The following is a 121,896-nucleotide window of genomic DNA, read 5'->3' on the forward strand; positions in this document are numbered from 1 at the left end:
CGGGATGCGTTGCGGACGCGCCGCTCAGGAAAAGTCGGGAAAACTCGTATACGCGAATTGCATTGTGCATGCCACGACAAATCGGGGCACCGTCGTCACGCGCTCACCATACATCAGCTGTACACAGGGCCGATTTTACGGCAACAATTTTCACGCGTGTACCTACAAAACGAAAGTTGGAGGCCGCTACACGCTGAAAATGGCCAGGGAGTTTGTCGCCTGTCTCGAAATTTGGCGAGCATTTTTCGGGAATATAATCTCCTCTTTTTTCACCTCGTCATTATAAATGTAACACAAGTATGCAAACACAAGCGAAGTTGCACACTCGAAAACACACGTGACACGACTCGTTTGTGCCGTGTTTTTAATCGAGGTTGATCTTCGAACGGAGAAGATACTCCAAGGCAGAGCTTCATTCGGTCGGCTATAACCCAATTTTATGTCCCTCCGGTTTCTGCTACGAGCGAACAAGTCTAACCCCGTACCTGAGTGGGGATAATTACCGATTAAAGAGATTAAATCCTGCGGAGTATCGATTCCGTCGGCCTATAATCGAGGGGGAAAAGGCCTTCGTTAGGTGACGAGACGAAGAAGGCGAGCGTGAAAAGGAGAAGGACCGACCGAAAGGGAGTGAGAGCGGAACTTGCCTTTGTTTCTGATTTGAGGGGCATCCTTACGAAACGGGTTAGCCGCACCAGTGATCACCGACGCTAATTACAGCGGATCAGTCCGGGCGAGTTTAAAACTCATTCTCCTGCCCTCTTCTCCCTCCCAACCCCTTCGGCCTCTTTTGAGCGGCGCGCGAAAGAGGCTTCCCGCCTGGCCGCAGCCGATTGGCCACTTTCGGGATGACACGAAAGTGCCCCAACATGGCGCCTTATCTGATTTCACTCTGCGGAAACTACGCGGGGAAACGCGAAACGTCATTGTAACTTCACTTCTGGGTTCTGAACCGTGTCCCTTCTGGTTTATTCGATTAGGAAAATGTTCCCGTCACTTATCATCCATTAGAAATAGAACGGGCTGTAGTCTTCTCTCTATCTCTTTTCGTTTTTCATCACATGTTTGCCACCAGTGAAATAATATTTTCCTCCGTTATTCTTCCCCAAAGTCTAGCTAGAATATACTGGACAGCGATGCGACGACGACGACGGTGCGAAAATGCGAAGGGAAGTAATGATGAGAGGGTGTTTGTACGTCGGCAAAGACGTTAAATCAACATTTTTATAAACTGCTTAGTATTCATAGGCTTCGCAGGTGGAACCCGCCTATAAAACGAAAACGAGAGGGTTCGATCTTTGCGGACGAGTTAAAATGGCACCTATACACCATATCCAACGCGTGAGACGATGGCGGCCATAATTTTACAACGACAATATCGTCGCTCCAACTTTGCGTAGAATATATAATATAAAGCTAATCGTCGAAAATTTAAATTGATCTCCGCAAGATCGCAAAAAGCATATTATATATTTTATTTGAATTAAAGAGAAGATAAAAAAATTAAAGCAAACAATTTCCACGCAATTTGATAGATCATTTTTATAGAATTTTTTGTCAGAAGGAATGACGCATCAAACGCTATGATCCAAAGTTTTTGAGATATCGATTTGGAAAAGTCACAATACTTTCGCATTAAGAATTAACGATACGTACATTTAAGAAAGAATATATTTCGTAAAATAATTTAGTGTTATATGTGCATTATAGAGTTAAAGAGTGAGCGGGAGAGGAACATCTTCACCTCAAAAAAATTCTAACTCAACTCATTTCCGATTAAATTAAAATTAGATTCGTTATATTAAACAAATTTAATGGAAAATCTCTATGAAAATAACCTCTTGACAAATTTTTGAAACAATATATTACTTAAAAAAAAAAAAATAAATAAAAATCTTGAAACATCGATATCTCGAAAAGTATTCGTAATTTGCAACATTCTTTTTCCGGGAAAAAAATGTATAAAACTAAGTGGTCCTAAATATAATATTTTCTCTAAAATAAAAAAAATTCTATCGATCTCGCGTGCCTTTGCGGATACTTTCGATATATAAGCGTTATACTGTGATTATTATTACAATTTCAAGACCAATGAGATATTCAGCATCGAATTTGCATTAGACTCGCACGCATTGCGAGTCGGCGAATTTTCAACAGCGATAGGCAGATCGGAGCCTACTCAGATTTGAGGGTGGCTAAAGGGCGGCTAAAGGGTAGTGGGAGGAGAGGCCGCCGATGGCGGTGGGTTAGGGTAAAACAATCACGCAAGGCTCATGCATGTTAATGCGTTGTTAGGGGCGCGTGAGAGAATCGGGGTTGCCTAGGATTGAATGCCCAATATCAGCGAACCGCCCTCGAAGCCCATACCGTTTTCCTCGATTCGCTCAGGAACCAATATCAATCTCGTCGTCTCTCTCGTGCATACTATCACGCAAAAGCGCCCCGGTGATTGTAACTTCCCCGTTTGGTACAGCCCGCGCTTGTTCGTTACATTTTCATTTTATTTCTCCTTTCTCGCAGAGGAGAGTGAGAGACGTCAGCTCTCACGTAGGAATTATTTCTAAATGCAAATGATTGTTCCGCGTTGGTCGGAGCCAAGTTTAAGCCCTTTCCACGTATGTATCAACCCTCCTGTCGATGCATAATTTTGCACCTTTCCATCGATGTATGGGTATATACCCGGATACCAACTGCGTGTGTTTTCGACATATTGCACTGTGTGACAATTTCTTTATATAGCAGCTGCTGGGCGTCGAACATTTTTTTCCCCGTTATATTTTAGGAGATTTCCGAATACAAAGGCCCTTTGTATTTTGTTTCGCGCGGAAAAAAGTTTCGACGCATTTTTAACATTTAAAGTTGCTTGCGTATCCATTCGTTGACAGAAAGGGGTGAAAAAAGATGCGCGCTTTTATTCTATCGGAATATGTTTCTCATGCGAGGGAAGATGAAATGTTTATACAGTTAAACATTCGTGCAAATTTTCGAAAAAAGGAAACATCAAAAACATTGCCATTTTTAAGACTTTTCTCGACATCATCGCTTTCACAGGTACTTATGGTGCAAGAACACAGAGTGCCAAGTGGAGGAAGAGAGTTAAGGAAACTACATCAACTATACCGAAGGCAGTTGATGCGAAACTAGTTTCGCGGCCTAGGATACACGCGGAGACTACACAGGGCGCGGAGGGGGAGAGTCCAGGACTGGAAAAGGAGGAGAGGGAAAGGGTTGACTGTTTGCCCTCCGAATGGAAGTTCTGGAGGTTGAGGGTGGCCGCGCTTCATGGAGCGGAGTGGTACTTACCAAATCGACACGGGGCCAACTCAATACATCAAAGACCTTATACCCCGACAGCCCTGGTTATATGAACTACTCGCCTAGCTACCGGCGATGTCCATACATAATCATGGACCGTCTTTGTCCCTCGAAATTGATTTATTATTCAAAGTGACGCGTGTTTCACAATGTGTATTTACCACGATACGGTTTTGGGACCCGACGAAACACGTCAGGCTACGTAGGCCACCTTTGTAGGCCACATCTACACACATGTATACGATAAGAGGTAATGTGGGTCTTGCTGCCTGGTCAACATACATTTCTCGATGATACAGGTCTCCCTAATGTATGTAAAATATTGAAAGAAGGATTTTGAAGGACGGAGGGGCGCATCCGCATCTTTCTTAAATATATTATATTTTTATAATTTCAAACCGGAAAGCAGACATTAAATGGCGGAAAAGTATTTCCGATTTCTTCGACCAAAAATAAAATACTGTATAATTTAATCGTCTCATCTCCAATAATAAATATTATAAATTGTTTCTTCCGTTGAATCATTTATCTATTATATTTATACAAAAATAGCTGAATAATAATGCTTCGTCTTAATATCTCATGTATGAAAGAATTTTAATTTATATAACAAAAATATAACTTTTTAATATACAATACATATACATATATCTAACAATGAGAAGAAAAGAATATTACAATCGCGCGATATTAAGCCCAAGCTCGTACGAGTGTATCATAAATCGCGTGTTCTTTGCGGTGGTAAGGAAGAAGCGCTTGCTGCTACAGGAGCCAATGGAAATATTGACAGAAAACAGCCGTCCGAAGTTAATTAAACTCGCCGAGTTGTGTTGCCCGGGTACCTTAGTCGCGCCGACCGGCATACACTTGGAGTAGTAATTTCCTGATTGTGTGTGCGTGGATCAGGACGACCGAACCGAGTGGACAAACAGCACGAGTTTCCCCAGTGGTACGTGTTTCTAACCCGAAATTGTGTCTTTCAACGCTGTGTCCACACTGTACTTTCGCCGTACATCGCCGAGCCTTTGGCTGATTAATTCTCCTCTTCGTCGTCGTCGTCGTCGTCGTCGTCATCGTCATCTTCCAATCGATCAAATAAAAAACATTCAATTACTCTGTTTTAATCTGTCATTTCATTAAAATTAGTGAAATTTAATAAGAGTCAGTCTTAAACGCAACTTTCAGCAAAACTATAAAAAGAATAATTAGAGTCATTTTAAACTCTCCGTCTTGTTTTATCGATGAAACAAAATTTTTGCGCACCCTTTTCTTTTTATTGGTTGAATAGAATAATATATGCTTAATCGATGAAAGGCTCGTATAAATTAACGAAATTAAAAGAAATAAATATTGTAGGCCAACTAAACGAGCAAAATTACATAAGATATAAAGATTTATTAATAATTAAATTCTCATTCCATTAGAAAAACAATATACAACGTAAACGTTTCGACTGCACTACAGTCTTCTTCAATACATAAAACTCAAATATTAAAATACAAAGTTAACGATTCTTTGCTGATGAACAATGGATAAGTAAGACGATTGGTCTGAGATTCCAAGTTTTGCGACATTTAATCATGCTGTGAATTAATTAATATCAGAGAAAATTGAAAAATCTTTCAACTTACATTATTGTTTTAACAAGTTCTTCTTCTCGAAATTTTAAGTGTGTGTTGCAAAGTCTAAATAACAAATGTCAAAGTAGAGAGCGTAATGTATATATTTATTACCAATGTTTTTCTAAACTATGAATTAGCTAATTTTTTAAGTATGCCAAAATAACTACTGTCTAGCAATTGAATGTCTTTGTTTAAATTAATTCCATTTTTCTGTTCTTTAATATGGATCATTTCAGATATTAATCTTTTATGGCAATTCTTTTCATGACCCATCTTCCACTGTCTTTTTGTCTGTCCGACATATGTGGCGTCACAATCATTGCAATTCAATCTATAAATAGCATTAGAATTCTTGGGACAATTGTTTCTGTCTTTTTGAACCTTTATGAAGTCATTCAATTTTTTAATGCAACGATATCCCACCAATATGTCAGGTCTTTTTATTGCTGAAGCGACTTTATCAGAAATTGATTCTATATATGGTATGACAAAATATTTAATATATGCTTCTCCACGATTAAAATATATATAGAAATACAGCGCGAATCTACTGATTTTATGTTAAAAACAAAAAAAAATGTCTGCCGATGAATGGGTACCTGGATATCCAATAATAAAAGGGCGAAAAATTGTGCATTGACGAAAGAAGGGTCGATACATCAGAATAGATTCTAGATTGAAAATTGTGGTCGAGGGTGGAAGAGAAAAATTCCTGAGACAAGAACTGCGAATGACATTCCAGTCTCTAAGCGAATTTCTCGTACCATATTGTTGCATATCGATCGCCCTTTTACTTGTCACGTCGCATCGCGCGTGTGTCGTCGGATTTAAAGCATATCATCGTCCGTGCACGGAATATCTTGCAAAGTAACGCCACGTCATGCACGCGCCTTTCTCGTCCAAGCTCTCCCCAAACGGGGAAAGAGAGGGAACGGAGTCCATAGTCTCCTCCAGATGTAGCGTATATCCTCTTTTTCCTCTCCGCTGCTGTCCGCTCCTTTTAGAGTCCTTCTTCCCTTTCCTTCTCCTCATTTTCCTGCCCTCTCTTTCTATCCGACGTCTGTGTTCGCTCTCTCCCTCCGTCTGTCAGGCCGGCTTATAATCCTGAGATATGAGCGCGTATTACGTGGAATGGTAAGTCGCGAGAGACTACCGGAGGATGCCAACGGAGTGAACTCCAACACATATAAACTCGTGGGGAAGGGGCCGGAGACATGTATATTATATTTCTAGATATCCGCTTGGAGACTAACGGAAGAAGAAGAAGAAGAAGAGGGGCAGATTACCTGTGAAATCTAAATCAAGATCATGAATCTTTTGTACTTTCGAAGCAACCGGATAACAACTTCAAGGTTACTCGAGTGTATACATTAGCCGCCCGGAGACTCATATACGGTGTATATAGTTCGTAGATAAAATCTGACGAAATATATTCGTCTCGTTGTTATAATTATCTCGACGCGTTGATTAATTCAACGTAATAAGAAGCCAACTTTTACCTGAGAGAGAGAGATTGCTAGCGCGTGACTCTCGCACACACCAGGGATAACGTCGATATTAATGTACATTTTGGATATACATACACGTCTTTTGTAAAGTGAGATCCTCTCCATTCATACACGGGTCTCTCCGACGAATATATCTCGCGAAACCAAAGTCCGATATTAGAAACGCGAGCCGCGGTAGGTTGCTTCCTCGTGCACTTTGTCAACATTTGACTGACTCTGTGTATGCGAGAAAACCCGGGGCGAGATAGAGTCAAGACGATAGGCAGGCGAGATGGACGCGTCCGATAAGATTTTTAGGTTAGGATCCAATGCCGGCTACCGTGCTGTGCCTTTTCCCAACGCGAAATATATTTGTCTCGTTGTAATAATTATCTCGACGCGTTGATTAATTCAACGTAATAAAAAGCCAACTTTTACCTGAGAGAGAGAGATTGCTAGCGCGTGACTCTCGCACACACCAGGGATAACGTCGATATTAATGTACATTTTGGATATACATACACGTCTTTTGTAAAGTGAGATCCTCTCCATTCGTACACGGGTCCCTCCGACGAATATATCTCGCGAAACCAAAGTCCGATATTAGAAACGCGAGCCGCGGTAGGTTGCTTCCTCGTGCACTTTGTCAACATTTGACTGACTCTGTGTATGCGAGAAAACCCGGGGCGAGATAGAGTCAAGACGATAGGCAGGCGAGATGGACGCGTCCGATAAGATTTTTAGGTTAGGATCCAATGCCGGCTACCGTGCTGTGCCTTTTCCCAACGCGATGGACCACCCCAAGGGTCGCGAGCGAAGAGAATGGGGCCCGAGAAAGAGAGAGTGGGCTCTCCTCTAGGATTTCATCCGGGAGACCTTTCCCGGGGTATCGCGTGTAACTGGAATTATCGCCGCACAATGGGGCGAAATCCCCCGGTCCGTTTGCCTCTTCATCAACCGCAGCGATCTTGCCGCGAGAATGATTCGGAGCGAGAAAGAGAGGAGAAAAAGGGAGAGAGACGGAGAAAGCAGCTGTGTACCAATAAGAACAAGTAAACGAGCGGCGGAACGTCGCGATAGCCGCGGATTCAGGTTGTTATTGTTGTTTGGCCTGTGTGTGACGTCGACCATGGAGGCAACCAGCGACACAATGAGTCCCGTATCACGATGGATCAAAGATTGCGAGCGAGAGAGAACGAGAGAAAGAAACGAAAAAGGAAGCAGATAGAGAAAAGGGTAGAACGAGTGTAGGACGAGAGAGCGAAACGAGGGTGGCGGGACGTGTCATAACTCATAACTCATAAGCTGAGGAACCCCACCCTCCTTAAATCTTTGCGAAACACACTGGCTTTGACGTTTAGCCTGGCCGGAGGTACCGTTGTTACATTATGCAGCAGCGTCTTTCGCCGAGAGAAAACTCGCGTGAGAGACAGAGAGAAAGAAAGGGGGAGGGGGCAGGAAGAGAGAGAAAGCGCGAAGGAGGAAATGAGGAGGAGAAAAAGGATGAGATACCGGACGGATAAATCCTTTTTCGTCGGACGCGAACAATAAAGCGCCCTCGTGCGCGCGGAGGCGAAATGGGGGGTTGAGGTGTAAAGAGGGGCTCCGTCTGATGTCGACTGAATTAGATCGCCGTATCGCGTCCCATTCACGACGTGGCCACGCGCGGATACGAGATATCATTTTTCGCAGGTGTGTTCCCCTTCCTTTCCTCTGCCCCCAAGTCCGTTCGTTAAAAACGAGAGGAATTTTGTACGGCCTGATGCGATTACAAAATGACCGAGGGAGATTCTTTTCTATTCCTTTTTTTTTAATTCGCCTGCACAGCGCGATGCGCCATTGTACGAGACTCGATTCTTTCGCGAGAGAGAAACGTGACGTCAGCTCCAGTTGGAGAACTGGATATCCAACTCCTCCCTGTGTCGAGAATTCATTAAACGCGCATTTTCTATTCGAAACAAACTTCGCCATTTAGCCTCACAATATATTGTCGACTTTGATTTTTAATATAATGAAATACGAGGGATCGACATTTTTAAGTAAAAACAGTTAACATTAAAGGAATGCCGAAGGTATGTTTTTACCGACCGAATATTTAGTTCTTTTTTAAATAACTTTTTATTGACTATACTGATCAATAAATCCTTTTCCACGATTAAAGTACTTATAAAAACGGACCGCGTTAGCTATGATTGCATATATAAATCATATAAAAATAAAAAATTACAGTTTTGTTATCAACTTCTTTGTGTCAGTTCGTAACAATACTTATTTAATAAAAAAGTTCTGCAATTTGTCTGTGCATGAAATATAGTATACGCGGTAAGGATAATATGAAGAATTATTAGTAAACGATTAAAAGTGAGATTGCAAGTCTAATAAAAAAGTTATATATTAAAAACATTTTCACGCATATGTGTTGTATACGTGCATATGTTTAGATATGTGTGGTGCTAACCTATCATGTGTATACGTGCATATGTTTAGATATGTGTGGTGCTAACCTATCGGAGTTCGGCCGTCGCTCCGGCATCCCCTTAAGGGGACCTTAAACGCCGTCCTGTTTTATCGATAACATTTTTGCGCACTCTTTTCTTTCTATTGGTTGAATTAAATAATAAATGCTTTTCCACAATTAAAGTACATATAGAAACAAAGCGCGGATCTATCGATTTTATATTAAAAATAAAAAAAATTTAATTAAAAAAGCATTTATTATTCTATTTAACCAATAAAAAGAAAAGAATGTGCAAAAATAATGTTTTATCGTTAAACAGAACAGCGTTTAGGATTTCCTTAAAAGCTAAATTTTCTCATTTACAGAAATCATCGAGAAAGAAGGATCGGGGGACATGAGGGGGGCACAAAAAAGGATGATCGACGAAACAAAAAAATGCGAGGCAGGTCGTGCATGATACAATTACATGACGCAGCTGGCTCGCAGAAAGCTCGGCACAATGTTCCGAGGCATTGCAGCGTCTTTCCTTCTTGCGGCATTCGTTGCAAGCCTCCTATCCCCGGCTTGACCCGCGGGCCCGCCGGGTTAGATTCCTACGCGGTGCCCTCGCGTACACAATGCAAGTTATTGCATAGCGTTCGCGGGTTTCGCCGCCGGCGCCGGCGGTCGACTTGGTCGCATAAATCCTGCTAAGAAAGTCCTGCGATCTCGTACGAGGCCTCGCTGGGCCTCAAGTCGTGCCCCCTATCCTCTTGCTCCCCCCTTCGACTTCTTCCTTGCCCGTATATATTCTCGTACATTGATTCCTACAATAGCGAATACTCGATTAACCTTTCTGTCAATGAACCTTGGTACCCGAAGTACGCTTTGAAATTTGTCGGAATTTCCCTTTGATTAAAATACAAAGGGGAAGCATTTATATTTTCGGAAACCTCCTAAAATATAAGGGAAAAAATGTTCAAAAAAATTTGTTCCCGAAAAATGGTGTATTGGAGCGAAGTGTATTTTAATTCGAGTAACGTGTGCTGGAGGGAAAAGCAATGTGAGATATATCCCTCGCGTTTTGAAGAGATTAATCTTTTTTTTCGCGAGAAAAATCTGCGGCGTGGAAACATGTTGCTCATGATAGGTGGATACCTAATTTAAGGGCGAACGCCGCGCTATATATCGCCGCGGTTGAATATATAGCAGCTTGACGATCCATTAACCGTAACCGATGAATGTCCGTTAATTAAGGCTATTTATATCGGTAAAATCTGGGATAGGAGGGGGAAAACGAATCGTCCGACCTATCTCCTCCACCCCACGTTGCGACCGCAACCGCTCTATTCTTCACCGCGCAACCGCCTAAGGGCGGAAACTGGAAAGTTGCCATATTGGCGCGAACGGAGGACGGAAGGAGAGTCCGACAGATAAAAAAAACGGAGAGGCGAAAGATTATCTCCCGGTTTTCATGCGCGCCACACCACGTGGATGAGAGTCGCGAGCTTCGCGCTTTATCGCGATTATCTTATAAAAATTCACACAGGTCGCGAAATACCCTTCTCCTCCTCAGAGTGTTACTCTGAAAACTTAGAGTTCTTTCGTTCGTGAGCGACATCGTTCTCGTAGGAATAGAGGAGGAGCATCGAGGAAAGCTCTGCGCTTACTGAAGCTTCTTTGTGAAAAAAAAAAAAAGAAAAAAGCTGAATTTTCTATTCACGAAAAATTCCTCCAGCTCTCCCTTTCTCTTTTTCTCTTTTTGGTTCATATTAAATGGAATCGAAGGCAGATTTGCACCAGCCTGATATTTGCGAAAATTGTATTTTGTGACATCGCATCGATTATATATCTGAAATATATTTCGAAACAAAGTAACTTCAAATAGATGGTATAATCCTCATTATTTATATTGATTCATCCATTGCTTACACGGAAATCTTTGACGATATCGAAATTTCCAGTTTTGGTGAAACTACATATACATATAGCGAAATAGCTAAAATTAGAAATTTTTAATTGTGACCCAATAACGAAGGGGTGAAACGATCCCTCATATATAGAGCAGTTTTTGGCATTTCTTAATATATTTCAAAAAATATTCGAGATATCAAACAATATTTTATACAAAGTTTTATAAAAAAATATCTAGTTAAAATCTAATAAAAATCTCTAGTTAATTACAATTACATTAAAGAAAGATTTTGGAAAAGAATTTTTCACAGAAAAGAATGATTTCAAAAAGAATTGTATTATTAAAAATTATATATACCTATTTTTTTCAAAAATGTTATTAATGTGATTAAATAGAGGTGTTCTTATCATGAAACTATTTTTATAAAATATTTTTTGATATCTCGAATGTGTTTTTCGAAACATATTGAAAGAAGCACTCATTAAAATCATTTTTGGGCCGCAACAAAAAATGTTTAAATTTCTTCACTTATCCCCCATACATATGCATAGTACCATTAAAATTAAATTTTCAGGTTTGCGAGGTTTCCTTGTAAAGATTCCGCTCATTCGCTCCACGATGAGATTCGCGGATTTCTAGAATACGATCTTCCTCTTCCTTTTCATCTAGATATCATAATCTGACCTTCTCGATTCCAAGTCGGATCGGAAATCGTATATTCGAACGGTTTTCAAGCGAGAGGCATCGAAGGTGGAGCCCTTCGGAGGCAAAGGGCCAACGCTCGAGGAGGTAAAGGCCAAGTGGCGAAGGGGTGAGGAAGGGGAGGGGGAGGGGGGTAGAAAATCGAGAGGAACGGTGAGGAAAGGAAGAACGCGAGAGCAGATAATATACTTCACGAAGTACGCTCGTCAAACACAAGCGCGAGCAAGCGGAGCCCGGATATATTAGAGATGCATCTCCATAAAAGTTGGAGCCCGAGCAGCGAGTCAACATCCCCTTGCGCATAAAGAAGAAGAGAACGAGGGGGAGAAAGAGGCACAGACGGGACTCGCTCCTTTTTCCGGCTCGGAAAAGACTCCGGGGAGGGTTGGCGAGGAAGCGTCTTGCGGCAGCAATCACCGATATTGAGGGTTTCATTTCGTCCCTACGACGGTAAGAGCCTAGAAGAGGCGGAGGATGGAGTATAGTTTGTAGGAAGCGGTGAGTGGAAGGGGGGAGGGTAGAGGGGGGGGGCGAAGGGGGAGGGGCATGACTCTCTCTCTCGGATCAGGGATTCCAAGCTGGTCCAGAGGAGTACGTGCTACCGGATGCAAGGAACTATCTCCGTAGCTTTATCCCTTCGCCGACTATGTTGCGGAATTTGGTTGAAAAAGAGCCGCAGAGATAAAGAGAGAAAGTTTTTTTTTTTTTTTTTTTTTTTTTTTTTTTTTTTTTAGGGAAGAAGTTGTTGAGGTAAGGATACACACGAGAAAATACAAGAAAGTCAGAAATATGTATATATATATTCTACTACAGTTAACAAATTTTGACATCTCGTCGTACATTTTGTTACATTCGGTGGCTTTTTTTTCTCGCGCGTTCAAATTTGCTCAAAGATTTGGAAACAAGAATTTCAAACACACGGATAATTTATTGCAATTTTAATTTTCAGGATTTTTTTTATAAAAATTACATAGCGGATCATTTTGAAACTTTTTTAGGCATTTGGCAAAATTGATTTCGACGTAACTAGCAATTTTAATTTTGATTGATTTTAGGCATTTGTTATTGATTATTTAGAAATAAAAAAAATAATTTTTGTTAAAAATATGGTCTATAAAAATCTTCTTGCAGCCTCACTGTCAGAGGTGCAAATTTACGAGCATTCTCATATCTCCGAATTTCGTCTGAAATTAAAAGGTAAAAAAATTTCTTATTATTTATGAAATTATATCGTCAATGAACTAATAAAATAAGAAAAACGTATAAAATTGATAATTTGGTAGAGCTTAAAACGAAATAGTACGATTTTCAGATACATTTTTTATTTATTTACGCAAAAAAATGTTTAAATTAAATTTTTTTTTAATGTTAGAGGTTCATCAATTATGTAATTTCATAAGCAATAAGAAAATTTTTAATTTTTTAATTTCAGACGAGATTTGAAGAAATGAGAATAGCGATAGCGACAACTCCGATAGCGAAAAGATTCTTCAAAGACGACCTTCACAGTCCATATTTTTATCTAACAATAAAAAGTTTGTTATACTTTTAAATATTTAATAATAGATGCCTAAAAGTTTCAGAATAATTCGCTGTAAAGTGTTCCTAAAAAAAATTCTCAAAAATCTTCAATCTTATATTTTGGTTCTGCAAAGCAGGCGCCTCCTTTAAAATTTAGATCATTTGAAAATACTAAGATTATTTGCAAATAATTAGTAATCCGATAGTAAGTAAACCTTTTTATCACAGCATTATCTGTCATCTTGTTTTGGGCCATTTTTTTTGTCAAACAGAACGTGAAATTTCTGTCCTACCATTATTTCAAATGAATAAAATTCAAAAAATAAACGATTAATAATATTTATGTATATTATAAATATTTTTTCGATAATATCCAATATTTGAATCGGTCAAACATTCCTTGCAAAAGAAAAGAAACATCCTATTAAATTTTATCTCACAATTAACCCCTCCGTCATTGCATAATTTGTCATCTTTCCATCAATATATGGTTACCCGGATATCCGTTCCTCAGAAGGGTTGATTACACCAGCGGAGAAAAGGGGAGGGACTTAACGAGTGCGGAACAATCGAGACCCGTTCGGGCAAAGTTAATCCCGAGGTAAGGAGTGTTTGGTCCTGCAAAAGAGATTAACGTACTCTCGTCGCGACGGACGGATAGTTTCTATCTTCCGCCTCCTCTCTCTTCGAATCACCGGATTCCTTCGGTCGCGCAAGACCAGCTTCGCACTTCGTGCACAGCCAGTGCTCCCTTAATCCGTATTCATCAGCAGTTATAGGCATCCACCAGGAGCGCCGGGGTATAAGAGGCTAATCCGGCTCATCCGCGCTCAGCTGTGAGAATGCTCGCCGCCACGCTTCTGGGTCATCTTCGAGAAACGCGCCCGTGCAGCTTTCGAAGTAGCTGGAAGCCGAACAATTGATCCGACAAAAATATCATCTGTACGGAAGAAAAAAATCTGAACGCCAGAAAATTTCATGTTACATTTTTATTTCGATGGGATAAAACAAACCCTTAAGCGAGAACGATCAGATCTTAATTACAAGAAGTGGTTTAAGTGTTGCATTTGGCAACTGTTTATTACAACTTGCAAGCGGTTCTCTAGATAATCTTATATAAAACTAAAAAATGTGAGGTTTTTTATTTTAGGTCGAAAATTGCAGAAGAAATCTTTCCGGCCGCGCATCACTATCCGTGAGAAGAGGCTTTCTTTGCTGAATTCTGGCGCCGCCATTTTGTAAGAAAAAATTTGTAAATGCACTTCGAAGTATGTACGATAAGAGCCTTTAAACAGATTTTGTATTCTATTCACTATATATTTCCAAAAAATTGTCAAAATTAGGCTGTTTTTCGGGCGCTAGAGTGCCTCTTCCCATACAGCACAACAAGATTGCAGCAGCATTGTGGCAACATTTTATTGCAATATTGCAACATTGCATAAACATTGTGAAATGTTGCAGCAATGGTAAAACGTCCGCTGTCAGAAACATTGTTCTATAACATTGCAGCAATAATGCAATAAAATATATATGTAAAATTACTATTGGAAATGTGCAAAATACATAATCTGACTGAATGATCTGTACCTAATATTTTTTGCATGAATTTTATTTGCATAATATTTCTGAAATGTTGCTGCAACGTTGTTTAAACTTTATTGCAAATTCTTTAAACTATATTGCAAATTCTTTAAACTATATTGCAAATTCATGCCTATATAATATTTCTGCAATATTGCTATGCAATGTACAATATTGCAATGTTGTAGCAATATTGCTGCAAACTTGTGTGTTGTATGGGTTATAATGTGTAATGGATCTTTGACGATGGGAAATTATTCGCGGTTTCGTCTGGATATTTGTATCCTGAACGAGATATAGAGTCGCGTGCGAAGCAAAGTACAGAGAGAGAGAGAGAGAGAGAGAGAGAGAGGCGTCGTGCCAATAAATCAAATTGACTGGTGCCACGTCGGGTGCAGCCAGAGAGTCCGAGCCCTTCCTCCTCTCCTCTTCCAGAGTCTCGCTGGAGAACCGGCGACCGTCCATATACAACGTGTCCAATCGCAAATCCCTTTAATTCGTTCCTTGCAGTATAAGTTTAATCCGAATTAAACTGCACGGGACGGCACATAAATTCGGCCCTTTTGGCCGAGCATTAAAAGGAACGGTGCTCTCGCCGATCGCGATCTCTCTCAGTTGCGCTGCTCTCTCTTTCTCGTTCGCTCTCTTTCTGCATCAAGTGTTTCGAGTATTGCCAACGGGCCATGAAATCGCATCGTGCAGTTATATGAGCGCGATATCGTCATTTCCTTCGCAGTCTACGACAGAATGTTGAGTCACCCTAGAAAAGTCGCTTCCCGAAATTTTACTCCTACTTTCTTTGGCCTCAATTATTGTCTCACGTTTATGAAATTGTTTATGAAAGTTAGTATTCGCTGTCATCTAAATAAAATTATATAGGTACATAGATGATCATCTAGATAAAATTTTGACGTCATCTTATCTTTATAGATAACATAGATAATAAAAATATGTATTATCTACCTCTGCATCTTACATGAAAATGAGTATTTTCTTCATGAAATTATTTAGAATAATGTTCAGATGATTTGATTTAGAGTCATAGCATATAAAAATACTTAATTAGTAGTAGAATTTAAGCAGTACACGAAAAATTAAATAAAAGTATGAATATATATATATATATATATATATATATATATATATATATATATTTACATCCCTTTTAAAATATACATTTTTTAACTGTGTTTACATAAACGAACTTAAAAATAATATTATCTGGAAGTTATTTAGATGAATTGCCATATAATTTTATCTTTCATCTAGATATATTTAAAACAAAAATCTGTATTTTATTTAATAGAAATTTACACATTTTTATTTCATCTTTATGTAGCTAATTTTTAAATCATCTAAGCACAACACTGTCTAGAGTATTTTGATAGGTTTAATTTTATTGGAAAATTGAATTTCTACTTTCTACTCTAACTATGTGCAGTAAACAATTTTTCATTTGGAGGTTTAAAAGAGAAACTTTCGACAAAACTATAGTTTCAAAAAAATGTATACTATTTAAAGTATTAAAATGGAAGTTAGACTAAAAATTGAGATAAAAAGTAGGAGATGAATTTCAGATATTGCTTTGAAAAAAATATATTAGTAAAAACACGTCACGGTGCATGAAAATTAATACACAAATATAAATTTAATTTAATTTATTAATGAATAATCTCTTCTCTTCAAGATTTAAAAAAATAACTTTCGATAAAATTATGCATTTATTTATAATTATACATTTATTTATATTATATTATATTATATTTTTAAAAAAGAGAATGAGCAGGTTATTTAAAGTATCAAAATAGATGTTAGATTAAAAATGGAGACCAAAAGGAGGAAATATCGCCCTAAAAAATATCAAAAATATATTAATAAAAATACGTCACCCCGTGTATTAAGACATGTGTACCTGCAAATAAAAAAATCACGGAATAAGCGATTTTCATTCACGCCTCAATAATTCATTATTCGTTTCTCGGAAGTTACAGGGAAACTAGCGGGGAAGCAACAAAATTTCAACGCGTAAATTTCGACGAATTGCGAAATCGCGCTTTCATTGACAGAGAGCGCGTCGACGAAGTTCCAAGAAATCTGCTGACGTTCTTGAAAACGATCAAGTTGCGTTACACAGGAAGTACAAGTTTCTGCATTAGTACACGGGGCCGCGCCGGGCGGATCCAGGAAACAGGAAACGGCGTTGCGAAACGTTGTCAGTATTTGGATTTCGATGTAGTAAGCACACAATATATACATATACATATAACTAGAAACCGCGCGTTTCCTCCCACATTAGACGTGTCGAGAAATTCCTTAGATATTATCATATATAATAAATTGTTACACAATAAATAAATGCTTTTAATAAATAAATGCATAATAATTATATAATTATTTATATTTTATTCTAATAATTATTTAAATAATTTAATATTTATTTAAATAATTTTTTAATCATTATTTAAATAATTATATAAGTATTTATATTCTATTTTTATTACATAATAATTTAAATAATAAATAAATAATTTACAAGATAAATAATAATATAAAAAAGGAAGAATGAAAATGATCAGCAAGGGTTCCGATGACAAATGATCATTAAACAATGCAGGATGTCGCGAATGCTCGTAATGAGAGAAAGAAAGACACGCGGATGTCGCAATTCGAGAACAGATCGTCAAGAGAGGGAGGTAAAGAGGGGAAGAGGGAGACAAATCCGTGTCGATATCGTTAGGGTGACTCGCCCGTCCTTTGTGCACTTTATGGGTTTGACATTACGTTATGATTATTCACGGGGTTGCTGGGTTTTATTACCGTCATTGGCTTCGGACGCGCGTCGCACGCGTCACGCACGGGCCTTACGTGACGCACCCTGCGTTTGTAAACGCTCGCTCGTTTCGCGTTAAGCAAACTGTTGGCACCAGGCACCGTACTCGAATTTTATTAATCGTAGATACATATATACAGGACCCTCGACAAGTTTGGAAACACCTAACATTTTACAGTTAAAAAATTCTATGGCAGCGATCTGTTATTAATAAAAATGTCATTTAAATATTTTACGTTTATTTTGTGATTTATTTATACAAAAAATCTGCACAGATTTGGCAAAAGGGCCTCTTAATTTAAGAGAAAAATTCTCTAAAGAAATATTCTTATTAATTTAATATTTTTATATTAAATAAAATTGCTAATAAATTCCAGCGTTTATTCACAAGGAGAGCAAGTACTTCATTTTTTTACTGATTCCAAGGGGACAAATGCGGATGCCTATGATTATTAGATCAATTTTTTATATATAATTGTATATATTATTATGGTATAATTATATATATAATAAATTATTATATAATTTTATAAATTATTTAGTACATAACTTACTATAATTATTTATAATAAATTACGATCGTTTAAGAGACTTGACATTTTTTGTTATACTCAGGACTTGTGATACAATATGTCACACATAAATAATTTCTTTTTTCTTTTTTTTTTTTTACGCAATAAGAAAGTTCCCGATGTCGAATGTTATTTCTGACATGACATAAATAAGTCAGGAATTCGACCCTCGACTTTGTCACCCAAAAGCTGATGCTTCCAATTTGACAGCTTCGCTGGGAATATTGGTATCATATAGCACAGTAGAAGGTACAAGCAATAATACGGGAGGCCGATCATATCAAACGTCACGAGTCCGGCATACCTGAACTCATTCATCGCATATTTATAGTATCTGGCTATCGATATGAGATACCTTCGGAAGGGGGCGCGATTATATCCACATAAGTCGGTTAACGTCTATTGCCGCAATACCTCTTCTGGAACTCTCGTGACATACCACGTGGCTCTTCCCTTTCAGAGGGAGAAGAGAGAGAGAGAGAGAAAGCGACTTCGCTTGTTTCATGACGAATTCCTGCGCGGGGATCCTCTCGTCGTGAGATTTTTCCGTAAATTCCAATCTATCGACAATCCGTAAATAAACTGTTCATTATTTTTAAAAACAGATGTTAAATAAAAATCCCAGGTAGCAAGCTGACGTCTTTAAACGTCAAAATGACGTCATTTTGACGTCGAAGCTTGCTATCTGGGGTTTAATTGCTTGAATTAATTTTTTTTCTTCTCGTAAAGATAAATAGCGCAACGTTTTGTTAATTTATTTTACGCGGTAGAGTCTCAAATCTATGGAGGTGTTTCTAAATAAAGTGCAAAAAATTTTAGGAAATAATTCTTTATCACAAATTAAAGAGGGTGTTTCATATAAATATATGTATATTCCTATATCCGGCCCTCTCTGAGAAGTTACACTTTTCTAAAGAAAAAAGTAAAAATTAAACTTTTATTTTTTTCTTACAAACTATTGATTTTACGAAAGAAAGAAGAAAATAAAAAAGTTTCTAAAAAAGTCAAACTCTCTAACACAAATTTTTAAATTATTGCCTTTTGATTCTTTAAAAAATTGTAATCAAAAATTGAATAGGGATTATTAGTTTCATTCTCTTATAACGATACGGAAAGATTAAAAAAATATTAATAAATATCTTTTTTACTAATAGAAAATATCCACCAAATTATATTTTTTTAACTTATCTAAAATTTGAGAAAAAATTAACCTAATTTTCACCTTTCCTTTTGTAGGAGTTAGGGAAAAGTATACGTTTATTAAAAAAAAACCCTTAATTTTTTTTTTTTTTTTTTTTTTTTGGCAAAGAATCATTTTCTAAAGTTTTTCGCACTTATTTAGAAACATTTTGTATATAATTATCCTGTTCGCAAATAAGCGACTATAATCGATGCCGGATGAATGTGCTCGACAAGTGTCATAAAAATAAAATCCGCTGGACAGAGACGAGCGATACATTCGATTTATGCCTCTAACAGTTTATTCCTGTATCATCAATTATTCCATCATACGTTGATCATCTCGCGAAATATCTCCTGTGACAAATCGACCGTCTATAATTATCCGGAGAGAGCGAGTTTCTTTAATATTTGATACAAAATCGCATAAGAGAATCAATCCCCGTGTAGTTGTGAGTGTTACATTTATTATTTGCCGACAAGTACAAAATATCTCAACCCATGCGGACGCGTCTCTCTCTCTCTCTCTCTCTCTCTCTCTCTTCTCTTCGTCTTCGTTCTCGTTTGGCAATCAACCAAAAGTTTCCTAACGACGTGGCTGAACTTCGCCGCGGGTCCTCGAAGCTACAACCGTGAAAGTCTTCGATCTCTGTTACCGACAGCACAGAGATAAATTTCGTCGTTGTCGTAAGAACATACATCTCGCACAGCGTGGGTTCATCTGGAAACAACTACGATGTAGTCTTTCGTTTCTCCGATCGACGACGTTCATCAATATCACGGTATATAAATCCGTATAGTTTTTGTCGAAAAGAAACTCTCGGAGCTACGGTTCCAGAGAGATACTTCGCCGATTAAATACGACTTTCTTACATCCTTAAAGCTTCTATATTTTAAATTAGAATACAAAATTTTGCTCCTACTTTTACCCTCATTTTTTATTTACTTTTTTTTAGTTTCTAAACGACTTCGATAAATTTATATGAAAATTCAGATCCTATTTTGTATCTTAATAGACAGTAAACGGATGATTTTTTATTTAGGAGTTTAATAATTTTACAGATTAAATAGTTTCAAACGAGAGCTATTGTTTCAAGTATCAAAGTAGATGTTTCATTGAAAATTTAATTTATATATAGAAATTATTTATATAGAAATTATAATAGAAATTTCTATAAATTTATATATATAGAAATTATAATAAAAATTTCTATAAATTTATATATGTAGAAATTATAATAGAAATTTCTATTATATATCTCATATAGACAAACTGATGATTTTTCATTTAGAGATTTAAAAGTAAATTTATAGAATTAATAGTTTTAAATTAGAGTGACTGTTTAAAATATCAAAGTAGGTGTTTCATTGAAAATTTAATTTACTTATATAGAAATTATTTATATAGAAATTTCTATAAATTTATATAGAAAATTATATAGAAATTTCTATTTTATATCTCAAATAGGCAGTAAACCAATGATTTCCTGATCGGAGATTTAAAAGAGAAATTTTCGGTCAAATTTACAGATTAAATAGTTTCAAAAGAAAGAGATCTGACTGTTTAAAATATCAAAGTATAAATGTTAGATTGAAAACATTTAAAATCAAAAGTAGGAAAAAAGTTTTGATTCAAGTATTTTGAATAAATCATTATAGAATTTTTAATATATGATACGCACAGAGGAAAGAAAGATAAATAATAGAGAGAAAGAGAACATGAATATGAGCTTGTATAAATTTTCTACATCGATACTTCTAGATACAGTATTACGCTCCGTCTTCGGAGAATTTAGCAAGGTTTCGTTTAGTATTAACGCTACCTGATACATAAGCTCGTATATCTTAAACGGCATCGTTACGCATTATAAGCATGGTAACAAAATAACTAAGAATTTGCCACGCGTACAACAAAGTTGTACAGAGTACCTATATCATAAGAAATATATTATATACAGGGTGTAACTAAAAAAAACATATATTGAATATCAGACTGTCAGATTCTCTAACGACGGAAGACGATTTTTCCTCAGTGAAAATATTAAAAAAAGGAAGTCATTATTTCTTGCATGTTTCCAATTTTTGTCATCTTATATTATCTTTGTAACTATGCCTTAAATTAAAATTCTATTAAAGTAGACTCTATTTGAAATTAACTGAAGAATATAATTTTATTAATATTTTTAGTTTGTGAGTTCTTTTTTTTTCAAACATTGATAACGTGTTAATTATTAGTGCCTTGACATTTTCACTGAGGAAAAATCGTCTCCTAATTGGCCACAGAATTTAATGGTGTGCTCCGTATACATTTGTTCAGTTACATCCTGTATAGTCGAGAATAATCGTGACCATATACATTTATATATAAAACATGTCATCAAGATATGTATAAATAAATTACACAAGATATTATTATAGAAAAGATGTATTTTGGAGAATTATGATAATAGAAATATGACATATATTAAAAGATAGAAATTTATAATACCGATTTCAAAATAGATATTATTTTTGCTGCAATCGCGTTATTTTTATTCGGCGTCTCTGATGAAATATTTCATATTTAGCCGGCCGCACATATAATATATACTCACAGACACATACGTCTCTGTAGAAATACTCGTTTTTTCTTCCATACTTTTCTCTTATTTTATCTCCATTGTCGCTTTAATCGTACGACGGGTATACGTGCAAGCGTATATACAATGAGAATATGCGGGGTACACAATGAGACCAGAGGGACGAGGAGAGAGTAAGAAAGAGAGAGAGGGAGAAAGAAAAGGAATAGGGTCGGAGGTCAGTCGTATTAATATCGCATATCGGACAGCCATAGAGACCCGCTCTGGGGCCGTCCATCCATCGGGCCGATATGAAATCATCGCGTCGGGCGTGGGAGTGCTTCGCAAATAGTAGAGCATAATTGGAATCCGTCCGGCAAACACACACGCGGCGTGGGCGCACTCCAATCAATCGGTCGGTCGCGACGTTTTCTTTCATCGAACGTGGCGTCATCGCTATAGTTCGGCCGCCGAGAATGGAACGTAAAAGGCCAATAAAAAAAGCGTTCTTATTATAGGTCGAGAGTACTTTTAATTAATTCAACCGAGAGACAGACCCAAAGAGTCAGAGAGAGATAGAGAAAAAGGAGGTGGAGAGGGAGCTTTTGACATTTCGTAACGCGAAATAAATTTACGAGAGCAGAAAGGGAGCAATAAGAGACTCTCTCAGAGACTCTTGCATGCGAACGGCAATCAATCATAAGGTTAAACGAACACTTTTCGAGGTGGCGACCACATGTGTGTGCATGTCTCTTCGGTGGAGAAGGAATTTTTCGCGGAAAGAATTAGACGAGTCACACGTGTTCTCTCCCTTCTCTTCTCCTTGAAGAGAGAAGATATCTTTTCTCTGTTTCAGACGTGACGATCGTCTCCTTCGACCGGCTTGTGGATATTTCCAAGTCACGTCGCGTGGTTCGCGTTTTCTCTCCTTCACTCTTTCCCTCTCGTTCCCTCCGGCTCTCTCTCATAATTTCCTCCTTTCTCAGCAATTTCCGAAATTAATAGCCGGCTAAGTGGCGGTTAAATTATTGCCTCGTAAATATCCACGCGCCCTCGCCACGCGATCCCGTTTCTATCTACGACGTGGGTACAGGGATCCCCAATTGTACTCCCGTCGACATTTCTCTTCTCCATTTCTCTACGCATGTCGCGGACTCGATCCCGATCTCGAGCTCGTATCAAGTCGAGACGTAGCGGTGTGTATACAAACCCTAAAGCACACATATCCCGAAAACGTTCAGAGAACATCCTGAGGATATCCTCTAGATATCCTCAGAATAGCTTTCGGATATGTTGTGCTATTAGGGAGCTAACGGCGGGCAAGGATGTTCAAACGTCTTTTGGATATTCTCTGAATATCCTCAGAATATCTTTCGGATATGTTGTGCCATTAGAGAACTAACGGCGAGCGAGGATGTTCGAATGTCCTTCGGATATCCTCTGAATATCTTCAGAATACCTTTCGGATATGTTATGCCATTAGAGAACTAACAGCGGACGAGGATGTTCGAATGTCCTCTGTGTGGATATCCTTTGAATATGCTCAAAATATCTTTCGAATATGTTGTGCTATTGGGGAATAACTAACAACGGGCGAAAATGTTTAAATGTCCTCTGGATATCCTCTGAATATCTTCAGAATATCTTTCGAATATGTTGTGCTATTAGAGAATTAACGGCGGGCGAAGATGTTCAAGTGTCCTCTGTGTGGATATTCTCTGAATATCCTCAGAATATCTTTTGGACATGTTGTGCCATTAGAGAATTAACGGCGAGCGAGGATGTTCGAATGTCCTTCGGATATCCTCTGAATATCTTCAGAATACTTTTTGGATATATTATGCCATTAGAGAACTAACAGCGGACGAGGATGTTCGAATATCCTCTGTGTGGATATTCTCTGAATATCCTCAGAATACTTTTCGGACATGTTGTGCCATTAGGGAACTAACGGTGAACGAGGATGTTCGAATATCCTCTGAATATCCTCTGAATATTCTCAAAATATCGTTTGGATATGTTGTGCTATTGGGGAATAACTAACAACGGGCGAGAATGTTTAAATGTCCTCTGGATATCCTCTGAATATCTTCAGAATATCTTTCGGATATGTTGTGCTATTAGGGAACTAACGGCGGGCGAGGATGGTCGAATGTCCTCTGGATATCCTCTGAATATCTTTTGAATATGTTGTGCTATTAGGGAATTAACGGCGGGCGAGGATGTTCAAATATCCTCCGGATATCCTCTGAACATCCTTAGAATATCTTTTGGATGTGTTGTGCTATTAGAGAACTAACGGCGAAGGACTTTCTCTCTCTCTTTTCCCTTGGTGCGTCTCACGAATAATCAAGTTTAACGATTTCACAAAGATTAAGCATATACATATATATACGCGGACTATAACCGGAGTATATGCGCTATTAAAAATCCGCTCGGCATTCACGCGGGCGCACAGTAGGCACTGAAAGGAAAACCATTTATTATCTTTCTGTCAGGAGGGTCCCCGATTACCGCTGCATCGGCAGGAACGGTAACGAGCGCAGCAATTACCGCAGTTTTTTTTTAATAGAGCGATAGAGCGAGGGAAAGAGAGGCCAGAAAGCCAGCCGTCTTGGCAGAACAATGGGCCGCGCTTGCACTTGCTATTAAGATAATTCTCCATCTCTCTGGCACGTAGCCGAGGTTCCTGATGTAGTCAGACATTTTCTTATACCATGGCGAGATGTGATGATTCTAACAATTATACAGGGTGTCCGGTAATGATCATTCCGGCACATTTGTGCGCAGAGAAAGTTCAACGGACAAGGGAAGTTAGGCAACCCGGAAATTAAAAATTTCTAGAATTTCGTGTACAAGTAGAGTAGTTGATCTGTAACACAAAATTATTTTTATGCGTGCTCAATTACAAAGAATAATTTTTGAGAATTAATAATTAAAAAAAATTATTTTTTCAAAATTTTATTAACATGGTTAAATAGAAGTCTTTTTACAAGAAAACATTTTTTGATATTTTGAATAATTTTTGAGATATATAGAGAAAAGCAAAAAGCCATTTTACTTATAAAGTTTCATCCCCCCAGATCGTAATTCAGCACGAACAAAAATTAGTTTTGTATTACGAATGAACTACTCTATTTGTACACAAAGGTTTAGAATTTTTTGAAGTTCCGGATTGCTCAACTTCTCTTGTGAATAGAAAAATCCTCCATCGTTTTGCGATCTGCGTAATAATTAATGAGAAATAAATTAAGGAAGATCGACTAATCAGCGCAGGCCAAAAGGCAGCGTTATTAAAAATCCTTGCATAACAAACAATAGAAATAGAGAATATTCACCAATAGGAAAAGGGAATAGATATTATTCTCTGGTCGAGATCACAAAACGATAAAGAACTTTTCTACTCGGTTTAACCGCTTCTACTTGTACACAATCAGTGTTTGCTGTTATCTAAATAAAATTATATAGATAAAATTTTGGCGACATCTTATCTTTATATAGATAATAATAATCTGTATTATTAGTATCTACGTCTATATCTTAAATGAAAAAGATGTTATATTTACTAAATTATCTAGAATAATGTTCAGATAATTTGGTTTAGACTCATAGCACATAAAAATACTTCATTAATAGAATTTAAGCAGTAAGCTATCAAATTTATTAATAAAAGTATGAATATATTTTTATATCTCTTTTGTAATTTACATTTTGTTATAACATATGTGTGTTTTACTTAAGAAACACACATATGTTTTGCTGTGTTTTGCTTAAGCGGTCATAGAAATAATATAAAAATAATATTATCTGGAAATTATCTAGATAAATTGCTATATAATTTTATCTTTTATCTAGAAATATTAAAAAACAAAATCATCTACATATTTACATATTTTCATATTATCTTTATCTAACTAATTTAAAAATCATCTAAGCATAACACTGTACACAATAGATGAGACGATTATTAGCGGACACCACTTGTGTATACTTTTCTATCATGTCATCTCATGACGACATAATGTACTCTCTTCTTTAAAAAAAAAAAAAAAAAAAATAATCATTACACACTTTCAATGTTACATCTTCTCATGATATGCGCATTCGTGTATTCATGTAGAGACATCATTGAATGATCAATGCATTATATGTTGTTTCTCCCTGATAAAGTAAACTGAAATGTACACAAAACGTTAGAATCAATCAGAGTCAAACTCGAAAATCAGTTCTAATATATCATCGAATGATATCAGTCAACAATAATAATTAACGTTCAATTGAGAAATGAAGACTCGCGTAAACCTTCCTCGAGCGAGTCATATCTCAATGGATCGGCTTAGAAAGGGACCCGACGCTCTCTGTTAGCTTAGCTCTCTCGCGAATTCTCCATTTTCTTACGGCGCCGCGCAGACGATAATTCCGACAATTAGATCGCAGCTATACGTTACGTGCTTTTTCTGCGGCGAAGGTGGCCAGGAGGGAGGGAGTAAGCGGAGAGGGTGATGCCGACAGGGGGATGAGAAACATGGCCGCACGGGCTAAGCGTCTCCACCTTTTTATTGTGAGCGCCAGAGGCAGAAGGCAGAATGTCTGTCTATACGCACGCTCGTATACATATATATATATGTGTGTGTGTGTAAAACTGAAAAAGAATGAGATAGAGAGGAGGAGAGAGAAAGAGAAGAAACGGAAGAGGAGCGACGCAGGGGGTGAATGAGAACAGACAGAAGGGAGATAGCGAGGAAGAGGTTAGGTTCTCTCTCTCTCGCAGAACCACCACCTTGTAACCGGCTGGCTGGCGGAACAATCCGCCTGCACACTTATTCCGCTTCGTCGTGCGGCGAGTAGGTAGCGTTTATTTATCGGCGGTTGCTGCTGAGTGGCGCTATTTTAATTGCGCTCTTATACTCACCACCGGCCGTTCCGCAGGATCGCCCCTCTCATCCCTCCTTCTCCCGTCTGTTCCCCTGGAGATCCCTCCCATTCAAGTTGATCTCTTCTGTAAGTACATTGGTACTCCGATACTACTATAAGTGTGTTATCGCGTATATATTCCGAAGCGACGATAGCGGTAACGGAGAATATATCAACCTGTTTCTCTTTGATTTCGCTTTAAGAGTGACGTGTCGGTGATATATTATGGTTCAAATGAATCATTATTGTTGCGCGATACAATTTTTGCTGATTAATTTCTCAAAATTCTTGGATGAAAAATTTGAAGAAAGCTAATAAGAGAAAAATATTTTAGGCTTGGTTTTTGTTCTTGTACTAATGAACTAGTGCCTACTGGTGCAACAAGTTAGAATGAGACAAGTATATTTTGGATTTGTTCTTTATTGTTGCACTAGTGCAGACTGTTGCAGTAAGTTAGAGTGAAACAAAATATATTTGTCTCACTCTAATTTATTGCACTAGTTCATCAGTACAGCAATAAAGAATAAACCCTTTGTTTCACTCTAACTTATTGCACTAGTGTGCACTAGTTCACCAATGCAGCAATGAAGAACAAATCTTTTGATAATGAAAAATATTGAATTACACTGGAAAAATTGTATTCTTATTTTTTAAAAATATATTGATAAGAATTTATAAAAAAAATTAAATTGTGTAATAATTTTCCACTTATTTTTAGAATACTTTATTCTAAAATAGGCGCCTAAAGGATCCTCTGAAGATTTTTTAGTATCAAATATTTCTATTAAAATTTATTAAAATGTAAACAAATGAGAATTTAATTTTATATTATCAAAAAAGTAAATTATTTTACAGCACACAAGCAAAGAATAGACCGTGAAGAAAACATAGACTGAATATGAGGAATCTGGGTCCTAAACAATTAAATTAGATTATTTTTACCCGATATTTTTATTCATAAACATTTCTCTTGAGATGCTTTAGTCTTCTTTCTCGAGTCGCTATTAACTTCTATTTTTTTAATAAACCAAAATCGTTTAGCGACAATTGCTGCAACAATATGATCGCTTAATGCTAAATAAATGGATTGCATAAAAAAAATATAGGTACGACCATTTGTTATTTACAAAGACTATATTCTTAGTTTTAGAGGATGCACTAGAACACTTAAGAATACTTGATAAGAGGAATTTTATAGTATATGGTCCTTTTCCTTCGAGAAGTACAGTTTTTTTTCGGTGATGCGCCATAAAAGAATCAAGCATCTAGAACGAGAGGTCAAACGCGCGTTACAGAAACTTTATTTAAATAAAACTGACATAAACCTCGATATTACCGTTTACGGGGTTTATGCATTCAAGTATAACACGAGAGCTATTCTGCGCTTTTAATGATCGCGCGTAAAATATTCGGTCTTGATTAAATACGACATAAGGGGAAAAGGGGATGAACGGGCATTTTCTCTCTTCCCTTCTAAGCTGTATATTTCGTAGTTTTTCCTTTTTATCTCTTCAATCATCTTAACTTCTCATTTCCTTTCATCAACACAATTGTCCCGAAATTAAAATTGATGGATAAATTTGCCCGAATCGAGCGTGTCCCGTATCGAAGATATTTCAATGTGCATGTCACGTTGCATTTTAGGTACCGAGGACATCACCTGTTTCTCGTCTCGTAGTCGTTCGCGTGGTGGCTCTTAAACGACCGAACACGCGTATAAATTGAAATTTACGAAGCGACCGACGGGGAATCGCGTGATAGAATCGATCTCTCTCTCTCATCGTCGTTTTCTCACTGGAAGCTCCGGTCGTGAATAAGGATCTTTTTCTCTCCCACTTAACACTTTCGTGTATCGCGTGTGACACGGTTTTGTCCGAGCTCGACTTTGATTTTTCGATGCTGTATCGTGAGCGTTAATAGTTTTTACTTTATTCTTTTGTATATCCAGTTTCTGCAGTTAAAGTTTTTTTATATTCGTTCTTATAAAACGAACCTAGTATACAGGATGTTTCTAAATAAGTGCGAAAAATTTTAGATGAGTCTTTGTCCAAAATTAAGGGCAGTTTTTTATATAAATATATTCCTATATCCCTTTCTGACAAATTATATTCCTTCAAAAAGGGAGACGAAAATTAGATTTTCAATTTTTTTCTTAAATTTTGGATAAGTTTAAAAATAGTATATTGTGTATCAAGTGCGGAAAGTTGACAATTGTCAATTCGCACGTGATATACATACTATTTTGTATTACAAGTGCAGGCAAAGTGGCTTTGTGCGCGTTTTCTAAGCCGCAGCGGCACGGTGCGAGAATAGCCGTGTTCAAAATCATTGCCCACGGCTTCAGCCTTTGAACGCGGCTCAGCCGTAGGCAATGGCTTTGAATGCGGCTTATTCACTCACCGCGTCGCCGTTAGATGGCGGCGTGGGAAATCGGCCACTTTCTGCACAAAAAACACGCACACAAAGTGCCACTTTGCCTGCACGTGTAATACAAAGAAATTTAGTGAATATATATTTCACTAGTTAAAAAAATATTTATTAATATTTTTTAATTTTCCTGTATCGTTATAAGGGGGTAAAATTAACAAACCTTAATCAATTTTTTATTATTTTCGCACTTATTTAGACACATCCTATATAGAAGGCAGGTTATTTCCAGGATCACTCAATTTGATTGATATTTTGAATAGATAAATTTTTCATTTGATTAGTGTTTGGTAGATTGTTTATTTGAGAAAAGCTATGATGCGCTATGCGCTATAATCAATAGTTTTCGAGATATCGATATATTAAAATTTTAATTTCTTTTAATACATTGACACTAAAAATTTTTTGGCAAGAAATAATTTTTATAGAGAATATTTATTAAATTTTTTTAAACAACAAATCTAATTTGAATTTTATCAGAAATGGATTTAGGTTAAATTATATTTTTTCTAAGATAGAGGCCCCCTTTCCTCCCATCCTTTCATTTTATATGTAATATATATGTAAAATATATAGTGCCATCAATTTGGCAAGGTAAAAATTATTATGATTTTTAAAAATCAATATCTTGAAAACTATGACCCGTACATTATGCTTTACGGCATTTTTTGAGATAAAAAAGCCTATGAAACTGATCCTATCAAATTGAGGGGCCTCGGAAATGATATTCTTGCTTAAAAGGCGTAAATGATTGATTTCACCTTATAGCGACAATAAAAATACACGAAAATAGTTTCAAATGTTTTCTCTCTCTCTCTTTCTCATCTAAAAGAAATTCGCGTATAGTTTACAACATGTATTATCTCCACTTTATACCAATATGTCAAACGGATACGAGGTCGGAGGAGTAATAAATTGTGGCTATTGACAGGCAACATGAGACTGCCGCGGCGGAGGCATCGTTGCATACCGGAGAAGTCCGCGCGTTCGAGAATCTTTCTTTTTTCTTTTTCTTTTTCCTCGTGTTCCGCCTGTGGAGTTGCCGCGAAAGAACCGTTTTGCCAAGACAAAGACCGAAATTCCACGGAGGCGCGAAGGTATAAGAAGAAGCTCCCGACGAGGAGAGGAATGGCGGTGACTCGTCGTCTCTCGTCTCCTTCTCCTCTACCCTGGAGAATCGCTAAAGCGTGGGCGGCCCAGCATCCGGCCTAAACTTTCTTCTCCTGCCTCCTTCTCACCGGAGATAATATAGCGCCGGGTTCGAGCGAGACATTTGCACCATCATTAAAATTCGCGATAGCAGATCGAACAGGCACACGGTGACATCACCCTCGTTCGCGCAGGAAGGAGGTAAAAGGGCCCACCATGTGGTGTTGAAGCCTAACATCTCCACCGACGACTTTTCTGTCCTCTCTCGAGATCTTTACCTTGTGGGCTTCTGGTTGAGCCTGCGTTTATAGTAGATCGCGACGCATCGTGATACACGCCTAAGGTATGCATATAATGAGATTGACGATTAGCAAAGGGGGTACATCCTGAAGAGAGAGGAAGAGCGATTGCTATCGACTCGATATTGTATGCCTTGCGTCCTGTGCAAAATCCTGTCAGCAAAATCAATCAATATTTTCTCCTCCGCGAAATATATAGCAAATGAAACGGAACCGTAAAATCGCGATATAAATCGTCGGATCCATAAAATCGTGCTATAAATTACTTTAACGAGGTGCTAATGAAATGCCCGCAGCTATATAATATTCGCCACTCGTATAATTTATACTTTTACTAGAGATGAAATTGAAGCATTAAGTCTCCTATTGAATAATCTCTTGACGTATATAAACAAATGTATTTTTTTTTATTATTATTATTGTAGACCTCTCGTAAATCAAATTAACAATCTCTACAATCTTTACAAAATCAATGTTAGTCTTGAAAAATTATTTTTTCATATTTATTTTGAGAATTTAATATTATTATTTATATTTATTATTAATAATTTAATTAATTAATTATAATATCGTCATCAATAATTGTCATAATAATAATAATAATCATCATCATCATCGTCATCATCATTATGATAATCATCATCATCATTATCATGACCATTATCAATCATCATCATCATCATCATCATTATCATCATCATCATCATCATCATCATCATTATCATTATCAATCATCATCATCATCATCATCACTATTATTATTATCCTTATCATTATCATTATTATTATCATTATCATTATTATTATTATTATCATTATCATTATCTTTATCATCATTATTATTATTATCATTATTATTATCATTATCATTATTATTATTATTATTATTATTATTATTATTATTATTACTATTATTATCAGTATCATTATTGTTATTGTTGTTGTTACTTATATGCTAGTAATTTTTATTTACTAGCTGATTTTTAAAAATATTCTACTCATTTAAATAGATCAAAAGAGAACCGTCGAATTGATTTTCCTGGAAAATTAAAGAGAAGATTAGTGAGACCCAAACACGGTATAATGTATTTCCGGCCATTTTATTTCCGTCCATTCGCCGCTAATCAGCTCATAGTCATATCGACACCTGCATATCAGAGTGACGCCACTCGGTTGAAGATAGAGAGGAGGCGGGATGAAGAAGAGCTCTTAATGCATCGTCGAGGAAGATAGTCGTTCCGACGAGTGGAGAAGAGAGATCAAAGTCTTCTGAGAAACTGTATATACGTGGTACGTCTATTTAAACACCGGTACAGTACTACTAGTATTTAAAAATTAGTATGTAAAAATTGGACCTCTTCTCTCTCTTTCTCCCTCTATCTCAACGCGAATATTTATGTAGATGCAATGAGAGATCCATCTCCATGCGTCTCGTAACGGTGTAGCGGGAGAATGCAAATGCGTCGCGCTCATATAAGCGCCGACAACGTCTCGTCTCGTCGAAAGCACCCGATGCACGCGTGAATTTCCAGTTCGACACGTACATATGCATGCGTGTGCACGATGAGTGCGTGTGCGAAAATTACGCGCGCGACGAGAGAGAGACTGGTTGCGCGAGATACGATTGTATTCCGTCTTTCAGGTACTCACGCCGGATTTTATGCACGGTACATAAGGCATGACGAGGAGTAACGAGCTGTATCCAAGTCCCGCGCGATAAGGGCGCGCTATGTTGTGCTAATGCCCGACGCCGCTCCGCGACACTTGTTTTTATACTTTATTGGGTCTCTGATGATCACGAGGATCGATGATATTAAATTTCGTGAAATTAATAATTGCAAATTTATTATTATTTGAATACAAGATTTTATTTTCAGAAGAAAATATATTAATTAATTGATATAGAGGAGCTTTACTTTTTATATATTTAATATAATATTATATAAATATAAATATAAATATAATATTTTATAAATATTAAATTTAATAAAATGCTAATTAAGAATTTATTATTATTTAAAAATAATAATATTTCATTTTTAGGAGAAAAATATATGGATTAATTAATATAAATTAAGAATCAATTTTGTTTTAATTCTCTTAAATTAAATAAGTGAAAATGCGTCACTGATCTTTAATGAGGACATTTGCATCTCTTCCTGTGTCTGGCGTTCCTCATTATGATAAGAGTTTCAATACAAAATTGATAATAATACACATTTGCAAGATGTAGCTTTTTGTATTTATTTTCAATTGCTATTTTAGGAGAAAAACTTTTGCATACATTTGAATTAAACCAATTATAATGAAATTTATAATATTAATAATAAAACAATTAAATTTAAATGCAAAATTACATAATAATTCTGTAGACACATATAATTTAAATTTGAATTTTAATTTTAATGATTACATTACATATATTAATCGTAATACGTAAAGACGTATATCATTTTAATTTAAAGAATACTATTACTAAGTGTATAATATTAATTAATACCACTACATAGAACTAGAATTCAATTATATATATATATATATATATATATATATATATATATTCAAACTATTAAAATTCAGAATTGCATATAGTATATTAATATTCATATTTTTTTTCTCATTCTTTAGATGTGATAAGGTTACAAAAAATTCACTTAAAAAAACTCTCTTTACTTAGATATTTTTTAACAATACATATATATATATATATATATATATATACATATAACTATATATATAACTATAAATAATTTATTTCATATATAATTTTATACAATTATACAGGGTTAGTATAAATGATTCATCGGGTTTCAAAACACTTTATTTAGTAATTAAGTATACATCTTTTCATATATCACCCATTTTTGTAGGTCTTACACCTCTAAATAAAAAGTATTTTAAAAATCGATGAATTATTTATGCTAACTCTGTGTAATAATAACAGACATATGATATTAATACAAGCATTTTTAAATAATTGCCGATTAAAACAGTCATTATCATTAATTGATATTTTTGATTTGTGATTTTATTGATTTACAATGCTATATTTATCACTATAACCACATCTCAGTGACTATTTATCGCTTTTCAATAATAATATACTGATTCCATTTAAGAGAGCATAATTATGTATTAACGCGAATGATATCACTCTCGATATTGATAGAGGATTTAATGCAAAATAATGATAGATCTATAAAAGAAAAGAGAGCGGAGTCTGTCGAATAATAAATCAATACCTAATGTACAAATAGAAAATATTAATTCTTCGATATTCTAATGATACTCTCATGCAAAGTTTATGTTACATTGCTATTTCCAGGAGCAATAATATTGAAATTGATGCATATGTCGAAATCTTGCTCGAAAACAATTATTCACACTATAAAAAGAATGACGGCTAAAAAATCCCCTTTTGAGCAGAAATAAAAGAAATATTTAAAAAGTATTAGATTAAAGCTATTTTTTTATTGATTATAAATGTAGATATTTTTATCATGTTATCGTGAACCGTTTTAAATAAATAAATTTGTATGGTTTTGCTCATCACTGGCGGCTTCATTAGTTTTATCGTTGTTTAAAATAATAACAGTTGATTATTTTGTAACTAAAATACATTCAAGTCAATTATAGGTGGCAATAAATTATATACTATTGTATTTTTGTGCCATTTCTGTTTACTGAAAAAATAAAATTTTTTGATTGTATTTATATTGTCACTATTATTGACTGCTACTTATAATTTACATAATTTGCATAATGATGAGTCAATAAAAATTATTCATATCATCTATTATAAAAATAATAATAACATCAAAAAAATGTTATTATTATTTGTTTATATATATTTATACAAAAATAACAATTATAACTATAACACATATATATATATATTTTATATATTATTATATCATTTATTATATTATATATTATTTTTTATTTATACTTTTATTATACATATATATGTAAATATATATTGCAATCAAAGGATACTGCAATGTTATATTTTATAAAAAAAACATGTTTACTATTTACAAATTAGATAATTTATAACGGCAACTTTGATTCACGATATCTCGAAAACTCCAGACGTAATAATTTACCTGCAAATAATGATCAATTTTTGAAAATCTTTCCAATGGTACTTTATTCGATTCCAAATTCTTTTGCTTAAAAACGAAATTTGTAGAGGCCACTCTTCATCGAAAATTTGATAGCGATTCAACAATTGTATTGAGTAGAGGTAAACGAGATTCCGGTTTCTCTCTCCCCGAGTTTCCTTATGAGAATGAGAATTCCGTCACTCGCTCTTTCCGCCAACATCTCGAGAGAGCTGTGCGCGGTCGCGCTACAAATCCGGCAAAACTCTCGCGAACGCGACACCCGCTGAATTATTCAGCGAGAGCGGCCGCAATGTCGTACAAGAGCGACTCTTGATTGCCCCGACGGGGAGAGAGAGAGAGAGATAGAAGAGATCAATGTGTTCGCCAACGTGCGAGAAAATTCTTCTTCAGAAGCCTGTCCGCCTGCCTGCCTATACAGGTAGCCGGAAACCGCGCCTCAGAAAGACCATCTCTCGAAGATATGGTTACCATCTCCGTTGCGCATCTCGCCCGACGATACCTGTTCTCTGTATCCGGCACAATCGCATTTTCATCGGCGTCGATCTGTTTATACACGATGCCGGACACGCCCGACAAATATTTTCCTTGGCGAAATTCCTTTCCCCTGGGAGCAACCGACATCCTGCGAGCAACGATAATGCGCTGCCGGATGGGATTGCTGAACCGATCGGGAGCGAGGTTTTAAACTATCCAATCTGGATAGTTGAAAATCTAACCTAACCTACAGTATCCTCCATAAGTTTGAAAACATTTTATAGTTAAAGAATTGCGTGGCAGCGATCTCTTATAAATAAAAATGTCATTTGAATATTTTACGTTTATTTCATGATTTATTTATACAAAAAATCTGCAGAAATCTGTCAAAAGGATTCTTTTAATTTAAGAGAAAAATTTTCTAAAAAAATATTCTTTAATTAGATATTCGTAACATCCCATACAGCACACAAGTTTGCAGCAATATTGCAACAACATTACAATATTGTACATTGTGTAGCAATATTGCAGAAATATTATATAGGCATCAATTTGCAATATAGTTTAAATAACGTTGCAGCAACATTTCAGAAATATTATAAAAATAAAATTCACGCAAAAAATATTAGGTACAAACCATTCAATCCGATCATGCATTTGGCACATTTCCAATAGTAATATTACATATATATTTTATTGCATTATTGCTGCAATGTTATAGAACAATGTTTCTGAAAGCGGACATTTTCCGTTGCTGCAACCTTGCAGCAAGATTGCTGCAACATTTTACAATGTTTATACAATGTTATAATATTGCAATGAAATGTTGCCACAATGCTGCTGCAATCTTGTTGTGCTGTATGGGATGTAAGAATACAAACTTATCAAGGAATGTTTTTTATTAGTATATTATTTGAAATATTATATTAATCGTGATAACAAAGAACAGTCTTATAAATAGACATTTGTTTTTTATTGTATACAGTATCCTTCACAAGTTTGGAAACACTTTACATTTTACCACAATCAAACACTTTACATTTTACACAATCGCATGGCAGCGATCTGTAATAAATAAAAATGTCATTTAAATATTTTATGATTTATTCATACAAAAAATCTACACAGATCGCTGCCATACGATTGTTCAACTGTAAAATGTAAGGTGTTTCTAAATTTATGGAAGTTACTGTAACCTAATCTAACCTGGAGTCTCCCCGAGAAACAAAATTTTTCTCCTATGTTTAATTCTCTCATTGGTGTATGGATTAAATACGTTATAATTAGTATTTAAATTTACAATTATATACATATACATTTTTCATTCTTAAAATATGATAAAAACGAACAAAAAATGAAGAAGAGCGGATAAGTTTAATTTATGTAGGAATTGAGCTTTTATCTTGTAAAAAAATTGGTAATAAACAAAAAAGTTTTTATTTATTGTTAAAAATTTAAAAGATAAGATTTCGGCAAAACTGTATTTTCTTGAATTAAATTAGTCAAACACGAAATGTCACTGCAAGATTTGATTAAAGAATGATTTTCATTGATTTTTACAGTGAATTTTCATTGATCTGTATAGTGAAAACATTCATATATTTGCTTCTCCATCTTCTGATTACTGATTACTGACGGCAGACAATTTTTACTTAATTAATAAATAGTTAATAAAGAAATAATAAATAAATAAAATAAAATAAATTTAAAGTAATTAATAAATAATAATAAATAATCACCCAACACTGAAAAATAATTATATATATTTTGCAACACATATATATATATATATATATATATATATATATAGCTTTTATTATAAAACTTTTTCTATTTATCTTAGATTGTTAGTTTTTAAGAAAATAATAATTGAGGAAAATAATAAATTGAGAAAAAAGCTCTTATATATGTCTGAAATGAAAAACACGTACTCGTATAACTAGTATTTAAATCCTCTATACATATACTTTTTTATTCTTATGATTTGATAAAAACACGAAAAATAAACAAAAATTTAATCCAAATATAAAATTCAGATATTTCTTTTTAACAAAGCATAATGTTATAAAAAATATTATTTTATATGATATATTGTAAAATGCATTTTAAAATTTATTAAAATTTATTTAATATTATAATTGAAACAATTATTACTAATATGATTCTTTCAATAAAATTTTACAGATTTATAGCATTTATAATCATAATTGATAGTAAAGCACCATTAGTAACTATTTAGTAATAATACACTAATCGCATTTAAGAATGCAGTAGATTAAATAATTTCAATAGAAAATGACCTGAATACTTAAGATAGATGTTAAATTGAAACTCGAGATCAAAAATAGGAGAAAAATTTGTTGACTCGCTCTTTTATTCCGAAGGAATAAACGCATCCAAGATGAAACATCTTTTCGCTTTTTATCTTTCTCGGTTCTTTGCATTGCGAGAATTTATAAATGCGACTCTCAACGTCACTGGCGAAATAATATACGTGCAAAGCCATAATCACTCTACATCATTTGTGCTCTCGCATATGATTTTCTTCAATCATCATTATTAACAGTGGCAATTAAATATACATATATAATTAAGCATCTAAAATAATTAATAAATATAATCTAAAATAATATATAATTGTCGTGTATTTATTAATTATTTTAAACGCTTTTATCTATTATAATTCATTTATTAAATAATAAATTATTTATGATCAATTATTTTAGCTTTATTTTATTATATATATATATATATATATATATATATATAGATTATTTGTTAATTATTTTAGACGCTTAAATATAATTCATTTATAAATAAACTGTTTATTATTTATTAATTGTTTTAGAATTTTAATTGATATGATTGTCTAAAATAATTAATAAATAATCTAAAAATTACCAAAAAATATAATAATCATATAAATAAAATAATCTACATACCAAATATATCTAAAATATATTAATAAATAATAATAAACAATTCGTTGAAAAATAATGAAAGAGACTTCGTCCTAGATTTAATAGTACAAAGAAAGAGAACGATATGTATCCGGCGATTCGATCTATACCACGGTCGTATACACAGCAGGTCTCGAAACTCTCATGGTGGGGGTTGTGGTTCATAAATCGGTCGCTAACCGCAGAGCGCTGTGATCGCTAAGTAAAGAGCTTATATCTGTACAAATTAACAGATGCATATAAGTATATGCATAAGAACTTTTATTGATATTTTAATTGATATTCTTAAAGTATTTCTAAAGTTTTGTGGTTAAAAATAATATATTATTATATATTATATTTATTTGTTGTACAATTCGGCACAACACATTCCGACGGCATTTTAATGAAATTTTAATTAAACAGATATGACATATGATATATATGACATATGAGTTATGATATAGTCATTTAAAGAAAAAGAACTCTTACTATGCGATCACAGCGCCATACGGCTAGCGGTTAACTCAAGAAACTTTTGACATTCATTAAGAGCCTTAGCCCCACCATGAGAGTTTCGAGACCTGTGTATACGACCGTGATCTATACGGACGGAATGTTGATTGGCCCGATCGCGTTTGCAAATCGTGATTAACGCGCGTCTTCCGGCCGATTCCTCATCACTCGGGGGTCCGAGAGGCGCGCGTCTTCCGGCGTGATTTCGCGCCGTTCCTTCTCCTCTCCGCCGCGCGTTGTCGGGGTTGGTCGGACTCTCGTTAATCTTTTTTACGACGCGTCTCTCGCGCTGGAAGAACCCCCGTCTCTCTCCCTCCGGGGAGGGTGACGAAGGAGGTGTCCCGCGCTAATAAATAATTTCTCGCGTAGTCCCTGTAGATCTGGCGATGATAACCCGGGCTGAAATACGCCGGACATGGGTCTTTGGGGAGGCACGCGAGGAAGGACGCGCGCGTGCACACACGGTAGTCGCGTATGTACACGAATGCGCGCGGGCGCGGAGAAGATAGAGAGAAGGAACGCACACAAGCTCGCGGCAGATGAAAGATGGTCGCTTTATAAGAGAATACGTAGAGAGCGTATTCCGGGATATGAAGGTATCAAGGGGGCAATTATATAAAAATTGTCGTGTCTTTGTGGTAGCGCGACTAGTTTAACCTACCTACCCCGATATATGTATGTGCAGTTTATTATCAGCTACCTACGTGTACATAACAAAAAATTGTACTGTCGAAGTAAGAGGATTATATAATAAAATCCCTGTAGGATTGAAATAGTTGTAAAGTGAAATAGTCAAAAAACGAATTATGAGGTATTTTATGCTCCATTTTGACACCTTTTGACAAAAAATAGTAAGTCTCTCGTTTTAATAGTCTCATTTTTTTATAATCTTACCTTAATAATGAGATCAATTAATTGGGGTAAAAAATATAGTTACATTTAAAAAAGTATACACCTCATATTAAAAATTACATTTTTTTAAATCATAAGAGTATGTTTTTCTTACATCAATTACATTTTAATATTTATTGATAGAAAAAAAATCATTGTCGAAATAAGAGGGTTATATAATAAAATCCCTGTAGGATTGAAATAGTTGTACAGTAAAATAGTCGAAAAACAAATTATGAGATATTTTATGCTTCATTCTGACACCTTTTGACAGAAAATAGGAAATCTCTCATTTTTCTATAATCTTACCTTAATAATGAGATATCAATTGGGGTAAAAAATATAATTACTTTTAAAAAAGTATACGCCTCACATTACAAATTACATTTTTTTTAAATCATAAGAGTATGTTTTTCTTACATCAATTACATTTCAATACTTATTGATAAAAAAAAATTATTATCGAAATAAGAGGGTTATATAATAAAATCCCTGTAGGATTGAAATAGTTTTAAAGTAAAATAATTGAAAAACAAATTATGAGATATTTTATTCTGACACCTTTTGACGAAAAATAGGAAATCTCTCATTTTTCTATAATCTTACCTTAATAATGAGATATCAATTGGGGTAAAAAATATAGTTACTTTTAAAAAAGTATACGCCTTACATTACAAATTACATTTTTTAAAAATCATAAGAGTATGTTTTTCTTACATCAATTACATTTCAATACTTATTGATAGAAATAATAATGAAGAAATTTCAAGAATGCCTCCACCTGGAATAAAACTGTGTTTACAAGACACGTTCTCCTTAAAATTAATTTTTATATCAAACATTTTTTGATAAAAACTTTTCGAAAATTAGCATTAAAATTTAAAATGAAACATTCCGTATAATGTTATATAATATATTATATAATGTTATATAATGTATCATATAGTTATGCATTATGCAATGTATTATATATAGTGTTGCAATTTACAGTAGAGTGCAATGTTCGTCGTTGAATAATTTAAATTTATTAGGAGAATAGCTGAAAATAAAGAAAGAGAATGACTCGAAAAAGAAGACTCGAGCGACTTGAAAGATATATTCACGAATAAATAACATGTAACATAATTTATAATCTAATTTAATTGTTCATGACTCAAGTCTTGTGTTTGTTCTGTATATACAATATTTATGTTTTCTCTTTCATAATGTATTCCTTGCCAGTATGTTGTAAAATAATTAATTTCTTTTTTATTAATATAAAAATAAATCCTCGTTTTGTTTATATTTTTATATATAAATTTGAAATATTCTATACTAATTTTCAGAGAATCTTCTTTTAAGATAAGAAAATTCTATTGGCACCTAATTTAAAACAGATTATTGTAAAAAGTGGGAAAAAATGCTTATAATTAAATTTTTATTTCTTCATTATGATATTTTTATAAAATAAGAATACAATTTTTTCAGTGTAACATTTAATTCCTTTAGTTATCAAAATATCTTTCTCTTAACTTATTTTCTCAAATTTTTTATCCGAGAACTCGGAACTTTGGAACAAGATGTTTTCTAAAAATAAGTGGAAAAATACTTAAAAAACAAAAATTCATTAAAATGAGATTACAATTTTTTTCAATGATCGCGATCCTCGCGTGTCGCTTCGAGGTTGCAAAACAATGTGGTAAAAAAGACTTCGGTAGAAGCCTACAGAAAGCGGCGGTGAAGTCTCGCGATCGTAACGTGATTAAAAAACCAGTATGTCGTCGCGATCTTGAATTGACGGCGAGTATCAAGTTGTATGTACAATACTTATAAATGAATAAGGCGAATCGATAAGGCGACTCGCATTAACGAAGCAATGTTGTAAAATTTTTACGATTGATAGCAATCGACTTACTAGTTCTGTCACGTAGAATTGTTTCCGTAAAGAGCTTTATTATTTATCAAATCAAGCGCGAGGAATTTGTGTGTCGTTCATTTACTCTAGACACTTTATAGGAACGATCATTTAACTTTGTTGTGCATATTAAAAATAAATAATTATATGTATATCTAAAATATACATTAAAATTAAAATTAGTTTCAATAGATTCGAGCTATTAATATTCTTATTAAATATCATCAAATGAATCACGGTGATGATTTTTTTTAAAGAGTACAAGTTCAGATTTTGCATTATTGCATACAGAGGATTTTATCCTAATAAACAAAACCAGTCTTTTGAAAATTTATGCTTTGCAGACTTTCAATTTATTTATTACATCAAAAACATAGAGATCATATTGTGTTAACACATATTTAAAATAAAGTCTAACTAAATATGAATTCTTATATTAATTAATTAAAAATTTAATTCTTAGATTCGTTATAAACCTCCTATAACAGATTCAAGAAATTTTAAAACGAAATTAATAATGCTATGAATAATATATGATAAGGAGGAATCACTTTAATAAATTTAGGTTATTGGATGTATTAATTCTTTGTAGTTTTAATTAGAGATTGTTAATTTAGATTAATCTAGTCTACTTTACATCGAGTACTCAGTAAGCGTATCAAATAGTACATTTAAGCTGATTAGCCAATAACTGTATACTAATTTACTAGTTATTTACTATTTGATATGCGTATCAAGTGCTCGATATAAACTGGATCAATAAAAATTTATAAGATTACAAATAATAAGTGTAAAGCAAATATATTAAAAAATTTTTAGATACATTTAAAATGTTTAAATCAAAATTGTATTAATCAAGAACTAAGTAGCTAATATTGAGATTACAGTGAGATGGAAAATTCGTACATATAAATATTTTTAATCAAATAAAATTTTTGTAATTATATAATGCTGTCAAAAATGTCAAAAAATTAGTTTAAAAATAATAACATCAACTTATTGATCAAAATAAAATACAAATCAAAACTCTTCAAAGATTTTTGACATAATATTTAAAATAAAAATCGATGTGTAATTCTTGATCTCGTTTCTTAAGTCTTAAAAATTCATTTAATAATGTTGAATTTTTATCGCGTTAGAAAATCTCTTTAAATTTAAAAATTTATTAATAATAAGACGAGAGAGTGTAAATTGAGTATAAAATAAAGATCAGATATCATCAGCCAGAACTCAAGTAATCAAATCATATTAATTCAATTAGTATCAGCTAAATAAATTAAAATTAAATTGTTCTTTACATGTAGAATGCAAGAAAATTCAAATCTTAATTAAAGCTTTTCCATATGTAATGTACGTACAATCTTTCAACGAAGATTATGCGAGATCCATTTCAGAAAAGAAAGATTATAAGTTTTTCTACATTAGTAGAGAGTATCAATAGCATAGTTTGAATGAGAATAAAGAATATCAATGGATTCATCTATTGACATATTAACCAATTCGTTATCGAGATAAGGTAGTGACAAACTTTGTGAGTCAATAAAATCACTGCTTTTGAAATCTTGATACCCTAATCCATCACAGCAAGATATCAAAAGACATATTAGGATATTAAAGGAAATACCATTTTCAACATCTATTTTGATACTTTAAAAGCAGTCAGTTTATTCTCTTTTGAAACTATTTAATCTGGTATAATTTTGCTGAGAGCTCCTTCTTTATATCTCTAATGTAACCAGGAAATTGTTTACTGTCTTTATTTGAGGTACAAAGTATAGGAGCTCAATTCTTATATAAATTAAATCTATTGAAAATCCTCTGGAATCCTCATACTAGTGAGAAAATTGAGATTGAAAATAGGGGGAAAATTTTGATTCTTAAGATATGAACCGAAAGATACGAAAAAAATCAAAGATTACGTAGAGATAAAAAAATATCATAATATTAAAAAATATATAAAATTAAGTATAAAATACGAGGAGAAATTAATAATATTTTAAATAATTTTATCTAGGTAACTTCTAGATAATATTATTTTAAGAATTATATAAACACAATTATATAAAAAAATATAAATTATAAAAGAGACATAAAATATATTTATAGTTTTATTTACAAGTTTTTTTTATTGTTTATTGCTTAAGTATTTTTATGTGCTGTGGCTGTAAATCAAATTATCTGAACATTATTCTAGATAATTTAGTAAAGATAACATTTTTTTATCTAAGATGCAGATTCCAGATAGCACCATGTCCAAAATGCACTCATAAGACATTTTTAAGATGTTTTCAAGATGTCTTTGGGATATCATATCATAAGATTTCTTAAAGATGTCTTAAAGATTTCTTAATGATGACTTATGCGTGCATTTTAGACATGGTGCTATCTGGGATGATAGATAATACATAATTTTTATTATCTATATAAAAATAAAAGACTGCAAAAATTTCATCTAGATGACCATCTATATAATTTTCTCTAGATAACAGCAAATGCCGTCTGTAGGCAGGAAGAAGATTTTCGTAGAAAACAACGACAAAATATCGACAGGCTTAATCACGCAATGCGACGAAATAGGAGATTCGCCGTATAATTAGCCATCCAAAAATACTACGGTCCTCTCAAAGGCGCGTAGAGAGTGCCATATCATTTGGAATTCAGAAACCGTGGCAGATGATCGTCGTTAACGTCGCTTTGAAGATCTCGTCTCTCTCTCTCTTTCTCGCGAAGGGTGGTGAATTGGCGCCGCACTTCTCGTCCCGCACGCTGACAGACAAACGGACGGACGGTCCGTTGGGAGAGAAAGAAGAGAAAGAGAGAGAGAGAGAGAAAGGAACGAACGGAGAACGAAAGAGAGAGTCCGGTCGTCTAACGAGCCCCGCCGCGAGATGCGAACGACGTTTTGTGTCTCACATCGTTACTCTCGTTATCCGGCCTGTGTGGGACTCACGCATACGTTTGAGAGATGTGGTCTTGTTAAAGAGCTACTTAATCACCCCGTCTCGCATCTCTCCCGAGATCGGGGCAAAAATCCACTATTAAGGTACGTGTGCGTGCGCGTCACCGAAATCGCATCATCCCATCGAGATTGTCCTGCTAATTGCATCTCGCGCTGTCGAACGGAACTCAATCGCGCGACAAAATCGCGTCATTAAGGGGATTTTAGCATTTGACGGGATGCCGAAAAGGATCCCTTAATCCCTTATGCGAGGAGTTTTTGGGAGACAAATACAGAGTACATCAATACTTCGCTCCGATACATATGATTAATCGCATTCTCGAATAAGAGAAGGCTCGTATATTTTAAATGCACATTAAGTGTTAAAGTGATCGCGCTGTTAAGTGGGACGTCAGAGGTTGCATGAATAACATCTGTCATACATTTTTGAAAAACGAATCAAAGTATAATTAAAATACAAATATAAAGACATATGTTATGCAGTGTCTGTTGCTGTTATCTAAATAAAATTATAGATGATCTAGATAAATTATAGATGAATTATAGATTATCTAGATAAATTATAGATGAATTATAGATGAAATTCTAGATTATCTAGATAAAATTTTGGCATCATCTTATCTTTATATAAATAATAAAAATAAAAATGTATTATCTATATCTGCATCTTAGATGCATCTTAGATGAAAAAAGTGTTACCTTCACTAAATTATCTAGAATAATGTTCAGATAATTTAGTTTAGAGTCATAGCACATAAAAATACTTAATTAGCAGATTTAAGCAGTAAGCGATAGAAACTTATAAATAAAAATATGAATATATTTTTATATTTTTTTTATAATTTTATATTAATTTATTATAATTTTTTATAACTATGTTTATATAAGCGGTCTTAAAAATAATATTATCTGAAAGTTATTTAAATGAATTGCCATATAATTTTATCTTTTATCTAGATATATTTAAAACAAAGTCATCGTTATTTTATTTAACAATAAAATAATTTACGTATTTTTATCTTATCTTTATCCAGCTAATGTTAAAATCATCTAAGCACAACACTGGTTAAGAGAATATCATTTATTTTATTACATGTATTAACGAGTAAATTTAAATTTATATTAATTAAAATTGCAGATTTTTGACACATCAAGAAAAAATTTTTATATATAATTATATGTAAAATATGTCTATTTTTATACATAGTTATATAAATTTATATATATAAATTATAACGGTTCATATATAATTATGTCAAATTATATATGAAACATATATATATATATATATATATATATATATATTTATATATATGAAGAAATATTTATTTTTTATATGTATATAAATTTATATAATTATATATAAAAAGCACTTTTATCTAATAATGTATGGATATATTTCATATACAATTTTGCAATTATATGTATAAGTTTATATATTTTTATATAATTTTATATTGTTATATAAAACATTTTTTCACGGGATATAAGAAAAAAATTGCAAATTTGTGCACGTGGATGACTAATATCATCCGCGATCCTCCAGGGTTAATAGATATCATCTGTGTGGAAGCCCTTTGATATTTTTCTTCAACAATTTAACTTATTATTGCAATCCACGTGAGACAAACTGCATAACCATGCGTCTGCGGGCCTTGATAAATTGATCCAGGTGCAAGAGAGAGAGCACGAATACGCGTTTTCAGGTGGATAACGATGGCGGTCGGTCATTGTCTCAGGTATTATCGAGGCGGGCATCTCGACGCCTCTTGAAGTTGCGGAGGCGGTCAAACCCTTCTTTCTCTTGTCCCTTGTGTCTTTCGTTTTCTCATCTCGTCGTCGTCGTTGTCACCGATGCACTAGTAACGAAGAGAAAAAGAGGATTCTCCTGTTTCGAGCATCTTTTAAAACGCGATAGCACAATGTCAGCCTCGAAAGGGAACGGAAAATTATAAATAATGACGAGCCCATAGATTCACGTTCCATTTCGAATTTTCTCCAGGGTTTACCACCAAATGACAACGACAAGAGAAAACGAGGTGAAGGAAAAGAAATTTTACGTATAATTATTAAAATTAAACAAAAAACAAATAATTTTTTACTCTTAATAAACATATACATATATAAAATAATTTTTATTTATATTTTTGATCCACAAAATTAGTATTTTTTTAAATATAAAATATAATTCAATAGTTTATAGCTTGTACAAATTAATATATAATATAATAATAATAATAATAATAATTTGAGACTTTTGGACGAGCAAATATAGGATGTGAAAAATTTTTAATCGTGTATTTATTCACATTGGACGAATTACATAAGACGTTTTGACATTCACTTGTGTCTTTTCAATTATATTACTCAAAGTTAAAGTAATCAAGATGAGAAAATATTTGTCTTTTGTTTGTTGTTTAGTATCAGACTATCTAGTCTTATATTTATATTTGTTTTATATTTATATTAATATTTGTCTTTTGTTTGTTGTTTAGTATCGGACTATCTAGTCCGATACTAGACAACTTAAACAAAAGAAAAATATTTGTTGCCTTGATAAAAATTGTATATAAGATCTCTACTATCTGAGAGATTCTTCACAGTCTATTTTAAACAAATTACACTAATTGTTTTAAAATAAAAATATGTTTGTGTAAGTGGGCACAGCAAGCAAAAACTAATTCTGTTTAATATAAGCGTTCATTATTCGCGGTCTTAATTAAGTTATTATATAAATTGATTAATTATATTTATTAGAATACCAATCAGCACGTCTACATCATACTTATAATCGGACCATCATTGCTCACGACATTTATTTGACTAGATATTTTGCGTGCGACTTAATAGAATTCAACAATTTGTAAAGCATTACTGTATAATATAATTGAGAAGACACAAGTTAGTGTGTCGAAATGTCTCATGTAATTCGTCCAATGTGAATAAATACACGATTAAAAATTTTTTACATCCTATATTTGCTCGTCTAAAAAAGCCTCAATTTTTAAAAATAGTTTATTTAAAAAATAATATAAATAAAAAATATTTAAGGAATTATTAAAAAACGTAAATATTTAAAAATGTAAAAAGGGTGAAATTAATAGAAATGATCAAATAAGAGTAATTATCATTAGAAGCCTCCTAGGTTGAAATTAATCAAAAATGGAATTTAATTTATAAAATGAATGCTTCCTGTGTCAACTATGAAGCTATTAATAGATGCGTACGAGAGACGATACTTGATGCGTACTCGCATCCGCAACGCGAGGATATCGCGCAACGATTATGTGCAACCCGTATCGGCCTGGTTCGTTGTAATCGGTGACCGAGATAAGTGCGCCACACAGAGCCACAACATCAGAAGATGACGTACATGTTGCACGCGCACAGACGCCAATTTCGCCGATATCTTCCACGAACGTCCGGGTGGACATCTCTTTAATGATCGTCTCAGGGTATCGCGACGGATAATCATCAGATCCGGTACGCGAAGAAAAGACGCTCTCTTCGTTCTCTCTCTCTCTTTCCTTATCTACATTGCCTACGTTGCGTGCATCGAGACAAGTTGCTGCTCGTTGGATAGCCAGACATTGATGCCCCGATCCCGATAATAAATATAAATACGATATAAACGCGTTGTATCTTTCTCCCTCTTGTTATAATTTACGTTTCCCCTTCTCTCTCCCTCTTATCGGACGACAAATATGCGTTGATGTGTTGCTGACACGTCGCCAACGTCGCTTTCCCGCGAAGCAGACCTCGTTATTTCGGCCTCACATTATATCGACTCCGAGTTGCTTTGCTCTCTTCGAGAGGATAAACATTCTCTTTATACACGTATAGTTCGTCGTAACGTTGTAATCGGATGCCGACCGGACGCCGTGAATGTGACCATGAGGTTATTATATACACTTACATTTGTTATAAGTAGCGACGATATGTATCGTCCAATCGTACCGTGACACATATGTAATGCCGACATTAACGTCGGCTAAAGCCTCAGCTTCAATCGATCATTGTTCCTCGGAACTTACTTTCTAGGCTCTGCTAACTCATTGACGTTATCTAATATGATTTCGTTTGCTTGTCGAGCTCGCTATGCAAATTAAGCTAACAAAAGAAAGATCCAGGGTGAGGGAAGAGCTAATTAAAAAACAAACATGAAGACTCTTTCTCTTCTAAATATACGAAAATGCAAGAATCACGGTCTTATATACAGGTTAGGACACTTCTATACAGACTACATGCTGTCAAGCGTAACAAAATGTAACTAATATGGCTGCCAACTCGGACCGATTTATTCAATGTGCGCCAGCGCAGATTTTTTTATTTTGACAGTTTTGTGTTAGATCTTGTGCACAATTAAAAAAATATTAAAAATAAATAAGGTTAAAAAATTGTCGGAATAAATACTAAATATTAAGAAGTTTTTATATATTAAATTATTCAAAAATAATGAAATATAATAAATATATTATCCCATACAGCACAGATTATTGCAATTATATTGCAGCAACGTTGCAATGTTGCAAGTTGCAATGCAACATTATAAAGACATTGTAGAGATATAGGTGCACAAAATTCTAGCACACTTGTAGCAACATGACATTAATATTTCGGAAATATTGCATGTAATCCAAATTCTATAATTTATATATTGTAATATATATACATATACCCAGCAAACACCAAGTTACAGCTATATAATTGTTAGTTGTAATTTCCCAATCAAAAATATAATACGTGTATTATAACAATTATATTGTTGAGTGGAAAATTACAACTAACAATTATATAACTGTAACTTGGTATTTGCTGGGTATAATACTGTAATAAAATAATTTTTTGCAATATTGTACAATAAAAAATGTTAACAATAATCAATAATTTTGTTAATAACATTAATATTAATTTATTGCAATATTATTGTAGTATTTTGTTGAAATCTTCCAAAAAGCGGACATTTTAACATTGCTGCAATTCAACAGCAATGATGTAGCCACATTTTGCAGTGAATTTGCAATATTGCAATATTGCGGTGAAAGATTGTTGTAATGTTTTTGCAATCTATCGGTGCTGTATGGGATTATATGACAGACCTGAGTTAGCCGTCATATTAGTTACATTTTTTAAACACTTTATTTTAATGAGGATCCTGCATGTATATAAGACCGTGGCAAGAATACATCTTAACAAAGGACATTACTAGCCTAGATTACTACAGCTAGACATTTGCGGTAAAAATCGGACACCAACATAGTATATCTAAAGAGGTATTTGAGACTCTTTTAGCCTGTTCTACGTGGATTACAGATACTCGTATTACTACACCAAGGATCAAAAGCCGCTGCTATGCTATAGGATTATCGACTCCACCGTTTAAACCGCATTATGCCTTTTAATGGTTTGTATTAGGTTAGGATGTAATCCCTCTCACGTTTGGTTTGGATTTTCCTCATACTTTTCCATCGATCTTTAAACTATTTTTTAGTACATATCCCGAACAGATACTACGGAGAGGTTCCGTCAGGTAACCAGATCGACGATAATAAAAAATCTTATCGAGAAACAATCATTACGTCTTCAAACTAGTTACCTTCATATATATATATATCGCTCTAGACTGGATCTCTTACAAATACACCAATAAACAGAATCGCGTAGTTAAAGCGATCATAAGACCGCAATAAAAGAGAGAATTATATTTTCTGCGTATTACTTTTTAACCAACTAATGTCTTACCTTTGGACTACATCCTATAAGAAACGATCAAATTCTACGATCGAGCTTGTGTCCAAGAGTGCTTCGATTATATCCCTCCTACTCGGGACGAATAAATTAAATCAGGCGAAAAGGAGAAGCGCGGCTTTCTCGCATCTCTCTTCTTCTGCCTTCGAGTAGTGTGTTAGAATGACGAATCCCTTCGGAGGATCGTCGGCTATTTAGATACCAATCTAGATGGAGGCCACGGATTCGGGTCCTATCGAGGTAATCTTAGACGCGACCAGACGGACCCCACGATACGGTCTTTGGGCACCTTCGAGGCGTCGAGTATCATTCACGCGTAAAAAATTAGAGATCGCAGCTCCTTCCTATGTAATACGCGGTTTAACCTTCCATAATGCGGTGTAACTTTGATCACAGATGACATCGAGGATAATAGTGACATCAGTTTCGTGTGTTTTTATTGCCGCTTACAATTATTACAGCGAGTTATTTACAATTAGAATTCCACTTTAATGAAGCTCATATCGCTTCATCTCTTACTGAAGTATATTTAAATTGTTATTCATCAAGATATATCGCTCGTGTCTTTTTTTACGCTAATTTTTAACAGTAGATCGTAAAGATATTTTTTAGATTTTTAAGACAGAGATATATTTTTTTCTAATGATGATAGTGTCGACAGGGAAGTAGAGAATAAAATAAAATCGCTCGTTCGCGTAGATGCTTACACGTCGAATCGCGAAGATTGAGGAGGGAGAGAGATAGACCAGCTTTGTGTTACCTTATTGGAAGACGATCGCGGAGAAAATGGAATGAGAGGACGGGGAAAGGGAGAGATATTAGCGAGACAAATAGCTCAGTGTGAGCCCGGGAATATATTCCCACGTGTGTGTGTGTGTATATGTGAACGTATGTACGTGTTGTATGCCGGAATACGGTAAGGCTAGTTATACTATGTACCTTAGCATACTATAACCGAACGAGCTGCTCGCAGTACGCTTGTACTCGGTTCACGACAGCCGCTACGCGAGTAAGCGGAGCTTAGTCTCACGTATTAGCATATGAGCTGCGCCTAATTAACGCCCGGGACTACCTCGGAGAGACGCGGGGGCATTAAATAATGTAAACCCGGAGCCTCTGCCATTGTCTTACCCAAAGCCGTTCGTAAAACTCTGGTTAAGTCGGCGAATGATTACCAGATTTTGGCGCCGCTCTAAGGGCGAGAAGTGTCTCCCTTGGTGGGGAAGGGGAGACGTTTCTCTCCTTGTAACAGAAAAGACTAATGACTTAGGGATGAACGCAAGCTTGCTCATACATATATCATCTTTCTCTTAATATATATATAAAGGCTATTTGTGTACAAAAATTTCCTTCTTTTTGTTTTCAACTGAACTATAGCTACACTAGTTCAGAGCTTATTTCTGTCTTTCCAATGTGTATATACTCCTTTGTAATAATGAATACCTAACCTAACCTAACCTCAGGTTAGGTATATTGTATTGTTCTCCTACGTAATTTAACCTGTTTAACCTGACCTAATCTTTTTCCGTATTATTTTCATTTCCAGAAGCAGTTTTCCAATTTATAACGCGACAGATTGCAAACCGCATGCGACCGTGCGACGACGAAAAATGCTGAAGAACACGAGTAAGCTAGTTAGCTATAAAGACTAGGTACGCCATAAATAAATACACTGTGTGTTTCAGTAAGTAGTGACAGACGGTGTGTAACGGCATTAAAAGGAGCGATAAAGAGCGAAAACGTGACTGCGACGTCGACAATAAAATTCCAATGGGAAAAAATCAATCTCCCGAAGTGATCCTTTTCTCGCATGGCGGAGGTGAGCACCATTTAAAGAATCGAGGCGTCGATTTTGAAACTCTGTGAACATTGCACGGAGTTCACCATGTACCCCCCTCTGTCTCTTTCTCTTCTCTTTCTCTCGGGCGGCGGCGGCATATTGTCAGGCGATAAAACGAGGCTGGCAGAAGGCGGCGGGAATAAATTTATGAATGCTGGAAGCCGAGGCTGCATTCCGCGCGCGGTCTGCGCCCGACACACTGAATTGTCGCTCTCATTAGCGGACTCGCCCGAGCTTTCTTTCTCCGCGCTTCAGCCATCTTTCACTCTCTCTCTCTTTCTCTCTCCTTCCTTCTTCTTTGTTCCGCTCTTTTGCTCCCGTCTCTCTTTCGCGCTCTTCGGTTCTTTCATTCTTCTCCTCTTCTCTTTCCAATGCATCCTCCTTCCTCGAGACCGATTGATATGCGTCGCACGGCCTTCCGAGTCCATTTCCAGAACCGCACTAATCTCGGCGGCTTTAATGAATTTTAATCGAAAGAGAGCGACCCATTCCGTCAAACGATCGGGGACGAGAGAACGACGGAGAACGATCACGATCCGTGCCAAGAGAGGAGTCGGGCGTGTGTTAATTGGGATCTCTCTCTCTCTCTCTCTCTCTCTCTCTCTCTCTCTCTCTCTCTCTCTCTCTCTCTCTTCTCTCTCTCGAGTACTATGTGGGCGTACGATAGGTATAAAACGCGACATCGTAAAAGTGTCGTGACAAGGTATAAAGAAAGGACGCACGTAGAAATCTGGTGCGCATAACGTGCTGTTTTGAACGGATGCAGATGATTTTTGCGCAAGCATTGCCAAGGTGGACGAAAATAATATAATTTTTAGATCTATTTAGCAGATATTTAAATATAATTGTAAAATATACAATAAACAATAATATTAATAAATTATTATCGGACATTCTATATATATATATAATATCTCAGATAGTTACACAATAATAAGAAATTGCAATGAATACATATATTTTGAATAATATTTCTTAAATAATTGTTATAAATATTATAAAGTTAACACAGTTTTTTGTCAGAAAAGAAATATTTTATTGATTAACAATATTAATACAGAGAAATTTTTTATCGAGTTTCAAATTGTCAAAAATACGTAATTTTAAAGAACGAAACAATATGTTTGTTTTTAAAGCATACAATAGGGAAGATAAAAAAAATTTTTAAATCCATCAATTGTGCGTTAAAGTTGAAACTTGAAGGTTTAAAACGCTTTTTTAATTTTTTTCCTACGAAGATTTTTCGCCGAGTTTTAGCGGTTTGAAAATGGCCTAATTTTTAGGGTTTCCCTATTTTTTTTGACTAATGTATTTTAGAAAAAAATGATATATATATATATATATATATATATATTGGTGAATAAAATTAAACTTATATATTTAAAATAAACTATAGGTGACCTAACATAAAATAAACAATAAAAATTAATGTAAAAAAATTAAAGGAAACCTGAATGTTATCAAATTATTTTTTATTTTATATAATTTTCAATTTTGTTATATTAAAAGTTTTGATATTAGAATTTTTTACCAGTGAGAGAAATCCCAAAGAAAACAATTTTTATAGATGCTTTTTAATTTATTAGTGTTTCTTTTTAATATTCCTAAAAGTTTTGTATTCATTCTGATCCGTCTGCAATAGCTATTAGAATTGTATTAAAAATCGACGAACAATTTTCTTTCTTTGCAATGGAAATCATCTAATTTCAAAAAAATCGACTTTCAGTAAAACTTTATGCATATGTAAAATACACGAAACAGTAGAAAAATTTACTGAATTTTCTATTGAAGGGAAATTGTGTATTCTTTCTGTGTACAATAACTTAAAAAAAGATATATAAACATAGACAAAATATGCAAAAATTCATTCTCATTTTGATGTTAAAAATTTATTTCGAAAATTCTTACTTTTTTGTTCATAATAAATGTTCATCTTTTCTGATTATCCTTTAATTTTTAATTTGCATGGCATTTATAGTCATCCACATGTTATTTAAAATCTTTAAAAGAATTATATTCTTTAATAAAAACATGAAAACAAATAAAAAAAAATAAAACAAGTCTTATAAAAAGGTGTAAATTCTATAATCCTTAAATATTAATAATTATTAGAATTAGAATTGAGATTATTATTATTGATAAATATTTGGCATTTCGCGACATGTCCAGAAATATCGTGTAGATTCTTGTCTGTGAGATATAAATTGGATTAGACAGAGATTGCAACGTGGAATAAGAAGACTGGAATAATAATTCGGCGCATTATGCGCCAAGTGTAGTAGAAATAAGTGCATCGAGCACGGGCGTAAGTTTCGCGCGTTGCGCACATAAGTCAAGTCGGCGGCTAATAGTTAACGACTTTCCGGCCAAATAGTTCGCCCGTATGTTACGCGTACAATATATGCGCAGCTGTACGGAGCAGAGAGCCCCGTAGCGATAAAACTTTCGCTCCATAAGTTTGGGTTAATGCCGTTACGTATTCGGGCGATTCATCGAATAAATACGGAAACCACCCCTTCTACTCTCCTTTCCTCCCTTATCGGAACTGCTTATCGACGCGAGGAGCTTTACAGCAATTTAATAAATATCCACGAAATTTCGCAGCAAATATTTTAGACTGCACATATTAAAATATATTTATTAAAACATATATATATATATATATATATATATATATTTATATACATTTAATTTAATAATATATAGAATATATATTTTGACAATATTTATTTTATATTTGATAAATATATATATTAAATATATATGCAAGATAGCTTATTTTAATCGATTATCCCTAAAAACTTTTATATTTTTGATTATACAATAAAATGTTTCAGACAAAGGTGGATAGAAAATAGCGCTACTGCCTTACTGGATTCCTCAATTTTTAGTATAAAAAGTTATAAAGATAAAAAGATTTAAAAAATGAATAGTTTATGAGATAGTTTATTTTATTAAAAAAAAAAAAACAAAAAAAAAGAAAACAACGTGACCTTCACATGACCTTACAATTTTCTTAAAAAGCGTCCTGTAAAAGAAGTTAGTAGCACCTTCTGTTCTCCTTCAAATCAAATAACTTTTGTCTGAAACATTTTGTTGTAAATCAAAAATAAAAACTTTCGGGAATGATCGATTAAAATGAGATATCCTGTGTCCCATTTCAACATAAAACATATTTTTAGATACAGCAACACGATCTAATAGTATTAAAATGTTTTTCAATGGTATACTTTGTAGCTTAATCCTAATAATCAATGCGATCTATTCGAAAAGTGGATGACATAACTTAGTGTTTGAACATTTTGTTACAATGACATCTTCCACTTCTTGAAGATAAACTTCTTTCATCTGCGGAGCGTATGTATAGTTCAGTAAAATTACACTTTGACTTCAACAAAATTATAATCAAGCTGAATTTTTATGGAGACCTTTATTTCGATATTCTAATAAAATCCTGTAAAATACACTTAATTTCAGTTCGGGCATTTTTTTATGGAGGATAAAAGGGGGTAATTTTTAATTTTTTGTCATTATTTCGAAAACTATCAATTTTTCGAGAAAAATAGTTATTATCAAAATTGTAGCTTATAAAATTCCTTACAAAAAAGGTCAATATACTTTTTTCGTGGAATTAATCGTTTCAAAGATATAGAGCTAATTAAGTCTGAAAGAAAATGTGCACATTTACTATATACCGCACGTTTTACTCAAAAACGATTAGTTGTACGAAAAAAAGTATAATAACCTTTTTTATAGAGAATTTTATGAGTTATAATTTTGATAATAACTATTTTTCTTGAAAAATTGATAGTTTTCGAAATAATAGCAAAAAACTAAAATTTACTCCTTTTTACTCCTCATAAAAGAAACGCCTTGGCTGAAATTAAGAGTACTTTTCAGGATTTCATTAGAACATCAAAATAAAGATCTCCACAAAAATCCAGCCTGATTATAATTTTTTCGAAATTTTGACCTTTTCAAGTCTAATTTTACTGGACTGTGTACATATATGATACAACAGCTGTCCGACAATACACAAAAAAGACGTTTTCGTTGGGAAACGCCCGTGATGTCTGATGATTATTACGATCGAGACATAATTCGAGTAACGTCAAGGGCCGTCTTCTGCCAGACTCGGAGGCTGATGCGAGAAGATACGTATATACTTCCCTCGTCGTTACGGACATCGCATGCTTGTCTACGTCTCTGAAGTCGTTCTCTCTCGTCGGCTCGTCGTTCGTCGCCGCTTAGGTGCCAGCACGCGTTAATGACGCGTGTATTAAAAACGCGGGCGACTTAAAATAAACGGTCCCGTGAACGCGGTGATTGATGAGAGTACTACTCCTACCTCCCCGCCTCGTTTGGCTGAGGCGGAGCCGGGAAGAACAGCTCGAACTTGGTGCGCGAACAACGAACGAGGCAGAAGTACACCTCGACGATTTGTGCCGCGCTATTTGCACAAGCATGCTGGCACGGAGCTTTCAACGACGAGAAATTTAATGTTATATAACAGAGAGCGAAGAGTTTTATTAGCTTAGGACTAAACATCTTCAGACAGCCACGAATGTTGTCACATCAAAGCAGTAATATAAAATTTTATCGAATTGGTGTTTCACTGATCTTCGATAAAAGGACTCACGCTCTGCTACTCCGTCTTATGTTCCACTGTAATAAATTATTAGGTAAAAGTATAAAATAGGGTTTCATTTATGTACAAAATTTTCATATTCAAATTTATTGTGTTTTTTCTTATCTTACTTTTTTTCAATTTTCTACATATATTATTAATTAATTTAAAACTTAAATTAATAAAATAAATAATTATTGTAGTTAACACATAATATTAAAAAATATTTATATTTAGAATAAAATATATATTTAATAAAGTTATTTTTAATTTATAAATAAGAAAGAGAGAGTATATAATTTTTATAATAAAAATAAAATATTTTAAATTATATAAATTTTATAAATTAATATTATATAGATAATTTGAAATAAAATAAATTAATAGTTTTTATGTTAAATCTGAAATTCAATCAAGATTACTTTATTAAAATTTTTAATTATTTAAGTAATTTTGTTTAACTGGAAAAATAAAATTATTTAAATAAAAACCAAGTAATTCCAATAATCTTATGTATTTGCAAGATATAATTTTCAAATCTTTATTTTGGATTGCTATTTGTCAGAGAAGCCTCCACATATACAAATACATATCTAAAATAAAACAAGTGTAACTATTCAGATTCTGATTTATATACATATTATACTTTATTAGTTTTAAGATAAAGTCACAAAAAATTAACAAGACTCTTAATGAAATTAGTCAAAGTTTTCTCTCTAATAGAAAATATATTGCTATAGATTAATCTCACATATAATATTATAAGACTTAAAATTTTTTTTACATATTATAATTGAAACAGTCACTGATATTTTTTCAATGTGATTTCATTGACTTTTGCAATGCTACTATTTATAACTGAATAAATATTCCCAATTTTTAATGATATATATGAATATTACTGATTCCATTTAAAAGATATTAAAACACAAATATGTATATACAGAATGTGTAGATACATATATGAAATCATTAGATTAAAAAACAGATGCATAAAACACTGCAGTGGAATAATTGTCGATATCTACGTACGTGTTTATGGAATAAAAGTAACTAATTTGAAGAGTCCCGAAATTCACGAGACGTATCTTATTTTCAGACAATTCCAAGAGCAGCGTGTCTCGCGACACTTTTATTTTTACTCTCTCTCTCTCTCTCTCTCTCTCTCTCTTTCCAGTGCACGGAAAAGAATTTTGTTGAGCCTCGAATATCATCTGGCGGGATTTGTAAGGCGTCCTCCGTGCATTACTTCCGGCGCTCGCAGAAGGCACGGATCCGTCAACGTAACGATCTTGGTGACGCGCCGCTTCCTCTTTCCGTGACTGTTGAAAATGACAAGAGGGAGGGCTCGTAAATAAGCTCGTGCAACCCGTAATTACCTTTAGATATTTTAACGAATCGCGTTCCTAATTATTTATTATTAATCGCTGCTTGACGAAATCCGCTGCTTCGCTGTTGATTACTCAAAATTCTGAACAAGTCGTTCGCCCGAAGCGTGTTTGTCTTACTAATTTGTAATATTAATCATTCTCGTGTGAGTGATATCAATCTTCTCGCTTCCGCGCGTTATGATTTATTTATTATTATTATTATTTATTACTTTTTTATTTACTTTTTATTATAATTTTATCCTTATATTTTTTTATTTATCTATTTTTATTGATTTACCTATATTTATATTTAGTATAAAGTATTATATATATATTTAGTAATAACTAAATGATCAGGACAATTACTGATAGCCAGTCAAACAATATTAGGATCTTATTTTACCTAGGATTTTGTATATACGAGGTTTAAAAATCTTATGCACTAATTCTATAATATATAAAAATTGAATCTTGGTAAAATTAGCTGGTTTTCTCATATACATTGTAACTTATGATTTACTGAACAAAAACGTAGACTCAAAGCCAAATATTTAATAGATAGTTATTAATTTACAAACATGAAAAATTCAATTTCCGTAAATTGTTTGATTGACTATATATGCCTCATTGTCAATAATTATCTATTCTGAAAGCTTCTTAAGGACATTTTTGTTCAGCAGATCACAAAGTTATACAATCATCTTTTGTTCAGCAGATTATAAGCTACAATCAGTTTGCTGTTATCTAAATAAAATTATATATGTAAATGATCATCTAGATGAAGTTTTGGTATTATTTTATCTTTATATAGATAATAAAAATATATATTATCTATATTAAAAATCTATATTAAAAAAAGTTTTTAACAAAATATTTAGTTTTGTTTTCAACAAAATATTTAGTTCTTATTACATTGATATTGTTTTTAACAAAATATTTAGTTCTTATTACATTGATATTGTTTTTGACAAAATATTTAGTTCTTATTACATTGATATTGTTTTTGACAAAATATTTAGTTCTTATTACATTGATATTGTTTTTGACAAAATATTTAGTTCTTATTACATTGATATTTATTTGCACGTATTCGACCGCAGATTTTGTTAAGTCAAATAATTTTTTTTTTCAATGTAGTGCGGGATACTTTTAGAATTTTTTCTTCATCGAGATACTTATCCGAGGTAACTTTGTTACAATTTGCCGTCTGTTATAAATCCAGGGAGTCTCTCACCGGTGAGAGATAGGCCCTCTCGATTAATCTGCGCGCGGCAAAGAAGTCGACGATTTGTTTAAAGGTACCGGAGCAAGACGCGCGTTGTCGAGAACGGCGATGCATCATGCGTAGGGCGCCTAAGAAGCGCCGACATCAAAGGCGGGAGGCTGCCTTTGCACGCGCGCGTCGTTTTTAGGCAAAGTATCAAGTAAGAGAGAGAGAGAGAAAGTGACACTGGAAAAATATCATAAATCCACTTTGACGCTTCGCGCCTCGACGCTGTTGTGACACGCCGCGAGTCAGTTCTCCCTTCCCTCCCTTCCGAGAGGGTAAAATTCTCTCTTTCTCGCGATAAACTCTCATTTATTTATACACCGATCGCGGCCAAGTGCTTGAAGAGCGCGCCGGAGGGAGAGGGATGGAAACAAGATCGACAGTTACACGTGGAAAGATGTGATACGACCGTAAATCTCTCTCGTTCCCTCCAAAATGTATGTATGTACGTAGAAAACAAACATTAATAGAACGACCGTCAGTCACATCGTCGAGAGAGCATCCCCTTCTCCTCGCACCCCCGACGCTACTAATTGCGTTACAATGTGTAGGGACCGGGATTGTGTCACAACAAACTTCTCGGAGCAAACGATCTTTCGCTCTTTCGAAGCTTATAAAACTTGGAATATAACATTTCTCCTTTATATATTCTCCAGAAAATCGGGCCGCTTATAGATAATTAAAATTTCAATTTCGACGGCGAATTGCGCGTGAAAAGTTGGCGAAAATTAATTTCGGACGCTGACGCAAACGTATTTCAAATGTACTAAAGAAAAACCTGTCAAAAATATTATCTCTCTTTTCTCTCTTTCTCAAGTGCCAATATCTTTATCTAAAAATAAATTAAATTTTTTTAATATCAATGTAAATTATATTTATTATATTTATGTATTTATATAATAATATTTATTTTTTTTAATATAAATATAAATTTTATATATATATATAAGAATATTTATTTAGGATTATTCAGGACGAGAACGAGGAATTAATTATTGAAGTCTTATATATTTATTCTGTAATTTGTTTTGACATCTTTCAAGTAAGTTTTATTACTGCACTTTTAATTTGATTATGTAAATATTGCGTAATATGTGTAATGCGGACTAATGTTCAGTTGCTGTGTATTTTCTGATCAATTTATAATTTGTTATAGCTATTCGTACTTGATAAGAACCACAATCTGAATGGTCGAAACGTAGTACGGTTGTTAATAAACTACTAGTCAAGTCGAAGAAAGCATTGATTATTTTTAATAATTCCTGATGTTTTGAGAGAATTTTCATTTAATATTTATTTAACTTTTTAATTTCAAATTTAATATAAATTTTATATTTTTAAATAAATATAAATTATATATATATATATATATATATATATATATATATTATATTCATATCTATATACATATAATTATTAATACAAATAATGAGTGAGTTTAAGGCTTATATTATACGAGCATTATAAAATGTAAGAAGAACTTATATTTGTTAAACGATACACGATGTACATTTTTGTTAAATTAATAACTCCGAGACGTTTTGACATTTACTTGTATATCTTTTCAATCATTACATAATAAAAATTCATTCTTACATGTCAATTAGTATTTAATAAATCAAATCGCAATAATTATTAAATATATATTATTATTTATATAATATTTATATTATTTATACATTTATATAATTTTTTGTCTATATATGAAATGCGCAAGGTCGGCGAGCGCGAGATCCGAACGAAGACTTTTTCGCCCGGATACTCCGCCGAAACCCCGCTGGCGTAATTAACATTCGGCACGTTTATCCAAAGAAGAAGGGAGGAGGCAGAGACCGACGAGCTTCTTGCCCCGGTGGGCCCACTGGAAGTCCAGACACTGATTAAGACGTGACCGCGGTGTGACAGACATCGAAACTGCGCGGTTCTATAGTCGTCCCCGTGTATATATGTTATCCTCCGGGAGGATGTCTCTTTCCTATTGAAAGGGGTCGATGACACAAGTGAAAACGACTGCGCGAGAGGCCAATATCCCTTTGCGTACGCAACTTTGATGTTACTGGAAATCAAAGCGTCGACTGCAAAAAAGGCTCGAAAGCAGTCTGCTGCCGAAGAGAGAGATAAAAAAAGGGAAGAGAGAGATAGAGAAAAAAACTAAAAATTTAATATATTTTTTTTAACAATTTTTATATTTAAATTAGGTAATAACCCATACAACACCGAAAGATTGCAAAAACGTTGCATAGACTTTACATTGAAATATTGCAATATTGCTTATTGGTTGCTGCAACTAGATGGCCGCTTTTTGTAATATTGCAATGAAACATTACAGTAACATTGTAATGTAATTTTTATAATAATGAATAGTAGAAAGTTGCAAACTTAATAATTTACTTTATAAAATTAAAAATTTTGTTTTTAAAATAAGTGTATAAAGTATACAATGAATAGATTTTCATTCATTCGAATTCATCGAATATTTATCTGTTTGATTTCTGAGGAATCAGTTCAGTATGTACTTTAATATCTGAATCCCTGTGTTGGGATCAAGTCTAATAAATTAAACAAATATAAAGATGTAAGCATGATTTTAGTTTTACAGCTAGTTAATTTCACCAATCTTTATGTAATTCTAACTAAAATTGAAGTACGGAATAGATAGAGAATCGCGCGCCGCATAGCGGTAGATAAAGGAACTAGCGATTATTAAATAATATTTTCTATAATCTTTCTGTAATGTTGCTGCAACATTCTCATAAAATATTACATTTGCATGTTTCTATAATGTCTCTACAATGTTACATTGTAACTTGCAAGATTGGAACATTGCTGCAATGTAAATGCAATAATCCGTGCAGTATAGGAATGTAAGCAACATGGACGAAACATGATACGTTTCTCTTGCTCAAATTTATTTTTACCTTTCTACAAGTTATAATCAAGCCTCAAAAGATTTTATAAAGAGACCTGCAGCTTCTATCTCTCTCTCTCGCTCTCACATTAACTGTACGTTTCGCGCTTGGAGGAAAAAGCGCGGTCGCATTTCGCCGGGCAATTTTATAAGCATTCTCGCACCGGCATCAATCATAACCCTTACGAGCGCGTTTTTGCCACCCTTCTTCCCCCCCTCGTATTTGTCCTCTAAAAAGTCCGTCATCGGGCGGACACTGGAACGCCGGCGCGTCCAGTCGATTCTCGATTGACTCATCATCCATCGATGTTCTCGACGAGATGCGCGTTCGCGGACGAAGAACTCGGTTTTTTGCTCGGCGATCCCGTCCGAACTAGCGCGGTCCGTGATCGCCATTCTGCATGTCGTACTCCTCGTCGCCATTGGCCCCCTAATTAAATACAGTTTTTCATCCGGCCGCTTCCGAATCCGCGACGTCCCGCTGCGCGAACTGAATAAATCGCCAAATAAATAAATTCAGGGGCGGATGTATCTCGAGAAAAATCGAAAGCTGTTATTATGTGTGTGTGTATATATATACATATTTTTTAAATCTTCCATATATATATATATATATATAGAAGATTAAAAAAAATATACAGAAGATTGAATACATAATTAAATAAATATGACATAAAAATATAACATAATTAAATAAATATGATTAAATACATAAATTAAATATATATATATATATATATATATATATATAGTCTTTTATATAAACATATAATCCTATATCCCTCCCTAAAGAGTTACATCTCCTCCAAAGGAAGTTAAAAGTAGGAGATTTTTTTGAACAAGTTAAAAAACGAAATTCGATGAATATTTTCCAATAGTAAAAAAGGTACTTATTAATATTTTTTTTAATTTTCTCAAATCGCTATAAAGGGAAGAAACTAGCAACCCCTATTCAATTTTCTATTAAAAGTTTTTAACGGATCGAAATATGATCATCTAAAAATATGTGTTAGAAAGCTTGATTCCTTTAAAAACTTTTTCATTTCTTTTATTTTTTTCGTAAAAGTAATAATAAAAAAGAATTAACGCATTAGCATGCACAGCACGATTCTAAATGGCAAAGGTTTCGAGGTACAAGAAGTTGAATTTTAGAATTAAAAATGCAAGCAAAACTAAATTTTCATCTTCTTTTTGGGGGAGAAACTCTTTAAGGGTATAGATAAAAAAGACCCTCTCTTAATTTTTGATAAAAAATAATTTCCTAAATTTTTCGCACTTATTTAGAATCATCCTGCGTAATAATCTTTGTGCGTTAAATGTGATTTCGTGAGAATGCAATGAATTTCGAGGGGAAACCTATCAAAGAAAGTCATGTTCCGCTTCACCTCGGAGGGAGGAAAACCTTCCTTGATATGTACATTAATTATAGAAAATGTTGATAAACAAGATCGTTCTACTTTGGTTTTGATCGATGATATCGCAGATTGGTTTGTATATATAAATTCGATTTCGATATAGATCCGCTCCTGATTGAAAGGGAAAGAAGAACGATCGACGTTGCTCCGTCGAGCACGTCGCCTTCTCGGAAGGCAAACACAAGTCGTCGATATAATTAGTAGCGCGCGTGTCCACTCTGCCGAAACTCTCGCTCTAAGCTACATACTGTGTTCTGTTACATGAACCGAAGGACCACTCGTGTCGAAAGAGTAGAAGGAGTCGATGATCGCAACCCTCCCTTTCGAGGAAAAGTGTAGCTATATTAATCCGATACTCTGGGGAGTTTGAAATTATAGAACATCGAGCACTTAATTTTTCAATGTCCGAATAATATCGCATTCTGGAACCAAAATTTTTTTCTACGAATATTAATTTCTACCTAATATATTTACTTGGAAATTTTAAGTGATCAAATTATAGAATATTGAATTATGAATTATTTAGTGTTCTAATAATATTATATTCTGAATCGAAATTTTTTTCTCACTGCAAATGTCAATTTTCTATCTAACATTTAATTTAACATTTTAGGTGCTTGAATTATAAAATACTGAATTTCTAATATTTTAGCGTCCTAATAATATTGCATTCTAAATTGTAATTTTTTTCTCTATTAATGTCAATTCTCAATCTGACATTTACTTTAATATTTTAAATCAAATTATAGAATATTTTGATAACTAATACTTTAAACTCTTGAATTAAAAGTCATTTAAATTTAAGCGGGACAGAGACATTTTATTAAAAATAAAATCTCGAATTAGACATTTAATTTAATTTCTTGATATATATATTAAGAAAAATGAATGCCCTATGCACAACGAATCAGTTGCAACGAAAAAAATAATTCTTCCTTGAAACTAATGTATTGACATTCACTTCTGGTTCTTATTTATCTATTAAATTTATATGTACATATATATATATATATATATATATATATATATATAGAGGGCATTAATTTTTTTAATACATATACATCAATAAATTAAATTAAATGTCTAATTCGAGATTTTATTTTTAATAAACCATTCTGCGTCCCCCCTAAATTCCTCCTATTTAAATCCTCGCCGTTAAATTTAAATAATTTTTAATTCAAGAATTTAAAGTATTAGTTATCAAAATATTCTATATAATTGTGAGTATATATATATATATATATATATATATATGAGTATATAATAAGCAAATTTTAAATAGTTGTAACTTTGTTTTGAAAAATGAGAATTTAAATGAGAATTTAAATAAGAATTTTAAAAAAGGGTTTTATAGCTTGAAATCTCTATTTTCGAAATAAGGTCATAGCTTTTTTCATTTTCTTCAATTCTGATATTTTTTTACATACAGAAAACGGCGAACATAACAAATGAAATGGAAAATTTTCTTCTCACTTTGTAGACATGTCGCATACATAAGATTTGAAAAAATTTTGGACATTTTCATGTTAAAGCCTGAAGTTTTCCCTGCAAAATCATTTTTTAAAATTAAAATTTTGATCGTTCCTTATCAAGTTATCGCAAATTGAAGAGAAAATATTATTTTCACTTTGATCGTTCATAACTCCGTTAAAAATCATCGTACAGTAATTTTACGAAAAGATTCTTAAAGCTGAATCTTTGCTCTATAGTATGATATAGAGACTGAATTTTTTTTATCTCGGGAACTTTTTACAAATAGGTGAAAATAACAAAGAAATCCGCAAGTTTTCTCATTTTTGTCTAAACTTTGAAAAAAAGTTACGTAGGGTGACCAAAAAATTTTATCGACTAAAATTTTTGTGCTTTCTAGTACCCCAATCTTGGCAAAAAATCATAGACTTGCTGTAATAATTTCTTTATAGTGATCCGTATGTTTAAAATGATCGATTTATGTGGAATATGTTAAAAAATCTTGATTTGCTTTGATAAAAAATTTAAAAAAAAGTAAAATCCGTGGCAGCACAATCTTTTTTCCATTTTTCTAACATAATCTTTTAACTGTCTCAATATAAAATTTGGAAAATGTAAAGTTGCATATCATTTCCAAAATTACCACCGATATCAGCTTCATCCAAAACGCACCACGTGAAGGTTGTACGATTCGATTAATTTTTTTCGAAGCAAAGTTACAACTGTTTAAAATTCGCCTACTTTTTGAACAATCTTTTTTATCCCTTAATTATTTTGAAGAGTGTATATATGTAAATATGTTTTTATGGAATAATAAGTCCTCTTAAATAGTAAACAATGTATTCTAAATTAAAATTTTTTTCTCTCAAAATCAATTTTTGAAGTCATTTCTCAATTTAACATTTATTTTGATATTTTATTTAAATAATCAAATTATAAAATATTAAATTCTTAAAATTTTTTAGTATTCGAATAATATTACATTCTGAAACAAAACTTTCTTCTCTATCGATGTCAATTTTTAATTTAACATTTACTTTGATATTTTAAGTGTTCAAATTAGAAAATATTGAATTCTTTTTTTAGTGTCTAAATAATATTGCATTTTAAAAATAAATGTCATCATAAAAAAAAATGTTTTTCTCAGTTGGTGTCAATTTTTAATCCAATATTTACTTTAATATTTTAAATAAACATTTATTTTTCAAACTATTTATCTACAGTTTTACTCTTTTTTTAAATCTCTAAATAAAGAGAACTATTCGTTGTACTATTTATTTGAAATAAAAAGCATAAAAGCTCAATTTCTATCAAAATTAAACCTGTCAAAATTCTCTAATCGTAAATTTGAAATAAAAGATGGAAGTAAAATATGTTGGAATGCGACATATAAACAACGAAAAGAATTCTTTCCGATCTTAAGGGGTTATACCTACCTGTGAGGTTGAAAAAAACATGTATTTTTAGGATTTTTTTTATAAGACTTAAAAAAAATGATTAATTGTTTGAATGTATACATTTTGAAGATTCTATAGTACTTTTTGTATTACAAAATATTAAAAAACAAAAAATATATCAGCGAGAGCACTTTTTTGTAAGTTTTTTGCGGCGACCACGGTAGTTTTGAGTTCGTTCATCTAAAATGAAAAATTCGAACGAATATAGTTAGTATATTAGTTTATCTAGTGCCCGATCATTGCTTTTTATTTTTCGTTGCGTAGTTTTTTTACAGATAAAAATAAACGATTTTTTGGTCGAAAATCGATACTTTTAACTTTAAATAACCGCCATTTTGTCCTAAATTAATTTTTCGAGATAATGAACGATCGGGCAGATCGCTGATATCTTTTTATCGTTTATATTTTGTAATAAAAAAAATATTAAAAAATCTTTAAAGTGTATACATTTAAATGATTAATCATTTATTTAAAAAAATTTTTAGTTCAAAAAAATTTCTAAAAAATACATTTTTTTTCGACCTTACAAGTAGAGATGGATTATAAATAATATTTATACAAATATTAAATAAGGAAATAAATAATGATCCATTAACACGTTTGGCGAACACATCTTCGTGTGTCTCTCGAGGACGAAACACTTAGTAGCGTCTCTAACGTCTTACATTTCCGCGTTATGCTCCAATTTCGCGGCTCTCGTCCCTCTTCTGTATCGCCGCGCATTGAACTTACGAGCGTCGTAAATCGCGCGGCCAACGCCCCGTCGACGGGCGACGCGACATAATCCCCCAAAACATTCGCGCGAGCGAGTCTCATAGAGGGACATTAACGTTCAGCCCGGGCGATTAAATAAGTCATATCGTCGCGTCTCTCTTAACGAAGCGCCGCGGAGCAGCATCCTCCTCCGTCTCGGTTGTCGGCTGCCAGAGGCACTTCTTTTTACCCCCATTGCATCCTCCCACCCTCTCTTCTCACTTCAGCTTTCTCCCGTTTCCTCGAGTCTGTTCTTTTATTCCTGTCCTTGCGCGAGATGCAGTATTTATATAAGCAGGGACGACCAAGAGATAGAAAGAGAGGATTTCGCAGCTTTCTTCGCTTTCAGCGCAATGATACGCACACGTGCTCCGTCCTTTTCTTCTTCTTTGCCTCGGGTGAGAAACAGCGACTCGTCATCGCTCTCTCTCTCTCTTTCTCACGCTGTGACAGCCGCTTTGACAGACCGGCGGCTGGCGTGAAAACGCTCGCCAATTAAGCAGCGGTGAATTATGCACCTTCCCGTTACTTAGCCGCGAGTTTAGTAGGTGAGTTACGTGGTACTTGCCAGTCGACAAGCCGCGGACGAATTCGAGCATCTCGGCGAGGAGGAATCTCTATCCTTCAGCCTTCCCTCATCGTTCCCTCCTACAAGGGTTGGTGCACAAAACGGGGACGGTGTCGCGAGCATAACCGGACATCCGGTAACGTCGCAGAGGTCCCTTTGATGTCTTTGAGAACGTGAAATTCGCGGGATCGTATGCCGAATGAAATATGCGCGATGCCCACATCTTGTTTCTCTCTCTCTTATTTGTCCTTGTCTTCCTTCGCAACACATTGCGCGATACGCAAACATTAAAGTGGAAAGGATTACGAAGTGCCGAGGAAAAATTTCTACGAGGGAACGAAAAATTATGGGTTCGAGTTCCTTTTGATTTCTTTACGAGAAATTCTTACATGTCTTTTTGCAGCCCAGATCCAACCCGCGAAGCTTCCATGAAGACCATTATTTGTCACTTTGCATGTGTCAAAACATATATCTGCACCGAAAAGATTGTATTCTCGAAGAAGACTGTGTATGCTATAAAATTCTTCTTAACAGATATTCATCAATGTTTCCTAGAATATCCTCTAAAATTAAGAATTTTTTTATTAATAACAGCCATATGTTTGGTTTTATACTTGTTAATTTTATGTTATATAGTCATATTGTTGCAGCCACAGTAATGTTTGCTGTTATCTAAATAAAATTAGAAACGATCCTCTAGATGAAATTTTTGCGTCATCTTATCTTTCTATAGATAATAAAAATATGTACTATCTATTTTTCATCTCAGATGAAAAAAGTGTTATCTTTACCAAATTATCTAGAATAATATTCAGATAATTTGATTTAAAGCCACAGCACATAAAAATACTTAAGCAATAAACAATAAAAAAAATTGTAAATAAAAGTATAAATATATTTTTATATCTCTTTTATTATTTACATTTATTTATAACTGTGTTTGCATAAGCGGTCATAAAAATAATATTATCTGAAAATTATCTAGATGAATCTTCATATATAATTTTGTATTACACGTGCAGGCAAAGTGGCACTTTGTGTGCGTGTTTTCTGTGCGTAAAGCGGCCGATTTCCCACGTCGCCATTTAGCGGCGACGCGGTGAGTGAATAAGCCGCATTCAAAGCCATTGCCTACGGCTGAGCCGCGTTTAAAGTCATTGTCCACGGTTGAAACCGTGGACAATGACTTTAAACGCGGCTATTCTCGCACCGTGCCGTCGCAAGATGGCGGCGTGCGATCGGCCACCTCGCGCACAGAAAACGCGCACAAAGCCACTTTGCCTGCACTTGTAATACAAAATATCGTGTGCATTAAGTGCGGATTGACAATTGTTCACTCGTGTTGGATGGTCGCACTTGCCTTCGGCTCGTGCGTCCATCCCCCGCACTCGTGACCAATTGTCAACTTTCCGCACTTGATACACAATATACTATTATGTTTTATCTAGATACATTTAAAAAAATTATTTTCATCTTATCTAAGATGAATTTATATATTTTCATCTCATTTTTATCTAGCTAATTTTAAAATAATTTAAGCACAACACTGGACTTGCAGCAACATATATGATTATAATGTTGCAAATTACAGTGCAATGTTTATCCGAATAGTTTTAGTTAATTAGAAGAATAGATGAAATTAATAAGACACTCGATTTTAAGAGAAGTGTTTAAGAATTTAATCGTTCAGGTCTCATGCTTGATCTATATACATATATATATACACATACTATAATTATATGTATACTTTCTTCATGATCATTTTTACCTGTGCGTTATATAAGATAATATATTTTGTTAATGTAAAAATAAATCTCATTTTGTCTACATTTTTTTATAAATTAGGAATATCTGCTACTAATAAATTTAGAAAATTCCCATCCCTCAAGGTAAAAGAATTCTCGGTGTCTATCTTACTTAGAATTTTTAGGGGATTCTAGAAATAAGAGAAAAATTATTAAAATAAAGATACAACACAATTTTATTGAGAAATAATCAATCGAGGAGGCTCTGATAGATATCTGCAACTGAAAAAGTGAAATTTTGAAAGATTTTAAGCGTATGCACGGGCAATGTCATCCTCAATGGGACTGAATTACAACTATCATACACCACATATCTTCCCTTCCATCTCCTCTCTCGCGGATATTAAAGATGAAATATCGTTGTACATTTCAATCTACGTCATTGACCGAAATTACCTTTGTATACCTCTGACACACGGTGTGATAAATCTCCGTGAAAAAAAAAAAATACTTACCCAACGAGAATGCTGGAGGACGGACTCTGCTCGTTTGCGGACTTGAGCTGACAATACCCAACGTTGAGGTGTCCCTCGTAAAATTCGAATTTGTCCGCTGGTCGTTAGGTCGGGAGGAATCCAAAACCATCTTTCGCTCCCTTCCTTCTCTCTCTCTCTTTTGCTCGGAGCTCTCTCTCTCTCTCTCTCACCGCGTCGCGTACGGAATATAATCTACCGCGGCCGTAGAACAATCTATCACTCTCGTACAACGAAAGTTTGACGCAGTGTCAAAACGCGGGGCCCGTTAATTTTTCATGTCGTTTCACCCGGAACTCGTGCTATATAACTGCGCCTCCTCTCTCTCTCTAACCCCTCCCTCCTATCCCAACCTTGTTCTCTCCTCTCCTCTCCCTCGGTCGTATACGTACACACAACACAGGGTCGACCTGATCCGGCGCGGCGCGGCGTCTCGTCGACGCTGGTCCAGCAAGTTGTCTCTCGACGTTGCCATTCATTATTCACCACCTACACCGATACGCTACCTTTCGACAACGCGGGACGTACTTGCGTGGCGATGCGCCAAACAGAGGGAAAAAAGAAGAGAGAGAGAGAACGTACGTTGTCACATATCTATTTTACAGATTGTGTCCAGATGAGTGCAGCTCGCTTCATATATTATCGCGTGGATGAAAAAATCATATTTTCGCGGAATATGTCATCTCGCGGTGAAACGCAAACTGTTTTTATTTGAAATATTGCAAATTATATGACCGATATATGTATTAAAAAAAGATCCTGTTAACGAAAAGAATTTATTACGATATTAAAAGTGTATGTGTGTTATACATTGTTGCGCGTAAAATATTGGTTTAATTTATAAAATGAGACACCAAAATACACAATTTAAAATTTGGATTTTTTCTCGAAAAATTGACTGCTTTGAAGTTGAAATAAATTGTGAAAAGTTAATTAAATATTTACATGCCATATTTCAATACTATATAAACATTTTATTATATTATTATACTATATTATATTTATTTATATTTATATTCTCTCCCTCCTTTTTCTTTTTTCGTTTTATTTATTACTGAAAAATCTTCGTGAAACTAATCAACGCCTTTTTATCTGGAAACTTAAATAAATAATATTATTCTGAAACTCTATGTAAAAATAATATTGCACATTAAAATATTTTAATTATTAAAGTTAATTATATTTTTTATAACAAAAATATCAAAATCACATTTATTAAATAATGTACGTGTATTACATCACGCGTAAAGCTACTTATTATCTTTCTTTTTTCTCCCCTCTTTCTCTTGCGACGTCTATTTACGAGGCCAACTTTGCTTTAGCACACAGCCTCCGTCAATGTTTCAACTTTATCGCGACCAAAGTATGATTTTACGAGAAGCCGCCGGGCTAAATATGCCCGTGTCGTAAAATTAACGGCGTTTCCATAAAGGAATCCAGGGGTGCTTGCGTTAAAACTCGATAAAAGCCAATAAAGCATCGCGCAGTTTAGTCGAGTTTATCGTCGTCCGTTCCTCCTCTTGGAGGTCCTCGCAAGGTGTTGGCCTTCGAGTGTTCGCGATTCTATTCTCATCTGCGACGTCTTATTTGCGTTGGAAAATCCTCATTTTATTGTATAAAAAATAATAAAAATATCTCAGCATCTCCGTGCAAGAAATATATACGCATTATTAAAACTATTTAATTATTATTTTATTATACATATATAAATATAAATTATTATTATTATTATTAACCGTGAGAACATTGAAATGCACTGATTTATGTATTATAATATTTTACTTATAGTCTCTTTCTCTCTCGTGAATATTGATGATAAATTTCTCTTTCTCTAACAATTTTCCTCCTCTTTTTACAATTTACACAATAACGATAAATTGCCGTGAAAATTGATAAAATCGAAATCAAATCCAGTAGTTGTAGTATGTATTCGTGATGGGCGATATTCCAGTGTTTCTCGAACATTAAGAGCTCTCGCAGCTAAGGGGCAAACGAAGATCGTCAGTTCGTCGTTATTACATCGTGGAAACCTATAACACTAAAAATGACCGTATAACATTCGTGAGCGTTTGTGAAATAAACTCGCTAGTTATTGCTCTTCTCTCTCTCTTTCTCAAGATATATACGTCATCCTTAACATGATCATTTCAGTGCTCTGGACCATAGTAGTAACAGGCTTGGTTTATCTGCGACGGAAATCTGCTTACGAAGTTTACCTACTCTACAACGTTGCCTCTTGCGAACCGACATTTTTTTTATCCATCGATATCTTTATAGCAAAGTAAAACGAGTTTTTATATCATGCGATTTAATTGTTATTCAGAACATTTAAGACAGATTCTAAAGCCTAAATTTTTCATTATCGAGATAATTCGTGCTATTAAAGGAAGTAATTGTTTATTTGCTGAAAAAAATTACACGCATGTTTCTTTTTCTATATTATATTAAATTGAAGAAAATAGTGTGAGAAAAATAACTCATTTCTTTTGTTCGCAACTTAACGTCATTCACGCATTCCCGAAAACACCTTGGCAAATTCCTCTATTATTTGTACCGACTTCTCTTCGCTCCTAGTCTACCCAGTGATTTTTCAAAGACACCGGATCACCGACCGATGGCCGGTAGAAAGCAAAGGGACACTGGTGCCCGCATAACTCTGACGGACCTAGTCGGGGGGAATGCCTCCCTCAGCACAACCCTTTGAAGGTTTATGCCGATTCAGAAACAAGTTGATTCATGAAGACGGCGTGGACCTCCTCAGGATCCACTGGATGCAAGTCCAGGACGTAGCGGGTGGTCCCGCAAGTTGATTTCTTGTTTCCTCTGCCGCAAACGCCGGAGAAAGGCGCAGAAAGAAAGGAAGGAAGGAAGGAAGGAAGGTAGAGGAGACGGCATTCTCTCTCTCCCCCTCGCTGTCTCCGCATAGCTATAGCGATTGTCGATTTAAATGTTTACTAATAACCAGGCTTGTCCAGCAACCACCCAGAAGTCCGGTCGTTTTGCATTTTTATAAGTACATCCCGGCCTGGTTCCGAGAATGAGAAACGTTTCATATTCATTCGCTGGATCTCCGAAGGGACGACGATCCCCTACGTCGATTAGAGCTTCCGTGCCACGTGCGCGTATTATTGTCTTCGCTGAATCGCCCACGATTATTAAGAATGGGATCAGTATGCACTTAAAAATCCGAATCCAATGATCAAGTTTTATTTTCTAATCCAAAGGATTCGAATAATACACGCTTAAAAAATTATATTTCATATTCAGTGTGCTCCTAAATTAAGTACCTGCAAGATTAAAAATAATATTTACACTCCTCATTCAATCCATTCAACCTACTCTCACTTTCTCTTGACAATAAGTACTTAACAGATTCGAACATATTTGATTCAGGTCCGAATACTTGGAGATACTCATAGAAAGTTCGAATCTATCTCCTCCGGGTTCAAGGCTACTTGAAAGTATTTTTCAAACAATCATAGAGAGAGAGAGAGAGAGAGAGAGAGAGAGAGAGAGAGAGAGAGAGAGAGAGTTTGAAACTAAACTCAAATTTACTTATAAGATACTTATTATCGCTAATGATCGTGATATATCTCTGAAAAAAGTAGCGATTCTTGGTGAAAAAAGGAAAAAGAATGAAATTGCGATGGTGAGAAGCAGCTGGGTGAAAAATGATAACTCATTTGTTTTCCGTAATGATTCGTTTATTGCGAAAGGAGACACAGGATGCCAATACGGCATCAGCAAGTTCGCGCGAAATTTTGGACACGAATGACTAAAAGGTAATGGCGATCGTTCACTCTCGACGTGACATGACATGATATGTTGCAAGCCGTCCGTTGGTGTCCTTCGTACACACAATTTGTGTAGAGAATGTGTTTTTTTTTCCTCTTTACAAGTTCCTATACGCAACAACGGTGATAGCAAGACGACGCGACGGAATTATTATATGTTTGCGGTATAGATTGCGAAGCGCGTCGGTTCCAATTCGCGATTAAATTATTACGAGCCAATCTTTACAGCGCAATAAATAAGAGAGGATACACTTATACGAAGAAGAGAATATTCGAGAATCAACCGTTTACGAGAACCTACGCGCCTCCCTCGCAATCTGTCGTCGCGATTAACGAAAATCCATACCTCGTCATGCTCGCGACGATCTGAATCGACGATGTGAATCGATAATATTATAAACATTGCAATAACAATAATAATAATAATCATAAGAATCATAATAATCATAATAATCATAATAATCGTCATTAATATGAATTATGATCTCAGGTATGCTAGTAATATTATATCTACTCTACATACAATACATACACTGGCCGGACGATTTCTCTTCTACTGGGCCTCTTCCTACTATTTACAAACGCATAAATAATATTAATTATTAATTATTATTTAATTATTAAAGATATACGATAATAATACAAATCTTATTATCCTATATCTTTATATATTTATAGCATTTTTTTATATGTATAATAGTACTGTCACAAGTTTGACGTTAACTGTGGTTATACCGCGGTTAGAGCCACTATGGGTAGTTGGTATACTACGAGTTTTCATTTTTATTCGGAGCAATTAGGTATAGAAAATAAACTTTCAATATCGGTCTCGAGGGCCTGGAAGAGGGGAAAATGATTTAAAAAATGAATATTTGCAACGATATCGAAAATGAAAAAGAAAACAAAGACTAGGAACGAGAAGCGGATTGAGGGGCAGTATATCTCATCATCACCTTTTTTTGTTTTACTGTACACTAATTACAAGATTGTAGTCTCTGATTATTGTCAGCCACACCACACGAAACGCCGCCCGTCGATGCACAGCGCGTGCGCGCATGCGCGCGCGATAAACGTCTCTTTTTTTCAACGATCGGTCGCGTCTTTCAGTCACACTCGTCCAGGAGATTTGAGTTCCTGAGTCGCCGGAAGACCGCCGGCCGCCGGATGGGGCGATTGATCGGATCCGCCCGATGACGTCGTCGATGACGACGACGGTGACAGTCCGGAGGACGCGGTTGTTAATAAAACGGCCGCTCCACCTGCGGCGGCGCCACCGCCGCCTCCCGCACTGGTGGCCCCGTTGATCGAGAAAGGCTTCACGGTCCCAGCAGCGGAGATGGACGAGGACGAGGACGTCAGTATGCTAGGTGCCGTGGACGGCGGTGGTATCACTCCACCCAGTCCACCCAGGGTTCTCGAGTACGTCTCGAGTAGGGATATGTCGCCGGAGCCGAGATGAGAGGCGCCGTACAGATTCCTGTAAAAGTCCGGATGCGGTCTTACGAATTGCGTGCCCGGATGTATCGCCGGGTGCAGGGGATGATGAGGCGGAAGTCGACTGGCTAGAGGACTGACGAGTTTGCCCCCTCCGCCGCCGCCGCCTCCACCGGCGCCACCTCCGCCTCCGGTTCCGCCGTAGGGTGACGCGAGACCTGTCATGGTGACCGGATTCGAGTTCTGCTGATCACCGTCCTTGCTCGCCATGTCCGCCAGCGACCAAATCCGCGGCTTCGTGGTCACCGCGCTGGCCGTGGACGACGCGCTGGTGCTCGGCGGAAGATGATGGTGCTGGCTACCTGGAGACGTGCTTTCTGGCGACGGATGACGTAACAGTCGGCCATGACTCGGCGCGAGATACGCGGGATGCTGCAGTTGCAGCGGATGCCTCGGCTCCCTTTGATCGTACAGGCACTCCGGACTGTCCGGGCCGCTATCAGCTCGCGACTCGCTCCACTCGCTCTCGGCTCTACCCTGAACGCCGGCCGAGCCGCCGCCGCCGCCGTGCAAAAGGTCCATACGATGCGCCGGTCGTTCCCCATCCTCGCTGGAACCTGTACCCGAGTCTTTCGAATCTGGACCGAGAAGAAGATGATCGAACTTCGTGATTCGGAACAATTTATGCGACTCTTGGAATCTTTAGTCTAATTTAAACTTGTCCAAAATTTTTAAGCAAATAATTTTTAAACGAAAATCTTCGAAAATATAATAATTCACGCAATGTAGATATGACTGATTAGCAATCATAATGAGGAAAAAAGCGGATTATTCAAGAATAAGCAAGACTCACCTAACCGATCTTTCTCGTCGACGCTCTTTCTCCCGCTATCATCGTCCTCGTTATTGTTATCTTCGTCCTCGACACGGTTTCTTGGTTCCCACGTCATTTTATTTTCCTTTTTCAAGCGCCTTCGCGCATTCGCGAACCACGTTGACACTTGTGTCAGTGTCATTTTCGTAATAATAGCCAGCATGATCTTTTCGCCTTTCGTAGGATACGGATTCTTCTTGTGCTCGTTTAACCACGCCTTCAACGTACTCGTCGTTTCTCGTGTCGCGTTTTTTCGCCTCGCACCGTTCAGATCCATGCCATAACTACAACAGATCCAAGTAAGAAATATTATATGCAAAATAATCCTCGATACAAGGACAAAACATCCTTATTCCCTGTGTAGAAGATGAAAATATTTTCGTATATGCCATATTAGGGTGAAAGAAATGCAAACTAAAAAATAGATATAAAAGTATACCAAATTCGAAAAATTTTGTGGTACAAAACCAATCGTCATGAAACTTGACACATACATAGTATGAGGTAAAATATGACGAAATCTAATCAAAATCGGAAGGCTAAATGAGTGATCAAAAGTCAGAAAATAGATCATTGAATCGTACAGCGACAATGCTCATTTGTCATATAATCTTATTTTGACAATAGAATAATGGTCGTGAATAACCCCAAATAATCATTGGCAATTAGCAGACTGAATGTGTGCGAGTGCGGTAATCTTTGGTTATCACCATCGATACATCACACTGTTTCCCATTATCAGTCTTTGTTGCACCAAAAAGTTTTTTTAGAGTCATTCAATTTTAGTTAGATTTCTTCATATTTTAGCTCATATTATGTGTCAAGTTTCCTGACGATTGGTTTTGTATCACAAAATTTTCCCAATTTGGTATACTCTTTTGCGAGTAAAAAATCTCATTCTTTTAAATAACAATAATTGATGTCTAGCAGTCGAAACAGATGCAGGCCATAGCTATGATCCATCGTTTATTATTCCATAACTGGTCTGGTAAGATCGGGAACGGTGCCCCCCTGACAGGGACCAGTCGAGCGAGGATTAAATTCTACGCGAGGATGCGTCTTCATCGCCCAAAGAATATGCGTGACCCATATAAGCGCGAATGTACTTTAGACCAGAGCGAAAATAAACAAGACATCTTCAAAAAAAAAAAGAAATTAGAAGAGAGGCGGTTGTTGCTGCTGCTAGCAGAGCTTTGCGTCGGAAAACTTATCCCATCGTGAGGCTCGTTATGTCTTCCCCAGCGTCGAATATAAAAGTCCGAGTCCTGCTCGGTTTGAGAAGCGATATAAACGGGTAGGTAGCTACTACTTCCATCCCAAGAGTAGATCTCTATCTAACGGTTTAAGCTCCTACCTCCCATCTCTTGGCCAGAGGAATGAAGCGGAAGGAGAGGATGGGAAAGGAGAAGAGGAGGCAGGCGACCTCCTCTCTTTGCCTTCCGCCTCGCTCCGTCGGACCGGAGCGACCGACCCTCTGGGATCCCATTACTAAAAGACTAACCCTTATCAAAGATTAAACTTCGGTATAACTGCTGAATCGACGGGATCGAAATTAAATTTTCCACCACCGAGAGAGGCAACCGGGTAGGATACCTCTCTTCTCTTCTTTCCATTCTCCCTGTCTCTCCTCTCTTCAAGTTATTTCTTTTTTTTTATTCGTCTCTCTCGTTTCTTCTCTTCGCGTGTACAATCCGGGCGAGATGTCGCGACTCGATCCGAAGCTCCTGGATATCCAGAGAGGATTTATCGGCGAAATCGCCGATTTAATCGAAACAGTTTTCTTAATGGCATGCATCAACCATGATTGCAAATGTCGCTCAATCTCTATCGCAAGACGTAAATGAAATCGATGGGGTCAAGGTAATTCTTCTCATTACATAGGAATTATAATACATCCCAAAATATACAACACAGTTGTAAAGAGGCCACAAAAATCTTTGTAAAAATAGAACGAATATCGGTTGATTCGAATCTCCAATCGACGCCTAACCTTCACCCCGCCTTCTGGGTCCCGTCACGACGCGCCATTATTGAGCTTTATATTTTCGCCCTCGCACCTCGAACCTTATCCGACTCCGAGGAGGATGAAGGCGAAGGGAAGGACGTGTATGGACGCGCGACTGACGTCCCTGATGTTGCATGGCGTCGGGTGGGTAGGTAGGTAGATAGGTAGATACGGTATAGAGGTTAGACAGGGACAGGGATAGAGAGATAGAGGTTAGATAGAGAATGGAAGCGTGGCGGCGGGAGAGATGGGAAATTAATAAAACTGTCACTTATCTGCCCTTCTCCCCGAGGCAGGCCTACACGCGGCATTTCTCGCTCCTCTATCTTCGTTCTCACCCTCCGCCGTCGGCAAGCGTCCCCGGACGTCACCACCCTTCTCTACCTATCTTTCTCTTTCTCCCCCTCGCTATCTATCCGTCCCGCTTTTTCCGCTACCATTTGTCTCGCTCTGATTCCGCACGCGGGATTTGAAACAGCTGAAACATTTGAAGCGCTAAACATTTCAATTTGGCATCAGGCACTTCCGCGTCACGCGCGCGCGCGCGTTGATAACACATCTCTCCGTTGCCTCTTCGTCCTCCGACCTAATCTCTCCTCTGTTCTTGTGCGCTGTCCTCGTCCTATTTGTCGCAGACGCCGAGAGAAAGAGAGAGAGAGAGAGAGAGAACAAGTGGTAGCAGTGAAGAGGTTCAGACGAGAGAGCAGAACGAGCCGAAGGGAGGAGAAGAGAGGGTCGTGCGAGATGGACCGACATCGATGGAAAGCAGGGACAGGAAAAGCGAGAAAGAAGAAGACAGAAAAGAGCCAAGAGCGCCGGAGGAGGAAGAGGAGGCCGGCGGGGACGGCTTAACCCCCCCGGTCTGTTTGCGAGGAGCAAATGGCGTTCTGCAGTTATTTTAAAATTCAGCCAGTGGCAGGGGGCGCGGATCGGATTAAAAAATCAGAGTGGAAGCTTGTTTCTCATGATAACAGCCAGCCGCCCCGAGAGCGGCAACTGCTACCGCTCTGCTGCTGCTTCTCCCGATTCTGCACCACCTCCCTCTGCCACCTCCGCCTGCCATCTCTCTATCTTTCTGTTTCCTCCATCCACGTTCCCAGCACATTCTGCGTTTTCCGTCTCTTTTCTTGCTCCGCACGATTCCACTCTCCCCTCGTGTCACTCTCTCTCTCTCTCTCTCTCTCTCTCTCTCTCTCTCTCTCTCTCTTTATCCTCGCCCACTCTGCGATTCTCCCAATCTATCTCCCGCACAGCCGCTACCTTTGCTATCACCACTACCGACCATCGCTATCGTCATCAACCGCTTTAAATACGACAGATATATATATATATATATATATATATATATATATATATATATAATATACAGGGTGACCGGTAACTAACGGACCAACGATTACAAGTGGATTCTTTGGTCAATTTGGGAACGATTTTTCCTCGGCAAAAATGTCGAAAAAGGTCATAATTTTTTACAACTTTTCAATATTTGTCATTATGTATCTTTATAACTAAGTCTCAAATTAAAATTTTATTATAGTAAACTCTACCTGAAATTAACTAAAGAATGTAATTATGTTAGACTTTTAACTCCAAAACGTTTAGTTTTCAAAAAACCCATTTTTTTCAATCGCTTATAACTCGAAAATTATTGACTTCTCAACATTTTTGCTAAGGAAAAATCGTCTCCAAATTGGCCAGAGAATCCGCCCTTAATCATTGGTCCGTTAATTACCAAACACCCTGTATATATATATATATATATATATATATATATATATATATATATATATATATATATTATGGGACACCCTGTGTATATATATATATATATATATATATACAGGATGTCCCATAATAGATATTTTAGTTAATAACTCAATCATTATTGCGAATATCGCAAAATGATACAGGACTTTTCTATTCAGTTTAACACGCTCTATCTGCCCATTCGCGGTGGTTCGCGAATTATGGGACACCCTGTATATATATATATATATATATATATACACATATATATATACCATATATATATGTATATGTATGTATAGGGCAGGTAGAATGCATGGACGAGTGTTGTGCACTTGTCGGAGATATGAATATATATATGCAAATGTGCATGTAAGTGTACGTTGATACATACGTATACGCGTGACATAGCGCGCATCCTCTCCTCCTATTCTCTCCGACTGATAGCATCAAGTGCTTGTTACCATGGTGATTGCTAATCGGGTCACGCCTCGTATTCTATCCTACGCCGTTTCCATCTTGTAACGTCGTTTGCTCTATTTTTGCGAAAAATATGGAATTTCCCCCATCGATACATTTTGCAACTTTTTAATGACAGGATATTATGTCGCTTCCGTCTCTGGCAAGAATGTTGTTCCCGGGATCCCTCTATTTGACAGGTCATTTTCATAAAAGTTTTTTTCAGAAGAGTGCCGCAAACCATAATGCATTATGATCCATAGTTTTCGAGATATCGATTTTTAAATGGATATTTGAAAACGAATATTTTTTGTGGGATAATTTAATATTAGATGTGCGTATTATAAAGTGAAAGTGTTGGAAGAAGAGGCACTTCTATCCCGAGAAATAATTCTAAATCTAATTCAAATCTATTTCTGATTAAAATAAAATTAGATTTATTATATCAAAAAATTTGATAAAAAATCTATAAAAATGACATTTTGTTAAAAATTTTGAAATTTCAATATATTTAAAAACAAAATTAAAATTTTGAAACATTGATATCTCCAACATTATCGTAACACATTGTAATTTGCGACATTATTTTTTTTGGTAAAAAATCTATCAAACTATCAAACTGAGCGGTTCCGGAAATTCTCCCCCATCTATGTTCACACTTGAGTCGAAAAACTGCGACTCGAAGTCTTGTCGTAAGCATTTCTTGTAAAGGCCTCTGTTCTCGAAGACGAATCTTTATTTGGGATATACATTGTCCCTGATAGTTAAAATGCAATTTTTTTTTATTTATTCTATAATATATGCGTAATATTTCTTTTTCTTACATTATCAATTATAAATATTAAAGAAGAGAAGAGAAAATATAATTGCTTTAATATATCCTAATAATACACGTAAATTAATTTCCGGAAAGCATAGATAAGTATCAAAGACATATAATACTTGTGAATAAGCGAGTGACTCGGCAAGATTATCAATTAGCAGATTATCAGCTTTGAAAGTTATTATTCAACAAAAGCTCACCGCTGGTCTGTGGTTTTAAGAAATATATACGAGTGTATTGATCGGGCAAATGTAAAGCAAATTTGAATACAAACGCGTAACGACGCGTATATATTATCATTAAACGTCCGTCGTACAATGTTTCAAGCATGCTAACGCAACGTGTGTACGAGGTACTGTGTGAATTAATGCCGTCAGGCAATCTGATTAATGCAAGTCGTAAAAGTATTATCGTCAATACGCGTACAACACATTTTCACCGACGTAAACTGCATTAATTCTGTCATCATGAATTTTCAACATTTTTCTGCGAAATAATTATATAATTTTCGTCATTTTCTGGCTCTCTCTCTCTCTCTCTTTTAAAATATATTATTGTAGTGATTAATATTAATAATGGATATAAATTACACCTTACAGTGGTTTACAGACTTTTAAATGACTTTTTTCAATATTTTAAGGCACGATATATCAATTAAATAATTATTTTATAAATAAATAATTGTGCATAATATTCGACGATTTCAACACATATATAAAAAATATTTATGTATAGGCAATTCAGTGCATTTATCGAATCTTCCGGCTTACATTTTATATCATATGACACTACTCATCGTTTAAAAAATGTCAGCATCTTTATATAAATCTTTACATTATGAACAATATGGACAAACTTATTAATTTTGGGTAACGTGACGTAATTTTTTATCTGAGCATTGTCTCATTTACATAGGCTCATTTACATATCGAATAAAGATGCAATGTAGACAATGTAAGCGTAACCTCCATAGAAACTTTAGACACTTTGATGAAACTGACTTTTGTACGAATTGCAGAATTTTGTAGAATATAAATTGATTAGAATTAATATCGTCTAACATTTTGAATAAAAAATAGATATTTGAAATTCAGTAATTGTTTATCTTTACGAGTACCTTTATAATTATATTGATTTAAAAATCTTACTTTCATGATTTACTGCAAGAATAAGAAATACAATGTGAATGGAATAGAATTAAAAGAATTTAGAACGGCTACAAAATAAAAGAGACAAAAACCAAATGATAAGAAATTAAAAAATAACATCCAACAATCTTATTTTAATAAGAAAGAATTCAACTTATTTTTAGTAAATTCTGTAACTACCGATATTTATTTTTTGTCTAAAGAAATTAACAATTTTGCAAATGTAACATAAATGATGACGACAAACTTTACTGGAAAGTATGTTAAACCGCATGTGATTAGAAGAGTAATTATTAGCACTTTACTAATTTTTCTTTAATAATGACATGAAACACAATAGATAATAGCCAGGTTACAGTCTCTATATATTTTTTTAAAGACCTCTTTAAGGGCTTTGATAGAGTACAATACAGCATTTTTATAAAAAAGTTAAGAAACAAGAACTTTTCTTCTCTGGACTCTTAACTGAATTAATTCATACCTGAACCGTTCTTAAGCAATCCAAGATTCTTTGAATAATAATATTTAATTGTTTAAATATTTGAGAAAACAACGTTCCACGAGGCTCTTGTTTTCAGACCATTATTTTTATTTATTAAACATCAGATTTCCATAATGTTTTGATGCATTCTAAGTATAGCTTTTATGATCTACATATGCAATGCAAATTTGAAGACATGCAAAACTGCATTGTAATAATCAAGGAAGACATAAATTGTATATCGAAGTGATTGTGTAATAAATTTATTCTGAAACTTATTCGAAGAAAAACACAGGCTATTGTGATCGAAATTGCAAGATATATGTATACTATAGACACAGATACTATAGAAAAAATATGTTCGACACCTGACTAGCTAAATTGTGTAGGAAGATTTTGTCGAAACACTCAAGCGAAAATTTACTTGCATTGTATTACTGATTAATCCATACATAAATAATTGTTGTGCTGTTTTTACGAATATAAATGCGGAACAGAATCTGAGATTACAGGACTATGAACGAAGAATGTGTGAGATTTATTTTCGAAATAAAAAAGATAACACGCCTTACTACAGTGCACTTGGATGGCTTATCATAAGTTGTTATAATTTCTGAGCTGCTTGCTGTATCTAGTATTATTAATATTTAATATACTTAATTAATATTATAATTTAATATTAATTTCATATTAATTCATTTTACTTTTCGAATGATTAATGTTGCTGAGCTGCATCTACTTGTTCTGTCTTTATTATTATCTTTATTATTATTTTTCCTTGCATTATGTGTACACTAAGTGACTATATTATTCTTAACATATTCTTGCGCTTCAGAGGCTAATATCCCAAATAACCCCTAATAAAAGACGCTTTCCTTCTCTCTCGCTCTCTCTCTCTCTCTGTCTCTCCCTTCCTTATTGCCTTCATGTAAATGCACTCAAATTAACATACGTATCGATTATCGTTTTCAGATGTATGAAACGTCGCGTCGTCGCATAATCACTTGTGTTCCGATTACAAATTCGTGTAAGACGATTTGCATATCCCGGACTATGTTACAACGCGACTACTGTTTTCGATCCGCGTGATATTTATCCATCAAAAACCGAACGATAACCGCGGTTGATGAACCTTCGTACAGGATGAACCCCTCGTCCTATCGCGAATGTATATTTCTCTCCAGATAAAAAGCAACCGGTTTCGCGTGTGTTTCCAAGACGAAACTTCGAGCTCCGGATTACGCTTTATTCGCATTAGTCGACCATTAAAAAGCCGGCCATTTCTTTCGCCCTTTTCCCGCGTCCATCAAGATGCAGCTTACGAAGAGGGTGGAAACCAGGGGGTGACCAAAGGCAGTCCACCTCGGGGCAGGTGTGCGGTCGGCATGACTCCGCCCCTCGTCACCAGTCGTAACTAGGGATGATATCTGCTAACACTTCATACATACACACACACATGTGGTACATACACACACACTCTCTCTCTAGAACCTACTTGACTAGGGTTCCTTTTCAACAGGTATAGTCGTCATGCCTTATGTTTTACCAGACACGTTACCGCGGCCATTTCGATGCGGTAGACGCCATCTTTCCGCGGACCGACACGCACGCGAGAGAGGGTTGCGCGCATCTTTCCATCCAGTTTGTCCCGCACAGCCTCTGCACACCATCGACATCGGCACACCACTACCACCGTCGTCTCTCTGTTTCTCGTTCGTGGCCGCGCTTGAGTTTAATCAGCCGCGAAGCCGCGGCTAGACTGGTTTGCGGTTCCCTTTGATCCACCCGCTTTCCATAGCGGCGACCTTGCGAGTCTCCTCGGGAGACAGGTTGAAAGCAACGAGACCGGAGGTTCGTTCAGGTAGAAAAATCGATGTCGAAGATATCAACATCATTCAGTTACATTCGCGGTTGAGATCAAACATTTTTTGTCTTTAACATAAAATCGGTAGATTCGCGAAGAGACTCTAATCTGACAATGAGTCTGACCAACAAGCGTCCGCCATGATTTTTTGTCAAATATCACATATGTATATCACTCTCTCTCTCTTTCTATCTCACTGTCGCTGCCATATGGTGAACATAACCTTCTCCATAAAGTTATTTACTTCATATATAAGTTCATATATATAAATCCGTAATTTAAACTATTTATTACAAAAATGGGTGGATGTCAATCAATCAATATTGAATTTTTATCTAGAACATTAATTTTTTTTTATTACATTGCTAGAATATATACAATTATTTAATTTATCATGATTCAAATTTCAGCGGCAATTGACAAGAAATGGCGGACCAATCAAAAGCGACTATCGGATAGCCAGACTCTGATTAGAGGGTCTCTAGATTCACGCTTTGTTTCTATATGTACTTTAATCGCGGAAAAGCATTTATTATTCTGTTCAACCAATAAAAAGAAAAGGGTGCGCGAAAATAATGTTTTATCGATAAAACAGGACGGTGTTTAGGATCCCCTTAAGTGTTTCGCTTATTTATAGAAAAGTGTAAGAAACTTTCCTTTATAAAAAAGAGACTTTTACTCTATAAAATTCATTATTTCTTATTCCTTATTAAATCGAGTCTTTCTGTGGTCTGGATCTAGATTGCATCGGGAAGCCGGGGCTTACCGTTGGGAAGTAATATCATACGCGAAAATTTTCGGGGCAAAAGTTTTTTCGGACAACGATGAAGAACTTTTCCAAGTTTCACGTGCAGTTTCGGTTCGTGCTCGTAAATCAAGCACGCAGGAGGGAGATTGGATGGGAGACAGAGAGTGGAACTCGCAAAGGGATGGTGGGCTAGCTAATTCAACGATTCGGCAACGACATGCTTCATAAGTTGAAGCACGTATAAATATTTGCGTTGATTAGAGGAACAGAGAGAAAGATGAAAGCATGAGAAGCTGATGAGAGAAAGAGAGTCGATGTTTATTAGCGTCGAGTTATCGCGGAAAGTGAGAGAGAGAGAGAGAGATAGATAGATAGAGGACACACGATTTTCACTCCCACAGTTTACACGACGGCCGTTTAAGTGTATATGTGTGTATACCCGATATCGTCACGTTAAGCTCTTAGAAGCGCTTAGAAGCGCGTCTCCTCGCTTTGCTTCCCGCCCGGGAGGAGGAAGTTTTGTCACCGCGTTGTGTGACACTCGGTTGTTCCGTATCCAACTTTATTACCAGTTGGTCGCGGCGTGACAGATCGATCGTAAACTTCGTCGGATACGTGTGCGTCTCACCGGAGGAGAGTCTCTCTTTCTCTCTTCGACGTGTATGTGTGTGTTTATACACGTATCTCTCTTGCTTTTCTTCCGACGAATATCACCGAGTTTATACAAAATGATACACGATGACTACATTTGTCATACGATCGCTTAAATCCATCCGTGAAATACACTCTAACTCCGCTTCGGTTAAAGTCACGCTGAATTATCGCTTACCCGAGATTATATTATTGCTCTCTCCTCGCTCATCTCTCGACCGTTATCGTTGAACCCACGAATTTATCGAATCAGACTTCCTTTGCCCCGCAGAGAGATATGCGCGAGTGAGAGAAACGAATCGGCGATCAACAACTACTAATTAGTGCATGTGCTTAGTTTCCTGTTTGCTAAATTGCGTACCAATGCAAGTGGCTTATAAAATAAAGTTTAATAGAAAGAGATGTGTTTTTCGACGGAGTTTAATACTTTTAGAGTGCCACTTCAGACTTTGATGCACGTTTATCGCATGGAGGAGTATCATATTGTGAGCAACCCAAGCAAAAATATTTACAAAGCTTAAACAAATAAACATAAACAAGTTCCACTTAATATTTTTATTTTTAGATATTAACTAAAAATTCATTTTTCAAAATTTCTACGCAAAATCTTCATTTATTAATTTTTTTCAATTTATCAAAAATAATAAAAATTATATAATTCACAAAATTACACTATAATGTATAAATAATTTTATATGTTTAATCACGAAAAGAAATATTATAGTGTCCTAAATAAAAATACTTACAAAGTTTAAAAATAAATTCTTAATTTAAAAATAAATTCCACTTATTATTTTCTAGTTGAAAAATGCATCCCCCACATTTCAACGTTGATGACACTTATATATTTTTTAATTAATCGAAAGTAATGGAAAATATATAGTTCACAAGATTTCGCTATATTGTATAAATAATTTTATAAATAAGTTTAATCACGTAGAGGAGTATCACTGTGTCCCAAATAAAAATGTTTACAGAGTTTAAAAATAAATACCGCCTATAATATTTTTAGATATATGTGTGTGTACAAGCTGCGCATAATAATTTCTTTTTTATATTAATTATAAAATTCACCTACATTTTAATGTTCCTTAATTTTTGTTTTATGAATAAATTTATTGATGCTTACATAATTCATTAAATTTTATTCTTATTTTAATAAAGTATAAAATGTGCTACATCTTTTTCATATTATTACTTATTTTTCTTATATTCTACTTAAATATAAATTATCATACGTATACACTCGTATGCAATATGACGGTATTTCAAAACTTTAATCGACTATTGCAGGGAATAGTGATAACGCAGAAAAGTACCATTCGATTCGCAATTCATAGGAGATTATTGGAATAACATCGTTCACAAAAATTTATTTGATCCCCAATAAAAATTCGAAAGCCCTTGGAATACTGTATTCCGCGCGACTAATCTAATTATAAGACTTAATATTTAAAAATATACAAGAAATGTTCCGTGGAGAATAAAATGTGAGAAATCATTTATCGCATACACACATCAAAATTCTCATCCATTAAGTCGCCAATTTTTCTGCTCGATATTCCTGAATCCGTTTAATCGAGACACCGGGTTCTGATGAATTATTCACTTGATCTGACCAAAATAATTCGTCGAATTAACAGTCTCGCGTGAAATAAACCCTTTCGCTGACATTTTTCTCAAAAATCGACACTCGCACCTATCTTTCGATCTGCCTGTAATCAGAGTGCAAGAGCGCGACATTCGCGACAATTTCGTAGTCGAAGGCCCAAGGTATCGACAGAACCAGGGGCGCGGCCGAGTCATTAAATCCTGGCACGCCTATGTAACCCTCCGGGCCAGAACTAATCTACGTCCATTAAGCCTAATGGGAAAAGAACGGCGCGCATTCCGCGGGGTCCTGTCACGTGGTTCGACGAAACGCTGTCATCTGCATGTTTCGTCTCTGCAAAAGGAGCGGTGCCCTCCGACGAAAAACGACGAGCGTCAAACTGACTTTTCCGCCCGATACGTCCTCTCTCAACCCTTATACCGGGCCGAGCAAAAACCATCCCCCCTGGGACCCAAACCGGGTCATTAAACGGCCGTACATCATCCACGCGAGACGTATCTTACGGGCGTCGAAGAAAAGGGAGACGCAGGACACCGGTTCCGCCTCGTCTCATTAGCCGCGAATATCTCGAGTCCTGTCGGCAGGAGAAGCTCTAATAATTTCTAAATAATCACGCCGAACCGGCCCCCAAAGATTATTCCGCCCACCGATCGCGGCATTTAACGTTAACACCTTTTTTCAGATTATCAATTTTCTTTCTTTTGCTTTTTTGGTATAGGACTTTTTTTTAAAATAGTTTATTTGATTTTAAAAAATAGTTTTTAGTTTACAAATGTGTAGTAATCCGTGACGCATCTGTTCAAGTTTTGTCTCTCATTTTATAAGTGCTCGATATAACTTGTCTTACACAGTTGAAAAATTTGTGTTAAATTTAATAAATATCACATGTCCCAAACGGTCCACAGAAATTTTTGTGTTAATTTAATATAATACGGATATGTTAAATGGTAACACAATATTGTACATAAAATAAAATCGAACTTCAAGTAAAATTTTGTGTAAAATTAACATAGTTTTAATGTAGAAATTAACTAAAAGAGAATGTTAATTTTACATTTTATCATCCTTGCTTATATTATAGAAGAAAACTTTTTCTGCAAACTTTAACAGATATATCTTATTACTAATAATACGAAATATATTTATTGTGTAAAATGAAAAATAGATGCACATTGTGTTATTTTTATACTTTTTTCAATTGTTTTAATAATTTAACATTTGAATTCAATTGAGACAACAGCAATGTGTTAAATTAACGCATGAATGTGTTAAATATTTAACATAAAAATTTTAACACGCACCATTTTTAATAAGAAAACACAAATTTTCCAACTGTATAGAAAGGTACCTCGCAAACCTGAAATTTTGATTTTGATGAAATTTTACACACATGCAAAAGGGATAAATAAATAAATTTAGAAAAAATACTTCCAAATAGTGAAATCATGTAGTTTTTCATTTTCCCGATATATTTCGAAGAGCATTTGAAATAATCAAGAAATGTTTTATACAAAAATTTCATTATAAAAATATCTATATTCAGTTACATTAATAAAATTAAAAAAAAAATTTTTGAAAAAAATTTGAATCTTTGAAAAGAATTATTTTGTTATCAAAATTTTATTAATATGATTAGATTAGGTGTTTTTATCATGAAAATTTCTTATAAAACATTTTTGATATCTTAAATATTTTTTGAGAAACATCGAGAAAATCACTCTACATATGAAGGACGCTTTCATTCCGTAAAATTATTTTTGGGCAGCAATTACAAATTTCAAAATTTATCTTTTTATAGAATGTGTGTAAATTTAATCAAAATCAGAGTTTTTGGGTTCACTTGTTACACAGTTGAAAAATTTCTTAATAAATATCACATGTCCCAAACAGTCCACATTTTTTGTGTTAATTTAACATAATGTGAATATGTCAAATAAAGACACAAATATTGTGTTAATATTTTAACACAAAACAAATGCAAAACTTCAAATAATTTAAAATAAATTTTGTGTAAAATTAATATACTTTTAATGTGAAAATTAACAAAAAATATGTTAATTCTCAATTTTATCATCCCTACTTATATTATACAATAAAAAATCAACATTTTTTTTTCTGTAAATTTTAACAGGAAATAAATCTTGTCACTAATAAAGCAGAACATATTTATCGTGTAAAATAGATACACATTGTGTTATTTTTACTTTTTTCAGTTGTTTTAATAATTTAACATTTAAGTTCAATTAACAAAACAGTTATATGTTAAATTAACCCATGAATATGTTAAATATTTAACCCAAAAATGTAAACGGGCACCGTTTTCACGAAGAAAACAAATGTTTCTACTCTGTAATTACACGAGCAACATTAAGAGTCGATTGTCTTTCTGAATGAATAATCATTTTGCATAATCTCCCTGAATAACTTGTGTAACACAAACGTCGTATTTATCGAGAAATATAGAACTGTATCAAAAATCTCATCGATTTCGCGGCTCCTCGGAGGGCGAATCATCGATCCCCGATGACTGATGCGTATCATCTAACTGAATTTCCCGCATTAGGATGCACGTGTCGTAAACATCGCGGCGTGTCGTTGCACAAACACCGTGCTTAATATAAAACACGTATGACGCCGGACATGAAGAGCTCTCGCGCGCGGCCTCCTGTCAATGCGAGAGAAAGAGATAGAGAAAAACAGAAAGAGAGAGAGGCCTCGCGCAATATCGCCGCCTTCTTATTGTCTACCCTATATGTCTCCGGAAGCGGGACCAATCCGCCGGAAAGACGGGACCGTTAACCCGCACGATCCCGAGACCTCGCGGCCGTGCATGCCAACGCTGCATTATTGGCTTTTTGTATGCTCATGTTAAGTGGTCGTCGCGCACGCTCGTGCATAATGTCGGGGATCCTTTGCACCTCCGGGTTCCGATTCGGCCGATAGTTCCGGGCTCGGCGAGACGTTACCGAAATTCTGCGTCGTGAATACGTATTCTTCCGCCGTCCTCTTCGCATGACGTGGGATTAATAATAAATCGCGACGACTCGTGTCAGAACTAATTTAACGAGAGATGAGAATGAACGATATGGCTGTTTTATGTAAAGCCATGCTGTTTTCTTTTCTGCGTAATAAAAATGAGTACGAAAACTCTCTGCAGCGCGTGTATACCCTTATAATTAATAATAATTGTAAGGAGAGAGAAAATTAATTATATGTGTATATAAAATACACGCTTTACATTCGACGAACACGATATAGACTGCGTAATAATTTCTTGCTCGCGTTTGAGCTCGTTGTAAGATGTAAAGAAAGAGAGAGAGAGAGACAGTGCTGTGCGTGACAAGGAACTATGAAAGGAAGAAAACCAGCGTACTACCTAGTGTGCAAGATGGTGAAAAAGTATTTATGAAAAAATTATAAAACACAGAAATAATACTAATTTTAAAGTTAAAAATTAACTTTCGCTTCTGGTGAAAATACGACTGCGAGGAATATTTGAATACCTTTAAAAGATGCGTCGATAACGAATGACACTCGAGCGATGATATACTATCATTTTTAGCATTTATGTATTTTTTCTTTGTACACATACAAGGAAAAGTTTCTTATATTTTTATGCTGGCATGCATAATTTTGATCTATAACGCACGCAGCTTGAAGAAATCCTACTTGTTTGTTGATTCGTCATGCGAATTCATTTACCTTGAAGAGATACATGAAATAACAGGGCGTGTCGCGAAAACGCGAAACATTTTGCACAAAACACGTTGTAACTAGAATAAGCGCGTAATATTTTATGAAAAATCAATTTATTCTGGCAAGAATTTAATTTATAATTATTATATAATTACTAAATTTTTCAATAATTTTATTCATATACATATAATTATTAATTAAAATAATTATTAAATACAGAATATTTTTATAAATAAGTGCAAAAACTTTAGAAAATAATTCTTTGTCAAAAATTAAGGAGGATTTTTCATTTAAACATGTATATGCTCCTCCCTATATCCTGTCCTAAACAGTACATTCCTCCAAAGCGAGAAGAAAACTAAGTTTTATTTTTTTTTCTTAAATTTTAGACATATTAAAAAAATGAAATTTGGTAGATATTTTCCACTAGTAAAAAAAGTTTATTACAATTTTTTTCTTCTTATATCATTAAAAAGGAATGAAACCAACAGCCCCTATTCGATTTTTTATTAAAACTTTTTAACCTATCAGAATGTGATCATCTAAAAATATGCATTGCTTGATTTCTTGACCTCTGACTTTTTTATTTCTTATATTGTTTTCATAAAATCAATAGTTTTCAAGAAAATAAAATCTAATTTTTATTTAAAAAAAAAGTGTAACTTAGCGATTATATCTATTAATTAAAATAATTATTATATATATATATTATATATATATAAAATTGTTAATAAAAATGATTACAATATATATAATTATTAATTATAATATTGATTAATTCTATTTAATTTTAATGAGAAATGAATTGTATCTACAATGCTCACCTGAACGTCATCCTTGGAAAAAAAGTAGGTACAAAAATTTTTCTTCGAATCGCCCTCGATCTGGCTGGCGCAGGTGCACAATCTCTCTCTCTCTCTCTCTCTACATCGCTCGTTAATAGCGCGTGTATGTGTTTCCGGTGCGAACGTGGACCCCGCGAGAACCCGGCGCGGTGGGTCCCCGCAAAGGGAGGACCTCGATCTCTCAGTCGCGACTAGAGCGAATGGATGCTAAGCAAGCTGTATTACCCGATCGCTTCCTTGCATATAAAGCAGCGACCGCCACCGGAAGTGCGTCACGCACGACAGTATAGGCAGTATAGATTCCACGCATAGATCGTCACTGTTGTCAACTCATCGTCGCTTCGCCTTTAGAGGAACACGGTCTTCCCTCCCTCGCGAATTACATACACGTTCGCTTGTTACATATATTTATTTTTCCAACGCAATCGCGCTCAGTGTATCGGAGAAAATTTTATTAAGTGTATCGATCGCAACGGCATTGACGTAATGAGCGCTACGAATTGAATCTTTATCAAGTTTGTTGTGACACGCGTCGCATTTTGCATTCGTTAGATATTGAGCGTGAAAGATAAAACGCCTGAAAGAGAGCGTTCTCGGAGCCTCTTACCGATTTTCGGTCCCCTCGAAATAGATTTTCATCGGTCATCATTCGGCATTTGTCATGACATCAAAGTGACACCAACATATTCTCTACATAAATGCTTCATAAATGTAGGAGCGCATTCAAACCACTAGTTAAATTATTTATTAATAATATTTTAATAATTTTTACTTATTTCTTTATAAAGTATTGAAAGAATTTAATAATAATATTTAGAGTAATATTTATATAAATAATTATTAGAATTTATTAGAATAATTTACTATAATAACTTATGTTAATAATAATTTATAATAATATATTTATAAATTAATAAGAGAAATTTATGAATAATTATCATCGAAATACACGAGTCAAGGTTTGCTAAGAGAAGAAATGACGTAAAAAATATTATCGGGACTTGTCAAAAATCTCGATCGAATCGCACAATCGGACGAGAATCTTCGAAACGTGGACTAATTATCATATGGTTCTACGCGCGTCAATTAATTTTGCTCGCCCGGGTTCTCCGAATTTTAATCTTCGTCGTGTTGCAGTGTTGGATCGTACTTATCAAGGAGAGACCTTTCACCGGTCGCGTCACCGCGACATATGTCGCGACCGATTTCGAATGCACGCGAGGAAAAAGCATCGTGGCGACAGTCCCGGGTCAGTTAAGCGCTAATTTATTGGAATGTTTATGTGTTTCTCTCGCCGCCTTATCTCTCCGTTCGTGCACGAAGAGTTTATATCGTAGAAGAGGAGCGAGAGAGAGAGAGAGAAGAGAGAACCAACGTAAATGTATGTAAACCTGATCGTGTCTCTCGCTCTCGCAATGGAAAAACGCATTAAAACGCGTCAGCGTTGAAAATATACGCAGTGTTACAGAGATTACGGGAGGTTAATTAAGATTTGTTCCTCCGCGAGGAACGTTTCGCCAGTTGCTCCATTTGTAAAACATTGTTCCGTCGACATTAAAAACAGTTATCGCGTCGCGTCTGCTCTCTATAAAGGTTTTCAGCGCTCCGATAAGAAGATGAATAAAATTATAATGAGTGCGTGGTGGCACTTTCCTCGTATCTCTCGCGAGGATCTGCCGAAGGAATATTTTTATCAACTTATGAAAGTTACCGAACACACAAACACCTACATATCTAACCTGACCTATACAAGGTGACACGCGTGATGGGTTATTTCAAGCTTACTTTCACCCTCTCATGAATATTTCTTGACAGATATTTCTTCACTTTCTTGACAGATGATATACATACATATTTGATTATTTTGCAGATTTTAATAATTAATTATTAAGCCACACGCTAAACTCTCAACACTCACAACTCGGACGATAAAAGGTAGTTCGAAAAATATGGTTACACAAGACTCACCCGTTGAAGGGGTAACTCGCGAAAGCAGCATCGTAAGGGTGATACACCGAAGGATAAGGCCACGCAGTCGCAGCTCCAGCGCCGAGATTCTCTTTGAGATCCAGACCAGCAGGCTGTAACAAGGACGTGAACGAACGGATAAGCATCGGAATATTCGATATTCCGCGATAGTTCGATGTATAACGCGGAGAAGACAAGAAACGAGGTGAAATAAAAAACGGCAATTAGCGATCAATTAGCGATATCGATGATACTACACCTATTTGTGCGCGCACGTTTTTGTAATTGCAATATACATATCTAAATGTGGAAGGAATCATCCAAGCATATCTAGCTCGATCGAAAAAAAAAAAACAAGATAGATTGCTATCTTTTACCTCAGCGTTATTTGCACGATAATTTGTTGCAAAAACGATCGTATGACACTTGATGACTTGTTAAAAGATGCAACTCTTTTTATGTCATCTAGTTTTTTTAAAGTAATTTGTATTCTGCATCAAGTGTATTTCTGATCATAATCTGTTCTAAATATAATCTGTTACATTAGACTTAAACGTTTCCACTGTTTTAATGATTCATTTAAGTTTGTTTCAAATAATCTTAATTATATACTTAATATACGAAATACTCAAAATTATATTTTAATATTTAATAAATAAATCACTTTTTTTTCCTAAACGACAAAATTTTGACGATTGTTCGGAAACTCTGTGTTGTCAAACAACAATTGTCATTCAATTAAAATAGGATTAATTATTGCGCATAGTGTATGTACACAATTATTCGAGTTTGTACCAAAAAAAAAACACTATAAAACCTATCAATATCAGCGATATTACGCCAACATCATGGAATTATTTGCTGATGCAATATAGATTTCCATTTTAAAAAAATTTTTGTTAATCTTTAGGCGAAAAAATTATAAAAAAATTTTAAAGAAATATATAAAAATTATAAAGACATTTTATCTTATTATTAAAAAACACAAAAAGCATAAATGTAATGTAATTTCAATATAAAAATGTGTTTGTCTAATAATAATTTATACACACATCCTTGCGTGTGGCATCGATAACATTTGCGAATGCTTCCCACATTGGAGAACGTGTGCACGTTCGCCGATCATTAATTATCGCGATTTTTTGAAATGGAATCGCGCAAAATGCGGTTAATTGCCCGAGAGAGAAAGATAGAGATCCATTTTTAGGAACGCGAGCAATTAATCCGTATCGCCAGCAGAGCCCGATTTCCCGATTGGATCGACCACAATGATGAAAGAATAGCTGGCAGAGCGCTGATAATAATAATTAGGATCGATGTGTGTGGCTCTCTTGTTTGCTTCTCTAACCTCGCGACCTCGATTATACGACAGGAGGCGGTCGCCATTAAATTTCTGCTGTATTTCATCTTGCGGGGATAATAGGTTTATAAAGGACTCACTGTGTTACTGCTTCTTTCTTCCTCCCTTCCCTTGTCTTTCTCTTTCGTGTAATTATGCGCACTTATTATATATACAATAATATATTTTAATTATATTTTTACTAATCTTCATTATTACGAAACGCTGAAAAAATAAACGATATTTTGGAAAATATTGATGACAGGAGTTAAACGCGATGTAAACTTACATACTCACGCTCAAAATAATTGCTACAAGCGGAAGCAATTGTTTTCACTAAAAAGTAACGTTTGATGGGCTTTATATAGAGGATTATCACGAACGTTACCTATGCGAAATCACTCATAACCTGTACAATCTGCTGCCTCGTTACGGGCAGACACTACACTCGCTATATACTCGCTCCTTAAGCTCGATCATAAAGAGCGACGATAACAGTACTCGGTCTTACTCGGTTATCACGGCACACGACAGTCTTTACAACAAGACAAAATCCATAAATTCATAAATTTACGCTTCGCCGTTATTTTCTTCGTGTGTGACACGATGAAGGAACAGACACGATCTCTTTTACAGGATTCTACAGGGTGTCTAGTAATAATTGCCACATCTTTCGTATACACAGATGCAGCAGGTTAAACCAAGTAGAAAAGTTCTTTATCGGTTCACGATCTTTGCAATAATTAATGAGAAATTAATGAAAGAAGATCGACCAATCCGCGCGCTATTTGTAGAATGCTCCTCCCACTTTATCTGCGCTGATTGGTCGATCTTCTTCAATTGATTTCTCATTAATTATTGTGAAGATTGCAAAACGGTAAAGAACTTTTCTATTCAATTTAACCTGATCTACCAACGAAACACGAAATACGCGACGATTATTTATTAACGAATACCCTGTATATCGTTTATATCGCAAATCAACGTTGCAAGAAACAAGCGATGAAAATCGGTTGCAAATCACATTGGAAAAGATTTCGACGTGACTTTGGTGAAAAATCCGAATAGAGATTCATCTCCTAAATAAACACACGAGCACACTTTGCGCGAGCATTCGCGAATCGAGAATCATGAATATAAAGATTCTCGCGCGTATCAAGATTTAATCCGCGCGCGCTCGGTGATACAAAAATATAGAGAAGTTCGCCACGCGGGATTTAATCCGCGCGATAAAAATTTTACGGTCGAATATAATGCCGCTACTATTGCCGACTCGGCGATAGTCGTTTATCGATATTGGAGAGCCGCAATCGAAACCGTTTCGGTAGCAACGCGGTATAGGAACGCGGAAGCGAAGATAGAAGTCTCTCGCATCTCTCGAGGTTCCAACGGATTCGTTCAGACACATTAACCTCTTGCACTTTACGTCGAATGCGAGTAGCATCCCGAAGTGGTATCCGAAAACCTCGTGTTGCAACTCCTCTTATCCGGAGGTATAAAAGGTACTCTCTTACATACAACGTAAGACAAGAACGTAACATTTACATAAGGAATATAGCGTAAAAATATTAACATAATAACACACAAATATACGGGGTGTCTCATTTTAAACAACCGTAAATATCTAACAATACATTTAAGTAGAGAAAAATGTTTCAGACGTAGGATTTCAAGAGGAAAAGAAGTTGGAGCTACTAACTTTTTCTAAAAAGTGATTTTTCAATTTGGAGATTATTTATATTTCTTTTAAATAGAACTACCTTAATTTTTTATATAAATCGATTTATCCCAATATCCACTATAAAAAGTTATAAGAGTAAAATGGCATAACAATGATGCAAATTAGTCGGTTCACTTTAAAAATTTTTTTTCTAATTTTAATACATATATATTAAATTAAATTTAATATATTATTAACTAATAAATTTCTGACACGGCTTATTTAATATTATCTTGATTACAAATGTTAAAAACGTTAAAGCAAAAATGATTCCTTTTTTCCCAAATATTCAATGTGCAAAACACGTTACATATTTATCTATCATCATTTTAAAGCTTCTAAATACGCCGTTGGGCATTTTAACCGAATTTGCTACTCATTATACAAGTAAATGTGCGAGCAAGTGAAATTAATTTGCTGCATTGGCTACCTATGGAGAAATAAGTTGGATAATGGAAAATTTTTCCTATTACACGATTATCTCGACCATTTGCTGGTATCGTTATATACTAGAATTTCTGCTCGTGAATATTTAAACATATAATATGGAGAACGAACAAGGGGGCGAAGGGTACATCATAAATACGTTATATTATGAGAGATATTTGCTAATCTCGTCTTTTAACTGTCTTATTAATACGATACATAAATGTAAAGTTAACTCAAGAATATAGAATTCAAAGAGAGTTTCCGGGTTACGTTATCATTAATGATATCGTAAAAATCGCGATACTCTTAGTTTCACGAATTACTTCAATCGTGCACCGATATTATCTCTCTCTCAGGCCCGTTAACATACCGCGCTTTCTCTCTCTACATCGCGAAGGAATTCTATGGACCAAGTATCCGGATGTAAAATATCTCACTAGTTGAATCGAATGCTGTCGCATTTATCATTTATCACAATTGAGTTATAAGGCATACACTTTGAACGTATAAAAACTGTATAATACAAACAATAATTTATATTATCTAAATAAAAATATCCAAATGGATTATCTGAATAAAAATTGCTTCATCTCTATATCTAGATTATTACTTCTTACTTTAGATAAACAAGTATTATATTTTTAAATTATATAAGATAATGTTTATATAATGAGTTTAGTCTACATCAAGTGTAAACATATTTTTTATAAAACTTTAATTATCATATTTATAGAGAAAAATTTTAATTTTTAAATATCTGTGCTCTAGCATTATCTCTGTTTAATTGTGGAGATAGAAAATATATTTAGCAAACTGAAATAATTAATAACTGTTTCTATAGATTACAATTTAATAAAATAATTTATAATTTAATACGTTTAAAAAAATCCTTGTGTCTAGGAAATAAAAACTTGTAAATAAAAATATAAGCATATTATTTTATACCTTATATTTTGTTCTTTAAAACTGCACATTATATAGAAAATGTTTCTAAATAAGTGCGAAAAGTTTTATGAGATAATTCTTTGTCAAAAATTAAAGGGGGTTTTTCATATAAACATATATTCCTTACTGTTCTTAAAAAGAGTTCTTAAAAATTATTCTGCCTTTTATTCCATTTTGTTTTGAAAATTATTGATTTTACGAAAAAAAATATAAAAGTAAAAAAAAGTTTCTAAGGAAATTAAGCTGTCTAATGCATATTTTTAGATGATGACATTTCAATTGGTAATTTCAATAAAAAAATTAAATAGGGGTTGTTAGTTTCATTCTCTTATAACGATACGAAAAGATAACTTTTTACTAGTAGAAAATGTCTTCTAAATTTTTCAATTTGTCCAAAATTTGAGAAAAAGAATTAAAAATCTAATTTTTACCTCCTTCTTTAAAGAAATATTACTCCTCAGGGAGGAGTAAGTTTATATGAAAAACCTCCTGCAATTTTCGATAAAGAATCATCTCTTAAATATTTCGCATTTATGTAGAAATAGTTGCTTAAAATTATTTAGATGTATAAATTTTTATTATATATATTATAATATTATAATCTAACAAAATTCTTAATAAGCTTTAATTTTCTTCTAGATAAAAAAACAAGATCTTTGTCTCATCTTTATTTCTTATTTAAGATATATTTGCCTATATTTTATCTTATCTTTGTCTAGATGATTTCGATCTACATCTAAAGCAGGATGTTGTGTAAAAACGAGATATTAAAATTCTCCGCGTTTTATAGAGAAAAAAAATAAAAATTGGGATTTTTGTAGAATAATTTGACAGCTCCGAAATTTTTGTAACCATAATAAAATAATTCAATGATTCAATAAATTTAATGAAAGTCACCAATAGATAAAATCAAAGAAAGGTTTTTTAATCGACCACACTGGCAATGCTTTATTCAATTAATCATCAACGCAACGTTGCGACCATGGGTCTTGTTCCTTCTCAAGTGTACTATACATAAACACAATATAGACAATAATTAACGCAATCGGTTAGTATTTTCGGAGATCAATAAATTATCGACTCTAAAAAAATTACAAAAAATTATTATCTGTTTACCTAAGTTCCGTTACAGCTGTCATAAATTTCGTAAAACTGTTGTTCTACTGTTAAAACACATCGTCATTACTAAGCTGCCTTTATTATTTTGTCGTACCTAATTATTGTTTAGATTTTCAGTGTCCTTTTATAAATTTAGTGTGTTGTCAATTTTCTTAATAAAGAACATTTCAGCAATTTCCCTTTTCCTTACGTTTTTTTTACGTAATACTTGAGGAGCAGATTATTTAAAATCATGTCCGCAATCAAGTTCATGTTTACTAATTACCAAAAGATCATAAAATATAATAAAGAAATATCAATTAAAATTTCTATTCGCTCGTGTATTATATAAAACAACAAATGTAATAAAAAAAGGCCAACTTATCGAGCAATATTTAAGATGTTGTATCCAATTAAAATTTATTTCATAAACAATATATTAAAATGACAAAAAATCATCCATATAAACGTTTCAACCGCACGCGGTCTTCCTCAGTATAACAGTGTTACGTAATTTATAATTCTTACAAAAAAAATTATCCTATTCTTAAACTTACTAATAGTCCGTTGAATCGAGTCAAGAATTTATTAGAAATTTATCCGTGTTACGATTTGTTATATTTAATTTATAAAAGTATTCGCCGTAATGTGATCTTATGATGTTGGATCTCGTAAATTATTTCTTCGTTTTTAAGCGAGAAATTCTTAATATCCATAGACGTTTGTGTCGTCTCTTACATTATAATAACGAAAATCGACTCACCGTAGGCGTGTAGAAGGGTGCCTGCTCGGCGCCCAGGCTGGGAAAGTACGCGGCCATGCCCTCGGAGGCCGCGGCCGCAGCCGCGGCCGCGTACGGCGCGCTGTACATGGAGAGCGCGGCCGTGGGTAGACCACCTAGACGCTGATAGCCGCCGAGCAGCTCGTACTGACACGAGCAGACGGTCTGGCCCGTCAGCGGATCCGTGAAGATGGGTCGGCCGGTGTCGCAGCATCTGGCCGCGGCGGGACCGCCGGCCGACGGCGGCGGGTGACCTTGGGAAGGGCTGACCGAAGCGGTGGGACTACCCGGCGGTCTCACGATCGCGCTCGTCACCGCCATCCTCGCTTGCGACAAGCCGGCTACGTCCAGGGGATGATTCGTTGTCGTACCGGCGGCTACGCTGCTCACCAGAGACGTCCCGCCCGCGCTCAAGATCGCGACCGTCGGCGGCGAGGCCGAGGACGACGCCAACGACGAGCTCACTGTCACAGGACACTGTAACAGAGACGTCTGATCCGTTAGAGTATGCATTTTTTCATTTTTTATGGTTTTCTTTTAGCTATATTTAATAGAATTGTCGAAGATTATTTTGCAAATTTTTTTCTTAAATTATGTCATTAAGTTATTCATACCTTATGTTAAAATAAATATTTTTATCTTAATTGGATAAATTGAAAACTCAATCACACATTTATAAATATTCTTTAATTAAAATCAGAATTAAATTTGAAATATTATAATAAAATTTTTTGACTAAAATTAGGAAATTTGATTAAATTCTAAAATTCTTCTTTCGTATCTAAATATTATTTTTGTTTATTTAATTTCTAATTAAAATTAAATGTTAATTATTTATCAAATTTTCAATAAAAAATTTAAAAAATTATTTCAATTATCTAATTCATTAATTTTATTTATTAATTAAATCTAATGTATGAAATGTCTGAGTTTCGCTCTTCGATTCTTCTGAGACTCAAATTGTGCGAAATTAGATGTATCTCGCTGAATACAGTAGCATATTTTTCGAAGCATCAAAATATCGAGACAAAGTGTTGCAGCTGGCATGTCGTAAGAGAGACCCGAAGACTATCTCCGTTATGTGCACTCTGAAAAGCCGAACGCGATCGTAACCATCAGGCCTCTCCCCCTTTTTTCCCCTTCCACCCTTTTATTTCCACAGCTCAAATCGAAAATCTACGGGCCCCGAGCGGCATAATGGCTGGCCGGGCCTCATTAATTCCATATCAAACACTATGGCTAAATAGATTAGCGGGTTGAGTGCCTTTCGCGCCCGGGAACCTAAACAAACCCTCCGTGGAATATCCCTACTACTCCGGGGGCTAGAGACGCTTCGCTTTACCCCCTCGCGATTGTTCCAGCCATCCATCCATCCGTTGCCTCGTTTCGGCGGCCCCAAACATATTGTCGAAACCCCCAAATGCATTGTGTCGGGGCGAAAAACCCATACGCGATGCGCATTATGGCGTCGAGAGAGAGAGAAACAGAGATAGAGAGAGACAGAGTCGCGTTAATGCGTGTCCTCGATGCGTCTCGTCGATGTTTCGAGGGCCAACTGTCGCACGATGACGGTCAAACGCGTGTGCGTGCACGCATGTATATACGGTAAATAATGTATCCTCGCCAACAACACGCGTTTCGATTCGAGAAGCACGGGGCATTTCGGTCGGCGATAAAGCTATGAAATATAACAAAGTAGCCCCATTAGAGAATTTCTAATTAAGAAAAAGAAGAGCGCATAAGAACCCCGCACAATCGATATGGAAATTGGATTTCGATATAATTGGCTGATATTTTTTCATATATTACTTATGAACTGCTAAACAAACGATACGGTAACCTTAAAGTTAAATAATGGATAGTTATTAAATTACAACTAGTTAATAAACAATTCGCAAAAACCGAATTTTTCATGTTTGACTGGTGTAATCATTTAGCCTTGAGCCTATTACATTTTTGTTCAGCAGGTCATAAGTTACAACAGACGAGAAAATCAACTGATTTTAAAGGATTCAATTTCATCTAGGATTTCATATAGGTTCAAAAACCCCGCACTAATCCTATATATAATTGAATATTGGTAAAATCAGCTGGTTTTCTCATATGTTGTAGCTTATAATCTGCGGAACAAAAGATACGATAGCCTCAAAGCTAAATAATGAATAGTTACTAAGCTACAACCAGTTAAACAATTTGTAAAGTTCGAGTTTTTCGTGTTTAACTGATTTGATCATTTAACTGTGAGCCTATTACATTTTTATTACAATAGACGAAAAAAATAAACTGATTTTATAAGAATTCAATTTTATCTAAGATTTCATATATAGTTCAAAAGCCTCGCACTAATCCTATATACAATTGCATATTGATAAAATCGGCTGGTTTCCTCATATAATGTAACTTATGATCTGCTGAACAGAAAATGTACTAGCCTCAAAGCTAAATAATGGATAGTTATTAAACTACAACCAGTTAAACAATTCGTAAAATCCGAGTTTTTCGTGTTTGACTGATTTAATCGTTTAGCTTTGAGTCTATTACATTTTTGTTCAGCAGGTTATAAGTTACAACAGACAAGAAAATCAACTGATTTTATAAGGATTCAATTTCATATATAGGTTCAAAAACCCCGCACTAATCCTATATACAATTGCATATTGATAAAATCAGCTGGTTTCCTCATATGGTGTAGCTTATGATCTGCTGAACAAAAAATGTAACAGCCTCAAAGCTAAATAATGGCTAGTTATTAAGCTACAACCAGTTAAATAATTCGTAAAATCCGAGTTTTTCGTGTTTGACTGGTTTAATTTTATTTAGCTTTGAGCCTATTACATTTGTGTAACTTATGACCCGCTGAACAAAGCTAAATAATATACAACTACTGTTTTACAGCCAGTAAAATATGAAAAATTCAGATTCTGCGAATTATATGACTGGCTGCAGATTAAGTAATATTGCCTATTATTTAATTTTGAGATTATTACATCTGTCGTTCATCAGATCACAAACAAGGAAAAACTTTTATCGTTGACGAAAGCGTAATTTTATGGAGAAAATAGAAAAACCTTCGATTTAAAAAAAATACGATCGACATTCGCTTAAGAACGTAAGAACCGGTCTCTTCGCATAACCATACATCGGCCATTCTCTCTTTCTCTCTTGCTCTCAGAAATCGTAAGATTCCGGGGAGTTCGAGGGAAAAGCCGGCAATGGCAAGAATGTGCTCCGGGACTCCGGATCGAGCAAAGGGTTAAACGACGAAGCGTGTTGGCGAGTGTCCGCGACTACGGGTCATAATTCAGCCCTAGTCTCCGAGAGAGGAAGCCAGGCGCGGCGGAGTCGGCCAGGAGTTACTGGATGCGATCGCATCGAGAAGCTCCGCCGGTCCGCAACCGTGCAAACCAAAGCGACGACCTCTATATCACCTCTACGAGGTGTCGCGCAGTCGTGCTCCGTGGCGTTTTTTTTTCTCATCGCAAATGAAACCTTGTATTTTTTATGAGATTTATTATGCAGGGATAGAATATAGGAAGATTGCGTATTTAAAAAATAAAATTGTTTGAATAAAATGAACCTTAATTTTTTATTATTTTTATTTCCAGACTTGACGACTATTATTCCGTAACAATTTTATTATCACAATTATAATTAATATTTTTAGCATATATATTTATATGTAAAATAATTTAAATATTGTCTAGTTAGAAACGATCGTTATTAAAATGAAATCAATTCTATCCTTTTTATTATTTTTACTTTCCACGATTTAACAACTATTAATTCGAAACAATTTTATTAAATTTATAATTAATATTTGTACCATATATATTTATGTATAAAACAACTAAATATTGTCTAGATAAAAATGTGTTATTTAAAATTGATAAAAAGATACAAGAAAAATTATACAGTATATTTAAAAAACCGATTGTTATTAAATTAAAATTAACTTAATTTTTTTACTATGTTCACTTTTCACGGCTTGACGATTATTTCTGTAACAATTTTATTATTGAGAAACTATAACTGGTATTTATACGTGAAAAAATTAAATATAGTCTAGTCAAAAATGTGTTATCGAAAATTAATTATAAGAGATACAAGAAAAGTTACATTGCATTCTTTTTATAATCTACATATGATATCCAGCAGACAGCGACTAAAGCATTAATTATTCGTACACCGTGTAAATTACATTTCGTTACGAATATACCTTGATCAATCACTCTCACGATTAAACGCAGACATCAAGATCGCAGAATTAAGCAAAGAGCTCTGTGAGGTTTGCGTATCTAAACGAAATATTTTTTTCCTTTTATACGAAAGTTTCGCATGTCGTTCGGGGCAGTTCTTATCATTCCTCGCACGCCAGCCAGTTTCGTTAAACCTAAAATTGTATCATTTGCGTATACGAATCGGATTAATATTTATGGATACTTTGGGGGAAAGGCAAAGAGAGACAGAGAGATAACAAACGTCGACTGAAAAAAATAATTAACTCGAACTCGCCCCAGATCGCGTTAATACAAGCGAAAGGATTCCTCCCTAAGTATAATTATATGTTACTTACCGCCCGAGAATCGGTGTAAACCTCCGCGCAAACATCCGTTAGTCGATACGTATATTATACTATAAAAAAACCGGTTGGCGATAAAACCGCGTTCGTTGTGCGAAGGCTACCTGTCGGGAATTTTGTGTCGTCGGGTGTACGTTCGAGAAGTTTGCGCGCGAAAAGTTATCCCAACGACGAATGATGATCGTGTCGTGCGTTTAGGTACACTCGAATATACCTGATGACGACGAGCTACTCGCGAAAAACCGATATCGCGCTATGTCGGTCGATGATCGATGGATCGTCATCTCTCTATAGCCTGGGAGAAAAAAAACTGGATATTCTCGGATTAAAGCGGTCGTAAATAGCGACCTATAGAAAGGGAGAGAGAGGGTGAAGATCAGAGAGAGAGAGAGAGAGAGAGTAATCTCTTGACAGCACCTGGTTACACGCGTCTCTTACGATTCGTATGCGTGTAGTGATCATGTCGACGTAGGAAGAAATAACGACGTGGTTCGATCGTGAAAGACGGCGATAGGAAAACATTTTGTTGCTGCTAAAAATTATCGAAATACAGAAGACTGGAAATGAGACGAGGGTTGACATTTTTTTTTTCTTTCCAGAAGATATTCGCGCGGTTAAACGTCAAATTTGACATTTTTTCCACAAACGTGTTTGGATTATTAGACTCAAACACATTTTTATGTTGAAATTACTTTACAGTTATGCTTTTTGCGTTCTTTAATCATATTTACTTAAGTTTTATTTTTCATAAGCTTGAAGATTTTATCATAATTTTTTAACCTCGAGATTAGCAAACATTTTTTAGCGATGGAAACCCATATTGCATCAGTAAGAGCTCATCTATAATATCATATTTGTATCATACTATCGTTGATATTAATTGATTTTATAATGTTATTTTTTTTTTTTGCACAAACTTGATAATATTAAGGAAAGTGTAAATAGACGACCAGACTGGCTGCGAATCTGGTATTTATTGGTGACATAACGTTTCGACCGACGATTCGCAGAATTTTATCAAGTTCTAGGATAAATTAGATAACTAAGACACACCACAAAACTTATTTCATGGCACAGGCACGTTTAAAATAATTCGTTACTATGAATGTTCGATCTTCACACATCGTCGCTCAACGACTTACTGTGAAATAAAGACACTTGATAAAAGGACCGAAATCATCAGTCGAAACGTTGTGCAATAAATACCTGATTTGTAGCCAGTCTGGTCGTCTACTTACACTTTCCTTAATTTTAAATTACTGACGAATTATATATCTTTCATCTGACTGATAATATTAATTGTATATATAATACTATAGAATATTTATATAATACTGTAGACAATAATTTATTTTAGTTAAATTACAATAGTTTTTTGATAACACAGACTTTTTGAACAATCGTAAAAATATTAACGTTATGTAGAAGAAAAGTAATTTGTTTACTAAATGTCAAAATATAATTTTAAAGATTTCGTATGATATAATTAAGATTACGTCCTCAAATAAATTATTAAAACAGTAAAAATATTATTTGAGTCGAATAATCTATACACAAGTTAATTTTTACTCTAGTATGATACGTAATAAATAAAAAAATTATATATATATATATATTCTCATATTGAGAAATATTCAATATTTGACCGAAATATGTCGAAAAGATTTAAATATTTTACGTAGTATGATTATATTATATATAGTGAAACGACAATTCCAATAAATATGATATTATAATTAAAATTAAAATTTATTTTCTCAAATAAATTATTAAAACATTAAAAGTATTATTTGTGTCTAAAAATCTAAATCCATCTGTATACAAGTAAATTTTCACTCTAGTGCGATACGCAATAAATGTGGGAATAATTCTCGTATTGAAAAATATTCGATATATTCCAAGACGTTTGGAAACGGATTTTAAACGACAAATATTTTACGCGATATGATTGTATTGCATGAATCAAGGACCGTGATATACATATAATATATAATATCCGAAGCTTGCTGTATTTCACTTTTGATTAAACTGTGACATAACGCAAGCGCGCAGAACGAACGGAGAAGAAATTTATTCAAGTAAAATTCGAGAAGACATACTCTCTCGAATAGAGAAGCCCAGATTGACGACGAGCGGTTACGGCTCGGATGGCTCCCGGGTGTCGGATAGCTAGAGAGAAGCGCCCTTGTAAAAAGAAGGTGGATGCTGGATACAGGAGGTGTACGCGTCGACGAATCGGAAACGTATACGACGGACCTCCGCGACTGCACTTCCAGGATTTATAGGCCATTCGGAAGAGAGAGAATCGGTTATCCTGTGGACACAGATGCGCCGGTGTTTGCGCGTGGGGCATTTGTCACGCGTGTCCCGTGAGCGGGAAAAGGGACCGATCCCGAATCCTCTTTATGCGTGCCGATGATGCCCTCTTTGCAACGAGGCCCAACCAAGTCAATATTGATTCCGAGCCAGATTGATGGACCTTCCTCGCGTGTGTGTTTAGGCCTCGCAGCACTCACTTATGTTCCCACCCCGCACAACTTATCCATATTTTTCTTCTTTACTATCTCTCTTTCTTTCTTTCTATTTGCTAAATGTTACACTCGGAAAAACGTGAAAATCCTTCGTTAATTCCACGCAGCCACATAATATTTCCCAAACTCGAGATCGAAAATCCGATCGATGAATCGAATCCTCTTATAGACTTAGAAAACTTTTAGCTTCTACAGATTAGTCGCGAAAATTAATGAACTAATATTATAATAAAAATATGTCTAAAATAATACAAATAAATGTCTAAAATAATCTATAACTAAAAATAAAAAGAAATTAAGCGAAATTATTAAAAATGCATATAAAGTAAAATTAATTGGAAACGTCGCGAATGTACCAAACAGATTTAACATTTTTCGTGAATGCAAAAATCGTATAAATTTTTCAAAACAAAAAAAGAAAACCGTTTAAAAATATCTCTGCGCTAGTCAAATTTTAACCAGCTCCGTATATAATTTAAAATTATAATAATTCCTTTTATTTCCGTAAATCAGTTATTCCTGCAAATTGAATTTTGCTTAACAAAAAATCAATACACTCTTCCACACAGTTATATATCCCGTATAAACAATAATTATTTTCCTATAATTAACTAATTAATTAATTCACGCTTTCTTATCTATTATTCCGAGAGAAAGAGAGAGAAAGCGCGGAGAATAAATGCTCCCTCGCTAATCGTGACCACGATCGGGCGCGATAATCTATGAAATCGCATTTCGCGCAAAGTATCATCGATAATTTGATATCGCGCGCGATATGCAGCTAAATTAATTAATTCCTCCCTGCTAATCGCTTACGGTCACACTCCCGTGCCTCCAAAGGGGAGAGCAAAACGGGATGTTATCGTTGCCGTGATCGCCCATGAAGGGGATAGCCGTACCAATCGTATCATTCAATGAAGAAGAGGAGGAGGAGAGAGAAGGGAGCAACCTCTCTCGCTCTCGGGCGAGAGGCTATTTCGACAAAAGCTGAACGGTGAAACTGTGCGAAGTCGTCATCCGACACCCGAGTTTCCCCGTAAAGCGATTACCGAGGACGACGGCGGCAGCGTTATCAGAAGGGCACCCCGGTGGCAATATAATAGCGTTACGTACGAAGGAAGCGTCTATATTCGGTTTAACATTGTGACGAATGCGAAGAGCACATACACCACCATCGACAGGGCGATACCGTACTTTCGCCCGCGTCGGCGTAATCGCATTCTCGTCGACGATGCTTACGGAAGAGCGTTACTGTGTTACGGCTACTACTGTGTTACGGGTGACTTATCGTGTGGGAGAGTTATTACGCGTGTAAAACCGCGCCGTGACTGAGACCGAAAGAACTTGCCGACGATAAAGGATAGGCTATTCCGGGTATTTGATTAACATCCAACAAGAGTACATCGCATACAGGTGTACATATGCTTTTTTTTATAATTTGATATTATATTAATATAATTACCACATTACCTTGATTATTAAATTTTCGATAAAAGATGTGTGTCACTCTCCATCACTTATTTCTAAAAGATACAGAATCCGGAACAAATGTTTTTAGGTTTCTAGGACCTAGAAAAAAGCGAGAGTTCTGAGAGATCTAAGTCTGGTGTTAAGTTCAAAGCTAGACCAAACACCTACTTAACTACAATGGATCTAGGTGTCATCAGAGATTAGAATAGCATCATTATAATAGCACTAATTTTCGGTCAAAGATTAATATTCTGATAAAGAAGATAGTGTGCACATATTGTGCCATTGTCCGTCACTTATTTCTAAAAAACACAGAACCTGGGAACGAATGTTCTTAAATCCCTAGGGCATAGGAAAGAGCGAGAGTCTGAGAGATCTGTCTGGTGTGTTAGATTCAAGCTGGATCTAAACACCTACTTAACTACAATGGATCTAGGTGTCATCAGGGACTAGAACAGCATTATTGTAGTAGCACTAATTTTCGGTCAAAGATTAATATTCTGATAAAAGAGTGCGCACATATTGTGTAACTGTCCGTCACTTATTTATAAAAAATATAGAACCTGGGAATGAATGTTCCTAAGTCTCTAGGAGCAAAAGTTTTGAATTTAATGAGCCTGTTGCTAGGTTCTAGACTGAATCGAAACACTTAGCTAACTACAATGGACCTAGGTGTCATCAGTGACTGTAATAGTATCACTTATTCTGACCACTACTACTGCTTGATGTTCTGATTAGAGACAGATTGCAGAGTCGATGCGAATTTTCCGAACGTCGTGACGACTATGCCCTGTAAACGCAAACGTGTCATGGGTAAAGGAGCAAGAGAGACAGTCGAGGGAACAAGCGAGAGAGGCTGAGGGCGGATCTGAGTCAGCTCTAAAGACCAGCTCAAGTAGCGCCAAGTCAGCGAGTGAACAGCATTAACTTCTAAACGCGAACTCTCTTACTACCGCTCCGCGATCATATCTATCTATATATATAATATATATATATATATCCACCTACATATATGCAGCCGCGATACGTCGCCACTCTGCCAACTTGCAATAATACGGCCATTCATAATTTTTATGTCCTCGCAGTGAATGGGGAGTTCCCGTTCCTCACATCCCTTCCGTCGAAATCGCCATCATCGAACGTTTCTTGGCTCCGTGAAATGTCTTTCTTTTGTATCGAAAACCAAATATTTTTCTCCGATCCCTCATATCTTTCAATTATATTTTGTAATTCGAAATAATATTGTAATAACTCGCGATGTATTATAATACAAGCATATTAATCATGCATCTTACGATATTTTTATAGTTTTTAGATTTTTATAATTTTTTTTCAATATATGTATATGACTTTTTGAGACACAAATGATTAAAAGGTAGTTGATTTGAGGAGGAACGGACTACACTAAACAGATATATTAAATACAGGCACTCTGGTCATATCGCGTATTACAGAGTGTGCTCAGATGAACAAGATTATCTAGTTATGTAAGTCATTTACGTAGCATTCTCGTCACGCTGGGCTATTCGATAGCTATCGATTATTATGATTAAATCGACGTATCAGCGTATCATATCGCATGAATTTCACGAATTGCGTCCATCCGTATCGGCGATAACGAGAAATATTGCAACGGGTTATTTAAAGCTCGGTAAACCCCACTGATGTGTCTGTCTCATAAGAAAACACAGGAATCTGATTGCGACAAAAAATGTATAATGTATGTTACTTTAGAATGTACAATATAATTTAATCTAATCCGACCACAAATTTGCACTCTGTATATCAAATATTTTATGGGAGATCTCTGAAACATCTTGTATTACGACGAGAGAGTCTGATATATCGCATATACAAAATCACATAAAAATACCCGTCGGATTCACTGATTGATTAAAGAGTTTCTAAAATCTGGATTCTAAGAATTTTTTGGCAGTTAAAAAAGGAAGATCGTTCGAATATACAATGTAATAATTTATCCGCTCAAATGTCCAGGGATCATCGTACGCGATAATCGTCGTCGTAAGTTCAAGTTTAGCGTTGTGTTGTGACACTTTTCGTGTGCTGTTTTGGTGGAGTAACAAATTGGTAGGCTTAACCGCGGCATTTCTCGGTTCCTGGATATACACACACATCACAGACGACGATGAAAATCGGCGTGACAAAAATAGCGCGGCCTGGAGAGTCAAAGAGGATGACGAGTGAGAATAGAATGAGTTGCGAGAGAGCGTTATTTCAATTAAATTGACCGACACAGATTAGCGATATAAATCCTGCACACCGTCGTTCTAAATTTAATGCAACCGTCGCGCGGTTAAAAAAAAGGCATTCGTATATTTATGGCGCGACAATTTTTCCAAGCCCGAATTAAACGAGGACTGACTGTATCATCGCCATTTTCACAGCTTTCGGCATTAATTTAGGTGTAATGGTCAATGCCAATATTGTATTCACGATCATTTACACGGCGGATATTCCAGACGAATACGGATATGCAAAATTGGTGCAGAAAATACGAAGATAAGACGGGAAATGTGATAAAAATATAATGAAGAATTTCACCGCGTCAGAGAGAGAGATCGATGCCGAAATTTTCACACGAATTCACGACTTTGGAATCGTCAAATGATAAATTTATCATGTCCGTCTAGTATCATCGGTTTACGGTTTGCCTTACCATTTCCGCAACTTGTGTATTACGTCATTGATACGCGATACAATTATCAAGATCGACAACTTAATAAGTCGTTCTTAATTGAAAGCTATTTTAAGATAACGTAGATAATTGTACAAGTTACACAATTTCAATAATTTCAATAATTTCAATAATGTGTACGAAAACGTCCTTTTCCGGCATAAAACTGAAAATCGTGACCTTTCGTAAAAACAGATAAAAATTTGTAAGAATAATTGAAGCGCAATTATAGTCTATTAATATTTAATTTAACGAAAATTGTGAAATATGACGATAATAAGTATGTACTGACTAGTTAGTAATAAATTTTCTTTTTTTTGTTCTCTAACCCGTAAGTAGAGTGACACTTACTGATAACAGGGCGTTCAATTTTATCTAGCACTTTAACAACACGTGTGTTACGTGTAAAGTGCTTGTAACATAGGCACGTTTTCCGCGCGCCGACATTCCTTCTCATATATCTTTGATATTCCTTTTACCTGCACTTACTTGTGTCAACAACACATTTGTCGCGCGAATAGAGATTTTTTTTTCAAGCCACAGTATCTTGACAAATTTCATATACGTCAAAAATAAAAAAAAAGCGAGAGAGAGAGATTTATTCGAATATCTACATATATGACAGGTAGCAGCAAAAAAATGTTGCACGCGCAGCACTTTTCGCGTTGAAACGCGGCGGCAAATGCAGCGAGACACCGCTATCATGACAAAAACCTTCGTTGTTAGTAAGACAAGATAATTATTCCGCCGAGCGCTCGGCTCTTCGATCATTTAGGCGTGGCAACACATGTTCTCAGTTCAGCGCTCTACCAGCGCGGCATATATGCACACACGAAGAGAGAGAGAGAGAGAGAGAAGGTATATACATACGTACACCTATATGCACCGTGTCAGGACACGTGGTATACGTGAACCTCTCTTGCCTTGTGCCAACGGCTATTCATTTTCGCGACCCTGTCCTCTCTACTCCGCGAGATTCTTCCCCCTATACAAATTATTCGATACGCCTTGCGAAAACGGGTTAACGACGCGTCGCGCACACATCGTAATTCCGAATAGCGAGAATTATTTATAACAAGCCCGTGATCGCGCAAGCGTGCGACATTAGTCGATCGTAATTTCCGCATGTGACATCAACGTTGCGTTAGAACCGGGGTTAAGTGGGCAAAGTTGCTTTATAATCGTTCTGACAACGTTTTGCTTCGCGCATATCATTACACAGTCATAATAAGGACAATACACTCAGTGAAATTATGTATACAAGGAAAACTGTATAATTATTTGTTAAAAATTAAGAAGGATTTTTCTATACTCTTCCCCATATCCTTTCTTGAAGAGTTACATTCCTCCAAAAGAGGAGGTAAGAATTAGATTTTTAATTATTTTTCTCAAATTTTGGCATGTTAAAAAAATAAAATTTGGTGGATATTTTCTACAAATAAAAAAGAAATTTAATATTTTTTCAATCTTCCCATATTGTTATAAGAAGATGAAACTAACAACTCCTATTTAATTTTTTTTATTAAAATTTTTTAACCGATCGGAATATAATCATCTAAAAATATTCGTTAGAAAGCTTGAGTCTTTAGAAACTTTTATATTTCTTTTATTTTTTGTTAGCAAAATCAATGATTTTCAAGAAAAAAATAAAAATTTAATCTTCTTTCCCCTTTGAAGAAGTGTAAATCCTCAGGGAGAGATATAGGAGTATATGTCTATGAAAAACTCTTAATTTTCGACATAGAATCTAAAATTTTTCACACTTATTTAGAAACACCATGTATATATGTATACATATGCGAGAACCAACATATGCACATCACTTTAACGTATAATCATTAATTACATTTTACTTCCAAAAAAGCATCTTAAATTAATGCTTCGAATAAAGATTTCATTGAAATGAAAAACGCGATTTCCGAAACATCATTAACATACAAAGAGACGAGGAGAAGCTCCGCAGAAAATTATACACATAGACAACAGATCAGTTTATTAATAAAAAAATTAGTTTGCTTTTTCAATTATTAATATAAAATACTTGAAGGAAGAGAATATATTTTTGTTATCGGTGTAATGAAACACGTCATTGGCAAATGTGATTTAGCAGACCGCAGACGGATCTATTGCAAGCCAAGTATAAATAATATCGTGATTGTACACGTCGATCATATAACTTGTGTGCATTAAAAAAATTTTACAAGGTTTATCAGATTTTTGATATTTCTAGTTGCTCACTAGTTTAATTATTTTGGTGCAAAATAAAACAAATATGCTGGAAAAAACTGTCTGGCAGAAAATAAATATTCGCGAAAACTTGTTGCTATATATACGTTCTATTTTTTTATCATATAATTATGCGCTATACAAAATACATATTAGTTTTACGAATTATAAAAAGGAACGAAAACCGAATTAAATATATAACGATGTTAACAAAATAGAATAATTGAAACGCGTTTATATATACTAGTACACGATTCTTTTCGTTGATTTAATTCATCATCTGGTTGTACAATTAAAGAAATAACACGACACATCGCGTAAACGTTACAAACACGCAATAAATAATTCTGACCGCGGTTGGAAAAAAAGATCCGTTTCCTACGTCGCGTTGTTTTTAAACCGAAACATTAAATGTATAGATAAATATAAACGATGTTTCGTACGTGTCGCGCACTATTTATCGCTACAAATTTACTTAACTATTGGATAATTATCGATTCTTTTCCCCATTTGATAATTGAGTGACTTGTTGAGTAAAATGTGTAATTCTTTACAATGGTATACCGAAAAAAAATAACAACATATTTGATCCAAACGGATCCAAAGTGTGAAAATCGGAGTCGCTTCGAAAAATGTCAGCGACGCGATCTCTAACATTATATAACTAGCTTGATTTATCTAGTCGCTTATTACACGTCTCATTACGGTCGCTTATTAATCGTCGACTCGGTACAATGATCTCGAATCACCCGCGTCGATCGACGATTTTCTTTTGTCGACACACGTATCTGGCGCGCGAAATCAAAGTCTCGTGGCATATCTCAATTTTTTTGTCAAAGACAGGGCACTCCGAGTAATTTTAAAAACGTTCAAAATATGTCAAAACTTTCTCTGTTCGAAATAAAATACAGAAGGGACTTAGTACTCTTAAAATATAGAGAAAGAATGTTCAACGCCCAGTAGCTGCTATGAAAGAAATTGTCACTGTGCGATATATCGAAAACAAGTAGTTGGTACTCAATTGGTACTCATACATTGATGAAAAAGCGAACAATTATGAAGTTTGTTCTTTTTAGCTGAACTTGCTGCACTAGTTCAGAATTTATCTTTTTTTCTCTCAGCGTAAAGTAAAAAAAAATAAACTCTAAACTAGTGCAATCAGTCCAGCTAAAAAGAACAAACGTAGGCATTGACAGAAGAGTTAAGATTGAACACGTGTGCAAGTGTTCAAGTCAAAATTTTCGCACGATCAGTGTCCCACGCGTGCTAAACGTCAAAGTTGACACGATCACACAATGAAACTTAGACGGAGAACTATAACGTATTCGGCATGCTCGATCAAGCCGAGCTGCTCTCACCTGTAGATTTGGCGATCCTCGGAAGGAGAACTGTGACATGATGTGTCGGCCGCTCAGGGCCGTGATGATCAGGCGCCGCTACGCGATCATCGTTTCAAGAGTCCACGGCATTCGCTGAATTTTCGTCACTTCCCGACGCTCCCGTCACTTTCGTCGAATCCTCCGTGCGTTTCGCACTCTCTCCCTCTCCCTCTCTCTCTCCTTCTCACCGCGCCACCCTCGCGAGGGTGCTACTCGCACCGACGACGACGACACTCTCGCGCGTCCCGTCGTCGCGACCCGATGGTGGTGATGGTGCTCGACTGCACGCGATCCTGCCGGAATCGCTGATGGTCCGTTGCCGGCATATGCACACTGTCGGGATACACTGTCAACACGCGCGGGAACAAGTTGGAGACAGTCGCGTCAGTTCTCAAATCTTCTTGGGTGGAACTTGTGGGCGCGTGTCGGACACACACTCGCGAAAGAACGAGAAAAACTGGGACAGAAGGTGCCGAACAACTAACCGTAGTATAACGAACAACTGTCGAACGAACACAGTCCGCGTGAACACTCGCCGGGATCACACTCGCGTAGAGCCGAAGGGGGTCACCTCCGGGCGCCGGAGGTCCCTCCCGGAGAAAGAATGCGAGCCGTTGGCCGGACGCGCACCACGAGTCGCGCTACCCCTCGGGTACTCTCGCGGAGGAGGGAACAAAAAAAAAGAAAGGTCGCGGAGGGCACGCGCAGCGCGCGACGCGTGATACTTGTGTACGCGCGCGATGCGGTTAGTCGCGGCGGCTAGTTCACTTGGGTTGATCCGATCGACGCGCCAGCTATGATCGGTCGCGACTATCCTCCGAATCGTCGTTTCTTTTCGACGGAATCCAGTCCTCCGCTCGGCGGATAGGAAGGCGGAGGTAGACGTGAGTGCGAGCGAGAGAGCACGGGAGCGCGACGGGAGGGAGCGAAAAGGGTGGACGGAATAGAGGGAACGAGGGACGGGGCGGCGAGGGAGGGGGAACGGGAGGGAGGAGGATAGAGAAATAGAGCGGTAGGTAGGTTGAGCGCGAGAGGGTGTCGGAGGGACTCCGCTGAAAAAGGAGAGAAATGACGAGAAGCGAGAGAGAAAGGGAGGGAGAGAGAGAGAAAGAGAGAGAGAGAGAGAATGAGTGAGGGAGAGTGGCGAGGACGCGACGCTGAATCACGCGCGCACCGACCGTCTCTTTTTATCCCCTCGCGGGTCCTTCCACGCAGCCGGTCGCTCAACGGCCTGCGCAATCACGCGCTCAGCGAATTCGCGAAAGAGCGGCGCGCGCTCGTCTTCTTATTCTTCTACTTCTTCTTCTCCTCTCCTCTTCTTCTTCTCGTTCTCACCGCGCCCGCGATGCGCTTACCTGCCGATCCGCCACAGCAGCTCTCGTGGCGCTACCGATCGCGCGTGCTCCGCGAAAGCGCCAAGTACGAACTGAACGGAGCTGCGTGTTGGCCTCGTGCAACACGCTCGCTGGTCGTTCCCGGCACAAGAGTCCCCGACAAAGACCAGACCAGTCGTATATGTTATTCTTACTTTGTATCTGGTTGTCCCCTTCCTTTCTATCTCTCGCTCTCTTTCTCTTTCACTCTGTAAGACCCTCCTCTTTTTCCGAGCGATGAACCAACTAACCAAGATCCAATCAAGCGTTTTTTCTCTATCCGTTATCTATACGTGCACTTGGACTGTCACATGGAGAAGATAACTTGGCCCCACATTCACTCGGACACGGTGACGAACACTGCCCGAAACGCGGGTCCCCCTCGCTCGCGGAAGAACGAAACGTGGCCCCCTGCAAGTTACCCACGAGATTCCGCGAGATGACGGTTGATCGCCGTGTCGTAGGAGGAGGCGACGTGGGTACAGTGCCGATGGCGCTGGCGGGTAGAATAACGATAGTAACGCGCTAGTGGTGGTGGCCCGATGACGAGGAGAACGGCTCCGACAAGAGAACTCTCTCTCGCCACTGACGGTGGTGGTGGCAGTTGGTGGTGGTAGAGAGTCGTCGCCGTGGTTCTTTTCCTTCCGCGGAAAGGGGAACGATTTTTGCGAGATGGTTTGCCGTCGACGAGACGGGTGGGAGGGTCCAGGTCGACGCGGCGCCCGATCTGGTGGGGGTACCGGCACCACCTCTGCCACACGCTCTCTCGCGGCCGCCGACAATCTCCTTGTCGTACCCTCCCCGCGCGCGCGAATTCATACGCGACGCGTAGCTTCTCCCGTATTAGCGCGTCGTGTGTCGTCGTGCGTTGCACTCTTCTCTTCCCGCGCGGAAATTCCCGTCGTAGGCATTCCCCTACGTGTCTCTCCTCGTCGAACGGAGCGGTTAGCGTCGGCAAACGCGACAATAAAATATAGAGTCGCCCGTGGGGCGCTCGCTGCGTTCTCTCCCTGCGTTCTCCCCTCCCCCTTTGCCGCGACGGCGAGTCGGAGTCTCTCTTCCGTCCTTTCCTCTTTCAGTTTTTCGTCTCTCGCTCGTTCGCCCAACAACCCGAATAGCTCGTCCTCGCTCATGACGCCCCACCGTAGTCACTTTCTTCCCTCTTCGTTCTCGGCTTTCGTTCGCATGGAGGGGATGGGTTGAATGGGACGAACGGGGGACGCGACCGGAGGAGATGCTGCCACGCTCCGATATGTGTGGTGGTGGGGCGAGAAGAGTGAGCGGTTGGCAGAGGGGACGAATGCGAAGGGGGGGACCCACGGGGGGAGTGGGTGGGTGGGTGAGTGGGTTGGGAGGCACGGAGGCAGAAACTACACGACAATTTTAGTTCGATAGATCCCGAAGTTTAGCCTCGGCGGCGCTGCTTTACTTGCCGCTGACTTCTTCCCGGTAGTTTGTTCGTTGCCCTCTCTCCCGTCGACTGATTCTCCACCACCTCGGACACGACCGCACACTCCGATCCGTGTCTCCCACCATCGGACCCCACCGTCTCGTCGTCGTCTTCTTTCTTTCTCTTTCTTACTGTTACCTCCTCCTCCTCCTTCTTCTCTTCCTCTTCCGCCTCCTCCTCCTTCTCTTCTTCCTCCTCCTCCTCTTCCTTCACCACGCTAGGACAAGATCGCCAACTACTTCGTGCCTCTTCCTGCTTCGTGCTCGGCGTTACCTCCGATGCCGTGCACTACTCTTCCTTATTCCACGCACTACGCGACACTTGACTACACTAACTCGCCATCTCTCTCTCTCTCTCTTGTTCCTTCTCCGGTATCTCTACAGCTTCTTTTTCCCTCGCCTTACCTCTCTGTCCTCATTCGTTTGTCTCTCTCATTTTCACCCATGCGTCGTTCGTGGTCTCGTTCCATCCCGTCCATCTCTCTTGCACGCATTTACATCACGCGAAATGTACGATCGTCACTCCGGGGCGAGCGTATTACACGGACGCATTTACGCCGCGTACTACGCTCGTTCCGACAGTTTAACATAACAATGTCGCACGAACGTTTCGTCGCACGCGCCCCGAGCGTCAATCATCTCGTCAGAGTCTATAACGTTTGTGTTACGGACTTCATTCTACAGCTTCGTGCCATTTACTTTTAGTCGAATTGATCGACGAACAAATGAATAGGTTTTCTTTTCACAATTCTGTTATTCAATTGGATCTGGACTAGCCGAACAAAAGATAACGGTGCAACGATGATAAGTTGTCCAAACTGGCTCGCAGGACGCCAGCGTGTGATAATCGCGGCGACGACGGATAAGGATCTCGACCGCGAGGATCGTCTCGCGATGATGTTTTGCGCAGTTCTTTCAAAGAAACTCGCCTCCTCGCACGTACTTGTCGCCATCCTGGCGTGACCGCCGTCGAAAGGGGCGGATAGGGGCGGTTGAAGGTGGCGGGTCTCAGTGCGGAAGTATATCCCGTTGTCCATACTGGTGGGGGATCTTTCCCGGACGAGGGGGAAGGCAGAAAGGTGCACCTGGATGAGAAAAAGAGACGCACCGACGTATTTTTCGCCAACTGATCGACGATCCGCACATACACGCTCACCTGGCAGCAACCGGATAACTTCGCGGCAAATACACACATACACACACATATACCTACATACACATACATACACATGCATACACATGCATACACATAGACGCGCGCACCGACCGGAAAGTCAGTGTATTGGTGAGCCGGTGTGGCGGGTGAGAGACGTCGGATAAATTGTCCCCTTCCACACTTCTTTCGCCTCCCCTCTAACGTTGCCGCGGTGGGTGCGGAGCTCGGCTTTTTTCCCCTCCGTGGGCGCGGACTAACCTCGCTCCGCCTCCTCCGATCTCTTCTTCGCTCTTGTCTCTCTCTTTCCCCCCTTTCGATGGGTTGTGTTTGTAGCGCGGCGAGAGTGACTACCGCTGAAACTCGTGACGCCGTCGCCTCTCTCTTTTCGTCGTCACCTCCCGACCGAACGTGCCACTGCACGCCAAGCCGTTACCTCGCGCTCTCGCTCGCCGACAGAGCGACGGAGGTGTTCGTCGACGAGGGAGCGAGATCGAACCGACGACGCGACGGACTCGGTGGGACCCGAAGCGCGACCGGGAGCGAGGAAGAACGACAAAGGGCCGGCAAGGCGGCGGGGGGATCGGGGGGACCAGAGGAGGAAGGGGTGCAGAACCGAGATGTGAAACATTAGTGTACCGTTTGTTAACACCGCGGTCTACACACAATCGCGCGCAAACTCTCCCTCTCCAGGTTTTGTCTTCCCCTTCGTCTTCGCCTCTCTCGCGCTTTCTTTAAGAGGGCGTTGCTGCTCGCGTGTGAGCGCCTTCCTTCTTCGCAAGTGCATCGCATAGAAAATCTCTCTCCAAGACGTTCTGTCTTTCTCTGTCTCTCCTCCTTCGCCCTTCAATCTCCACCTTACTGTTATCTCGCCCCTTTGTTCGTTCGTCTGTTCGATGCCGATTTTCTGCGAATGCAACGGCGAATTTGTCGACGTGCACAGAGAGCGTCTCGACGTAGTAGTCGCTTTAAATGACAACACTGAGATTTCTAAGCTGTCTCTTGTATCCGATATTGGATTTTGTGCTTGCACATGTGTTGATCATCAGAGATCGAAACATCTTCGATTTTGGGATGATATCTGGTGGTGACGACAGAGGATGCAGCACGACAATTATATAGCCGTTTGTCCTATAATGATGTCATCATCATGTTAGGCTATTGACGATAAATCCAGATAACGATATCGATGTTGCAGGAATTCCCATCTCCTCCGACGATAAAGAGTGAACTAAAGTGATGTAATAACTTCGACAAGTGCTGCGCTTTTGGTGACAGCAAGTTATCCGTCAAGTGATTCACAATTATGAAAACTTTAATTTTATACGAGATTCTGTTATTTCGATAGACTCTTGGAAAAGTGTCTTGGCCGTTACTTATGCTTTTGTCGAGATTTCTGCTTTAAGAAATAATCATTATACATATTTAGGATCTTTTTAAACATTTTTGTTATGTGTGTGTCTGTGTATGTGTCGCTGTAGTTAATTTAATTAGGGACTAGTCAATCATAATATACGTATTGCTCATTCAATATTTTGTAGGTACAGACATTTTTTTTCTTATAGCTATAAATTCAATAAGATTTGTAAAGGAATACTTTAGTAATATAATTAACAGTTTCAAATTGATCATCAATCTACATTAAAAGAAATAATCACGAATTCATATATTTTCGACACGCACATACGTACAAATTTGAGAGAAACTACTTTATACAGATGTCAGATTATACGTACAAAAGACTCGCCGGTTAAACAACATCGCCGAAAGGCTCGTGAGCGCATAATTCGCGCGATATAGACGTTAAGTGGTACGTTTGACAATTTGCCAGAGTAGAATGTTAGATCGCGATGTGGATCAACGATGCGTATCGGCGATGCACGCGAATGTGTAAAACACACTACGACACGTCGTACCGTAGATGACACGATACACGCGTGTAAAATAGACGGGTTCTCCCCTTGCACCTCCCCTCTCCATTATCCTTCTCCATTTCCTTCTCACACGCGAATCGAGTCGGCAAAGCGCAAGCTGTATGAAAAAGAGCTGTCAGTCCTGGCGATAACCTGCAATTATGGATCGCTCGCGCGCAATAAGTAAAAAGTGTGTGCACGTAATATAATACCGAAACAAAAGAGACTCGTTGTGTTTGACGTCGCGCAAGCAAACCGCGTTGCGTTTTTGCAACTCGTAATTATTTGCACGAAACATCATTGTATGTACATATAGATATGTTAATGCTCAACCGACAGTCCCGCGAAAGCGATTTCCCCTTTCTCGGAGGGGAAAACAGATGCGCACCTTGTTACAATTTTACGATACACATGCAGCGGATAGCATCGCTATTCCCTCTATTCCCTTCCGATCCTTTCGGACGATAGGTACTATAAAATACAGAGCTGCGAAACCTGAAATAAAGAGAGACTGATTATCAGCCATCCAATTCAATTACAATTATGCGTTTGACGTGTAAACCAATTACCATCAATCGTACAAAATACGTAGATAGTAGAAATACTCCTCATCTATCTTTCCTTATTTTACATCCTTCATACGTAGCTACTTTTTA

The 121,896-nt window shown here is 35.8% G+C and overlaps 1 protein-coding gene across 1 annotated transcript; it reads right to left on the bottom strand.

Annotated features, from left to right (window-relative positions):
• Positions 1–73,203: 73,203 nt before the first annotated feature.
• Positions 73,204–118,037, bottom strand: mirr (iroquois-class homeodomain protein mirror). Its single transcript, XM_029301126.2, has 5 exons — positions 115,332–118,037; positions 100,455–100,949; positions 94,161–94,273; positions 76,094–76,398; positions 73,204–75,878 (listed from the first exon to the last, which is right to left on the bottom strand). Exons 1-5 carry the CDS (start codon positions 115,368–115,370, stop codon positions 74,914–74,916), a joined length of 1,917 nt encoding a protein of 638 aa, XP_029156959.1. The 5' UTR covers positions 115,371–118,037; the 3' UTR covers positions 73,204–74,913.
• Between the last annotated feature and the right edge of the window lie 3,859 nt (positions 118,038–121,896).

The sequence above is a fragment of the Nylanderia fulva genome, unplaced genomic scaffold (assembly GCF_048542155.1).
Source record: "Nylanderia fulva isolate GAGA-0341 unplaced genomic scaffold, ASM4854215v1 Scaffold44, whole genome shotgun sequence".
Taxonomy (NCBI): domain Eukaryota; kingdom Metazoa; phylum Arthropoda; class Insecta; order Hymenoptera; family Formicidae; genus Nylanderia; species Nylanderia fulva.

Bases quoted from the DNA above. Each gene is read 5' to 3' on its own strand.
- mirr (XM_029301126.2), bottom strand. From the start codon at position 115,370: ATGTCACAGTTCTCCTTCCGAGGATCGCCAAATCTACAG. The intron at 100,950-115,331 runs GTGAGAGCAGCT...TCTCTGTTACAG, and splicing joins GAGGATCGCCAAATCTACAG to TGTCCTGTGACAGTGAGCTC. The intron at 94,274-100,454 runs GTGAGTCGATTT...TCCTTGTTACAG, and splicing joins CACCCTTCTACACGCCTACG to CCTGCTGGTCTGGATCTCAA.